Source organism: Rhinopithecus roxellana, chromosome 1 (genome assembly GCF_007565055.1).
Source record: "Rhinopithecus roxellana isolate Shanxi Qingling chromosome 1, ASM756505v1, whole genome shotgun sequence".
Taxonomy (NCBI): Eukaryota; Metazoa; Chordata; class Mammalia; order Primates; family Cercopithecidae; genus Rhinopithecus; species Rhinopithecus roxellana.
In genome coordinates this window covers 161707163-161851341 of record NC_044549.1, presented here as the reverse complement: position 1 = coordinate 161851341, position 144179 = coordinate 161707163, and the positions used below count along the sequence as shown (strand labels likewise).

At 39.5% G+C, this 144179-nt stretch overlaps 1 protein-coding gene across 2 annotated transcripts; it reads right to left on the bottom strand.

Annotated features, from left to right (window-relative positions):
* Positions 1-56883: 56883 nt before the first annotated feature.
* Positions 56884-135841, bottom strand: PDCD6IP (programmed cell death 6 interacting protein). 2 transcript variants are annotated; one of them, XM_010372978.2, is made up of 18 exons: positions 134493-135841; positions 121055-121109; positions 119529-119598; positions 110334-110461; positions 107419-107572; positions 106198-106298; positions 103805-103936; positions 96519-96741; positions 94120-94243; positions 90710-90887; positions 82822-82933; positions 80934-81103; positions 73579-73827; positions 72313-72447; positions 71075-71169; positions 62471-62594; positions 61168-61355; positions 56884-60249 (listed from the first exon to the last, which is right to left on the bottom strand). In XM_010372978.2, the coding sequence occupies exons 1-18, from the start codon at positions 134699-134701 to the stop codon at positions 60075-60077; spliced, it is 2622 nt and encodes an 873-aa protein (XP_010371280.1). In that variant the 5' UTR covers positions 134702-135841; the 3' UTR covers positions 56884-60074. The 2 variants fall into 2 exon arrangements, with proteins under 2 accessions (XP_010371280.1, XP_010371281.1); XM_010372979.2 differs by having other exon boundaries at positions 103805-103921.
* Between the last annotated feature and the right edge of the window lie 8338 nt (positions 135842-144179).

The following is a 144179-nucleotide window of genomic DNA, read 5'->3' as shown; positions in this document are numbered from 1 at the left end:
TCAAAGTCAAACTAATGAGAAGTAGAGTGTGCAGGAAACTTCCAAGACCAGGTGGCATGGGAGTGGTGGTGGTTAGGGCTATCACCTAGCTGAGGGGCTGGCTCGTGTGTCAGCCTCCGTTGGTACCAGCCACATGAATGACTGATTTGAGGAACCCCTACAGAGGTCATCATATGGATGGCTGCAGTCTCTTCCACAGTCCCTGCTCCTGCCTGTGCCTTCTCACCAAGGGCAGAACATCCCTGGGTGAAAGAGCGGCTGAAAGATCAAGGCTGCAGGTGTCCCTTTCCCTGTGCTTGCCCCAGAGAAGACTCCGCTATCACTGGACCTCCAGGGGACAGGAGGCCTCTGTCAAGTCTTCCCCATCCCAAGTGGAGTTTCTCACGTCCAGTAAGGTCCTGGCACTTCCATCTCCTGCCTTTTAAAAAATGTGACTCAACCTGGCAGGCATGGTAGCTCATGCCTGTAATCCTAGCACTTTGGGAGGCCAAGGCGGGTGGATCACCCAAGGTCAAGAGTTCAAGACCAGCCTGACCAACATGGTAAAACCCCGTCTCTACTAAAAATACAAAAATTAGCCAAGTGTGGTGGCAGGTGCCTGTAATCCCAACTACTCAGGAGGCTGAGGCATGAGAATCACTTGAACCTGAGAGGCAGAGGTTGCAGTGAGCCGAGATCTCACCATTGCACTCCAGCCTGGGTGACAGGAGCGAAATTCCGTATCAAAATATAAAATAAAGAATATAGCTCAGTGCAGCTATTTTTTTTTTTTTTTTACTTTGAAACCCTTTTTAGAAATTTAAATTATCCAGAATCCTAGGTGGAAGGAGCCCATTACTGGGTGGTTCTGGAGGTTGTAGTATCCTTCCCAGGCAGAATAGATCCTCTCAAGGAAGCCCAGAGGAACCATCATAGACTTGAACACAAAAAGGAAAATTCTCATGTGTAGATAAAGAAATTGAAGCCCAGATAAGTTAAATGACTTTCACAAGGTCATGCATCTGTTTTACAATAGGCTAGAACTAGAAAGTACATTTTCTTATAGGAATGTGCATGGCGCTGTCTCACTAGACATCATGTTCTCTTCATAACTTTGAATAGCAAGCACCCTCACCTCTCAAGGAGGGACCTAGTTTTGCATCATAGAAATTGCCTGAGACTGAAACATAAATATGAATCTAATTAATGACAGAATTCTTATCCTTACGTGAATAACATTCTGTTAAGAATGTTAAAAGGATAGGAAAACTATTTGGCAATTTATAGAAGATCCTCATATGTCATCATACTTTCCAAGTAAAGTTATTTCCAAAAATATCTACCTATAACTTCAATTGTATACAAAATGCATAGATAAAATCATAAAGATTTATGTCAGCTACTTGAATTAGCATAAGTCCCTGGCCTGAAAGAAATTAAACAAGTTTTTTCTTTTTTAATATAGTCTCTTGAAAATGTTTGAGTTAAAAAAAAAAAAAAAGATACACTCTCATACACTGTGACAGACCATATGAAAAACTAGTCAAAAATTCTTTGCTATGTGACTTCACAACTTCTCCCATCAAAAGGTACAGCGTATTTCCCCACACCTTGAATCTGGGCTCATCTTGAGATTTGCTTTCACCAATGAGATGTTAACAATAAGTACAAGATAACTGGAGGCTAGAAAAGCATTTGTACCCTGGGACTTGCCCTCTCTCTTACTGCTCAAGGAACCATGTAACACAACCACCATGTAAATAGGCCCAGCTAACCTCCTGGAGGATGAGCCTCCATGTGGAGGAGAATGGAAGTGCCCCAGCTAACAGCCTGCCAACCACCAGCCCATGCAAGTGAGGTCATCCTGGACTGGTCACAAGCCAATCCACTAACTGCCCACAGACTCTGTGAAAGCCCATCTGGAAGGCCATCATTCCAGTCATGCCAGATCAAGAGAACCATGCCGACCCACAGAATCATGAGCCACCAAGTGTTGGGGTGGCTTGTTATGCAGCCAAAGCTACCTAATTCATTTTCCAGCATGGCAGATCCCTTCATATTATCAAAGTCCAATGACATCAGAAATCTCTTTCATTTTGTTAAGGAAAAGAAAAAATATTATTGAGTGGGCCAGCAGAGATTTCCATCTGGGACTGATAATTATTTTTTTTAGTTTTCTTCCACACCAGCCCAAGAAGCCCTGTGGTGAAAGGCCTCCCATTTGTTTTTATTTCTTTGCTGATAACCACCACTTCATTGTGGTTGAACCTTCAGTGTGGGTATCAGAAATCAATAATCAATACCAAGACTAATCTAATGTCCACCAAGGATTCCAAATGATGAAAGAAAGCAACAGAGATTAAGTTACATGGTACCCAGGGATTGGTCTCTTTAATTTCACCGACTGTATTCACTGTGATCCTGTCACTGAGCAGTATGGGATTGGGTCTTCTTTGAGTTTCAAATCCTAGATGAGTTGCACATGTCAAGAAATGGCTGCTCTTTTCACCTGTTGGGATCATTCACTCCTGCGTTCATTTTTTTATTTGCCCATTTGTTCATTCATTGCTATCACACACTCAGAATAAAACTTGAAGTCCTCATGTTGGCTTACAGGGTTAATAGCTACATCATGTCTCAACACTCAGTTCACCCTGACCTCCTAGCTGCTCAAGTCACACACATAAAATGTCCTTGGTCCTCAGGGCTTCTGTACTTACTAAGGCAATTCATCAGCTCCATGTAGTCTCTCACCCTCCAGAAGCCTAGCCTGGGCTTGCCTACATGGTAGTAGGTAGCTCAGCAAGTTTCTGAGAAAAAGCAAGCAAGCACACAAGACCTAGGGTGGGAAATGGAACTTGGTCACTGCTGCCACATTCCACTGACCAAAGCTGGTCACAGGGCCAGCCCAGATTCAAGGGATGGGGAAGCAGACTCCACTTCTTAACAAACGCAGCTTCAAAGTCACAGAGCAAGGAGGGATAGGTTAGAGTGGGTGGGGGGAGAGAAACTTTGACCATTTTTGTGATCCATCATATTGACATAGGCCTATAAAAAGGCCTATGAGAACCCTCTCAGGGGTGGGAGCTGGCCTCTTTACTTTTTACATTTTTTATTGGTCTATAAGAGTTGTATATATTAGGTGGGTACGTGTGATATTTTGATTCATGTATACAATGTGCCATGATCAAATCAGGGTAACTGGGATATCCATCACCTTGAACATTCGTCTTTTTTCTTTATATGCTTTCTTATCTCTGTTGGATTTTGAACCCATTAAAAAATAAATAGACAAATTTTAACTAAATTGTTGTGAACCTTTTGTATTCTCAATGTCTAGTAAGGAAGGAGATGGAAACTTTTAGCTAAAGAAAACATGGGGCTTTAGGCTGGGCACGGTAGCTCACGCCTATAATCCCAGCACCTTGGGAGGCCGAGGCAGATGGATCACCTGAGGTCAGGAGTTTTCGAGACCAGCCTGACCAACATGGAGAAACCCCGACTATACTGAAAATACAAAAATGAGCCAGCATGGTGGCGGGAGCCTGTAATCCCAGCTACTCAGGAGGCTGAGGTGAGAGAATTGCTTAAACCTGGGAGGCAGAGGTTGGAGTGAGCCAAGATCATGCCACTGCACTCCAGCCAGGGTGACAGTGAGATTCCATCTCCCAAAAACCAAAAAAGAAGAAGGAGGGAAAGAAGGAAGGAAGGAAGGAAGGAAGGAAGGAAGGAAGGAAGGAAGGAAGGAAGGAAGGAAGGAAGGAAGGAAGGAAGGAAGGAAGGATGGGAGGGAGGGAGGGAGGGAGGGAGGGAAGGAAGGAAACACAAGGCTTTACCAGTTAAGATGAATAACCACATGTCGGCTGGGTCACATATCTCATTTGTCAACTTCTTTGCGTTTTGGTTCCTTCTAAAGTTCTATCTGTCCTTGAAGTGTGAGTAGCTGAAGTGTCAGTCCAGAGGGGCAGTGTAATGTGATGTTGCACACATGACCTCCAAGTCATACCTACAAGGGTTTGAGTTTGAGTTATACCATTTCCTGTCTGTGGAATCTCAGGCAACCCATCCATCCTATTTCAGTTACAGTTTCCGCCTCTGTAAAATGGAGATAACATTTATCCAATAAGGTTTGGGTAAGGATTAGAGAAAATATATACAGAATACCTAGAGAAGTATCTGGCACATAAGAGATGCAACAAATGGTAAGTATTATTTAGAAAGCAGAAATTTGCATTTTCTTTCCACAAACCATTTCCTATATTACTTTTAAAAATAAACCCTTTCAGATTAGATAGCTAACTAGTGCCCCCACAGGAAGTCTGCTAGTCATCTCTTTAAAAAGGCATGAAGATCCGCTTATTGTTTATGATTTTCAAACCCTAGGTCTACTTAAGGTAAACAATGCCAGTATTAATCACTGTCACTGAGAAAGCAAATCTAACCCCTAATCCATGAAATATACCATCAAAAGACACTGGGCATTTTTTACACATATAAATGAGTCAGGCCACCGGGCACCCAGAGGCTGGGACCAGCACAGAGAGGAGTAGGGTTTGGAGAAAATTAGACTCTAATTCAGAATTTAGGTGGCTAAGAAAACAGTATTATGCTATACGCTCTGGAAGGTCTCCTACAAACTCCAGAGAAATGAGGCTCGGGTCTATAAGATACTTCTTGGGATTTGAGCCTATAACTGGGATGGATCAAGTGGATTATCAAGACTTTAACTAGGCTGATTGCATCATTGCCAGCTTAAGCACAAAGGCACTTCTCTGGAAGGGTAGGGCTCCACCCTGGCTAAGAGCTCAGAAACAGAAAGCTTGTGGCACCCAGCCAGAGGGGGTCAACACCGTCCTGGAAGCTAAGATGTGAGGCAGCTGTTTGGGGTGCCTGCTGGGTGGCTAAAGACTAAAGACATTTGCTTTCCAAAGACAAGCTCCAGCTCACACTCATTCACATATACAGATTTATTACCCAAACACTGTCTGAGAAGCAAAATTTTACGTCTTTGACAAAGAAAGAGCATTTTGAACTAAGGATTTACAACAACCAAGAAACAACAAAAAGATACAGTCCTTTGCATCCAAACAGTGCAGCAGTCTGAGAAATGATCATGGCTGTGTTCCTTGAGGGCATTCATCAGAATGACAACGAGAAACTGGAAACTTCCACAGTGGAAAGGCAGGGCTGGCATGCTCATCCAGACTGCTGGCGTTCTGGCCTCCTAGCTAGCCTGCCCTGTGATTCACCCCTGTATCCTCTCCCTCCTCCATCCCATTCCTCCAACATCAAAAGCTAACCCTGAGGAATTATCTAATTAATCCAGGGACTATCAAACATTTTTCTGTTAAATGCCAAATAGTAACTATTGGAGGCTTCACAGGCCACATGGTCTCTGTTGCAACTATTGAATTCTGCCACTATAATGCAAAAGTAGCCATAGACAAAATGTAAACAAGTGGCCATAGATGTGTTCTGATAAAACTTTATTTACGGATACAAAAATCTGAATTCCATATAATTTTTAAGTATCATGAAATCTTTTGCTTTTTTTCCAACCATTTAGAAATGTAAAAATTATTCTTAGCTCACAGGCCACACAGATACAGGTTGGCAGGCAGAATTTGGTCTTGGGGCTACAGTCTGCCAACTCCTAATCTAATCAGTACACATATTCTGAGGAGTAAATGACTATTGAGGTTGAAAGTGTCACCTTTCCCAGGGTGATATGCATGTTAAGGGCTCAACAGAATCCATTTTTTCAATAAGTAGTTACTAAGCACCTTCTAAGGGCCAAGCAACAAACTAGACACTGGAGATATACCAAGTGACCAAAAAAAGTCCTGGTCCCCAAGTTCCTGGAGCAGATGGGTTAACAGGGAACTTCTCAGATTATATGATGTGAAGACATAGCTGGGCAATGGGGAGAGGATATCTTAAAATGACCACGAGGCTCCCTGGACACAGAATCCACATCACTGAACCCAGAGTGACCTTGGACAAACCCAATGGCTAAGCCAGCCACAACACAGCCCTGCCATCCTAGACAGTTTCTTCAGGCTCTAGAATTTCCTGAGGAAGCCACAACTGCTTTCTCCCTGCACTGCTGTTAGATGACAGGCCTTAACTGTGTGTATCTTGGAAAGACGCGTGCTTTTTGTTTTGTGGTTAGGGTGCAGTGCAGGGGTGAGGGGACCAGGCAATGGAAATAATTGAATGATATTAAAGCTCAAATCACAGAGTTGTGATGGGATTAACATCTGTTCCGAGGCAAATTTACCAATGATAATTCCGGACTTCACATTTTCTGGGCAACAAGACTCATTTACACAGAGCATTATTCTGTTGTTCTGTCTCCCTAGCCTGTGAAGAACGTGCAGAACGCAATCTGCACTTGCTTATTTTGTATCTAAGCAACTGTCAGATTCCATATCTACTAATAAGAAAGGGTATAATTATACCCTGATACTTTAATTAGTAGCAGATGCCTGTGTTTGTGAATAAAATGTAAGATTTTTAGAGGCCCAGAAGCTCAATTATGTGCAAACTTCAGGTGCCTGATGTTCAGGCCTCTAATTCTTCCTGTTGGTCAGCATAGACACAGAAGCCCAAACTGTAGCCTTTACCAGATTTCGCAATAGTGAGGAGGGCTGAGGGTTTATTTGCACGAGATTTTCATACCACTGCATACCACTGTGTAATTGATGCAACCATTCACTAGCAATTTTCCGGAAAAGAGGGTAACATCTTTATTTTTAATTCACCATTTCTTTCTACCTACAAAACCTACTCAAGTAATACACCCTAAAAGAAAAGAAGAAGTAGAATTTGGAGAATGAGGGCAGCCCACCGTATATTGTGGTTGGGTTGTGGTTTGGACAGCATCTTCCTGTGGGTATTTTTGAGCTTATCTATCGCAGAAGGTGTATTTCCTCAGGCAAAAAAAAAAAAAAAAGAAAAGAAAAGCCTTTAAGTGTACTAGCTTGGTTTATTTCCCCCTCTTAGAATTCAAGGCAAGTTCCTATAAATAAATAAAAAAATAAATTTGCTTCCTCGGGTCTCAAAGCACTATGTCTTGTATCAAGGCCTTTGGGGAAGGACAAAAGTGATCAAACATGTCCTTGGAATCACTAATAGTGCTGCTTACTCATTTCCACCTGGTAAGTGCAAAGCCCCCAAGGCTTAAAATATCATCAGAATTCAAAAAAAAAAAATGAAGGAAGGAAGGAAAGAGGGAAGGCAGGGAGAGAGGGAAGGAGACAGGGAAGGAGAGAGGGAAGGAGGGAAGGCAGGGAGAGAGGGAAGGAGAGAGGGAAGGAGAGAGGGAAGGAGGGAGGGAGGGAGAGAAGTAAGAAGGAATGAATCCTTCTGCAGTCTATCTATGCCTGTGTTCATCACTCACCAGCAGGCCAGCCAGGTGACCTGGGCTTACAAGTTGATTCATAAGCTTGATGGATAAGCTTATAACTAACGCATATACTGATAGATACTGTGTCTCATACTCTTCGTTGTAACCTAGACCTCCAGCACAGGGATTGGCCCAGAGTGGGCACTTGCCTATATTTTGCTGAAATAAACCAAATGGAATTCTCTGGGCCTCAGTTTTCCCATCTGAACAAGACAAGAGAGAGACAGAATAATTTCTAGCATCCATCCCGTAATTCTAAACCATATTACCAATAGGCTTGTAGACTTCTGCACGGGTCAGCTGTCCAGCCAAGACTAAATTCAGCTTAGAGAAAGAGAATAACTTGCAAAAGTCCAGATCCTGAACTTAAACACTGAAATCTCCAAGAATAATGTGTCTCCACCCACCTGTCATGACTCCAAGATATTTCAGACAGCACTCTCACCAATGAGTCAAGAAAACATGACTTTTTCTTCAATGACTTACCAACAAAATTCTTCAACTTTTGGCTCCACTGACCAAATGAGAGGGTCCTCCTGGAACCAACTACCATGGAATAAAAGAGACTAGCTTTATAAGGTGACCCTACAATTTGGGGAATTTCACAATACTTTCCTTTGCCTTGTTTTCTTAGAATCCAAGTCCCTCAAGTCCAAAGATAGACTCCAGCCTCTCCAATATGGGTGAAACAGGGCTCCACCCTACAAGTTAGTCCCAGGGAATTTGTGGAGGGTGAAGAAAAGAGAACCGTAGGAGCCAAGATAATTCTGCTTTTTTTTTTCCACCCCAGATTCAGCCAAACAGCTGGACACAAGATGACTGTGATCCAAGCACTTCACCTCCAAGTCTTTAAGAGGCATGAGGGTGTTACCTGCGAGCACTGGGGCAGCATGTGGGCACATCATGCCAGCACAGGGCATGCTGGGAAAGGACGTGCTCATTCCTGCAGGCCAGCTTTCACTAACCAATGTTGCAGACTGCCTGCCACTGCCTCCCTGACCTCAGGGAGCAGAGCGAAGTAGATTAGGAACTTTTTACCCACACTTAATTCCCTCAGCTTCACCATACCAGCTGCTGACATCCCTCCCCTGTGGGGAGACTGGTGTGTTTAACATAGCTAGAGGCAAAAAAGAAGCAATTACTCTTGCCCAAATCTCTCATTCCACAAAACAGCCTTCCCAGACTTGCTGGTGAAGTCTCAGTTTCTTTAATATTATCCCAACAATCTCCCTTCACAACCCAACTGTGCTCAAGCGCACTTCCTCCCCCCCGCCTTGCCTTTATCATTTTGTCTTGCCCCTTGACAGTGACAGAGCTGTGCCTGCTTCCCGCTCGTGCCTGGCCATCCATTGCCATCTAGCGTTTGCACACTGGCAGATCTGCCTAACTCAGAGAGCTGCTAAGAGCATTTCTTCGAGCTATTTTGTTCATTCCCCTGGAAACAAATACTAAAACTGGATTTGGCTTTCCCCATCCCTTGTAGGGAAATCGTTGTTTCTGACAACAGGGACACACCAGCATGGGACTTCTAGGTGTTACATCTGCCCCGGCCTCCATTCTGAAAGAAGCCCTTGAACTAGCTTTTGTATAGCAAAAACACCTCCAGAGCTTCTGAAATGGTACACTGGACCAAGGAGGACCTTGTTAAAATGCAGATTCTGATCTAGCAGGCCTGGGGTGAGTGGATTCAGGAGCCTGCAGTTCTAATAAGCTTCCGGACAGTGTCCATGCTGCTGGCCAAGAGGCTGTGCTTGAAACGCAAAGAGCTAAAGGAGGAACAGAGACTCATCAAAACTTAACTAGCAGCTAAGTACTCAAAAAGAGCCTCAATTCTGTCTTTAAATAGCACAGTGGCCCCTACACAGTGCACAGGACAACCCTGTTGCAGACAGCTTGGAGTGTGCAGGAAGCCTGCAGCCATAGTGGGCAGCAGAGGAGAGTGTTGTGAGTACTTGTACCCGGCACTTAAAATCTCACTGCACCAATTAAAATGTGGTCTCATCCTCAGTATTTTTCTCAATAAAATGGGGGCAATAATGACCGACTGACTGAGATAATACACATAGAACAATTTAGCCCTATGACTGGCACTGAGTGGCTCACTATTATTATGATTCACTTAGGAAACCACCAAGTCCCCTGTTGCGCTGCCCTTGACTGTCACTTTGTTCTACAAGAGATGATGAGTATGAAAATAGACAGGGGCTTCTCGAGGCCACCAGAGCAGCCCCTTGTATTTAAAAAAGCTGGGAGATGGAGAGGAGAGATGTGAGGCGCAGACGAGGTAATAACTGCTGCTGCCTTTTGATTTCTGCTGAAGCTTCTGGAACCTGATTCCTCAGTTGTAAATGGTTCTCCAAGGGAATGCGACAACTGATAACCCAGCTGGGGGGCGGCTGTCATCCAGCCTTGCTCACACACCTCCTCCCCGGCCCCTCTACTTGATGACCACAGCTTTTATTTTTGCAAGACCTCCCTTGCTCCTACCCACTGGGCAGGAGAAGTGGGTAGTCAGGTACCAGCTCTGGGGGCTTTGGGCCCTGAGGTGGCACCATGGGGAGTGGGTGTTGCCCAGGTCAGTGGTGGGTGATAGGCAATCCTCCTCAGTTCTCAGGCTGAGGCCTCAAGGAGCTGACAGTGTGAGGAGTCAGGCAAGACAGAGCTTGATTTCTTTATTCAAGTCATCTCGCCCAGACTAACCTGTATTAAAATTCCCACATAAAGGAATAAAGATTATAAATTTTTTTAACAAAGTTTATTCCTAGTTCCAGCTTCCTCAATCTGATAGCTAGAAAGAGCTGTCTGCCTTCTAAATCCCTTGTTATTTGAACCCATAATCAGCCTGAGAAGCAGCCATGATCTAAAGCTTTAGAAGCACTGAGAGGAGAATACATTTGCATTGTTCTGATTAATTCTTCCCAAGGCCTTTTCCATTGTATTTTTCTTTTTCCTTTGTTTTCAAGACAAGGTCTGTCACCCAGGCTGGAGTGCAGTGGCACAATCATGGCTCACTGCAACCTCAAACTCCTGGGCTCAAGTGATCCTCCCCCATTGGCTCCCTGCCATTGTTTTTCTACATTTGAATAGCAATTCTATAGAAAATGATTTTTCCAAGGTAGCAAACCTTTGCAGGGCTGGCAGTACTTTACAACAAATCTCCAGGAAAGCCTTGGAACAAATGACTCCAGGGTTACAGATAGGAAGACTGGAGCTAGTTTTTGAAAGAAATGGCATCAGAACATCCAGCTGAGGTGCTCTCAGAGCAGGCCAGTCTCATCTCACTTCAAGAGGATGCCAGTGGAGTGTCTCCTAGTGATGGTCTTTGGAAACACCTTGAGCTTCCCCCTCCCTTTCCTCCAGATCTGCTTTCCTTGTTTTGAACCGGAACTATGCCTCTACTGACTATAAGGCAGCTTCCTCCATCCTTTCCACCAGGGACAACTTTCTGCTAAAAACACTGCACTGAAGGACACTGCCATTTGTCCTTCCAGAAGTGGCCCCATTCTGAGGTTTAAGGGGCAAGAGAAAGCTCAAGCCCCATGCAGTGAAGGGCTAGGTCAGAAGGGCCTGCTCTCCACCTCGCAGGCCTTCTGGTGAGAGGCGAAGACAAGAGGTCCAGGCGTTATACTCTTTCCCACCTGTAGGAGGTCACCCGTAGGAGGTCAGTGGGGTTGTGTGGAGAGAAAGAGGTAGGTAATGGGAGGAGAAGAGGTCATAGAGGCCAAAGACCAGATCCTCCAGGGCCTGGTGGGCCAGAGTAGGGACTCTTGAACATGCCAGGCACAGTCTCCCTCTGGGTCTTTGCACTTGTTTTCTGCTCTGAAAGGTCTTCCCACAGAAATCCATATAACTCACTCCTTCACTTCCAGAAATCTCCTTCTCAATGAGGCCTTCCCTCAATACCCACCAACACTTTGCATGCACCCTTCCCCCTTTATGTTTTTCTTCCTGGTATTTATCATTACCTACCATACTGCATATTTTACTTCTTTGTCTTATTTATTGTCTGTCTCCCCTATTCGAATAAAAGCTCCATGAGGGCAAGGACTATTGAATCCTGAGTGCCCAGAACAGTGTCCATCACATAGTAAGATGTTCAGTGAATTTGTGTGGAATGAATGAATGAATGAGTGAACCTGGGTTCATTATCAAAGCTAAACCCTCAAATAATATCAAGTAGTTACAGAGCATTAACTATAGGCAAAGCCCTGTGCTGGATGCTATGAGGAATTCAATGAACAATAATGCATTGTCCCTGTTACAAAATGCACACCGTTTTATCTGGAAGACAAGCCATAAATATCAGGAAAGTTAAATAATAAAAAAGAACTTAACCCTTTATGACCTATCAGGAATTTATGGTCTCTCTAAGACAAAGTCCCTATGGTTTAGGATGCTGAGCTTCTGGTTTTAGAAATTGGTGATTTCCTACTCATTGAAGAGTCCCCTATCCTCACAAAATGACAAAAACCTCTTAATATGTACATGGGGCAGTTTTACAGATATGATAAAGCTAGTACATCAGTCAAGGTGCCAAAACAGAGAAGTAATACACAAAATTTCAGTGTATTACAAGCTCAATAAGAACTTAAAATCATCATTAAATAAATACCACGAGCAGGTATGTTTAATGTTATCATGTAAACCCTAGAGAATATTATTACCAAGGGAGTCAGGGGCAGCAGAAGTCACTTAGGATGGCTTAAAGCAGGACAGGTCAGCGGGGAAGCCAGTTCAAACCAGAGTCTCAGTTGACCAAGCTAACTTGAATGTTGCCTGTTGAGAGACCCACAAAATAAATGGAGACATTTCCAAAGACAGAGGAACTCCTCTGACCCATTAAAAACATGACTAAACCCCAGAACACGGTGCTCTCAGAGTTTTCCTTCTCAGAAGCTCCCCCTCCCTCAGGGGTGTCTCGATGAAGCACCCTGAGGGCTTCAATCCACTTAGAACACCTATGCTGTGCTTCGCTTCAAGGATATTGGTCTTCATTTCCCAGGAGATTTCCCTTTTGCTCTCATCTAAGAAATGCTGAGCCTCGGGGTGACTTTTAGGACTAATAGCTCAGGCCTGGTGGAACAGGACTGTCTTCTCATCCACAACTTCACTTACCATCTTTCATTCATAAGTAACTCTCACTTTCACTACCAGGTTCAATGAGTTGCTACTTGGTGAGGCTTTGTTGTGTTGGAAGTCTCCAAATGTGAGTAGGTGTCATGCTCAGGAGAGAGGGAAAGACAATTATCTGTTGAAATATACAACTACCAAAATAGTAAGGTGCTGAGTCACTGAAAAATGTCAACCATGAGGATTATGATAGTGATATCATCACATTCAAAGAGGAAGAATGAGGGAGAAAAGAGGAAATACTCTTAAATTCATATTCTCCTTAAAAAAAAATAAGAGCTGGAATATGAAATGGGGGTGAAAGCCAGAAATTGTTCTCAGCAATAAAGATCATTCAGCAGAACACGACAGCCTCCTCACTTTCTTCCAGCCCTCAACCTACCCGCTCCTAGAAAGTGGGTCCTTGCTGACTAAGGGAAATTCTTGAGATGCATCCAGCAAGCATTTTCTGAGCACCTACTGTGTGCTGGGCTCTATGTTAGAATGAATCAGGTGAGCATCTAACACAAAGGAGTTCAGTCTTTCCATGGTACTCAAGTCTGGTTTCCAATTCCTATTCACAAACTCATCTCGACCATTTTTATTTTAAGCCTGTCTGAGGAGGAGCTGCCATCTAAAAATCAATCTTACTCAACTCAGCTTCCAAAGACAGCAGTTTCATTCACCCTTTGCAAGAGTCTATCATATCCCGTACATGACAACACAGAGCCAAGAGGGGAGGAAGAAGCTCCTTTAAAGTCTAACAACAGAAAAGCTATGTGCAGAGGGCACCCTGTGGAAGTGTAGATTCCATTTTGATCCACCTGCCTTCTCCTTAGGGGGTTGATACAGCAAGACAAAAACTGTGGCCACACCGTGCAGCCTTGTGGAGCCAAGGAGGGTCCTCTCCCAAAACGAGTTAGATGTCTAGGTTACTGTCCTCTCTTGGGAATAGTTTTAATGTTCGGCTGATTCCGTCATTAATTAGTTAAATAAAAATTTGATACATTTTCATTCCATGTTTGTAGGAGAACAATATTCTTCACTTTTTGAAAATTATATTTTGATAAATCCAATAGCATTAGATAGCATATAGTTTCCAGTTTGGGTTTGAACCGATCCACCTGAAGGTTTAGGAATAGTGTTTAGTTGGGGAGGGGACAGTGGTGAGGCAGCTGAAATCTTTGGTTGGGAGGAGGAGTTGTTAATTTGATTGTAGTAGCTACCCATTATAGTTTGGGGTTCACTCCTTAGGCCCTACTGAGATCCTTTTATTTATTATTTTTTTTATTCCTTCCTACCCTGCAAATATCTCAATTCAACCTCTGTCACAAAGAAAAAGTATTATAAGGTCCTGCCCTCTTTTCACAAAGAAGAAAAGAAAAATAATATTGTTTCCTGCTTGGAGATATATCAGAAAAACCTGCAAAACAAAATTAAATTTGAGATCAATCAGAACCTCAAAGGGAAGAGCCAGATTGCAGGGTTTAGCCCTGCAGAAAGCTCCGCCACCCCTCTGGGGAAAAGGGACTTGGAATAGAGGAGCTGCAAAGACCAGGGCACCACCCAGGTGACCCCACCCTTGCCTCTGAAGGGTGCCCTGAGCTGCCCTTTCAGTCCCAGGGCCTTCTCTTCATGACGACAATACTTTTCTTAAACTTGCTCTGATTCCTCATTTCTAACGTGTTTTCCTCATCTTTTCTCACCACCTTTTCCTCAACAGTGATGTCAGTGATGAAAAGTAAAGAGTTGAGAACATGCTTATTTTAAATAAGCTGAGGATAGTCTTCGTGGGTTGTCAAAGAATGGCAATTAGCAGCTAAGCGTTGTGCCCTTCCTCTGTCATTTTCCTTAACGCGGTAAGAAATAAGTTAGGTTGATTTGGGATTTTCTTTTTTTCATTTTAAATTGCAAGTAGCGGAAGACTAAAATGTCACAAATACAAAAATAACATCTCTTTACACTTTGCAGCTTAAAAGCGTTTCACAGGGAGAACTATATGTTCTGTTTCTCTACATTTGTTTGGCTTACATCATTCTTTCCCTTCCATGTCTTGTTGATAAAAATCACTGGTTTCTTTCCTATCCCTTAATTTTTGCTTGCTTTCTGATCTTCTGCAGCACTTCTCCTTTCTCAACTTCCTCTTTCCTGCAGGTTCTAAACCTGCTTATCAGAGTCTCCCAGCAGCCAAGTCTCCCCAGCAGCCCATCTCCAGCCCAACTTTTGGCCCAGGAATGCCTACCCTCTTAAACACAGGATCCAGTTTCCTTAGGTGATGGACTCTTCCTTTCTGCTCCCAGACCTCTCTCATCATTCTCTATGCTGATGCTCTGTGGTTCACTAGTTGGAGCTGAGGCTCAGGTGAATGGAGACCTGGGCCTAGCTCCAATGCTATCATTTATCAACTGGATGATAGGAGCAAATCACTCACTGCCTCATCTGTGCAATGTGAGTGATGATAGCGGCAGCATCTCAGGGCTGCTGTGGGGACCAATGAGATGATTTATGAGAAGGCACATCAAAGAGTCTAAAAAGCACTAAACAGATGCTAACTCTGGTTTTCTTTTACCAAATGCATGGTCATGGCTTCTCTCACTCCGAAATTTCCTGCAAGGTTTTCCTAAGGCAATCCAGCAGAATACCTACCCCAGAGTAAGAAAGATGACTGGCTGAGAACTGGAGAACTGGAGTCCTGGCTTCTGAGCAGCTGTGTGGCCCTGACCAAGTGTTGAGCCTTCCAGGGCCTCTGCTTCCTCATCCATGAAGTAGGAATAACAAATACCTCTCCAATCTTTCTCAGAAATTATCAGGAGGAGTAAATGAACATTTTTTGTAGCCATCAATTTTATAGAATGAAAGGCATTATTATTTCTTAATTTAGAGAAGAGGTGGCAGTCCTTGGCTTCTATTCAAAACTTTTTCTCATAACCTCCTGTCCCTCCTTATAGGAAAATTGGACTCTTAGGTGATTTCTCCTAAGAAAGCTCATTCATTCGTTCATTTATTCAATCCATCAACAAAAATTTTCTGAGCACCTGCAATGTGCCAAGACCCTCTGCCAGGTAGTAGGCCTTAAAACTGAGTAAAACAGTCCCTGCTATCTAGAAGGTCACAGGTAAGCAGGAGATTCAAACGCCCAGGTGAGATGGAAAATGCAATGGAGTGGGACAGGGAGCTTCAGGAACACAGGGGAAGTGGAACCATCTCCATCAAGGCAACGGGGAAACCTGTGCCCATGTCCTTGGCTGATGGAGGCATGAGGCCAGTGACCTTCCCTCTCTGGGCTCAGGGGCCCCTCACATGAAAAATGAGGAGCTTGAAGTAGACATTCTCTAGGACTCATAAATGAGTCTACCATGTCCTGTTATTCAAAATCCTATTACCAAAGGAAAACAATGAAGATTAAAAAAATAAAAAAGATTCTAAGCCTCAGAAGGTCTACATGCTCTAATCAAATTGAGAGGCTACACACAAATTTCCTTCCACCATACCCCCATCTCTCTCTCTCTCTCTCCACACACACACACACACACACACACACACACACGCACACACACACACACACACACACACCCTTACCATTCACTCTGAGGGGACTTGGTATATAATTCATAACCAGTCAGCCTTCCATCCATCTCCCACTCTTTTGGTCATGGCTGAAAAATATTGCAAGGGTCTTCTGGATGCAGCTGGAATAAATTCAGGTTGTAGCCTAGTCTGGTATAAAGCTGCTGAAGTTAATATGGAGGATATCACAGCTTCGGGAGGTGGTTCAGGACTTTGAGCTATTTATAGTCTTTGCAATATGCAGAGCTGTTGCTTTACAATTTCCATTAACCCCTCAGAGGTTGGAGCTATTAGTTTAATTTCCCAGTTCCCTGAGGAATGCTGACCTTTATTAACCCCATTAGACCATTTTCTTTTGGGGTTCAATTCTCTGTATATGAAAAACACTTGACATCTTCATAGGCCTATTCAATTTACTTTGTACTTCTTAAGCCAGAAAAGTGAAAAAGAGTTTCCAAATTGTAAATATCCAAGACACCCTTCCGCAAACACCTTTCAGGGCAAACAAATTCAACATCTGAGTTTGGTGGAAAAGCGGGGAGAAGAGGCTATAATGAGAAGAAACCATGCATGACCCATGTATAAGCATGGTATTTTATATACGTACATAAATGATAATATGCATGACTTTATAAGTATTTACTTAAGCAAACTGTTTTAAAAAACTATAGACTGGCTGGGCGCAGTAGTTCACGCCTGTAATCCCAGCACTTTGGGAGGCAGAGGCGGGTAGATCACCTGAGGTCAGGAGTTCGAGACCAACCTGGTCAACATGGCGAAACCCCGTCACTACTAAAAACACAAAAATTAGCCAGGCATGGTGGTGGGTGCCTGTAATCCCAGCTGTTCAGGAGGCTGAGGCAGGAGAATCACTTGAACCTGGGAAGCAGAGGCTTCAGTGAGCCAAGATTGCACCACTGTACTCCAGCCTGGGTGACAAAGTGAGTGAGACTCCATCTCAAGAAAGAAAAAAACGAAAAAAACTATATACATGACCTGATGCTAGTCTGCAGCTCTGCCACCAACCATTGCCATGACCTTGTGCACAGCTTTCTACCTCCTTGGGCATAAGTTACCTTTTGTGTAAGGTAAGAGAGTTGGATTAAATCAGTCATTTTCAAAATTTCTTTCTTTCTTCACATTATATTGTAGGGAATCTCAGCATATAAAAGAGATGTTCTAATATACAAGGGAGATGCTCCCGCAGGCCCAATGGGCCTGAATCCCACCTGCCTGCCTCTCTTATCCCCATCTTGGAGCCTTGGGGGCTGAGTATGAATAGCTCCAGCCAACCATGGGCAAAGCCTCCAGAAGTCTTGGAATTCCTAATCCCTGCAAAGTCTCTACAGCTTCCATAGTCCTCAGTCAAAAACTGAATTTAAGGAAGTGTCTGCAGGCTTCATTGCCTCTTCCATTAGGCAGACAATCTCCTGCTGGACCTAATGAGGAAAGATAGCAACTTGTCTCTTCCTTCAACAGATATTGAATGCTTATCATGTGCCCTGAAATGCACCAGGAATTAAGCAATAAATAAGGCAAATATATTCCTGCAATGTCACTAAATCCAACAGACATTTGTCAGTCTTTATTTTATGGAGCTTTCCAGCATTTGACAAAATTGACCATCCCCTTCTTGGATCACTTGTTTCCTGTGGCTTCTACAAATGAACTCTGGTTTTTCACCTACGCTTTGCATCTTTCTGCTTCTCCTGTGCAGCCTTATCCTTCTCTGCTTGGTTGGAGACTCCATGTTAGCATTATAGGTGCTCTCTTCCTCTCACTTTAGACCAGGAGTTTTAACTTGGGGTCCCCAGGACCCTGGGTTAGGGGGCAGTAAACATGAATGTGAAAATAGCTACTTTGTTATTTTCATTCACCTCTTCCTGAAATTTAGCAATTGCTTTGATTATGAATGCAGTCAACAAACTCCAGCAGTATTAGCAGGACCTGTGACTTTCCCTCCAATAATGATGCCAGATGTCTTCATCCTACACAACAGTTGTTGTAGAAGTCTCAAAATATACACTCATCACTGCTTTGAGAAATTATAGTAATTATAAGAACTGCTACTGTTTATTGGCATTTAAGGAGTTAATAAAAAAGCATATATACTTTTATATCACAAATTTATTTTAATATTTAATAACCATATTTCAATGCAATTAGTTTCCACTGTTATCCTATACATTTTATTTTTTACACTTTAAAACATTGGACTGGGTGCAGTGGCTCATGCCTATAATCCCAGCACTTTGGGAGGCTAAGGTGGGCAGATCACAAGGTCAGGAGATTGAGACCATCCTGGCTAACACAGTGAAATCCCATTTCTACTAAATATACAAAAAATTAGCCGGGTGTGGTGGTGGGCGCCTGTAATCCCAGCTACTCAGGAGGCTAAGGCAGGAGAATCGCTTGAACCCCGGAGGCAGCGGTTGCAGTGAGCTAAGATCAAGCCACTGCACTCCAGCCTGGATGACAGAGTGAGACTTGGTCTAAACACACACACACACACACGCACACACACACACACACACATGCTGGCATCCCTAGACTGCCAAAGAAGTCCAAGGCACCAAAAAACAAATGGTGAGTCACTTCCCAGGGGATCTCATTTATGACTGTGGCTTCAGTTGTCACCAACTCACAAGTGTCTTCAGCTTACACCTCTCCTCTGAACTCCAGACCTCTATATCTGTCTGCACAAGGTCAAACTTTGAGTATCTCACAGTTATTTCAAACTCAACATGTTCAAAGTTAAATCCATGATAGCCCCTTCCTAACCTCCTCACCCAGTGGAGAGGGCTCTGTGTGATGTAGTCCTCCCACCCTCCCCAGACCCATGCTATACAGGCAACTCCTTATCTCTGCCCTCCAGCCTCTCCTTTCAGTCCTTTATATCCCACATTCTGCCTCTCACCAGGGTATGGTTACAGCTGTCTCACCACACCCTTCCCTCACCCTCAGCCTTTGCCTGGTAACATTTACTCTCCTTATCTCAGCACTCAGCAAAGCCTTCCCTGGCCTCCTAACTGTATCAAATTGCCCCATTAGAGAGGTGTACAAGGCCACGCACCCCTTCTTTTGTAGAACTTATTACTACTGTAATTTTACTTTTGTTTTGGTAGTTAGTTCTTAATGTTGGTCTCCCTATCTGATTATAAATTCCTTGAGGGCAGGAACAGGGTCTGTTTGTATCACCACTATATCCCCAGCACCTTAGCACAATGACTAGTACACAACTGGTGTCTTAGTCCATTTTATGTTGCTACAAAAGAATATCTGAGACTGGGTGATTTATAAAGAAAAGAGGTTTATTTGGTTCACAGTTCTGCAGGCTGTACAAGAAGCATGGCACCAGCATCTCATGTCAGAAGACAAAAGAGGAGTCACCGGTGCAGAGATCACATGACAAAAGGAAGCAAGGTGGAGGTGAGGAGATGCCGGGCCTTTTAACAACCAGTTCTCTTGGAAACTAACAGAGAACTCACTCACCCGCAAGGGAGGGCATTAATCTATTCATGAGGGATCTGCCTCCATGACCCAAACACTTCCCACCAGGCCCCATCCCCCAACACTACCACACTGGGGATGGTGTTGAATGTTGAAATTTGTTAGGGACAAACAAATCATACCAAAACAATAGCAACTGGCATTCAATAAACATCCGTTAAATATATGACATAATTAATTAATTAACTAGTTAAAGTCCATGGAGTACAGGAAAAGATAGATATTAAACCAAAATTCAAAATAATTATTATTTTATTCCAATGGTCATAAGTGCTACCAAGAAAAGAAAGATGTGCCCTGAGAACTTATAACTGGAGAACCTCATCTAGGTAGTCCAGATTAATCAATAAAGATTTCCTCAAAGAAATAAAATGTGAGCTGAGACCTGAGAGATGAGCAGCCACCGAAGAGACCAGGAGAGGTAGATAGCACAGCCTCTTCCCCATCAGATCTTGACACTCTAGTTGGAGAAAAAGATGGAATTCAAGGAAACTGGACCCCAACTGGAATAATGAAGAGACACTGGGGTTGCCCTTTCAAAGCAGCCTCCCCAACAGCGATGGGGGCCTTTCCAGTTGGAGCCTGTCGTAACTCCATGACTGCCGTGCTTAATACTGCACGATCCTGTATGTGTCAAACAAGGCCTTTCAAGGGCTGGGGCCTAAATGCCTACCTCCTTAGACTTAACTTTCCTCATTCTGACCTTCCACCTTCTGCCACAGCAGGAAAGGACGATGGTTACGAGCATAGGCTCCACCTTAAGGCTGCCTGGGAGCAAATCTTAGCCCTCCCAGCTATGAGCTATCTTTCTGGGCATCATTTAACCATTTCCTGGTTTCCTCATCTGCAAAGTAGAGAGAAAATTGTACAGACTTGAATGTTGTGAGAATTAACTAAAATAACGTTTAGCACAGTGCTTGACACTTAGTAAGTGTGGCAGAAAGCATTAACTACAATCATTTGATTCTGGCTATTATCATCATTATCATTATTATGGACTTTGAAGTCCAACAAACCTGATCCACTCCTTATTAGCCACTTATGAACGTAAATTTTAGATAAGTCATTCAACCTCCCTGTGCCCCAGTTCCTGAACTATGAAATGGGATAATGACACTTCTTACTTCTTAGGTATAGCATGAGAACAAAAGAGACAAAGCAGAGAAAACAGAACATTCCCTGGCACTTGGTAAATGAGCAATACATTTTAGCCAGGAGTCGCAAAGCAGTGTGGTAGTTGTCAAAATATGCCATGCTATTTGGCACCTCTGTGACTTTCCTGTTTAAAATACCCTTGTCCATCCACCAAGCACCCACTCATCACGCGAACCTGCCTACGCCCCTCTTCCCTAGAAGCTTCCCTGATACATACAGTAACCCACTCACCCTCTCCTGGGTACAGCTGCTATCAAGGGCACAAGATCTCTAATCCTTCTAACGTTGCCCATATCTCTTTGTATTAAGGGTAACTGCTTACACATCTGATCTTCATGAATTTCCCAGACACCTCTGGACCACCAGAGCCCAGCGCAGGGCCTGAAACACAGCAGAGCTCAGTAAATGTTTGTAACACTGAACCTACTTGGCAACAGGACATCTTTGACTCATAGTGAGGCTACAGCTGCAGAGTAGTACAAAGCTTGCCAGACACATGGGTCCCTGAGAAACGTGGGGAGACACTGAGGCCTCAGAGAGGCAGTCCCTGTGCCCTTGACTTCTTCCCTCAATTCCATCCACTTACTTTCCTCAGCCTTCCTTTTACTCCTACCCAGAAAGGAAAATGGAAGCCCTGAAGAAGTAAGAGGCTCTGCAGGTGGGACTTTTCTGCTAAGTGGCCTGAGTTTGCAGGTTTCCTGAGGCCCTAGCCCAATCCTTAATGAGTTGGCAAGAAAAGGTTTCTCATCCCAGCTTGCTACTCCTGCCTGAGTCAAAAAAAATTCTAAATGACATTTCTGTTCCAAAAGGAAGGAAGGTCACACTAAGTCTGTCACGTTAGATAACACACCAGCAGGCTGGGACTTGTGTGAACCTGGATGCACCTTCCTGTCTCCTGCTCTCCTGGTAATTGGCCAGGGCTCTCCAAGCAGTCCCTTTTCCCTGTACTAATGGACTCACAGCCTTGCACCATCAACAGCTTTGTGCACTTTACCCGATGCTGCCTGCAAATGCTCTCAGGGCTCTCCTCGGTCATTAATTCAAAGTTCTTCATGTCCAAAAAGACTCTGGGTAGTAAGCCTGAACTCCAGAAGCCACTTAAGTGTCCTATCAACTGTCTCCATCAGGGCTGTTGTGTGTGGGTGGGAGGGACAGGCTTGGTGGGAAAGGACAGAAAGATGTTCTCTATTTTCCTTTAAAAATCTAACACAAAATGGAAACTTCTCACTCATTCATTTATTCATGTTTTTAAAATGTATTGAGCCAGGCACTGGGGCTCATGCCTGTAATCCCAGCATTTTGGGAGGCTGAGGCAGGTGGATCACTTGAGGTCAGGAGTTCGAGACCAGCCTGGCCAACATGGTGAAACCCCATCTCTACTAAAAATACAAAAATTAGCCAGGCGTGATGATGGATGCCTGTAATCCCAGTTACTCGGGAGGCTGAGGCAGGAGAATCGCTTGAACCCAGGAGGGGTAGGTTGCAGTGAGCCAAGATCATGCCACTGCACTCCAGGCTAGGAAGCAGAGCAAGACTCTGTCTCAAAAAAAAAAATATGTATTGAACACCCACTACATGCCAAGTTCCATACTAGGTGCTAGGCTCACAGGAGGCAAAGCAGACATGGTCCCTGTTGTCTCTTGTGGGGTTTACACACTGGTGATGGAGCCAGATTTGAATTGAGGGATGTTGGAAGTGAAAGCTTAATTATGCTCTGTAATAGCTGTTACAATATCCAGAGTGATAGTGTTATGGCCTATACTACAGGACAAGAGGCCCGGACTGGGTCTGAGGCTGGGGTTTTACAGAGGGCTTGCTCCTTGCAGATTCAACAGATGGAATGCATCTGATGCAGAAGCAGGAAGTAATAATGCATGACAAAGAGGGAGGGGAATGGGGAAGGACAGAATTAGGAGCATTTTATGGGAAACAGTGTGTGTAAAGTCCCCGTGCTGAGAAAGAGCAGAGCCCAGGGAAGACAGTGATAGGCTCAAGCTGAGTCTGGAGAGACAGACAAGGCCAGATGGCTCCCGGAGTGCAGTAGTTGTTATTACACGAAGACAACTGTAAATACAAAAATCACTATAGGATCTAGTCACTGCCATTTTCGTCATAACACCTCTGCATTCTAGCATGAGCCTTTGATATTGTCACACAAAGGCAGAGGGATATGGCAGTTTCAGATAGAAGTGCAGGGTCAGCAGGGGCCATGCTTTGGGTATATGCACATGTGCATGATTAGCAGCCTTCCTCCCTCACATACCTAACTCAGCTAGTAGGGAAATTGAGAGCTCTGAGGCTGGTTGTAGGCCAACAGCTGGGAAAGGACCTAGAAGGAGAGCCATCCAGATCCTGAAGAGTCACCCCTGCTGTGGAACCCACCAATGGGCCTCCAAGTGTAAGAACAGGGCATGTGAGTGCAGAGGTGGCTCATCAGAACATGCCTGATCACAACTCCAGGGAAATCAGGCCCCAGGAGGCAGGACTCAGGAGAGGACATCAGGTGATCTGCAAAACTCAAGTCTCATGGAAGCCAGGGGCAACCCTAGAGAGAGTCATCTCCACAGATTTTGCCCCTGCTAGTAGAATTGGTACGAATGATAATCACAAAAATTGAGAGGAAAAAAGCAACCATGAATATAAATAAATTCTCATTAGTAAGGGCTTCTTTTTAAAGAGATGAATAGAAAGGAGATTTCCATCCATTCATTCCCTCACTCATTCATTTTTTCAGCTAATATTCATTGGGTATTCACAATATTGGGAACACTAGCATTATATTGGCATTCTGGAATTAAAATTAAATCATACAGCAATAAAAATATGCAAACTGCTGATACATAGAAGAACATGAATGAATGTCATAGACATGATGAGTTAAGGAAGCCAGATACAAAAGAGAACATGTTGTATGCTTCCACTTACAGGAAATTTGAGAACAGGCAAAACTAGTCCATGATGATGGAAGTCAAAACAGTAGAGATAAGAGAAGTTATTGACTAGGAAGGGCCATAAGAGAAACTCCCCAGGAGCTGGAAATGTTCTACATCTTTGATATGGGTGGTGATTCCACAGGTATATATATAAAAAAGCTCATTAAACTGTGCACTTAAGATTAATGTACTTTGCACATTTTATGTCTGTTATGTCTCAATAAAAAAGAAAAGTTAAATTGGACTCAAGTTCAGACCTCAAATCTGATCACGTACTGCCCATCTTAAAAAGAGACGTCTGGTCACTCCTAGTCTTTAAACTAGAACCCACACACCACATCCAAGGTATTTGACTGTCAAGCTTCATTCTACTCCATCCCATTCCCTGTGCTCCAACAGTCCTGAATACTTCATCACGCCTGAACATATTGGATCTTTCTTCCATGTTTTCTTACATTTTTTGTTGTTGTTGTTTGTTTTGTTTTTGTTTGTTTGTTTGAGATGGAGTCTCGCTCTGTTGTGCAGGCTGGAGTGCAGTGGCACAATCTTGGCTCACTGCAGCCTCCGCCTCCCAGGTTCAAACAATTCTCCTGCCTCAGCCTCCTGAACAGCTGGGATTACGGGTGCACGCCACCACCCGCGGCTAATTTTTGTATCTTTAGTAGAAATGGGGTTTCACCATGTTGGCCAGGCTGGTCTCAAACTTCTGACCTCAAGTGATCCATGCACCTCGGCCTCCCAAACTGCTGGGATTACAGCGTGAGCCACATACCCAGCCATCTTCTCACATGTTTTTCCTTCCCTTGTCTTATCTGCCTAGAAGAATATCTTCATATATTCACTCACCAAATATTTATTGAGCACTGATTGAATGTCTGTCAGGCACTCCTAATCTTGCTTCAAGACTCGACTTGTTCATCAACACCTCATAGGAGCATCTCCCAGGTCTCTGAGCCCCAACACATTGTAGAATCATCCATGACACTCATTCCCATGTCACAGATCTGTCTCCATAGAGAGCCTCTCCCTTCCAGACTGGGAACTCCTGTAGCACAGCACTAGGCCCCTCCCACCCTGTGACTTCGGTACCTAATACTGAAAGAGTGCTCACTCGGTGTATGAGGAAGGAGTGACTGGGCACGGGAGGCTTGAGCCAACAGAGAATAGAAGACAGACGCAGAAGCCTATAACACAAAGCTGAAAGTGACAGATTCCACACAGGTCCTAAGAAAGGGCTCCTGGGCACCAGAGGATGGAGAGGCCACAGAGACTAAAAGGTGCCATCCCCACATCCTAGACACTGTGCAAACTCAAGATTATAGCAGGGCTTAGCTCCAGTGAGAGGCACCCCTTTCATGCCTTGAAGAATTATAGCTGTACAGACAGAGCAGAGCAGAGCACAGATGCACCAAAAACAAAGAAACAAAAATGAGTCAATCCTCCTTATAAATATCCTTGCAAAAACTCTTAAATATTAGCAAACAGAATCCAGAAACAAATTTAAAAATTAATACAACATAGCCAAGTGGAGTTTATTCCAGGAAAGCAAAGATGGTTCAATATTAAGAAATCTATCAAAATAATTCAAAAAATAATTTAACCATCTCCAGAGACGTTCAAAAAGCATCTAATAAAACTGTGTATCTTCCTGAGGACAATTCCATTTACTAAAAATAGGACTATTTCAGGTGTTTTCAGTATGCATCATTTCCTTGTATAGTAATTAAGTACCTGAATACTATGCGGCTGCCTAGAATAAAAATGATATTCTCCTAGCTAAGTGTAACCATGTAACTAACTTCTAGACAATGGGATGTAAGCAGAAATGGCATGCACAACTTCCTGGACATATACTTAAAAGAAGAGAGAATGTCCATTTTAGTCCCTTCCCTCCTTCCTGCTGGTGGCAAAGTGACACAGCTCCTGGTGCTGGAGCAGGCATCTTGGACCACAAGTGGAAACTGAACATTGAAGGTAGCAGAACAACAACAATGAACCCTAATGTAAACAGAATTTGGTACGCACAGGTAGGGAGCTTCAAGTTACAAAGCCTAAAAGGTGATATTATCCAGTACAATTAGGGAGACAGCAGATGGCAAAGACGTAGACGTGAGTACTTGTCTAAGCTGCACATTTTTGCACATTTTAACATCTCTGAAAGTGATCTGCATTCTAAAGCTGAGAGCATCTTACAACTGCCATAGGCTATTTTTTTATGTTTTAACACTTTTTAGTAAGATGTGTCTAACAATTACTAACATCTTACATGAAATATGGTATCACAGGCTGATAATCTGGTGACTCTTACTCCATACAAAGCTCATGGGTGAGTTAAATCCTCACAGGTGGTATCTTGAAGACCAACAACCTGCCAGTGGAGGCTGAAGCATTAGGAGAAAATCTTAGTTTTGGTGGGCATTAGCTGCTTTTTCGCTTTCTTTCACGCAACTCTACAAGACCGAGGACCTCAATCTAGAGCCAGCCCATCAGAAACAGAGATGGAAGGGAAAATAATTTTGCTAAGAGAGGTACTTTCTGTCTGTGGCTGAAAACCTAAGTTGACTGATAGTGCAGTATTTTTATGGCCATGAACAATAAAAGACGAAGAAGAAAATTCCCTTGGGCAGAGGTAGGGACTTCAGTAGATAATGAACAGGGCATTTTTCCCAGAGAACAGAAACAGAGGATCCAAGTGGCCCCACCATGAAATGTGTTCTACAGCCAGAAAAGGGAATCTTTGCCATTAGAGCTCACTGTAATCTCTGCCATGGACCAACATCTGTAGCATTTCCCATTTTCCCTTTTCAGCATGGGAGTTTCTGTTGTGATTATCCTGTGTCCACTGAGTGACTGTATGTCAGCTGTGTTGTGACTAAATAATTTTTCTTTTAGTTTAAAGACCACCAGACCAAGACAGTGGCTCACACCTATAATCTTAGAGCTTTGGAAGGCCAAGGCAGGAGGATTGCTTGAGGCCAGGAGTTCAAGACCAGCCTGTACAACACAGTGAGACCCTGTCTGTACAAACAAACAAACAAAAAATGTAAACATTAGCCAGGCATGGTGGCATGCCTGTAGTCCTAGCTACTTGGGAGGCTGAGGCGGGAGGATCACTGGAGCCCAGGAGTACAAGGCTCCAGTGAGCTATGATCACACCACTGCACTCTGATCTAGGTGACAGACCAAGACCCTGTCTCTAAAATAATAATAACAATAATAAACCAAAGGAAGCCTATTTGGACCTCATGGACAGAATTGACCTTTGGTCAGAGGCAGGACCCAAATGGAACTCCCCTTGGGGCAGGAATGATTACGTTCCATGCAGAAAAAAAAAAGCAGATATTTAGCTACCCTAAGCAGTTGGTTGTGGCAGACACTGCTAATGACAGATACTTTGTTGATGTGATAGATCTATGTATCTCAGTCTTTAAAACAGCCTCACATTTAATGGGAAAACACAAGACGCACTCTCATTAAAGTCAAGAAAAAAAGAAGAATGTCCACCATTGCCCTTATTATTTAACATAATTCTGGAAATTCCATCCAATGAAGTCAACAATAGATGGAAATATAAAGTACATAAAAAGTTAAAAGGGAAGACAAAGACAGGAGTATTTGTAGCTGATATGATTATTAACCAATAAAAGTCCAGGAGAATAAAATGAAAATCTATTGTAAACAATAAAACATTGTGTGAGTTACAGAGATAGAAAATTAATATAGAGAGTTTAATAGCCAGTTAGAAGGTAACATAGAGGAAAACATCTCATTTGTAATAACTAAAAATGATAAAACACACAGAAATAAATTTAAGATGTGCAAAATCTGTGTGAAGAAAACTTTACCCCTAAAGGGTGTATAAAAAAGAAAAAGACCTGTACTAATAAGAAGGTATACCACATTCTTAAATAGAAAAATCCTTTACATGGGCAAAGAAAACTTTTCAACAAACATCTCAGTTTAAAAAGCAATCTGAGATATTATGATATGTTACCATATCATAGTCATTAAAATAACAGGGCAGGACACATGAAAGAATGAATACATCAAAGGAACAGAATGTAAAGCCCATAAAGAGACCCATGTGAGTATGCACAAACAGACAAACACATCACATGTGGTCAAGGTTATACTTTAAGTCAGTAAGAAATGGGCTTTTTTTTTTCCAACAAAATAATGTTTGGAAAACTAAATAACTGATAGCAAGGCCACCACATTACAAATATTTTTTCCTAATTTGTTGGGTTTTTTTACTTTCCATATGGTGTTTTTTGCAACTCAGGTGTTTTTTTTAATTTCCGTTTTGGTTTTATGTAGTCAAATGCATCAGTCTCATTTACTATGATATCTGGGTTTGTACAGTTCTTAGAAAAGTCTTGCCCATTTTGAGATTAAAATAATTCTATTATTTTCTACTAATATTTTATGACTTTATTTTTTAAATGCCCAAATCTTTGATCTACCTGGAACTTATTTTAGTGGAAAATGTGAGGTAAGGCCAAGTTGATTTCTTCTATAGATAACCAAGCTGTGTTCAGTAAAAAAAGAAATCCCTCCTCTGGCTCCAGGGCAAGAACCTGGAACCAGATGACTTTACCATTCTTGGCATTAGAAAAGTACTTACTGCAAGGAATCAAACAGCCTGCACTGGATGGTGCTCCTGTCTTCAGTACCAACCCTGGACATCTACACAATGAAATCTGTACCTGTCAGTGACCCTGCATTGCCTCCAAGACAAAGGTCAAGAACAGGCTGAAGGCAGTTGGGACCCTGCCCTGCTTGTCACTGCCATCTCACAGTGGCTTGCTCTCTAACCTCATTATCTGGGAAAAAAAATACCTTGTGGTTCCTGAAATTCACCTCTCACCACATTCCTTGACTAATGCATTTTTCAAAACTAAACTTTGCCATTAGTACTGGAAGCCTTGCTTTACACAAGACACACACACACACACACACACATACTACATTACACTTTCCTTACCCACATCCCTCTCTCTGGGCCATCCCTCCCTCTGCTCCCAAACCCCTTCACACATACTATGAGCAAAACAGAAACCACATTCCACATTGTGCTGTTCACTGCTGTGTATCTTCCCTTCTAGACTCCAGACAAATGTATCTGCTGCTTATGCTGTCTCTTCAGTTAGTGCAGAGGGGTGCTGAATAAACAGTTCCTGAATGACTAAAGATCTTCTAAACCTGTTCCATTAGTAAGTATTTTTCTAATGCCAAGAATGGCAAAGTCATCAAGAAGAATACGATATTCATGACACTGCTATATGTAATGTCCAAAAAATGCAAATTATAAATGCTTAATTTCCAATAGAGCCAATAGTCAGCCAGCCACTCTGGTATGCAACAGCATGGTAGATTTTTTCGCAAAAATAGCCCAAATTATTCTCCTCCCTATATCAACACCTCTTTTCAATGTGACTTTGCACATCCTTCCATCCAGAAGTAGAATCTGTGTCTGTCGTTTGGGTCTGACCCTGGCACTAGCTTTGGCCAATGAAGTATGGCAGAAGAGACATTTTTGCCAGTTTCAAGCCCAGGCCTCGGGGATCCTTGCATGTTTTTGCTTGTTTTCTTGGAACTCTGTCCCACCATATGAAAAGCCTAAGCTGGCCTTCTGGTGGATGAAATACCCATGGTGAGTTATCCCCATCACTCCAGTTGACCTTGCAAGATCCAGAAGCAGATTGCTGATCAGTAGCAGACCACAGACACATGATTGATGCTAGTCAAGGCCATAAGAATCACCCAGCTGATGCCAGCACAAATTACCAACCCACAGTTTCACCCCAGGGATGCAGGGATAGTTTAACACATGCAAGTCAATAAATGTGATACATCACACAAACAGAATTAAAAACAAAAACCAAATAATCACCTCAATAAATACAGAAAAGTATTCAATAAAATCCAACATCCCATCATGATTTAAAAAAAAAAAATCCTCAACAAACTAAGCATAGAAGGGACTTACCTCAAAATAATAAAAGTCAAATATGACAAACCCACAGCCAACATCATAGTGAATGGGGAAAATTTGAAAGCATACCCCAACAACTGGGACAAGATGAGGATGCCCACTTTCACCACTTCTATTCAACATAATACTGAAAGTCTTAGCCAGAGCAATTAAACAAGAAAAAGTAATAAAGGACATTCAAATTGCAAGAGAGGAAGTCAGACTATCACTGTTCCCCAATGATATGGTCATATACCTAGAAAACCCTCAGGACTCCTCCAAAACACTCCCAGATTTGATGAATGAATTCAGTAAAGTCTCAGGTTATAAAATCAATGTACACAAATCAGTAGCATTGCTATACACCGACAACAAACAAGCTGAGAATGAAATCAAGAACTCAATCCCTTTTACAACAGCTGCAAAATAAAACAAAATACCTAGGAATATACTTAACCAAGGAGGTGAAATATCTCTACAAGGAGAACAACAAAATACTGCTAAAATAAATCATGGGCAGCACAAACAAATGAAAACACATCCCATGCTCATGGATTAGAACAATCAATATCGTGAAAATGATCATACTGCCCAAAGCAATCTACAGATTCAATGCAATTCCTATCAAAATACTAACATCATTTTTCACAGAATTAGAAAAAAAAAATCCTAAAAATCATATGAAACCAAAAAAAGAGCGCAAATAGCCAAAGAAATCATAAGCATAAAGAACAAATCTGAAGGCATCACATTACTGGACTTCAAATTATACTACAAGCCTCTAGTTACCAAAAGAGCATGGTACTGGTACAAAAAGTAGACACACAGGCCAGTGGAACAGAATCAAGAACCCAGAAATAAAGCCAAATACTTACAACCAACTGATTTTTGACAAAGCACACAATAACATAAATTGGGGAAAGGGCAGCCTATTTAATAAATGGCGCTGGTGATTCTAATGCCCCTTCCAAAGATGAAAATGTTTGGGTATTAATGAAGAGAAGGAGAAATAGTAGCTAAGAAATAAATAAGTGGGTAAAGAAATAAATAAGTGGTTTATTAATTGAGGAAAATTCAATATTACATTAACAACTCAAGAGTCTCAGAGCAAAAGGTGACATTGTCTCTTAGCTCATTATTCCAGATACCTGTAAGGGTGAAGCTGTATATTTACCAAGGCCACTCCTGCTTTTGGAACCTGACAAGATTGAGAGGAAACCTACAAATATGAGTGACCTCATCCTGAGAGACATCCATACAATATGATAGACTGAACTAGTTATTAATGATTGTGCATACAGAGATGATAGATAGATAGATGGATGATAGATAGATAGATAGATAGATAGATAGATAGATAGATAGATAGATAGACAGATGTAAAGGATCCATGGTAAAAATCAGGTGTGGCCTGTGGTGTTATGATATATATTGATTTTCAGCCACAGTTCCGACTCATAACTCCCATAACCCTTGTTGCAGTCTTTTGTTATAATGCTGGGTGTGTTAGGCCTCTGACCTTCTCCCGCCCTCCTTTCACCCGCCCCAAGGTAGGATTCTAATGTTCTCCACCTTTCTGATTGTGGGTGTTAAGACTCTCCCAGGAGAGGGTCGCACACTATCCCCTAGGGGAAAGGAATACTGATGTAATGAAACTTCCATAAAAACTCAAGAGGACTCAAGAGGGTTCAGTGAGCTTTTGGAGAGCTGAACATGAGGAAGTTCCTGGAGCGAGGCCCACCCAGGGAGAGCATGGAAGCTCCAGATCCCTTCCTCCCCCTCTACTTCACCCTATGCTTCTCTTCATCTGCATCCTTTGCAATATCTTTTATAATAAAATGGTAAATTAAATAAATTAATAAATGGTGCTGAGAAAACGGGCCAGCCACATGTAAAAGATGAAACTGGATCCCTATCTCTCACCTTACCCAAACATCAACTCAAGATGGAGCAAAGATATATCGAAGACCTGAAACCACAATAATTCCAGAAGATAACCTAGGAAAAACTCTTCTGGACATTGGCCTAGGCAAAAAATTAATGACTAAGACCCTAAAAGCAAATGCAACTAAAACAAAACTAAATAAATGGGACCTAATTAAACTGAAAAGTTTCTGTACAGCAAAAGGAATAATCAGAGTAAACAGACAACCCACAGAGCGGGAGAAAATATTTGGAAAGTATGCACTCGACAAAGGACTAATACCAAGAATCTACAAGGAACTCAAACAAATCAGCAAGAAAAAAAATGAATAATCCCATCGAAAAGTGGGAAAATGACATGAATAGACATTTCTCGAAGAAAGACGTACAAACAGCCAACAAACATGAAAAAATGCCCATCACTAATCATCAGGGAAATGCAAATTAAAACCACAGCGAGATACCACCTTACGCCAGCAAGAACGGCCATTACTAAAAAAAAAAAAAATAGATGTTGGTATGGGTGTGGTGGAAAGGGACACTCACATACATACTACTGGTGGGAAGGTACATTAGTACAACCTCTACGGAAAACAGCATGAAGATTCCTTAAATAACTAAAAGTAGAACTACCATTCAATCTAGCAATCCCACTACTGGGTATCTACCCAAAGGAAAAGAAGTCATTCTGTCAAAACGACACTTGCATGTGTATGTTTACTGCAGCACAACTCACACTCCCAAAGAAATCAATCAGTGTAAGTGACCATCGAACAATGATAAAGAAAATGTGATATATATACATACCATGGAAAACTATTCAGCTATTAAAAAGCACAAAATAATGTCTTTTGCAGCAACTTGGATAGAGCTGGAGGCCATTCTTCTTTTTTTTTTTTTTTCCTGGCCCACTGGCTACAAAGGAGAGGAGGCCATTATTTTCAGTGAAGTAACTCAAGAACGGAAAACCAAAAAATAACATATGCTCTCACTTATAAGCAAGAACTAAGCTATGAGTATGTGAAGGCATACAGAGTGAGATAATGGACTTTGGAGACTCAGAAGAGAGAGGGTGGGGAGCAGTGGGGGATAAATAAACTACACATTGGGCACAATGTTCACTACTCAGGTGAAGGGTGCACTAAAATCTCAGACTTCACCGCTATATAATTCATCTATGTAACAAAAAACCACTTATACCCCAAAAGCTATTGAAGTTTTAAAAACTATTAATTTTTTTAAATTACCAACCCACAGAATTATGGGCTAAATGCATTCTTTTAAGTCACTCTGTTTTAGATGGTTTGTTACACAGAAAAAACTAACTTATAGAACTGGTTATTAAATTGTTGCAGGGGCCAGGCACAGGGACTCGAACTGTTCCAGCACTTTGGGAGGTCAAGGCGGGAGGATGGCTTGAGCCCAGGAGTTTGAGGCCAGCCTGGACAATATGGTGAGATCCTGTCTCTACAAAATAAGTAAATAGATAAAAATGAATTATGGCAGGAACCAGCTTGGGCAACATAGCAAGACCCCCACCTCTACAAAAAAAGAAATATAATTAAGAAAATAGTTACATTTCCTCTGTATCAGTTAGTAAATATTCCCTACCCAACCTCCCAACCACCAACAATCTACCCTACAATCCGGTAACAAATGAATTAATGTCAGGTCCAGCAGAGACCTCCACGACATGTTCTGTTTCTATAGTCTAGAGTGTTCTGATTGATCAATATTAATACCAGTTGTTAAATATTTTTGAAATTACCACTGGTCAAAGGGGAATGACTAAGTCAATTATGACGTATCAAAACATATAGTTACTAAAAATAACTATATGAACTATATGTTTATAAAATCATGCCTAGAAAATAATATTCAATGGAAAAGAAGAGATTACAATCAACTGACACGAATTCATTGTAATAACATTAAACGCCTATGTGCACATTGACAAAGATGAGAATTGAAATTATAGTACCAAAAGCTTGGTGGGGTTTTTTTCTCTGTACTTATTTTATTTTGGTGCATAAGAGAAAACAACTATAATTTTTCCAAGTAGAATGTATTTAGAAACTTTTCTTCCTGGAATTGGGAATCTCAGAGCAAAGACCTAATCTTGAATATAATCCTTTAAGAAAAAATGTTTAGCTTCCTATAGGTAATATGTCCTCAATGCCCATTTAAATTTCTATTTTTAAAGGCTAAAAATTTGCAACATGAAAACAAAATCAATGTGCTCTAGAATCGATCACACTCATTTAGGCTAATATTTATTCATCTGTAAATAACTTTGCTTAATAAGCTCCTATTCCCCAACCCAACATGGAAAGAAACCCTGTTTTTGCTCTGAGATTTTTGTGATGCAAAAGTTATACAATGAGTATGGCAGACATTGCTAGCTCCTTACACAATATCCATTCTTCCCTTATCTATTAACACGGCCTTATTTCCCAGGCTCCCTTGTAGCTAGTAATGGCCATGTGACTATCTCTGGCCAATGAGATGTAGGTAAAATTCTACTGGCTGGGGCTTCCAGAAAATCAATTGTTTTTCTGATGTAAAGAGAACATTCAAGAACATTCAGCAGGCACATATCTTTTGCTTTTGGCCATTCCCCCTCTTCTAACCTGGAATGTAAGCATGATGCCCAAAGGTGCAGTAGCCATCTGTGAGATGAAGCAAACCATCCACCCTAACTGGCAGAGCAGAAAACCAGGAAGAGCTTCTGGCCCAGCTGTGGAACATCCTCCTATGAACTTCTTGTCTGGGGAGAGACAGTAAGTCTTTTACTTATTTTAGCCACTGTAATAAGGTTTCTGTAACATACTGCCAGACACAACACTGGCAGATAAAAGAGGGGAGATGAGTCCTGAGAGACAGGAAGAAGGTAAGGAGGATATGCACAGAGAGGCCAGGTCAATCTATTTAATAAAGAACTAGACGAGGAAGGAAGAAGCAAGAGACAAATCAGCTCTGGATTGTGGTTAGAGGAGCAGCTTGGATGCTGGCACAAGAGACCATCTGGAGGAGCCAAGGAGTAGAGAGGCAAGGGTCCTTGAAAAGTGTAACTGTGGCTGATGAATCTTATCCCCTCAAAGTTCAACAGAGTCGTGCAGCAAATGGAATTCCTTCTCAAGTACTTCTGGCTACTGAATTTTGTTTTGTTTTTTTATACGGAGAATTCTGCAGAGACTGAGCCATGTGGAGCCCCAGGGTTCACTAGGGTTATAGAAGAACTAATTTGGGAAAGTTATAGATGACAAGGACAAGCGTTTCTGTAGTGAAAAGGGCAGAAACAAGGAAGCAGGGGATGTGAGTTCAAGTCCTCATTCTTTCACAATCTGCTGTGAAGCATTAAGCAGGCGCTTTGTCACATCTTGCTTCAGGTGCCCTTTTGTAAAAGCAGGGAGGCAGACCAAATGTGCCGTAAGAACCCTGTCAGCTCTGTGACTAGAGTATTCCAAAAGCTGCTGTAAGGGAAGGACATCTGGACTCCTAGAAGGATATCCCTTCCTCAGGTAGCTTTTCTTCTTGTCTTTGATGGCACTATATTGGGTGCATGCGGTGGGGTTTGCAAGGAAAAAGAGGTCCAATTCAACAACCAATATTCTGATTCAATAAACATCTGCTGATCGCCTGCTCTGAGTTGAGCACTCAGATTAATATGGCCAGAGGATTCCATCTGAGCTCCTTAGCAAGCCCCAGAGCCCCGTACCATAGGGCCCTGTCTGACTCCTTGGCCTTACACCTGCTGGTTCTCACCCACGTCCTTACTTCTGGTGTCCCTCAGCCTCCTTGGATACTCGGTACCTCCCCAGGCCTACTCCAGATATGCCTTCTTGCCTGATATGCCCATCCCTTTTTGACCTTTTGATCTGGGAAACTCCTACTCATCCTTCAGTGCCCAGAGGTGGAGGGGTGATGGGGAAGCAGCCTTGAGAGCTTTCAGCTGGTAGCTGGCCTCATCTCTACCTGCTAGATTGTGTTGTCTCCCCGATGAACACAAAAAAATTTCACAGAATATCAGAAGCAGTTGAGAACTTCAGAAAGACTTCAGAAAGAACTTCAGGAGCAAATGGCTGCTCCATCATCAGACCTGAACAGAGGTAAAAACAAAGACCCTGTGCAATCACAAGAGTGACCAAACCTCCCCCTCCCTAGGCTAACACGAGACACTGTTGCTTCTCTTCCAGTGATACCTCTAACCCCAGTATTAGTATATTAGTACTAGTATAAGATGCCCACTCACCAAATTGCCCCACTTTCTGACAGCACCAATCCAGAACAGAGCCCAACTTCATTGTACTCTTCCCCAAATCACCAAACACATGCCCAAATCCTCCAGTAAGCCCCACTAACTCCCTCTTATCCACAGCTTTCTGTGGCATTCACTCTCTTTTGGTGTAGCAAATTATGAACCCAACTTTAACGGCAGGTGTTTCCCTGGTGGCCTTTGGCAGGTGGCCATTGACAAACTTTTCCACTCTGATCTTCAATCCAGCAGAGTGAAACTTCTCTCTCATGTATTCCTGTGTTACCTGTGCACACTTCCAGCTTCCTTGAATCCTTGTTGGAACAACACTCTGTTGCAACACTTCTCGCTCCATCTTGCACTTCCTGGTATCCATGTCTCTCTACCTCTTTCCCCTATGACTGTTTATTCACCAATGACAGGGTCCATGTCCTCCTTATCACTTCCTTCCAGCACCTAGCCCAGGGCCTGGCACAAAGTAGGTCCCCATGATATCTTTGTTGAATAAATACCCCAAGACTCCACACCACAAAGCAGAATGGGTGGACCCTGAGAATCTCAATTCCAAGCACCAATTGGTTCATAACTCTCTTTCCTTCACAGTTCACATCTCATGTGGAACCACAGGAGGAGGATATTAGAAAGTTGCTCTTCATCAGCACTTCATGCGGCTTCTCATTTCTGCCTCGTGTGCTGTTCTTCAATTTGCAAAGTTGTCATCACTGTTGATTATCCAGTGAGGCCACCTCTGTGACTTCAACATCCCCTGACAGTGCTAGGCCCGTTTATTGAAAGCAGAGGATTGCAACTGCAGGCAAATAACAGGAACATGAGCTAATGAGTTGATAACACCAAGATCCTTCACGAGAGGGAAGAAAAAGAGTCCCAGGGTTGAAATCACCTCCATAAAACATCCACAAACAGGACTCTGTGAGGCTGTCGGGAGCCGATGGTTTCTGTTTAAAATGCACGATTGGCGTTTTTAGGAAGCAGTCTTTTGGGGATAAGAATGTCCTGAAGTATCCCCTTTTATTCCTTTTTCAGTTTAAACACATCGGCTTAAAGGCAACCTGTACTTGCCCTGACCCACGCACCAACAGTGCGCCATCCCTGGCTCCCCTCCCATCCCACCTTCAAAAGTGCTGTGGAAGAAACTACAACTGCTTTCACAGGAAAATGTGATTTTTCTCAGTTTTACCCAATGTGAAGCAAATATTTTTTAAGTGGTCAAAAATAACAAAAACAACCAAATAATTTTGGTGGGTTTTTTTTCTCTCCAAAATAGTTCCCTCAGATGACAAGGGTTGTACAGACCCCATTCACTAAAGCTGCAAATGAAAACTTTACGTCCACGCCCCTGTCCTCACTAACTCTGCAGCCCCCACTCCTGGTACCTCGCTCACGTCAGCAAAGAATTAGGGTCATGGACAAATACACAGGAACAAGGCGCCCAGCTGGCTCTCTGAAAAAAGAAAAGAAACAGCTCTCTTTTTTCCAAGTTGAGGGGAGGTTTAAATATAACAAAATGACCTTTTTTTCCAACAAAAGTTAATTCTACCAGCCACAGGAAGGGTTGTAAACCAGATGTCACTTATCAATGGTTTAAGAAACATGTAACCTGAAGAATCACCTCAATTTTGTCACCTATAAAGCAAGGTTCTGTTACCTGACCCCAGCATCAAAAGGATGTTATAAGAAATATTTGTACAATATCTTTAAAGTGCCTGTGGTTTCTCAAAGAAAAAAAATGGAGTATGAGGCAAGACTACAAAATCAAGTGTGGGCATGTTCATAAATAAATGAAACAAGTTCTGAGACCACAAGCAGAAATTGATCTTGCTGCTTAGAATTCCAGCACACCCGGCCGGGCGCAGTGGCTCACGCCTGTAATCCCAGCACTTTGGGAGGCCGAGGCGGGTGGATCACGAGGTCAGGAGATCGAGACCATCCTGGCGAACACGGTGAAACCCCGTCTCTACTAAAAATACAAAAAAAATTAGCTAGGCGTGGTGGCGGGTGCCTGCAGTCCCAGCTTCTCAGGAGGCTGAGGCAGAAGAATGGCGTGAACCCGGGAGGCAGCGGAGCTTGCAGTGAGCAGAGATCAGGCCACTGCACTCTAGCCTGGGTAACAGAGCGAGACTCCGTCTGAAAAAAAAAAAAAAAGAATTCCAGCACACCCAGGACTGACCCAGGCTGAGGAAGCACCAGGGCCCTCTGGGAGTATAGCCAGGAGTCCTGCAGAGCTGGAATCAGGCACACACCTAGTTCTTGAAGTTGGCGCTACCATGATGGTCACAGCAAGGATGGCCTCCAAAGAGTCAGAGAGAAGCGCTGGTCCTCCTACCTTGTCACCACTGCCAGAGCTCACCACCACCACACTGCTGCCCCTACGGCTCCATCACCACCACCACCAACTACTCCATCATCATTTTCCAACCTACACTACCAACAGCTACCTCCTCATCACTCCACCAACCCCTCATTATCATTCCATCAACCACACGAACACTACCTGTCCATCACTCCACCACCATCACAAACAGCCACCCCAACTGACCTATCACTCCACCAACACCAACCACCCCACCATACCAACTATGCACCACCACCAGTCCACATCATTCCACCAACACAACCATCATCAGAAACAACCACACCAATACCACCTGACCATCACTCCATCACCACCACAAACAACAGCCACTCCACCACCCCACATCACCCCACCAATGATGACTACCCACCACCACCAGTACACACCATTCCACCAACACCACCATTACCCCAGAAACAACCACACCACCAACTCACTACCACTGCCCAGGCATCATCATCACACCACCACTCCACTACCACCCCATCTTCACCCAACCATCACTTCACCACCATGGTACCACCACAGTCCCATTGCCAATGATCCACTACCTCCACCATCGCCCCCACCACCATACTACCCAGGTTCATCCACCCCCATCCCATCCTCGCCCCACCATCCTAGCGTGTTGAGGAAACAGGTTCCAGAGGCATGAGACCACTGGTCTAGACCGTCTAGAAGATTCACACAACTTTTTGTTATTATTATTATTACTATTATACTTTAAGTTCTAGAGTACATATGCACAACGTGCAGGTTTGTTACATATGCATACATGTGCCATGTTGGTGTGCTGCATCCATTAACTCGTCATTTACATTAGGTATATCTCCTAAAGCTATTCCTTCCCCTCCCCCCACCCACAACAGGCCCCAGTGTGTGATGTTCCCCTTCCTGTCACACAACTCTTTAAATTTGTCATCAGAGAATGTTTAGCAAGTTGTCTAGAACAATAAGTAATAATAATAGCTTATAATTTTGAGTAATTACCATGTACCGGGGACCATTCTAAGTGCTTTTCATGCATTAACTCCTAATAACTTTATGCAGAAAGTACCATTATGGTCCCTACTCTAAAGATGGGAAACTAAAGACAGAGACACTAAGGAACTTGCTTAAAGCCCTGCAGCCATAAGTAATATCTGGGACTTAGCCCAGGCCATCCATGCTCTGCACCAACTTGTCACACTGTCATCTCACAAAATAAATCTTGGCACTTTAATGAAGAGTAGTTATTAAGTTCACCAGGTTACTGGTGGCACCAGTGCCATAAAGTGAGGCAGGATGTACCAGCAGCCCACACGCTTGGCTACTAATATTTGCCTCTCCCATGCACACCACATGCTTAAGGAACAAAGCTGTGATCCTCAGTAACAATGGCCAGGCACGGTGCTAACTGTGTACATGATCTGTTTCCTTACTTCTCACCACAATCTCCTGAGGTATAAGAATTTCCGTTTTATGTATGAGGAAACTGAGGCTCAGAGATGATCAACAACTTGCTGGTTACATGGTAGACACACCTGAGAGGACCCTATTCAGAGGGGTCGTATTTACCCAACACGTGCCAAGCATCCTGTGAGCTCTAGGAGTCCACAGCACTTAGGGCTGGTTCCCTCCTGTGTTCCCAGCGTTTAGGATGGAGCCTGTAAAGCCCTGCTTTCAACAGTGAGTTGTTCAATGTTGCTCATAACATTGGAAAAAAAAACAAAAACAGACAACAATCCCCAAAGGCCAGAGAGGCAGACAGTGTAACAAATGTTAATTTTGGAGTCACAAGTAGGTTTGAACTCAGAACTATGTTCTGTGGCCGCGACTGCACCCACGTGGACATCTGCTGTATTTCCTCCAGCCCGACCTACTTCAGGGCAAGTGAGGGACTGCAGAGCTGCTCCTCCCTAGGATGCTGACTTGTGAAAGCGGCTGCGGCCCTTTGCAATTAGACACTCTAAGACCTCAATTCTGTGCACTTAAATATATACAGTGACCTAAGTGCTGATGTGACCAAACGACAAAGGAAATTGTGAAATTGTTCCCATTAAAATCAGCCCTAGAGGCAACCACTGCATAACCAAGTGGAAGGCCTGGCCAGGTCTTCGGGTTTTTATTATAGGATCACAGCTTCTCTCCACCTCCAAAGCTCTCATTTCCCTCCCTCCCACGCCAACCCTGCCTCTGCCCCCTTCCCACACATACACACAAACAACACATTCTTCTAACAGCCACTGTATCCGTGGAAAACCTTCAGCTGTGTTTCTAACCGGAAGGAGGGACTGTTCCTATGAGAATTAAAAAAACAGGTATCCTCTCTGCTCTAGTTTCGGGGGGCCGGGGGAAGACAGCAAACAAGCTGGGGCACTAAGCTTCGCATTCTCATCTTGTGCCTGGGAGACTCACTTTTTCATATCACGTCTTCCTGGGTTCATGAGACAGGGATACTTCAGCTCTTGGCGGGGTATCCGCTACAGAGCCTCATCACAGCACCTCAATTACACTGCTAACAGTAAAGAAGAAAATTTGAACCAATTTTAGAACGAGTTAAGAGGGAATAAGAAAAATCCCAGCTATGCTCTTTTTAAACATAAGTTGTGAAATAGTTCCCTCTTGTGGCTAAACTGGGAATTGCCACTTTAACCTTCCGGTTCTCCAATGGCTGGAAGTTAATCAACTTTTTAGTGTCAGAAGAAGCCTATGGACTTCTTCCGAAATTCATAATTACAAAGAAAACTAATTGCATTTCAATTAATTTATGCAATTATGAACAAGTGGGGGCTATGCAGATAAACGTTCTTTTTTAACACTGAACAACAAGACCTAATGGCAGGTCTAATTACCATAAATTCATGATATGCTCATTTATGATGGGCATAAATGACATTTTGAGAAATCAGTGGCAGCTGTAACAATATGTGAAAAGCTGAGATTTCTAGAAATAACAAAGTCTCAGTTTCTGGTACTACTACAAAGTTTGGCTTATTGCTATTTATAATTGAAGGAAATTCTAAATTTCAGAAGTTAAGCTCTAATCTTCTCCCATTCTAGTTCATTGAGCTCTTGAAGCCTCGGCCTCCCAAAGTACTGGGATTACAGGTATGAGCCACCATGCCTGGACCTCTAGTTTGATCCTTCGAATTCTGTTCCTGGGCCCCTTGGGGTTGGTGAAACCCAGCTGTTCTAATCTAGTTTAATTCATTCATTGAGCAGTCTCTCTACACAAGGCACAGTTACCAATTTTGTAGTATTTCCGGGGAAAAATCCTCCAAGGTGTGTGAGAACTAGGAAATCTGAATTAAATGGTCAATCCAAAACATTGTATCCAGCTGAAACAAATCCAGAAAGTCAGAAGCACCAGCTTCTCTCCTGTCCTGACTGAACATCCCCCTGTTGAAGTGAATTTCAGCAAAATAAAGTGTAGACAGGACTAGAGGCAGAGGAGGGCCATTAAACCCAGCAAAGTCTCCACAAGCGTGGGGTGGTGGGGGCAGGTTTGCCTGTACTAGGAATAATTAAAACAGCCAAGTGTCTGAGCATCTACCAGGGCCAGTCTGTTCGGCTTTCTAACACTCTCAAGAAGGGATCGTTACTCTCATTTCAACAGTGAGGCAATGGAGGCTTAGATGGAAAAGTCTTGCCCAGAGTCATACGGCTGTTTGGTGGTGAGGCCAGCACTGCCTCCCAGAAGACCCCATGGGTCCCCATGGCTTGGGGAGAAAAGCCAGTCCACAGGGAGGCTCCCTGTTGTATCCATGCCTCTGGCAGAGGCAGTGAGTGGGCAACACTGAAGGTCGGTTGAAGACCCCACGGCCACAGATAGTGACTCCCACAGCACAGCACCCATGGCCCACAAAGGACCCCCTGGATGGAGCACCCAGACCCCTCTCTATAAGCCTCTAATCTACCAAGAAATTCCGCACCAAGTCCAAATGTACTCCTTCTCCCTGCTGAGCTATCTAACCCTCATCTGACCACCTCTCTCTTGTGCTTACACCTTCTTGGCGCTTTTTACATTTAACTGGGGTCTCCTGCCTGCTGCCCCTTCTCACCTCTGAATCCCCCAACACATGGCTGTTTGTCTGAAACGCTCCACTGCCCAGCCGGCACAAGCACCACCTTCCCCACTCCACACGAAAGCACACACAGAGAGGGCAGCAGTCTCCCTAGGAAGGAGCGCCAGTGGTGTCCCACCAACTACAGTCAGGTCCACCTGGATTCCTGCCCCCAAGCCCTCCTCAGCCATTAACATCAACTGCAAGATTTCCTTATGGCTGAACACCCTGTGAAATGTCCCATGTCTCCCCATATGTCCCAGTGGCCTCCTCAGGACCAATCCCCAAGGCAGGGTACACCTGGTTAACCTCACTGTGCCCCCCACCGGTAGGCCCCCGCCCCCCACAAAGGGCAGAGGGTGGGCCCTCACTCTTGGGACCCAGGATTAAAAGCCCAGTTCCCAGGAGTTTGGGAGAGTCCTTCAGGATAATTAGCTTTGGTGACATGTCAGCATGTGCTGGCCTGAACAGCAAGGCCTGGGTGCCAGCCACCAAAATCAGCCTTCTCTTTGACTGGGTTCCGTCACCCACTAGTACCCAGCCTTTACAGCATCTGTGGTTGGGAGCAGGTGTGAGGGTGAGGGTCTGTTAGATAGACCTTGGAATGGGACATGCCACCCAGGTTTGTCCACAACGTTCTGATGGCACAGCCCTGGCTTGTGAAGCTCAGCGCTGAGGACCAGCCCCTGCACCCCGTCCTCCCTGGGTAGGTGCAGACACTTTTCGGCGGCCCACTGTGTGCTGGTGATGGTCGCAGCACCAAGAAAGCCTACTCTGGAGTTCTGAGTAGTCAGACTTAGCACTGAAGCTTCCTGTGCTCTGAGAGCCCTGGGGCCCAAGGGCCTCACCCTTTTGATGTCACTGAGCTCTGCAGTTTCTCAGCCTCTGATCTGGTCCATCTCAGAAACGGGCCCCAGGGATCAAATAGGCTTCTTCTGACACTAAAAAGTTAATTAACTTCCCATGCATCTCAGAAATGGGCCCCAGCAAGACTCAGATGCTCTTCTACTGGGGCCAAGTGGGAGCTTCATTCTCCCCAAAACACCCATTGTTTCTAGTGGGTTCATTTCCACCATGGCAGCCTTCTCCACAGGTGGGGCAATGCATTGGCCTAGGCCTTACGTGGCATGATCAGGCTGGGCCACTGTAGGAATATTCTTGAATGCCAGGATTCATGTTCTTCTTTCTCAGTCACAGGGCATTTTGCCTGGGAAATAAGAAAAAAAAAAGGAAAGGAAAAAAAAGAACACTCCTCAGGACTGTGGAATAAGTGATTTACCTCCTCTCCATTCTGGTGACCCTCATATCTGACCAGTGGGTGAAAGCATTCAGGCTACTCTTCAAATTCAGTTTCATCCCCCTCCCAAGAGCGGCTTCTGAGAGCCTTATTTCTGCTCACCAATTCTCCAATGGGCGTCATTCATCAGACCATGGGGTGCAGTTGTGCATGATGTAAATATTCTTTGCCATTCCAGAAATGGACCAAATGTGGTGGGTGGCTGTGAATTGAACCCTACCAACCCAGGGACACAAGAAATATTCACTGACTGATTGACTGATTGAATTTATTTCTGACTCAGAAGCTCATTCCTCAGGGTGCTGAGAAATTCTGTCTCAGTAATGACTGGTTCCCCACACAAACACCCCAGGGGTTGCCAGGCGCTCCCTGGGCTACTGCCTGGCCTCACGGTCCCTTCAGATGTGGAAGCCCCACCGCGTTTGAAGCATGACCCCTCTGGGAATGCTGTGATCTCCTACACCAAAAACTCTTCCTTTCTGAAATGTTACCACTCCCTTTGACTCCTGCCAGAGACCCCAGCTTCTGCTGCCACCCACCCTCCAACCCAACAATCCCAGGGGCAGGAATATGCAACGGGTTTAGCCACCTGGCTGGCGATGAAAACAGGGACAAATACAAGAGCACTGCCACCCACAAATTCACATCTTAATACAGTATTCACTTGCAAACCTATCCTTCTAGCTCAATGTCCTTCTTTTCTGGAATATAAATTCCCAGGCACGGTTTAATCCCCAGCACCTAGAAGAAGAGTAAGCAGTCTCTCAACACATAGTTTTGAATGACTAGGAAGAAAAAAAAATGAAGGGATAAACGATGGATATAAGGAATGAGAGCAAAAGTCTTTTCTAAAAAACAAAACTCCATGAAACAGGAGAAACTTTGAAAACTAACATCTAACTGCAGTGAGATCCCAGCTTCATCACAGGCCAGTCCCAGGTATTCAAGCTCCCTGTGCCTGGTTTCTTCCTCTCCCATAAAATGGGAGATCAAATCAGTGGCCACCTCACAAGTGGTGCTCAGCTAAAGTAAGTTAATGGATTTTAAATGCTTAGAAGAGGACCCGTAACATGACAAGCACTCAGTAAGTGTTAGCTGTTTTCAGCAGCAGAGGCAAGAGCAGCAGACAAGAGGAAGCTACACTCGTTGGAGCAGTTCAGCTGACAGGCAACAGGGTGAAAGGAACCCGAGCCCCAGCTCAGCTACTTGGCAGCCATGTGGCCTTGGACAAGTTGCTCAGCTTCTCTACAACGAAGTTGACTCCTCTGTTTTGAATGAATATGAAAGAAAAAATACCATTTTCATAAGGTTCATACGAAACTTCAATGAATTATTACGGGCTGGGCATGGTGGCTCATGCCTGTGTGAAAGGAAATTCTTGGAAATCTTGGGGCCCTGAAATTACTAAACTAAAGGGAAAAGTCAAGCTGGAAACTGCTTAGGGCCAACCTGTCTCCCATTCTATGCAAAGTCAACCCTCTGCTCACTGAGATAAATGCACATCTCATTGCCTTCTTTGGAGAGTCTAATCAGAAACTCAAAAGAATGCAATCATTTGTCTCTTATCTACCTATGACCTGGAAGCCCCCTGCGGGCTTGGGTCTTCCTACCTTTGCTTCAAGTTGTCCCCCTTTCCAGACCAAACCAATGCTCATCTTACATATGTTGATTGATGTCTCATGTCTCCTTAAAAAGTATAAACCAAACTGTGCTCTGACCACTTTGGGCACGTGTCGTGAGAACCTCCTAAAGCTGTTTCACAAGCACATGCCCTCAACCTTGGCAAAATAAACTTTCTAAATTAAATGAGACCTGGCTCATATTTTGGGGGTTCACACCTGTAATCCCAGAACTTTGGGAGGCCAAGGCAGGAGGATCACTTGAGGCCAGGAGTTCAAGATCAGCCTGGGAAAAACAGACCCCCATCGCTACAAAAAAAAAACTGAAAATTAGCCAGGTGAAGTGGCACACACCTGTAGTCCTACCTGCTTGGGAGGGTGAGGTGGGAGGATGTTTTTGAGCCCAGAAGGTCAAGGATGTAATGAGCTATAATAATGCCACTGCTGGCCGGGCGCGGTGGCTCAAGCCTGTAATCCCAGCACTTTGGGAGGCCGAGACGGGCGGATCACAAGGTCAGGAGATCGAGACCATCCTGGCTAACACAGTGAAACCTCGTCTCTACTAAAAAAAATACAAAAAACTAGCCGGGCGACGTGGCGGGCGCCTGTAGTCCCAGCTACTCGGGAGGCTGAGGCAGGAGAATGGCGTAAACCCGGGAGGCGGGGCTTGCAGTGAGCCGAGACCCGGCCATTGCACTCCAGCCTGGGCGGCAGAGCGAGACTCCGTCTCGAAAAAAAAAATAAACAAATAAATAAAAAATAAAAAAATGCCACTGCTCTCCAGCCTGGGCAACAGAGTGAGACTCTGTCTCTAAAAAGTAAAAATAAAATGAATTATTCACTCACCATAGCGCTTAGAACTAGCAAGTGCAAATACATAGTTGATGTTGAGCAAGTCGCTATTTTAAGGTCAGCCAAGAGAAAGGATGAGTAGACCCAAAGTCAGGCAAGTGAGTTTATTGACCTGCCGGGCTGCTCCTTGACAGGCAGAGGAGGCAGCCCCGAGCTCACACGCTAGGGGGGGTTTATGAGGGTTGACTGTGGGGGCTGGCATGGCATACATTCTGAGTAAACCCACATCCTAGAGTTGTTTTGCTAAATTCTAACGGCACTGCATTATTTCTAGCTCAGGTTACATAACATCTAAAGGAAATGGGGAGGGAATCCTTGCAGGAACAGGGGGCTAAGTTTCACCTAACTATTATATAAAAGAGAGCGGCTACCATGGTATTCGTGAAATCAAGCAGCTACTAACTAGAGGGAAAAATGTGAGATCAGTAAAGATGGTACCAAATCACAAAATATGATGGCTATATTTGAAAATGTTTTGGAATGCTCAACATCACTAATCATCAGAGAAACGCAAATCACAACCACAATGAGACGTCAACTTACCCAGTCACAATGGCTACTATTAAAAAGACAAAAAGAAACAGATGTTGGTGAGGATCGGAAGAAACGGGAACTCTTATACAGTGTTGGTGGGAATGTAGACTAGGACAGTCACTATGGAAAACTGTATAGAGATTTATCAAAAAACCTAAAATAGGAGAGGTGGAGCAAGGTGGCCAAATAGAAGCCTCCAGCCATCACCCCCTCTGCAGGAACACCAAAGTGAACAACTATCCACAAAAGAAAGCACTTCACAAGAACCAAAAATCAGTGGTTGGACATATAACACATTCTCTGTAAAAAAGAGTACACTGAGAAGTAAAACTTAGTCATGACTTGATTAAATATGTCAGTCCCTAATCATTCTTACAGTATTTTGCTATGTTCAGAATATAAAAGAAAAAAGTAAATTGCAAAAAATATTATATCTAGAAGAAATTTAAAAATGTTTAGTATTAAATAGTTCAAAAAACTGGTTTTTTACTTTTTTTTTAAATAAAACTAGAATTACTACTTGATCCAGTAATCCCTCTACTGAGTATCTCCTCAAAGGAAAAATAAATCAATGTACCAAAGGGACACCTGCACACACAGGTTTGTTCAGCACTATTCACAATAGCTAAGGTATGGAACTAACCTAAGCACCTACTAATAGATGAATGGACAAAGTAAAGAAACTGTAGTATATATACACACAGTAGAATATCATTCAGCCATAAAAAACAAATACAATTATGTCATTGGCAGCAATATGGATGGAACTGGAGGTCATTATCTTAAGTGAAATAAGCCAGGCACAGAAAGACAGATACTGCATATTCTCACTCAAATGTGGGAACTAAAAAATTTGATTACTTGGAGGTATAGAGTGGAAAACTAGACAACAGAGGCTGGGAAGGGTAAGTGGGGGCAAGGAGAAGAAGAGAAGTGGGGTAAAGGACACAAACATAGAATAAGATGGAATAAATTCAGTGTTTGATAGCACCGTAAGGTGGTTATGCTTAACAGAAATGTATTGTTCTTGGGTGATGGGTACCCTGAATATCCTGGCTTGATCACTACGCATTATATACATGTATCAAAATGTCACATGTACCCCATAAGCTTGGACTAATTTTTAAAAATACATTGGTGACACTGTGTGACAGACCAAGTGCTGCAGAAAAAGGAATTGTGAATTAGATTATTTCAAGAAACTTCTCCAATCAAGAAAAAGGTTGAAGATTAAAATAATGGGTAGAAAACAATAGTAGCTAACATTACTAAACATTTATTATGTGCTATATAGATAGAAAACATGTGGAGAGATCTAGTATCTGTAACAACAGAGATTCCAGAAAGCAGTCGAAAGCACATGGAAGAGAAGTGATAAATCCTCTAAGCTTACTAAAGGCTTGAGTATTTGTACCCAAAGCTCATCCGGACTTCTGGGGTTCTGCTCTGACATGTGAAGAGCTCAGCAGCCACCCCTTTATCCTCACAACAGAAAAGAGCTGAACAAACTGAAAATCAACAACTCTTTTCTTGATCCACCAGAGAATCAAGACTATGGAGAAACAGACGAATACAGAACCAGGAGCCAAAGCCACTGGAGCCAGGATCTAGGAGGAAAAAAATTGTAATGGACCAACTGCTGGAAGCTGAGTGGGCCCTAGACTCTGTATTAAAAACTTCTGGGGCCCAGTCCTAGAGGGGCCTCCACGTTTTCATGAGTTTCACCTTGAAAAGCCCTACCAGAGTCTTGTGGTGAAAATTTGGGGGAAATCCCCTGATGCTTCCAGCAGAAGGGGAAAGTAACCATCTGAGCATTCTGTTCTCCACTTGCCCTCAAGGGAATCTATACTGGTTACAATGTAGGGGAAAGGAAATACAGTCCCCACTCTGTATCCATAGGTTTTGTATCCCTAAATTCAACTAACCTTAGACCAAAAAAAATTTTTTTAATTGTATCACTACTGAACACGTACAGACTTTCTTTACTTGTCATTACTCCCTAAACAATATAGTATAACAACTATTTACATAGCATTTACATTGTATTTGGTATTATAAGTAATCTAGAGATAATTTAAAGTATATGGGAGGATGTGCATAGGTTATATGCAAATACTATACCATTTTATATCAAGGACTTGAGTATCCATGAATTTTGGAATCTGTGAGAAGTCCTGGAATCAAGCACCTACCAATACTGAGGGACAACTGTAACCAACTCCAGTCCCCTTTAACTAACTTCCTGTCTCACCTAAGGAGTAAAACAAAAGCTAGGAAGCACTTGTGAGGGTCACAGGCCAGGGCCAAAGAAAGGCTCCCCAAAAGATTGAGACCAAATCATAGGATTACAGAACACTTCTACCCTCACACCTCAACACCACATCAGTAGGGCTCCTGTGTAGTAACCGATTACAGCTGAAACAACTGCAAGCCTGAGGCTCTATTTAAGAAAGCATGCCTAGGGAAAACCAAAAGCAACAGGGAAAACAAAAATGAGGACACTAAAGAAAACTGAAATCTCAGACATCTACAGCTATGGTAAGTGATAAACACAGCCAAGTTCTTAACCAGATAAACATAAACCCTTATCCTAAAGATCTGTTTACCTCAGGCCCTTTTAGCCAATATATCAAGTCTGCCTTTCAACAATAAATTACAAGGCATATTAAAAGGCAAGAAAAACACTCTGAAAAGATAAAGCAAACAACAGAACAAGACTTATATATGGAAAAAATTTTGATATTATTTGGGAATTTCAAATAATTATACTTAATATGCTAAGGGTTCTAATGTAAAAGTGGACAGCATGAAAGAACAGATGAGTAATGAAAGCAGACAGCTTGAAACTCTAAGAAAGAAACAAAAGAAAATACTAGAAATCAAAAGCCCTATAACATAAATGAAGAATGCCTTTGATGGACTCACTGGTAAACTAGATACAGATGAGAAAATATTCCGTGAGCTTGAAGATATGTCAAGAGAAACTTCCCAAACTGAAATGCTAAGAATGAAAAAATGGAACAGAATATCCAAGAACTGTGGGACAATAACATAACAAGTAATATATTCACAAGGAAACACCAGAAGCTGAAGAAAGGAAGGAGCAGAATAAATATTTGAAGTAATAATGGATTAGAATTTTCCAGAATTAATGATAGATACAAAACCACAGATCCAGGAAGCTTAGAGAACACAAATCAGGACAAATATAGAAAAGTTACACTTTAACAAATCATATTCAAACTTGCAGAAAACCAAAGACAGAGAAAATCTTGAAAGAAAGCAGAGAAAAACCTGCCTTATCTATAGAAGAATAAGGATAAGAATTTCATTAGACTTCTCTTCACAAACAATGCAAGTAAGAAGAGAAGCAAGGAAATATTTATGGTGTTGAAACAAAATAATCACCAACCTAGAACTCTGTATTTGGCAAAATTATCCTTCAAAAGTAAAGGAGATGATCATAGACATAAATATAAAACACAAAACTACAAAATTTCCAGAATATAACATAGGAAAAAAGCCAGGTGACCTAGGGTTTGACACAGATATGATATAACACCACAAGCATGAGCCATGAAAGAAAGAATTGGTAAGTTTGACTTCATTAAATTAAAAACTTTCACTCTGTGAAAAAGCTTTTGCTCTACAAACTGGAAGAAAATATTTGCCAAACACATCTGATAAAGGAACTACATTAAAATATACCCCCAAAAAACATTAAAATTCAACGAGAAAATCCTATTCAAAAATGGATAGAGGTCCTGAACAGATGTCTCACCAAAGATACAAGATGGCATATAAGCACGTGAAAAGATGCTCAACATCACAAATCATTAAGAAATTGCACATTAAAAATAATGATATACCACTACACACTTATTAGAATGGCTAAAATCCAAAAAGCTGACAATACCAAATGCTAGCAAGGATGTGGAGAAAACAGGAACTCTCATTCAGTGCTGGTGGGTATGCAAAATGGTACAGCAACTTGGGAAGACAGTTTGGCAGCTTCTTACAAAGCAAAACAGAGTCTTATATGATCCAGCAATTGTGCTTCTAGGTTTTCACCCAAATAAGTTAAAAATTTATGTCCATACAAACCTGCACATTAATGTTTATTCATAAATGCCAAAAACTGGAAGCAACAAGTGTGTCTTTCAAAACATAGATGGATAACCAAACTGATATATCCAGTATTCTCATACAATGGAATATTACTCAGCACTAAAAAGAAATGAGCTACGAAACCACAAAAAGGCATAGAGGAAACTTACAGGCCAAGAAGGCGGTCTGAAAAGGCTACATATTGTATGATTCTAACTGTATGACATTCTGGAAAAGACAAAACTATAGAGACAATAAAAAGATCAATGGTTGCCAAGGGTTGGGGAGAAGGCTGAGTAGGTGGAGCACAAGGGATTTTTAGGACAGTGAAATATGAGACTGTGATGGCGAATACATGACATTATGCATTTGGCAAAACTCCACAGATGTACAACACAGAAAATGAGCCTTAACATAAATTATGTACTTTGGTTAATAATAATGTGTGAATACTGATTCATCAGTTGTAATCATGAGCTACACTAATACAAGATGTTAACAATAGGAGAAACTGTGAAGGGGTGGAGTAAGGGGGGTACAAGGGAACTCTATGCTTTCTCCTCTATTTAAACCTAAAACTGCTCTTTAAAAAATCTATTTTTTTAAAAAAGTTCATATATTACCAGGTAATTTGACTAAATACAGACCTTTGCTGGAGAAAAAATTCAATTCTAATGGTTAAAAGTTTTGTAACACATTACTTACAAGGAAAAGAAGTCAGCAGACCTCTCTTCCACAGCACTGTGGTCTGTTTCAAAGTACCTTCCCCTTGTGCAGTTGCCTCATTTCCGTCTACATTGTATTTCCTTTCTGAAAACCCCAATAGTGATAAAAGACACTGTTAGGGAAAGGGAATAATATAAAGACCCTAAAATATGAAATAAGAAATAAGAAAGTGAATCTTCCTTTAGGAGCCAAATACTCTTTCATTAAAGGGAATGGTGCAGCCAATGCTGGGCCCATGTGGCCTTTGTGGAGTGACCACCGTGTTGTAAATTCCCACCCTCCTGCTGATGAGAGAAACTAGAGGATGCAGTATATTCAGTATAACCCAGGGAGCAGAACAAAGAAATTGCTAATAAACCAAACTGAGTATAATTTATTTCCTGTTGCTATGGTAATAAACTACCACAAACTTAGTGACTTAAAACAACACAAATTTATCTTACAGTTCTGGAAATCTGAAGTCCAAAATGAGTCTCACAGAACTGACGTCAAGGTGCTGGCAGGCCTGTGTAGGCCTTCCTTCTGTAGGATCTAGGGGTGAATCTTCCTTCCCTTTCCCGGGCTCTAGAGGCTGCCCACTTTCTGTGGCTCATGGTCCCATCTTCTTAGCCAGCAGCATTGGGTCAAATCATTTTCATTCTGCCATCTGTCCTTTTCTCCTTTTTCCATCTCCTCCTTCCACTTTTAGGAAACGGAAATCACACTGGATCCAGCCTGATAATCCAAAATCATCTCCTATTTTCAAGTCAGACGATTAGCAATCTTAATTCCCCTTTGCCACGTAGCCTAACCTATTCACAGGTGCTGGGGAACAGACATAGGCCATTATTCTGCCTGATGTTGTCAAAAGGAATTAAATGTGGTTATGCTCTCTTCCCTTTCTAGGTATAGCTATTCTCCGTGATTCAATGTTAAAAGTTTCTTGCTGAAAACCACTTAAATATCAGTCTAAAATGCAAATTTTCATTTAAAAAATTATGATACATACTTTGGATAATTTTGAAAAAACATAAAGCATAGTGGGATTAGAAATTGGTAGTGATTCAATACATGTTACTGTTGTTAATAAGGTCAAGTGTAGCTGAACTTAGAAATAATTCTCTAGCTAAAAACAAGTCTTTGGTCTCTATGAAAGAAAAAAACTCGTTTTAGATGCAACTATCACAATTCACTGTGTCCCTTCCACAGAGGGTCACAACACACCTGCTTCTGGGAGTTGGTAAGTCTAAATACAATGTGAACCCTGTGTGCACTGGTAGTGGAGACTGCCTTAAGGAAGAAAACTGGGTCAAGGGACAGGGGCAGGAAGGACACTTACACCATTTTCTACCTTTTGAAATTTATACCGTGTGTGTACTGCCTATTCAAAAAAATATACTACTTTTAAAAAGAATACATTATGCAGCCCAGTCCATTGTGGTGGGCTGATGAAAGCTGAAGGGGCCATTCCTTCCAGGGTTCAGTGGAAAAAGAAGACACTGGCTCCTCAGGGAGTTCCTCATCCAGAATCACTGGCACCTACTGGCAACAGAGAAGCCCACAGGCTGGAGGTAGAGTGAAACTGGTGTAAGAGAGAAGGCAAGAACAAACCTCCTGAATGTTCAAAAGCCATCCCAACAGACAAACAGAGAGCCAAATCATGAATGAACTTCCATTCACAATTGCTTCAAAGAGAATAAAATACCTAGGAACCCAACTTACAAGGGATGTAAAGGACCTCTTCAAGGAGAACTACAAACCACTGCTCAGTGAAATAAAAGAGGACACAAACAAATGGAAGAACATACCATGCTCATGGATAGGAAGAATCAATATTGTGAAAATGGCCACACTGTCCAAGGTTATTTATAGATTCAATGCCATCCCCATCAAGCTACCAATGAGTTTCTTCACAGAATTGGAAAAAACTGCTTTAAAGTTCATATGGAACCAAAAAAGAGCCCGCATTGCCAAGACAATCCTAAGTCAAAAGAACAAAGCTGGAGGCATCATGCTACCTGACTTCAAACTATACTACAAGGCTACAGTAACCAAAATAGCATGGTACTGGTACCAAAACAGAGATATAGACCAATGGAACAGAACAGAATCCTCAGAAATAATACCACACATCTACAGCCATCTGATCTTTGACAAACCTGAGAGAAACAAGAAATGGGGAAAGGATTCCCTATTTAATAAATGGTGCTGGGAAAATTGGCTAGCCATAAGTAGAAAGCTGAAACTGGATCCTTTCCTTACTCCTTATACGAAAATTAATTCAAGATGGATTAGAGACTTAAATGTTAGACCTAATACCATAAAAACCCTAGAAGAAAACCTAGGTAGTACCATTCAGGACATAGGCCTGGGCAAGGACTTCATGTCTAAAACACCAAAAGCAACGGCAGCAAAAGCCAAAATTGACAAATGGGATCTCATTAAACTAAAGAGCTTCTGCACAGCAAAAGAAACTACCATCAGAGTGAACAGGCAACCTACAGAATGGGAGAAAATTTTTGCAATCTACCCATCTGACAAAGGGCTGATATCCAGAACCTACAAAGAACTCAAACAAATTTACAAGAAAAAAACAACCCCATCAAAAAGTGGGCAAAGGATATGAACAGACATTTCTCAAAAGAAGACATTCATACAGCCAACAGACACATGAAAAAATGCTCATCATCACTCGCCATCAGAGAAATGCAAATCAAAACCACAATGAGATACCATCTCACACCAGTTAGAATGGCAATCATTCAAAAGTCAGGAAACAACAGGTGCTGGAGAGGATGTGGAGAAACAGGAACACTTCTACACTGTTGGTGGGATTGTAAACTAGTTCAACCATTATGGAAAACAGTATGGCGATTCCTAAAGGATCTAGAACTAGATGTACCATATGACCCAGCCATCCCACTACTGGGTATATACCCAAAGGATTATAAATCATGCTGCTATAAAGACACATGCACATGTATGTTTATTGTGGCACTATTCACAATAGCAAAGACTTGGAATCAACCCAAATGTCCATCTGTGACAGACTGGATTAAGAAAATGTGGCACATATACACCATGGAGTATTACACAGCCATAAAAAAGGATGAGTTTGCGTCCTTTGTAGGGACATGGATGCAGCTGGAAACCATCATTCTTAGCAAACTATCACAAGAACAGAAAACCAAACACTGCATGTTCTCACTCATAGGTGGGAACTGAACAATGAGATCACTTGGACTCGGGAAGGGGAACATCACACATCGGGGCCTATCATGGGGAGGGGGGAGGGGGGAGGGATTGCATTGGGAGTTATACCTGATATAAATGACGAATTGATGGGTGCTGATGAGTTGATGGGTGCAGCACACCAACATGGCACAAGTAAACATATGTAACAAACCTGCAAGTTATGCACATGCACCCTAGAACTTAAAGTATAATAAAATAAATAAATAAATAAATAAATTTAAAAAGCCATCCCAAGAAGGGAAAAGAGAAGAGGACCAGCTATAACCACGTTATAATAGATTGTGTTGACATATTTTATAAATTGAGTAATAAAAAAATGCAAACATCAACAAGTATAATCGAGATGTACAATGTAAAAATAATAGTGCATTAGCAATTATTAGCCTAAACCCTGTTTATATGATTTCCCTTCCCCATCCCCGCCCCGTTTTTTTTCTTAGATGGAGTTTCACTCTTGCTGCCCAGGCTGGAGTGCAATGGCTGGATCTCAGCTCACTACAGTCTCCGCCTCCCAGGTTCAAGCGATTCTCCTGCCTCAGCCTCCCGAGTAGCTGGGACTACAGGCGTCCACCACCACACCTGGCTCATTTTTTGTATTTTTAGTAGAGACGGGGCTTCACCATGTTGGCTAGGCTGGTCTCGAACTCCTGGCCTCAGATGATCCTCCCACCTCGGCCTCCCAAAGTGCTGGGATTACAGGCGTGAGCCACCGGGTCCAGCCCATCCCCTACTTTTTAAGAAACAACACATGGCTGAGAAGGAAAAAAAGAATATTAATGCTTTCAAAATTACAGGTAATAATCAATATTTCAACCAACTAGGAAACATAAAACATAATTCAAGCAATGAAAGACAGATATAGAAAATAGAAAGGATTAAATATTTGTATCAAAAATATCAAAAGATCATTTAATTTTACCAAAATCGTTAAACTTCCCTTTTAAATTACAAAAAAAAAAAAAAAGGTTGAGTCTAGTAACTAAATCTAAACATCTCAAACTAAAGCAGGTGCACACATTAGGTTAGAAAACCTGCTAACGCATCCAAAAACAAAACAAGAGTAGTCATATAAAAAGGTAGCCAGGTGCAATGGCTCATGCCAGTAATCCTAACACTTTGGGATGCCAAGGCAGGTGGGTCGCTTGAGCTGAGGAGTTCAAGGCCAGCCTGGGGAACATGGTGAAACCTCCATCTCTACAAAAAAAAAAAAAAAAAAAAATATATATATATATATATATATATATACACACACACACACACACACACACACACAAATTAGCCGGACATGGTGGCAGGTGCCTGTAGTCCCAGTTACTCAGGAGGCTGAGGAGATTGAATCGATTGAGCCCTACAGAATGGGAGTTTGAGGCTGCAGTGAGCCAAGATCGCACCACTGCACTCCAGCCTGGGCAAGAGCGAGACCTTGCCTCAAAAAATAGAATACACTGCAAGAGAGAAAAGGGCCACTTCATGTTCACAATACAGACGGACTTGATGAGTGTGAATCAAGTGGGCTTCACAGTGTGTAAAGCTTAAAACAGCTAAAAACATAGGAAAAATTAAAAACAGTGGTAAGAGACTTGAACCTCTTCACCTGTATCACTTGTGTTCATAACTTAAGCAACATTTAAGTAGAAAGGATCGCGGGAGCCACAGAACTGAGAGAAGCCAGGATCCTTTGCAGAGCGCCAATGAGGAGAAAAGGCCGACAACTTGAATGTGTCCCAAACTGATAACCTACAAAGGTAAGACCAGTCATTGGGCAGGGACACAGACTGGCAGTAGCTTGTGGCCTGAGGCTCGATGGGATGAAGCCCTCTGGTTCACAGGCTCTAGTCGATCTGCTCACAGGGCATTCCTAAGCCAATCCTGCCCTGTGGTAGTGGTAAATACTAAAGCAGGCCAAGCACGCAGCTTCTCAGTCACCTTCACACGGGCTGCAGCAGAACCCATCCCCACTCCCCTGATCAGCTGATTATTATGGTAATCTTGCTGATAATTTCCAAAAATTACCTAAAAAGTGGTATTTGAAAAGAATACTCCTAGAGTAAATCACATAAGCAATGAAAAACATGGCCCATCCATGACCACTAAATTATCAGGTTGCAGGTGTAAAAAAAAAAAAAAAAAAAATTAAACACTATCTCCCTTTTGTAGTCTCATGCATTTAGTCAGTGGGTATTTCTTTTACATTTTCCAATTCACCATTTGTCAAAGAAATAATGGAAACTATAAAGCTGAAGAATAAACACTTTAAATAAGAATTCATACTCCAAAGAAGTAAGAATCTTTCAACTTTTATTTCTAGGATACATTCATCTGGACCTTTTTTTTCTTTACAATTTTCCCCCTAAGATAAATGAATACAATAAAAATATAATCCAACTACCAGCAATGTTTCTAACCAGAAAAGAATCTAAAATCTCTGGTGTGATAATATAGGATTTTTTTTAAAAATATAAACTTCATACCAGAAATAAAGCCTGAATATTCTCTTTCTTTAAAAATATAATTTTTCCTTCTTTGCTCTTCCATGTAAATCTTATAATGAACCTGTTAGTTCTAAAGTGTATTTTTAATCCAGCAACTATAACACTACTTAGCAGGGTTTTTTCCTTTACACCTTCTTCTGTACTGTGAATCAACTAATAATTGCAAACGTCTCTAAAAAGTGAGATGCCATTTGGCTGTAGCAAGATTCTTCAAGAGATGCTGAAAATTAAAAAACAAAACACAAAAAATCCCTATTAGCAAACTGAAACCTACTTAACAAATTATCCTGTTTCTGAAATCAGAAAATGTATAAAAGCACTTTTGCTAACTGTAAAGCTCAAATGGAAAACATTTTTTAAAATCTGTTTTGACTATAAAGACTGCTGACTGGGACAGAACTTTAGGGATGCAAGGCTCTGTGAAATCCATTCTTTATTTCTGTAACTTCTTAGTTTTGAAGTGGAGGATTATAAATTGCAAACAAGCTGGGGTATGGATACAGGAATATCTCATGAAGATTGATTGGTTTGTGGTGACATGTGACTGTTTTTCTTAACTGAGAATAAAGACCAAGGGGCACAGGGAGAGTTCTCTTAGATCAATACTTTATACCAGACTGATAAAAACTAGACAGTGTTTTCAATACTTCTGACTAGTTCCTCTATGCAGAGCTTCATTATTTAAGTATAATCCAGTTTAAAATAGTATTCCAAAGCTCAACATAAATGGTCTGGGGATGATTTCCTTTCCTTGGTTTAGGAAGATAATAAAGCCTAATTATAAACATGGGTACAACACACCTGAACCACAGAGTAGTACCCTTCCAACTCCAAATCAACAGTATTATCAACAGCAATAAAGGACTGCATTTCGTGTGACTGATTGTGCCCAGACACAGGTGATCAAAAAGAAACCAAAGGATGAGTGAACTGACAAGAGGAAAAGGGTTTGGGTTGCTACATTTAAAAGGTTACACTAACAGAGCCGATGTGAGTCAGGTGTGCTGTGGCAGGAGCAGCTGTGGGGGCCTCCTTTCCTAGTTTCCGAATGACCTTCCTGCGGCTCTGGGAGCAGGCCCAGCATGGGGAATGGGCTAAAAGGCTTATACGTCTCTTTTTGGCCCTCAGATGCACTTACCCTTTTCTTTGGTGCCCTCTTTCCCCAAGAGAATATTCAGGCCAATTTTGTTTTTTCCTTTTTTCTGCATTAGTAAGACATTATAAACTAGCAATTTGTAATACCTCTAACTCTCACTGAGTGTCTTATGTTAGTATCAAGTACCTCAAGTAATAAGAATGTGGAACTTAAATGCCACTTACAGAATAGTCAAACAAGCCCATGTCACACTTTGATGAATCCAAAGTATTAAATCTTAGCAACTGATAAAGTAAAAAACTATTTTTGCTAAGGTTTAACTATTGGACTTTAAACCAATTTTAATATTCCATGAAATCAAAGCCGTTTATATTGAATTAACATGCCTTCATGTTTCCTACACACAACAAAGTTTAAAATATACATATATTTTTAAACCAATTCACTCCCTTTTACAATCATACTTTCATTCGAACATTTAAAATATAAATCCAAATTGTCAATGAAAACAACAGTGGAACAAGCAACACTATCATTAAAATGAAACAATAATGCAAGAAAAGGTCAGCGTTGAAACTCAGAAAATAAACATAAATAGATTCATTGGAAATCTGCTCATACGCCTAATGTGTTCAGAAATGAACCTCACACAAAACAGATCCCACTGTGATGTTAGACAACTCATTCCTTTCTCATTTTCTCATTCCATGATGCATGTCTTCACTATTTTTACTGAGGTTTATACAGTGAGTAGATATCCTAACGGCAGAGATGAATATTAAATACATAGCCTACTCCAGAATTGGCATATGTTCCCAACCATTGTTTTGTATGCTCCTTGAATTATAAAATAGTCCAATCTTTAAGGAACAAAAATTAAATGAATTAGATCTATTCATACATATTGGGCATTAAATGTCACTAAGTTAACACAGTAAGGTGGAAAAAACGATAAGAGGGTACAGTAAGTGTTCCCCAAACAATTCCATTACATTATGAAGTATTGTCAATGGCATATTTCTTTTAACCAGGTTACGGGAAAAAAAAAAACGCAAGAATTATTACCATCAATTTTCTGGAGAAGCTAACAATAAAACATTAAATATACACATTTATTTGTATATTTATTTGAAGAATCTTTGGTAGCAATTGCTTGTTTCTTCCACATTATAGGAGTTTTTAAAATAAATGTCAAAAGTCGTTTACTAATCAGCATATGAAAGATAAACTATGATACTATTCTTTTGGTTTCCCTATAAAACGTCCTTGATAATAACTTGTACTATTCATGCACTTAAAAAACAGTATCTGTTTAACTTATATACATACAAAATGAGACTAATACCAGAAAAAAAAAAATTAGACAGTAATGAGAATCAATAACAAAACATAACAATGACAACTGTTCTTAAGTAATTTATTTTAAAATTATAAGATTTACAATGCCTTGATTATGCAAAATAGCATAATGGAAATTAAACCAAATCAATAAACCAAAGAGAAAGAAAACTTAATTTTCTCGAGTATCCATACTTAAACCATCTTTGTAAGTATGTGATGTCCCAACCGTGTCTTACGTAGAAAGTATAATAGTTTCAAATGTTTCACTTGCAGGTTTAATTTCTCATTTTCAATTTTTATGAACTGTAATACAATTTCAAATCCTATTATACCTAGTGTTTATACTGCAACAGCAGCAAATCTCACATGTGTAATCAAATGTGGAAGTGGGGCACAGCTTCTAGCTGTAGACAGAAATTATACACTGCATTCAGTCCAGGAGAGTGCATTACATTAACCAGAGCGTAGAGTTTAGTACACTTATTGCAGGGTTGGTATTTCTTTCCCTCTGATCTGAATCAGCTGAGCTGCTGAGCAGACATATTACTGCTGTGGATAGTAAGACTGCTGTGGGGGCTGAGGGAAGGGGTATGAAGGCTGCTGGGGTCCTGGGTATGGAGCCTGTCCAGGGCTCTGGTGATACACTGGTGGATATGGCATATTATACTGGCCATATGCATAAGGATTATAGCCCATGGGCATGGGCATTTGGCAATACCTGATAGGGAGAAGAAAACAAAAAAAAACTTGATTGGTAAATCAAATACTAAAAAATAAAACAATAATTATTCTAGAACTATGTTTTTCATGAAAGTCATTTCTATTTTTTAGTCTATTAAAGAACAGTGGAGAGAAAAAAACTGTTTCAAGGCACTTGTCAGAGAAAAGCATTCCTATCCTGTTCTTAATTACAACAAAAGAGTACCAAGTGTTTAATACTATCCAAAAAAATACCGAAGAAAGTAAGATTAAATATTCAAGTATTAAAAGAAAGAAAAAAATGGAAACCCTTCATTTTAACGTGGCAAAACTAGTCATCTAAATACATTCCTCTTGCACAATATTCAATATTCACTGTGATGTACATAAATTTATAACTTTAAAAGTTCTAATATTTGGAAGACAACATGTACTTACTAAGTAAAATTTAGAGCACATCTTAAAAGGTAGTCAAATGTTTGGATTTTTAAGATTAAGAAATTACCACAGAGGTTAACCTTTAAGAAAGTGCAACCCATAATTAGATAAATTTCTATTCAACTGTTTATTAAATGCCAAGTATTCTAAGTATAGGGATGTAAACAAGGCCTTATCAGTTTTGCTATGCTACGCTCAGAAAAGGTACCTGTTTATCACCTAAAGTCCAAGGAAACACCTACTGAACTCTATACAGAAGAGATTATTTAATATAAACCCAATATGTAAAGTATAAAAACAAATTTTAAAAGCCTAGGAAATAGCTATCCTATTCATGTAAGTGATCATAACATTATTTTCATTTCTGGATAAGCTGACAGTGTAGCTTATTCATTCATGACACTTCCATTTGGAGAAGGGGTGACCCTGTTTTTAACAGGTTAGCCAGAGCCCAGAAACAATATTAGCCAACTTGGGATACATGATGTTGAAGCCTTACCCAGGATATCCTGGATAGGTGGGATAGGGTGGTCCCTGGGCCTGTGGAGGAGGAGCTGACCCAGGTGTTTGTGATGGAGCTGGTGCAGCAGTCCCAGCCCCCACTGGAGCTGGAGCAGTAGCAGAAGGAGCTCGATTTGCTGGAAGCACAGGTGGTGGAGGCCTGGCTGGGGGCTGGGGCTTAGTAGGCTATAAGAAAAAGTCAGCATTGACTATAAAATGTTTCATTTCTCTCAAATTGCCATTAATTAAAATTAATAAGGACAGATGAGAAACTCTAGAATCCAACCAAATATATTTTTAATTCCCATTCTTAAATACTCACTTATTACTATAGAAATATATCATAGTTGAATAATTCTCCAATCTGTGGAAACTCCATAGCCACTGCTCTCTTCCTGGTACCTAATATTTAATCATTTACTGCTTCCTCCAGTGGTTGGACATTTGAGGTAGAAGAAAGCAGCACAGGTACTGTTTACTACCATCATCTCCTCCCAGTCCCCAAACTCTATATGAAAAATGTCAAACACCAGAAAATTTTAAAAGAATAGTATATAAAATAATCACACATCTGCCAATGAAATTCAACAACTATTATTAACATTTGCCATTTCTGCTTTATCTGTAACTACATCCATATATATTTGCAGAATCGTTTGAAGTAAGTTGCAAACTTCATGACACTAGCCCTAAAGACTTCAGCACTCAAGTTCTCATAAGGATATTATCCTACATAATCACAATACCATTTTCATCCTTAAAAAACTAATGCTATTCCCCAATGTCATCAAATATCCACTCCAAATTCAATTTTCCCTAATTAACACAAAAAAGCTCATATAGCTATTTTTATAAACCAAAATCAACTCAAAGTTCATACATTGCATTTGATTATAAGGAAACTTTCATCTCTTTTCATCTAGAATATGCCTTTTTTTTAAAACCTATGACACTCACTTTTAGAAAAGATCAACTCAATTATTTCATATAAATGTCCCATGTGACAGATTTGTCCAACTGTTTCCTAATGGCATAATTTAACTTCTCATTTTATCATTTGTTTTATTTGCTGTAAACAGAAAGTTTGTTTAAGGGCTTGATTAGATTCAGGTTAAGCTTTTTTCGGTTAAGAATTCTTGAATGATGCTGTGTTTTACATATCGCAAAATATCAGGAGGTTGGTTACCTGATGCAGGTGGTAACCACTAGATCCTTCCTATGTAAACCATGTTTTATCCATTAAAACAAGTAATCATCACTAATGTAAAACCTCTGTTTAAAATATTTATTTGCCTACTAACCGGCATGGTTCTTGGCGCTGGAGTTGGAGGAGTTGGTGCATGTCCTCCTGCTGGCGAGGACTGATATGCAGGTGTAGGAATTGAAGGAGCACTAGGTTCTCTGGCAATGCTTTGTTGCAAGTCCCTTATCAAAGACAAAGTGTTAAAAATTAACATGATAGAAAACAATGAACATATATAAAATACCAGCTTTTCTTTTCTTCATACATGAAACATAGAAAACAGATTCCAAACAATGATGGTATTTTAAAATATACTACATTTCAAATTAGTACAGCGACTATGGAAAACAGGATGGAGGTCCCTCAAAAAACTAAAACTAGATCTACCATATGATCCAGCAATCCCACTGCTGGGTATATATCCAAAAGAAAGGATATCCATATATTGAAGAGATATCTATATTCCCATGTTTGTTGCAGCACTTCCAACACCCAAGATATGAATGCAACCTAAGTGTCCACCAGCAGATAAATGGATAAAGTATAGTATATATATATATGCAATGGAATATTATTCAGCCATTAAAAAAATGAAATTCTGTCATTTGCAGCAACATGGATGGAACTGGAGGACATTATGTTAAGTGAAATAAGCCAGGCACAGACATGTTCTCATTCATATGTGTGAGCTAAAAACAAGGAGATAGAGAGTAGAATGATGGTTACTAGAGTCAAGGAAGAGTAGGGGGTGGGGATGAAGAGAGGTTGGATAATGGGTACAAAAATACAGTCAGATATAATAAATAAGTTCTAGTGTTTAACAGCACCATAGGGTGATGATAGTTAATGATAGTTTATTGCGTATTTCAAAATAGCTAGAAGATTTGGAATGTTCCCAACACAAAGAAACGGTAAATGTTTGAGATGATGAATATCCTAATTACCCTGATTTGATTATTATACATTGTATTCATGTATCAAAATATCACATGTGCCCCACAAATATGTGATGAATATCCTAATTACCCTGATTTATTACACATTGTATTCATGATCAAAGCATCACATGTACCCCATAATATGTACAATTATTTATCAATATAACAAAAACTGAAAAAAATAAAATATACTACATTTCTATTCTTGACTAGAATCTAAATCCTCTTTCTTCCTACTGTTCAATAAAATGAAGTTGTATCTTTTTTCTATTTCTGAAGACTAGGGGAAAAAAGTAAACATTTTCAGAAATCACAGTTACAGCTAGAGTAAGAAACATGTCAAACTGGGCACACAATCCTAAAAGACTGCCCACCCTCCAATAAAAGGTAGTCCCTGGATTTAAAAAACTCCTAACATCATCTATCTAAAAGTTATCAGAAAACTACAATGACTCATAGTTATGTAGCCAGTGTTTTAATCACTTTATCAGTGTTTATACAAAATAAAACAGGTGAAAAAGCTAACCTTTTATGCAAACCATTATGCAAATTTCTAGATAAAAACTTTCTGAAGATATTCAAAGAAATGTGGCATTGAGATATTTTATGTTAAAAGATAACACATGACCTGTCACTAAGGTAAACTCACGAAAGACATATTGCTGAAAATACTCTTACAATTTAGTACTAAAAATTAGAAAATTTTGTCTCTTCTAACAGCAATTTGAAATTCATCCCAAAATCACACTAAACAATACCTAAGGTAAAATGCACTCCATGTAATACATGATGTCAATCATCTTTTCACTGCACTGATTCATGTACACAGAGAAGTAAATATGACGTGTCCCAAAATGTCTGAGACAGTACCTTTTGCCCTGATTTAACAAATAACAGCAAAGCCCCACACTGTCTGCATCCCAACTTCCCTCTCAAGAAGGGCCCCAATCACTCCAGACATAAAGAAAACTAGTATACATTCATCAAAAAAAAAAAAAACTACTTCTTAATACAAGTAAATAACTGCTTATTGTTTATTAATAAGTTTTTAATATCAAAATTCTGAAAGGTCAGATTAGGAAATATCTAAAATACATATATATATTATAAAGCTTTAACACAATACCTTTTTTCCTTTGATAAACTCTAGGGATAGTTGCAGTAAATAACACACTCATAGGGCAAATGATAATTTCCTAGCCACTTACAAAAGATATAAATCAATGCTATTAAATAAAACCAATAATGTAAAAGAGCAAAAAGATATAAAATAAAATGCCACCAGTATTCCTATGCCCAACAATCTGACAACGGTTTTCAAATCATTAGTAAAAAGAAAGTAAAGCTCAGAGTAAAACACTCATTCTTCTTAAACTCTTTAAATTTCTGATGAAAGATTTCAATGAAAACAGAAATTAAAAAGCAAAGCCTCCAGCTAATAAGCATAAAAAAAGGACATATTAGTCATCAGGAAAATGAAAATTAAACTCATACAATGAGAGATAATACTACAAACCCAGCAGAATAGCTAAGGGCAAAAATGTGGAGCAACCAGAACTCTCATATATTGCTAGGAGGAATACAAATGAGTACAATCGTGTTGGAAAACTATTTGAAGTATCAACTAAGCACACACATACCCTTTGACCTAGATATATACCCAACAGCACTGCATGTAACATGCTCACCAAAAGCATGTACTGTCTAACACAGTAACCACTAGCCACATATAGCTATCAAATATCTGAAATGTGGCTAGTCTGAATTGAGATGTGTTGTAAGTATAAAATACACATTAAACTGGGCGCGGTGGCTCATGCCTGTAATCCCAGCACTCTGGGAGGCCAAGGCAGGTGGATCACGAGGTCATGAGTTCAAGATCAGCCTGGCCAAGATGGTGAAACCTCATCTCTACTAAAAATACAAAAATTAGCCAGGCTTGGTGGTGGGCGCTTGTAAACCCAGCTATTCGGGAGGCTGAGGCAGAGAACTGCTTGAACCCAGGAGGCGGAGGCTGCAGTAAGCCGAGGTCATACCACTGCACTCCAGCCTAAGCAACAGAGCAAGACTCTATCTCACCGCCCCCCCAAAAAAAACACACATTAGATTTCTAAGACTTAGTATGAAAAACAGTAAACTATCTCTCATTTATAATTTTACACTGATTATATGTTAAAATGATAATACTTTGGACATACTGGGTTAAATGAAATACTGAAATTAATTTCACCTGTTTTTTAACTATGGCTACTAAAAATTTTACATTTTCCATTGCATATGTCACTGCATAGTACTTCACCATATAGATATAGTTTTATCTAATTAACCAGAACCAGACATTTGACTTGTTTCTATATTTTTACTGCTACCAGCAATATTGCACAGCAGTGATTTACAACATTCATGCCAGCACTATTTATAAAAGCTCAAAACCAGCAACTACTCAAAATATTCAACAGAATAACTTGTATATTCACATAAAATATATACAGAATTGAGGATAAAAGATCTACAAATACACACAACTTATACTGATGAATCTCACAAACATAATGTAGAATAAAAGCCAGTCATAGAAGAAAGAGTACATAATATGTGATTCTATTTATATGCAATGCAAAAACAGAAGAAAGTAATCTATGTTCTCTCACAAGTTAGGATAGTGGTTGCCCTGGAAGAGAAAGATAAAGAAAGACTGACTGGGTGGATGCATTAACAATGCGTTTAGGGTGCTGAGAATTTTCTGTGTACTGATCTAAGTGCTGGTTGCCTGGGTGTACTCAGTTTGTGAACATTCAACAAGATATACACTTATGTATACTTTTCCAGTATACATTATATTCAGTAAGATTTCAAAGTATTTTGGCCTTGAGTATTAACAATGACTAACAAAATAAACTCTCAGATATTCAAAAGCTAATATTATTATATGGCCTACTTTTCCATCTTTCATTCACCTTTCAATCACTGAGCTGAAAATATCTGACAAGTGTATATAATAAATATACACACAAAGAGCAACAAACCTGATTTTTAAATTAGATATATGAATTATAAAATATCTAAAATGACAATATTCCAATCTTTCTTCCTTAGAATATCCAGAGCTTCCTTGTGCATAAACAAGTCAATTTCTATGTTTATTATTTTCTTCTTTTTTACACAAAGCGTACTCTACACACTGTTCTGCGTCTTTTTACCGTACCTATCTTGAAGATCTTTCCATATCAGTAAATTGAAAACATCCTGTTTTTTAAAATAGCTGCACAGCATTTCACTATACAAGTATACCTTTATTTCAGCAGCCCTGGTCACTTTATTTGTTTCTACTTTTTTACTGCTATTTGCAATGCAGAAATGAATAAGCTCATAAATATGTCATTTCTAGCATATTCTAACATATCCTCAGAACAGATTCCCAAAAACAGAACAGCTGGATTAAAGGATGTTTGCGTTAGTAGTCTTATTCTTTACAGCTAAACTGCCCAACACAAGGATTGCACCATTGTGTATTCTCATGGCAATATATAAAATCTATTTCTCCAACATGTGACAACAAAGCATTTTATCAAACTTTCGGATTCTTGCCAATCTGAAAAATATTATTTCAGACTAATTTTAATTTGTATTTTATAATGAATATGGGTATTCTTTTTATTTCATTTATTTAAGAGTCATTTATATTTCCTCGTCTGCAAAATTCTGTTTGCGTCTTTTCCTCAGTTTTCTATTGAGTTTTCTTCTCATCGATTTCTAGGAGTTCTTTTCTAAATAAAGTAAATTAGCCTTTTGCCTGTGAATAAGTTTCAAATATTGGATTCCCAATTTGACTCTGCTTACCATATTTCTGTGAGGAACTTATTCTTTTCTTTTTTTTTAATGCCTTCTGGAATTTAAGTAGGAGTTATTAGATGCTGCCCATCTCAGCTTTATTAAGGAATTCTCCATTCTATTTTACACCTTATACATCATTTACAAATTTCAAGTATGGTCCACTCACGACTTACTTTGGTATAAAGATAACTTTTATTTTCTAAATGGCTGGGCAGTTGTCCACAACCTCTTCTGGTTGGCTGAAGATCTTTTACACTAAATTCACATATGTATTTGAATCTATTTCTATTTTCTGTTCTGTCTTTGTCTAATCATGTACCAGCACCACTGTGTTTTAATTAAAGACGGTATTATATACCTTAGTATCTGGCAGAACTAGTATCCCTTCACTATTCTTTTTACTGTTTTCCTGGCTGACCTTGTTTCTTTTTCTACTTGAACTTTAGGATCAACTTGTCTAATTCCAAATGAAAAGCTGCTGACATTTTTAATCAAAAGTATGTTGAATGCATGTTTATTTCTTTATTTATGTTTGTTATTAGAGATAGGGTCTCACTGTTGCCCAGACTGGAGTACAGTGGCTATTTACAGGTACAATCATAGCGCACTACAACCTAGAACTCTAGGGCTCAAACCATCCTCCCACTTCAATCTCCCAAGTAGCTGGGACTAGAAGTGCATGCCATCACACCCAGTTGATGCATAAGTTAACTTAGAATTGACATCTTTATGAAGTTGAGTCATCCTATCCAAGAACATGTTTTTTAACTTGCTCAAGTCTTCTTTTGTGTCCTTGAAATAGTGTTTTCTTCACATAGATCTCAAATATTATAAACTTATATTTCATCTTTTTTGTTGCTATTTTAAGCAGATCTCTTCCTCCATCTTATCTTCTATAGGCTTATTTACATGAAAGTCACTGATTTCTACAAATTATATTTATGATCAACAACTTCAGTAATAATTATTTTATTATTTGCAGAGTTTTGGGGTTTTCTTGGGTTTTCAAGTAGTTGTACAATCATGTCTGTAAATAGTGCTAGTTTTACTTCTTCCTTTCCAATTTTTTAATTTCTCTCTCATGTGATTGCCTTGGCTGGTACTGCAGTACAGTATTTAAAAACAGTGCTGATAGTGGCATTTGTTTTCTGTTCTTGACTTGAGAGGGAACTCTTTATAGTGCTTCTCCATTAATCACTATACTGAGTTTTGGGCAGAAATATATACACACACATACATATATATATTTTCATGTTATGGAAGCATCTATCTTCTATCCTTATTTTACTGAGTATCAGAACACTCATTTTCTCAAATGCTTCTGCCTCATCTATCAAGACAAACCAGTGATCCTTCCTTTGATATAAAAACAATGAATACTGAATACTGGAACAAACGCCCCCCTCCACTTGGTCAATAAATCTTTTTTAACGTCCTGGTGACTATTACTGGCAAATACTTTATTTAGGACTTTTGCATCCATATTCATAATTGAAACTAGTCTGTAGACTGTTTTGTATTAATTTTTGTTAGATTTTTTATCATTAAGACTCATATGGAGAATACTCATCTTTTTTTAGGCTGTGGGGGTGGCTCACATCTGTAATCCCGATCACCTGAGGTCAGGAGTTCGAGACCAGCCTGGCCAACATGGTGAAACCCTGTCTCTACTAAAAATACAAAAATTAGCCAGGCGTGGTGGTGCACACCTGTAATGCCAGCTACTCAAGAAGCTGAGGCAGGAGAATTGCTTGAATCCAGGAGGCGGAGGTTGCAGTGAGACAAGATTGCATGATTGCACTCCAGCCTGGGTGACAGAGCAAAACTCCGTCTAAAAAAAAAAAAAAAAAACCTTTTTTTTTTTTTAAACACTTAGAACATTTTTAAAACATTCTATTTATTTGCTTTTTAGAGGTTTAGTAGAAATATTCTAAAAGCAACTGACCTGTTCTTTCTTAGAAGAAAATGGTAACTTCTCTCATAAACATGAGTAGAGAGGTGAATGAACACGAACATGTTCTCTGTTCATGAATATGAACAGAGAGATGAATAAAGATCTAGTTGCCTGAAAGGGTCATCAGTATAAGACTCTTTCAGCTCTTTATATTTATTACTAATGAATATAAACTTTAGGATCAACTTGTCTAATTCCAAATGAAAAGCTGCTGACATTTTTAATCAAAAGTATGTTGAATGCATATGTTTCTTTATTTATGATGGTCTTTTATGTACCCAAAGTACAGTTTGGATATAAAATCTTTAGCTTGTATTTACTATATGATATAAAATCTTTAACTCATATTTACTATCCTTGAGATTAAAACAATCACTCCACTCTCTTCTAGCATACAGAGCTTTCGGCCTAATTTTTTTTTGCCTTTTTATAAATTGACTTGATTGTTTTGCCTGACTGCTAAAGGATTCTGCCATTATCTTTTAAGGCCAATAATTTACATGCCTTGAAGCTGACAGTTCTTGATCATTTTCCCCTACCATATGATACACTCTTTCAACAACCTTCACTTACTTCAAGAAAATGTTCTTGAGTATCATTAAATAAGTGTTCTGTTTAGAGAACGTTAAATAACTGTTCTGTCTGGTTTTTCTTCTTTGAGAGAAATTCAATTTTGCATATATTAGGTCTTCTGTGCCCATTTTCTCTCTAATCCTTTGTAATTCTTTCTTGACTTTGATTTCATTTTAATTCCCTAATTTCTACTCTGCGTTCCTGTGTGTTCTTCAGCATTTATTCGCCTTTTGTGCTCCTTCCCATTTCATGACGGTTTTATTCTTCCCTTCTACTTCTTTCCTGAATTCTGACACCTCACATCTTATCACTTCCTGTTTTCTTACCATATTCCTGCAGTTCTGGAATTTCTGCTCAAAGTGTTCCTTAGAGTGCTCACAGTCCCCAACCTTTTTGGCACCAGGGACCAGTTTCGTGGAAGACAATTTTTCCACAGGGGAGTGGGAGATGATTTCAGGATGAAAGTGTCCCACCTCAGATCATCAGGCATTAGTCAGCGTCTCATAAGGAGCGCACAACCTAGATCCCTTACATGGGCAGTTCGCAGTAGTGTTTGCGCTCCTATGAGAATCTAATGCTATGGCTGATCTGACAGGAGGTGGGGCTCAGGCAGTAATACTCGCCCAGCCACCTGCCTGCCTGCCACCCACCTCCTGCTGTGCAGCCCAGTTCCTAACAGGTCACGAACTAGTACCAGTCCATGGCCCCAGGACTGGGGACCTTGGCCTTAGAATGACTGCCTTCTTACATTTGTTGTTGTTGTTGTTGTTTTGTTTAGTTCATGGTCAGATGTTTGCTCATAATTTTCATCTATTCTGTGGCAATATTATTTTGGTAAATGTTCTTCATCTATGAAGTTTTATTAAATTTTGTTAATGTTTTTTACCTTTTATCAGCACTGTGCTACTCTGTATTGATTACTCAGCAGAAAATGAGTTGCATGTTAACTGCTTTCTCGGCGGCCTCCTTCTGAAAGTGATTTTGCTGGTATTCTCTGAGCTATTCACGCTGTCTCCTCCATGTTCTACAGCTGTAGTTTTATGTAAGGAACCTATTTGCTACTTCAAAATAAATTGCTTGTATTTACTGGCACTTCCTGAGATCTGCCACCTGAACTGTTCTATCATTTCTGTGACCTCACTGTACTTCCTGTATCTAGAGTTTCTGCTTCTTTTCATCCTTTCATTCCCAGATTGTGCAGCTGTTTGCTTGTTGCTTTGTAAAATACTCGATCTAGTTCCTTCTTCCAGCAGAAAAGGAGGGAAATTGCTATCTCATATTACCAAATTCACACCAAAAGTCTCTACATGATTTTTTAAAAGAAAATTCTTTAAGTACAATTTGATACACAAAACAGACTTACTTCAAGAGTTCATCTCTTTCTGTCTTCCGCGCAAAAACTATATCACTGCATTTGTTCTGGAACCTGACCAGGATTTCAGTCAACTCATTGTAAAACTATAAGCAAAGAACAAATACAAGTAATGAACAAGAACAATTTTTTAATCCAGAGAGTAATGCGATCTAAAGCTAATTTGTCAATGATAGTTAAAGCCGAAGAACTGAAATCTGCATGAGATACATTCATACAATTTACTAGGCCCAACAACTTAATATTAAATGTGATCCAAGATTCCTAAAGAAAATAAAAATAAAATCATTTTTACAGAACATTATCATCAAAAATGTAACAAGTTAAAAGTTTCATGATCATGAAAATCTTCCTAATTCCTAGAGAAAAGTCAATTACTTAATAACATTAAACCTATTTAAGTGGAAGGATTAGGTTTTCATATTCACTACAGAAATGCAAGCACACTTCAGAAACCCTTAAAAGAATTTCTAAAGGCTCTCTGGAGGGTTTTCTCAGCTTACCTATTTAAACAAAGCATTTTAAACCAAATTAAAATGGCATTTTACTATCCTATTTGGAAGGCTTTGCAGTATTTTCACCCTTTCTTCGGAGGGTTTTACATTTGACCTACTGTATTTGTATCAAGGCAACTTTATTCAGTGAGTATTATGAAGTTAAGTACCAAAAGGAATTATGCATCTGAAAAAACTTGAAAGTCACTGCTCCCTCAAAAACAAAGTAATTGGTAAAAAGAAATATAAGCAAATTCCCTAAACTTTTTAAAGGACAACAAGAAAGTACTTACATATTTAGCAAGCCCTCTTGACACTTGGGCAGGCCACAAGCCTGTCCTCAGCAAACCACCACACAGAATATAAAAGTCATGCCCCCCACCTTTTCCATCACAAATCAGTCCCCAAATGAGTCAATACTCCTGTCCTCTCAAAATTCATCAAATTAGTCAACTTCCTATCCCTTAAAAAGGTGTCACTGACATCTCTGCTAATTCCTGCTACCTCGAATATTTATACCCCTTTTCTGCCAGTTGAAATATGCAATCCCATGAAATGCTGCCACCTTCATTAAGCTTTCTCCCTCCTGTAACAAACTTCGCAGAGGCAATAGCGTTAAAGCTAAAATTCCAAGCAAAGAGTAATTTGGTTCAACTGGAAATACCATTTAACTTCCAAACAATACGTTCACATCTGTACTTGCCAGCTATGATTCCTTTTGCATGTACTTCATACCTTTGTGCCCTCCTTCAAATTAGCTACAAGTTCAACAAAGTTGTCATATGCAGTAGCTAAATTCTTCAAAACTTCTTCTCTTAAGTTAGCTTCATTATTAGATTGTTTCATTTTCGAAAATTCCTGATGTGAGACCTTGTTAAAAAAGAAAGATTTATGTATTTACATTTATTTACAAAAGTAATATAGCTCATAACATTTTTATTGATCTTTTCCAATTATGAAAATCATATGTAATTAAATACATATCCAAAATTACTAGAATTACCTAGTATACTCTTTTGAAGTCTCATTATGCTTTAAATCTTTCTTAAGTAAAAATTTCAAAAATCCAATAGGAGTCAAAACAACCAATGACCATGGATTTCTATTAGTATATAACACTTGCAAAAAATATAACATGAAAATTATTTTACCTTTTGGAATATTTTATATCATATATAGATACAATATTTAGGAGTAGAAATATATGTTTAATTCTGCACGTTAACTATTAAAAGAGCAGAATTTCAAGTCTCTGTTAGTCCAAACTACCTATCCGTAAACACGAACACTAACTTCAAAATTCTCAACATATTTAGTTTGCATTATCTTTTAAAAAAATGACTGAAGTCTGTATGTATGTTAGCCATATAATTAAAGGTATCAATAATTCCAACTAATTTCGATTTTCCTCCTATATGGAATAAAAACCAAAGCTATTAAAAACTTGGAACCATGAAAAATATCTGAAGTATCAAGCACTCCTAAGTAATATGCAACATTTTAGTCATAGAAATGACTTTGTTTCTGCAGGGAGTGGTGGCTCACGCCTGTAATCCCAGCACTTTGGGAGGCTGAGGCGGAAGGATCATGAGGTCAGGAGATCCAGACCCTCCTGGCTAACACGGTGAAACCCGGTCTCTACTAAAAATGCAAAAAATTAACCAGGCATGGTGGCGGGCGCCAGAGGCTGAGGCAGGAGAATGGCGGGAACCCGGGAGGCAGAGCTTGCAGTAAGCCAAGATCGTGCCACTGCACTCCAGCCTAGGTGACAAAGCGAGACTCTGTCTCAAAAAAAAGAAAAAAAAAGAAATGACTTTGTTTCATAGATATAAACAAAACTCATGTGCCAAGTTTAATTTTACAAAATATACATGTATTAAGTTCTACTCTTAACTACAGATATTCTCCAATGTCATTTTCCTAATTGAATATAGGTTTAGTCCAGACATATCTTTTCTGTAATTTTTAAAACATAGATCTTATTAAATATATGAATTTCACCTGAATATTTTTAAGAAGTCCCTCCTGTTTCTTTAGAGATTCCTGGACTTTAGTTGTAAGACCTCCATAGACTCGATCTAGTTCAGTAACAGAAAGAGCTTCTTCATTTATCACACCATCTTGAGCCAGAGCTGTCAAAAACTTGCTTGTCATGTCAAAATTCACAGATTTCAAGTCATTCTCCAGACCCTCTCTTTCCTTCTTTACTTCATCAAGATTTGACAATAAGGATTTTAAGACATTTACAACCTAAACAATAAAAAAGACACCTTAGTTTAACTGAAAAAAAAAATTCGAAAAGGAAATAATATATAAAGGTTCATTCAGGCTAAGAGAGACATGGTTTCTCAGAGAGCCAAATATAAATTGAACGTCAGGTTTATATAGACAGACATTGTACCTTCAGTTGACTCAGATTAAAACAAAAGCAGCATTAATAACAATAGCAACAGCTATAATTTACTGAACTCTTATGTGTTAGGCACCATGCTAAACACTTCAGAAATATAATTTTATGTATTCCTTACAATACCCCATGGGGTATACATATTTATGACCCCTATTCCAAAGACAGGGATAATGAGTCTCAGAAAAATTAAGTGACACAGTTATACAGCTACTAAGGGGTAGAGATGAAATTTGAGACCTAAGTCTGACTAATTCCAAAACCAATCTCTTAGCCACTCTACACCATACTCCCTCCCGACCATAGCTGTGAAGCAGGCAAAGGTACGATTTTGTAGGTAAGTAGATATCCTATTTTGCCTAGAGAGACTGAGAGAGACATAGAGAAATAGAGGTGAACATAGAAATATAGACAGTTATGAAGCAAGCATGGTAGATGGAGAAATAGAAAAAGATACAGATATAAACCTATATACCACATCTATTTTATACACTGGGAGAGGAAGAAGGAAAGAGGGTTCTTGTGCCTCTCTTCAAATATCATTAAGAGTTTTAGGCCAGATGTAGAGGTTCGAGCCTGCAGTCCCAGCACTTCAGGAGGATCACCTGAGCCTAGGAGTTCTAGACCAGCCTAGGCAACAAAGTGAGACCCCATTTCTACATTTAAAAAAAAAAAAAAAAATTAGCTGGGCACAATGGTGTGCACCTGCAGTCACAGCTACTTCAGAGGCTGAGACAGGAGGATTGCTTCAGCCCAGGGGATCAAGGCTGCAGTGAGCCATAATCATGCCACTGCACTCCAGCCTGGGTGACAGAGAGAAACCTTGTCTCAAAACAAAACACAAAAACAAAACAGATTTATCTCTTGCATTCAGTCAAGACACTCTCTGACCTATACCCACATGATTTATAAACACCCCTTCATATTAATAGTGTTCAAGCGCCTTCTAATGAGCACTTTCAAGTTGCCCCTTTCACTCATCTCTTCATACTTTGCTAGGACCACCACCCAATCTCCCTATTCTGCTTGCCCCAATGATGCTCATAGAAAGAAAACTGGAGGAAAGACAAAGGAAGAAGAGGGCATCATGAGCCCTGTCTCCACCCGTCTTTCTCATTACCAGCAGCAATTTCAATTCCCATGGATCCCCCTACCAACTGCCTGTTTCTAAAAATTCCTATTCTACTCTTCCTTCCACAGTCTTAGTTAGCTCCTTGATAGGAATGTCCAATGTAACATCCCTTTGTGAAGACCAGAGACTTGAGGTTTCTTCTAAATGTAGGTGAATTTCCTTTTTGGCCTCATTTATACCCATATCTCCTAAATGGAAGGAAATGAAAGGAAGAGAAGGGGAAGGGAAAGGAAGAGAAGGGGGAGGTGCAGAAGAGAGGAAGGAATGGGGAAGGGAAGGAGAAAGGGAGTGGAGAAAGAAGAAAGTACAGAGGAGAAGGCTGTGGAAAGAGAAACATGATTCCCAGAAAACATCAAACCACAGAAACTCTAAAAGGAGGGAGGAAGAGAAAGAATCATACCTGGGTGGATATGACAAAGTCTGTTTAAAGACCTAGTAGAAGTTGGTATTAGATGACGTGAATAAAAATTGTCTTCCAAGTGACTTCCAGGATATATTATTAAATGAAAAAAAAAAGGGTGCAAAAGCATATCTAGTATACTGCAATTTCAGTAAGAGAGAAGGAAAATCAGAAAATAAATATACACATATATAATATGTATACATATGTATGCATAATTTTGGGGCAGTTTTGTTTTTGTTGTTCTTGCAAAAAGAAAATCAGTAAGGACAAACCAGAAACTAACAAATATGGTTACTTACAGGAAATATACAGGAAAGAAGTAGAACGAAAAGGAATGAAGCTTTCTGCACGTACCTTTTGAATCATGAACATTTACTCACTCAAAAAACAAGATTAAGTCAAAACTTGAATAAGGAAACAAATGAACTAATGGTCTACCAAAGTGAAACATAATTACATAGAAAAAACGTAATTACATAGGAAAAAAAAAAAAAAACACTTCAACTCTGACCATACTCCCTTAGAGACTATAATGGACTTAGTTACTGTGCAATCAAGGACAGGTTACTACTTAGAAAATCCAATTTTCTCAACTGCAAAATGGGCATAATAGTACCTATGTCAGGACTGTTGTGAAGACTGAGATAATCTATATAAAATGCTCAACATAACTTCTAACAAAGGGTAAGTATTCAATCACATTACCTAGATTAGGAAGAAAAGTTAACCGCAACTTCCATGGTATCTAACAAGATGGATACAGAAGCTTTCTAACCAGCCTGATACAGAGGGCCAAACAGTTAACAAATCCTGTGATATTCAAAAATGCAATAATTCTAACTTTATGGGAAAAAAATGCCATTTCAAACAACCAATTTATGAACAAACTTGTGGACTACCACACAAAGATAGAGATCCCTTGTATTATGAACATCTTTTTAAAAAACTGCATATGCAGTACACTAGTTTAACATAATTCAGATTATATGACACTGGCCTCATTTTAACAGAGTAAATGAAGTAGAAAATGAATTAAACTGCTTCCACAAATGACTAAGATAATAAGAAAATCACTGCCTACATTTTCTTATAAATTCAAATTTGAGGTTTAATATGTTATCAAAGTATATAAATAATTAGAATCCTAGGGTATTTATTTGTTACATACAGCTCCAGCCATCTTTCAACTGCAATTAAATGTATCCCTTTATTAAGTTAGGCTGCCAGTGATGATCATTCAAACAAATACTTTTTGTTTTGGGAACCGTTCTAGATGCTATGGACACAACTACTAACAAAAACAATCTTTACCTTCATTTGGGCACCAGAGAGGATTAAATAAATATGCAAAGGGGAGGATTAAACAAATACACAAAAATAGAATAATGTGGGTAGACAATGACAAAGATGGAGAAGAGGTGACATCTGAGACTAATGAAAAAGAGGTAATAGCCACGGAAATGGGAAGAAAGCCCTGCACAGAAGGAAACGCAAATGTAAAAGTCCTGTGGCAGGCAAAAGCTTGGCAGGATCAAAGGAAAGAAAAAAAGGCCACTCTGGCTCAAGCAAAGTAAACAAAAGGCAGAACAGCAGATGAGGTCAAACAGAACGGCAGGAACGGCATCACCTAGGTTGTCAATACTTTGTCTTTTAATCAGGAACTTACAAACTTTTTTGGTAAAGGACCAAACAGAAAATATTTTTGCCTCAGTAGGCCACAGTCTCTGTTGCAGCTCTTTAACTCTGCTTTGTAGAGTGAAAGACAATGTGTAAATGAACGAGCGCAGCTATGTTTCAACAAAAATGTATTAACAAACACTGAAATCTGAATTTTATATAAAGCCCATATATTAAAAGTCTTTTGATTTTTTTTCAGCCATTTAAAAAATGAAGTAGAAAGCAGAGTTTTACATTTAAAAAATGTAAAACTCATTCTTAGCTCACAGGCCATACAAAGAGAAGAGGCAGGCTGGATTTGGCCCACAAGCCACAGGTTCCTGACCCCAGTTTTAGATTTAAAACCCTCTGTAGCATTTAACAGTACCAAGTACAATATGAGACACAAGAAATGCCCTTAATGGGCTGGGCGCAGTGGCTCACGCCTGTAATCCCAGCACTTTGGGAGGCCAAGGCGGGTGGATCATGAAGTCAAGAGATCGAGACCATCCTGGCCAACATGGTGAAACCCCGTCTCTACTAAAAATACAAAAATTAGCTGGGCATGGTGGTGCACACCTGTAGTCCCAGCTACTCGGGAGGCTAGGCAGGAGAACTGCTTGAACCCAGGAGGCAGAGGTTGCAGTGAGCCAAGATTGCACCACTGCACTCCGCCTAGGTGACAGAGTAAGACTCCAACTCAGAAAAGAAAAGAAAAAGAAAAAGAGCTGCTCGGGAGGTTAGGCAGGAGAATTGCTTGAACCCAGGAGGCAGAGGTTGCAGCGAGCCAAGATTGCGCCACTGCACTCCAGCCTGGGTGACAGAGTAAGACTTCATCGCAAAAAAAAAGAAAAGAAAAGAAAGAAGGAAAGAAAAGAAAGAAAGGAAAGAAAAGGAAGAAAAGAAAGAAAGAAAAGCAAGAAAGAAAGCAATAAAGAAAGCAAGAAAGCAAGCAAGAAAGAAAGAAAGGCCCTCAACGAAATCTTCTATTTTACTTTTATAACCTTGTCATTTTATTTTCAGAAAAGGCAAATAAGCGACTCTCTCTATAGCAATGAAAGCAGAAACTTGATACATTTACCCTACACTAAAGGTAACCTAGAAGAGTTTTTTTATGTTAGGGACCAAGGTGCTCAGCACAGTTCTGGAATAGTAGGCCTTCAAAAAACACTCGGTGAGTAAATAAACAAACAGATTCCAGCCATTCTCAGTATGTCTATAAACTTTCTGTCATGAGAAATCAGGAGTAAAAGCTGTGTTTGCAGATCCTCCACAAGTCTGTGAATCCAAAAAAGGCACTCCTCTGGGAGGGCACACAGTTTTAAACAGTTCTCTTTATGCTGTACCTCTAAGGAGGTAAAGGGTTTTTTTAAAGGTACCCCTGCCCACCCCCCATTACTCCCAGCAGATGTAACACTTTGAGTGTAACTGAACATCATCCTTGTGCAAAAAAACAGATGTTCCTTCCTCTGGCTAGACTCAGCCCCATATACGTTAGGGCCAAGGCTTGGCCAGCCAACCACAGACTAGACTTCAGGCCACAGTAGATCATAGGCAACCAATCACAAGCAGTGATCCTAGGTATTTAATATAAAAATTTTTAAATACAGATGACCACTAGTCTGCAAAATTTTTCAGAGTATCTCAATATGTAAAACCAGATGCCTGAAGAGACTGAAAATAAGTAACTAGACAGTAGGCTTCTTCACAATAAAAGAAAAAAACAGCCCTACCATCAAACTTGGACTTTTTAATAAAACGTGTACATTGCATCACTCTAATCAGCAATCAAAAAACTCAGTTTTTATCATAAAAATTCTGGCTAAAATGTGTCATCAACTATTATGACAACCATCTGAAATAGCTTTGATAAACCTGATGCTTGCCTTATTTGATAAAGGCATATGACAAATGAATGTACAGACAGTACTGAAATTTTTGTGGTTCCCTGTCAAGAAAATCTAGCTTCCATAAAATTACTTCATATTGACTATAAAAGTTCCTTTCTCCTGTGTAACACAACTAAGGATTAACAAAACTGATAAAACTGAATAAAATATCAACAAATCAGTGCATACTAATGCAGATTTTGCTTAGCACAAACCATTTTTGCTTTTCTACTGAAAGCTGAAGAATCAAGGGATGAAAGCCACATAATTCTGAGTCATGTACAAGACACCAAAAAGAATACAAAGAGAGTACTAAACAGAGATCTTTTTCTAAAATAAAAAAGGTACCAGAATTTATTGCTGTTCCAAGGGTCTGCAGTTTCTTCTTCGGGTTCTTTGCTCTTCACAAGTTAATCTTCTGACCACCTCCCTTTTCTCCCCTACGTCCTCAAAGCAACTAACTCATATTACTTGTTCCATTGGGTTCCCCTGTTAGATTCAGGTTCAATGCACATTCAACTATGTAGCTTTCTCTTCCCTTTGAGAGGTGCCCAGTACCTGTGCATTTACCCTACACTAAAGGTAACCCTGAGGAGTTTTTTGTCTCTTTATGTTAGGGACCAAGGTGCTCAGCACTGTTCTGGAATAGTAGGCCTTCAAACACTTGGCGAATAAATAAATAAACAGATTCCAGCCATTCTCAACATGTCTATAAACCTTCTGTCATGAGAAATCAGGAGTAAAAGCTGTGTTTGCAGATCCTCTGTACCTCTGATAACTCTCTAGACACAGCCACTACTCAGCCCTTCTCCGATCCTACACGTTTACTTTTTCTGCCTATCCACTCTTTTCTCGTAATGCGCTAATCTCTTAAGAAGCCTCTGATGAGAACTGCTCCAAATTACTGAAATTTAAGTACTTCATCTAAATCCCCGTAACATACTTCCTATACTTTCCCTGTGACATTTTTAAACTTCTTCCCTATATTACAGTCATCCTTGTACATGACTAATATTCCACAATGGATCATAAATTGAGGGTAAAGCCTGTGTATAATTCATATGTTAATTTTCCAATGTACCCACCATAGTGCCTTACACAGAGCAGATATCCAGTAGGTCTTGGAATAAATATATGAAATATATAAAATGCTTCTATGGAAAGACAAATAAGGAATGAAACTAATACTTTTCAGAACTTACTATGCCAGGAAATTCACTGTTTTCAGCAGTATTTCTTGCACTTTGGCTTGTTTTCCTGTGCAGATATTTGGGACCTCTATCTTATTCTACTAACTTACCCTACCTCCAATGGTAGGCCATTAAATTATACTTGCACTTTCTCTTCTTTTAGGACTTTCCAAATCAGATGCCCTACTATTCGACTTTCTCTTTCTTGTCATCAGAAGAAATACCATGATGGTGCTATCCATTTATTAACATGCACACCTTGTCAATCTTCATTTCAAAGGTAGTCCCAGTGAAACAAGGTGGAAGGGAGTATAGAACACTGTAAGAAATAAAGAATTTGTGTATCTGGCCATAGCCAGTCCTTTCATTTCAGGAAATGTCTATACTTCCAAGTTTCTCTCTTTTATAAAACCTGAATTAAATAATGTTGACCTGTGAAGTATCTAAAATTTAGTTCAAAAAAGGGCATTCAATAAATGGAAGTTACTATTATAGGATAGTTAATATTAGTATAATTATCTATTACACAGTCTATATACTACTTTAAATATAACAACCCCAATTTATTTCTGCATTTTTTTAAAGATGACAATAAGAAAATTGGCAGTTCTTTATATAAAATGGCTTGAATGTGGTTTTCTTAAGCAGATGACAACCCACATCAAAATGCCCTTCTTACCTCACTGCCCTGCATGGTCTTTGCTGGATTAGCAGAAGGGATGGCAGCATTCAGCTCAGGCTCTGGCTTACACAAAAGCACGATGGTGTCACGATGAGACTGGTAACATTCTTTCACTTGTCCATCTGCTTGCACAGCTTTATCTAAAACTGTTCTGAAGTTGGTTCCCTCTGGGAGAAAATAAAAGTTTCGAGAGCATAGAAGTGATTCTAACAGCAACGTTTATGGGCTGGTTATATGTTGAGTTCTAGTCTCCAACTTTACTTATCTTCCCCTTCTATAAGGACCCCTATTCACTTAACAATAAAAATAGCTCCTAATAGTCTTTGCATTCTCGTTTTTGGAAAGATGACAAAATCACTTATAAAATCAAATGCATAGCTATACCTTAAAATTTACTTGGTGGTTACTATCTGCCAAATAAAAGCTAATTAATATTAATCTTTTCCTACAACTCATGAATGTAGGAAGAAATCATTCTCTCCAAAAATTGGTCCATTTATTTTATTTATTTATTTATTTATTTATTTATTTATTTATTTATTTATTTTTAGTAGAGACGGGGTTTCACCGTGTTAGCCAGGATGGTCTCGATCTCCTGACCTCGTGATCCGCCCATCTCGGCCTCCCAAAGTGCTGGGATTACAGGCTTGAGCCACCGCGCCCGGCCTGGTCCATTTATTTTAAAAGTACTCCTCTCTCAAAAGAGCAATGTGACTTAAAAAAAAAAAAGATTTATTTTTAGAAACATCTCAATAATATACAAACTTTTTACAAAGATAAGTAAAACTAATCTGCAGCCACCAAGAAGACAGCATTTATCTCAGCTAGCACAAAATCTTAATAATCAAAGTCTTAAGAAGCACAAATTTGGCCTCAAAATAACTTAAAGCTCTTTTTTTTTTTAACCACCCAGGATTCACTACTAAATGAAAAAAAATTACAAAACCATAAATGCAATATGCCCTCATTTATGTTTTTAAAATATACGCAGGGGCCAAGCATGGTGATTCAAGCCTATAATCTCATCTGTTTGGGAGGTGGAGGCAGGTGGATCACTTCAGCCCAGGAGCTCACGACAAGCCAGGGCAACATGGTAAAACCTCATCTCTGCAAAAAATACAAAAATTAGCCAGGCGTGGTAGCACGTTGTCTATAGTGTCAGCTACCCAGAAGGCTGAGGTAGAAGCACTGCTTGAACCTGGGGGTTGAAGCCCCCTGGAGGCTGGGGCTGCAATGACCTATGATCCTGCAGCCTGGAGTGACCTATGTCACTCCAGCCTGAGTGACAGAGTGAGACTTTGTCTCAAAAAAATAAATAAATAAAAGAAAACATGCACAGAGCTTGGAATAGAAAATGAAAGTTGGAGGATCATTTTAATTTTCACTTTATACCCTTCTTAAGAATCTGTACTTCTGGCCGGGCGCGGTGGCTCAAGCCTGTAATGCCAGCACTTTGGGAGGCCGAGACGGGTGGATCACGAGGTTAGGAGATGGAGACCATCCTGGCTAACACGGTGAAACCCTGTCTCTACTAAAAATACAAAAACTAGCCGGGCGAGATGGCGGGCGCCTGTAGTCCCAGCTACTCGGGAGGCTGAGGCAGGAGAATGGCGTAAACCCGGGAGGCGGAGCTTGCAGTGAGCTGAGATCCGGCCACTGCACTCCAGTGCGGGCGACAGAGCGAGACTCCGCCTCACAAAAAAAGAATCTGTACTTCTGACAATGGGCAGATTACTTTTGCAAACTTTTTTAATCTTTATACTAAAACTGAGGAAAAACAATTTCAGTAAAAATGAATTTACAACTGAGCCTAATTTAATCATGCAAAAATGTGGGTCCAAATTGGGAATTTATTTAAATGAAGGTCATTTATAAACATTTTTACCTGCTCTTAAAGGCTTATACAGTTCATTGGATGGTGTCCTTTGCCAGCGTTCCTTAAATTTTGCTCTTAAATCATTATCAGTTGCTTCTTCTTCATCCAACAACCTTAATGACTTTAAACAGAAGCAAAAAGAACCCTGAAATGTCATTTCTGGTATAAAAAATTTAAAGCATTAAACAAATGTTCATACACAATATAAGTGAGAATTTGGTGAGATGGGAATATTAGGTTAGAATACAAATCGACTTCTTTCTTGCAGACATCTAAGTTATAATGCATTTAACAAAAAGTCTTATAAATTTAAGGCTGAATTAGCTATTACCTTTCTCAGTTAAAAAAAAAAGGAAAAATAAATAAGAGACTATTTACATCCATATACCAATTTAAAGAAAGTTTTAAGATTAAAATAAATAGAAGCCATAAATAAAACAAAGGGGAAAACTGATCAATTACATGAAAATAAAAGATTTAGACTTCCATTCCAATACAACAAACAGAAAATTATGTTTACATATTTTTAAATGTCTTTTTAATGCATAGATAAGATGACAGGATAGTAGGGGGCCAGAAACACAAGAAAATACTAATCTACCAGTAGACACAGTGCTAGCACCAGCAATATATGACAATTCCTGATAGCTCAGGACAAAGAATAGCAAACTTCTGTCAAACACCACAGAGTAAATATTTTAGGCTTTGTGGGCCACAGTCCATGTCACACAGAATTCTTCTTCTTTTTTGACAATGCTCTAAAAAAGATAAAAATTATCCTTAACTACAAAAGCAGGCGACAAGCCAGCATTTGGCCCACCATCCATAGTTCACCAGCTGTGTAGTTCACCATTGGCTTGGATTGTGAATTTAGAACATGGAAAGTCAACAAGAAACATAGGTAGGGACAATAAAAGGTGAGAGGTCAGATCAAAAGCACTCTCCACCTTCAAACCAGTATACTTCCAAATAGGTGATTCTCAGTGGATGAATCTTTCAAACAGAAAACTGCCCTACAGAAGAAAACATGCCTATCTGAAGAAGTATTATCTGAGATTTCTGATCAAAAGCCTGAACTTGGGACTAGAAACCACACTATCTGTGTGACACAAAGTCCTAAGGTAAATTACTACTATAATTAAAAGATTATAAAAGAAAGGAAAAAACTTCCAGTTTAAGGAGGTGCCAGGTATATAATGCCTTTTTATGGCAGAAGCGAACACAAATCCTTTCTAGAATTCACCTTAAACCCAGATCTCAATTAATTCCCACAAATAAATTACAGGAAATACGAATGCACAATCAAAACTCACTGAACACTAAATGCAATACAGTATTCTGCACTGGATCTTGGAACAGAAGGAGGAACACTGGTGGAGTAACTGGTAAAATCTGAGTAACAATACTGTACAAATGTCAATTTCCTAGTTTTAACAAATGTGCCATGACGGCATAAGATTTTAACTTTCGGGGAAGCTAGGTGAAAAATATACAGGAACCTTCTACACTAAATTTGCAAAGTCTCTGTAAATTTGAAACTATTTTTTAAAGTTTTAAAGTAAAAAACAGTAACAAAAAAAACACCAGAGAAAACAAGCCACCATAATCAAGAATCAGCAAAAATTACAAATCATAGAATCAAACCCACAAAAACTACAGATATTGGAATTATAAGATAAACAATATAAAATATATTTAATATATTTTAAGAAAATAGGGATAAATTAAAGGGTTTAACCTTCCAGGTTAAGACAAATTAAATTAAAAAGAAAAATCTTGCTACATGCTATTTACAAATGACACACCATAAGGGCATAAGAGTTGAAGAGCAAAGACACTACAAGAAAACTACAAAGCAGTATCTCTTATGAATATAAACACAATATCTTTAACACAATACTATCAATACAAATCCAGCAGCACATTAAAAGGATTATATACCATGACAAGTAGGATGTCCCAGGAATGCAAAAGTGATTCACACCTGAAAATCAATTAATAGAATATTCCACATCAGTAGAATGAAGGAAAAACCATATGATCATCTTAAGAGATGCAGAAAAAATATTTGACAAAATCCAACACTCATAACCAAAATACCTCAACCAACTAGAAGGAAACGTCCTCAACCTCATAAAGGCCATCCAAGAAAATCCTACAAACATACTTAATAGTGAAACACTGGAAGCTTTCCGCCTAAGATTAGGAACAAGACAAGAATGTCCACTCTCACCATTCCAACACTGTCACAGTCCAACTCACCAGTCCAACGCTGCACTGGCCAGGGCAATTAGACTACGACAACAACAAAAAGGCATGCAAATTGAAAAGGAAGTTGTAACACTACCTCTACTTGCAGATGATATGACCTTATATATATAGAAAATCCTAAATAATCCACAAAAAAAACTATTAGAAATAATAAATTCAGCAAAGTTGCAGAATATTAAACCAGCTGCATTTCTATACTCTACCAATGAACAACCCAAAAAGGAAATTAGAAAACAATTCCATTTACAATAACATCAAAAAACAATAAAATACTTAGGAGTAAGTTTAACCACAGAGGGACAAGATATTTACACTGAAAATTACAAAACAATGTTGAGAAAAAAGACCTAAAACACTGGAAAAACTTCCTGGGTTCATGAATTGGAAAACTTGATATTGTTAAGACTGGCAATTCTCCCCAAACTGATCTAAAGATTCAATACAATCTTTAACAACCTTGTAACTGTTTATTTTTGCAGAAATCAGCAAGCTGATCCTAAAATTCATATGGAATGGCAACAGACTGCAAACAGACAAAACAATGTTGCAAAAAAAAAGGAAAGTTACAGGACTTACACCTGTTTCAAAACTTACTACACAGCTACATTAGTAAAATCAATGTGGTAATGGCCTAAGTATAGACATATAAATCAAGCGATTTTCCAGGAAGGTGCCAAAACCATTCTCTTCAATAAATGGTGCTGGAAAAAACTGAATAACTAAACGCAAAAAAAAGAAGTTGGACCCTTACCTCACATCACATACAAGATTTAATTCAAAAGGAATTAGACTCCTAAACCTAAGAGTTAAAACTGTAAAACTCGGCCAGGTGCAGTGGCTCACGCCTGTAATCCCAGCACTTTGGGAGGCTGAAGCGGGCATACCACAAGGTCAGGAAATCGAGACCATCCTGGCTAACATGGTGAAACCCCGTCTCTACTAAAAATACAAAAAATTAGCCAGGCGTGGTCGTGGGTGCCTGTAGTCCCAGCTACTTGGGAGGCTGAGGCAGGAGAATAGTGTGAACCCGGGAGGCGGACTTTGCAGTGAGCCGAGACCGCGCCACTGTACTCCAGCCTGGACTCCGTCTCAAAACAAACAAACAAAAAAAACACTATAAAACTCAGCCGGACGAAATGGCTCACACCTGTAATCCCGGCACTTTGCGAGGCCGAGGCAGGCAGATCATCTGAGGTCAGGAATTCGAGACCAGCCTGACCAATATGGTGAAACCCTGTCTCTGCTAAAAAAATACAAATTTAGCTGGGTGTGTTGGCACATGCCTGTAATCTCAGCTACTTGGGAGCCTGAGGCAGGAGAATCGATTGAACCTGGGAGGAGGCAGCTGCAGTGAGCCGAGATCTCGCCACTGCAATCCAGCCTGGGCAATAAGAGCGAAACTCTATCTCAAAACAAAACAAAAAAAAAAACTGTAAAACTATAAAAGAACAAATTAAGTCTTCATGACCTTAAATTTTTGGCAATGGAATCCTAAATATAACACCAAAAGCACAAGCAACAAAGAGACAGATAAACTGTATTGTATCAAAAGAACTTTCCTCCATCAAAAAAAATACTATCAAGAGAATGAAAAGACAACCCACAGAATGGGGGGAAATATTTGTTAATCATATATATAATAAGGTCTAGTATCCAAAATATATAAAGAGCTTTTATAATTCAACAACAAAAAGACAACCCAATTTTTAAAAGGGCCAAAGACTCAGACATTTCTCCAAAGAAGGCACATAAATGGCAACCAAGCACATGAAAAGATGCTCAATATCGCTGATTATTAGGAAAATGCAAACCAAAACCACAATGAGATACCACTTCACACACATTAGGGTGACTGTACTTTTTTTTAATGGACAATTATAAGGGTTGGTAAGGATATGGACAAACTGGAACCCTCACACACTGCTGGTAAAAATGTAAAATGGTCCAACTACTGTGGTAAAGAGTTTGACAGTGCCTCAAAAGTTAAACCCACCAAACGACTCAGCAACTGTGCTCCAGGTATATGCCCAAGAAAATTAAAAACAAATATTGAAACAAAAATTGTACACATACAGCAGCATTACAGTAGTCTCCCCCTTATCCATGGTTTTGCTTTCTGCAGTTTCAGCTACCCGAGTTCAACCATGGTTGGAAAATATTAAATGAAAAACCTCAGAAATAAACAGTTCACAAGTTTTAAATTGTACACAGTTCTGAACAGTGTAATGAAATCTCTTGCTCCTGGCTCCTCCTGCCTGGGTTATTAATCATCCCTTCATCAAGTGTATCTGCGCTGTATATACTATCTGCCAGTTAGTCACTTAGAAGCCATCTTGATTATCAGATTTAAAAAAACAAAAAATACTAAGGTTCACTACTATCCAAAGTTTAAGGCCTCCACTGGGGGTCATGGGACATATCCCCTGCAGATAAGGTGGGGACTACTATATGTGGAATTGTCAAAAAGTGGAAACAACCCAAATATCCATCAACTGAGGAAAGGATAAACAAAATACAGTATAAGAATACAATGGAAGGCCGGGCGTGGTGGCTCAAGCCTATAATCCCAGCACTTTGGGAGGCTGAGACGGGCGGATCACGAGGTCAGGAGATCGAGACCATCCTGGCTAACACGGTGAAACTCCGTCTCTACTAAAAAATACAAAAAAAATCTAGCTGGGCGAGGTGGCGGGCGCCTGTAGTCCCAGCTACTCGGGAGGCTGAGGCAGGAGAATGGCGTGAACCCAGGAGGCGGAGCTTGCAGTGAGCTGAGATCCAGCCACTGCACTCCAGCCTGGGCGACAAAGCGAGACGCCGTCTCAAAAAAAAAAAAAAAAAAAGAATACAATGGAATATTATTTACTCACAAAAAGAAAGGAAGGACTGATACATGCTACAATGTGGATGAACCTTAAAAACATCATGCTAAGTTAAAAAAGCCAAACTCAAAAGACCGCATATTGCATGATTCCACTTATATGAAATGTCCAGAAGACATTTCAATAAATCCACAGAGACAAAAACTAAATTAGTGTTTGGCAAGGGCAGGGGAAAGGGAGAACGAGGAGAGACTGTTTATGGGTGCAGGCTTTCTTTTAGGGGGATGATACTCACACAACACTGCAAATATACTGAAAACCACTGAAACATACACTTTAAGGAAATTAATGGAAATTTTTATGTTATGTGAATTTTACCAAAAAAAAACCTACATGCAGTAAGATAAATATAGGTAAGTTTTTAAAACGAGGAATTAGAAATCTTAGAAATGAAAAAGATCAATAAAATTAACAACAATAAAACCACTAAATAGAATGGCTTAAGAATGTTAAAAAACACAGCTGAATAGCCTATTAATGAGCTGGAAGGCTGGCCTAAGATAGTCTCCCTGAAAGAAGAACAAGAACACAAACAGGAAATGTTAAAGATAATGTTAAGTTATACGTAGAACTGATACTATCAATCTAAAAGAAATTCATGAGGAGATTATGGAAAGAATGGACAAAAACGAATGAACGAACAGAATCCATGGATAGGGATCTAAGACTTAAAGATCCTAAGTATGATAAATTATTATTTAAAAAAAAAAACTAGTGAACACTTCAAATTTATAAAAATCAAGACCAAAATAAAATTTCTAAAAGCTACCAGAGATGAACACTCAAAAAGAGTATCAGCTTTACAACTTAAATTTACAACTTACTTAAAAATCAGACTCTCCAAGTACAAGTGACAGAATAACACACACAAGGCTGTTAGGAACATCAAATAAGATAAATAAAGGTACCTCATATTAAATTAGACAACAGACTTATGCATAAACACTAATGTGAGTTTTTTTATGTTTTCACATTAATATTTCTAAAGATGCTTCTCACAATTGACACATTAGACAATGTTCCTATCAAAAAAAATTTACAAAACCAAACATACATATTCCAATTAATAGCAACTTAAAAGGAAATACAGTTAATATTTACATAACTACTAAGTAGTACACACAAATTCCACTTCACAACTATCTTATTGGCTAACTACTATTAACCCTATTTTTTTGGATGATCAATTGAAACATGAAGATATTAAGTACTTCACCCCAAGTCACAGGTAGGTTTAAGAGCTGGGAATCAAATCCAAATACAACTCTACATTCTGAGTCCTTAACCAATGAATTATGTGTAAACTACAAACTATTAAATGATGATTTACTCTTACTTCTATTTGCTAAATGTCCCAAGACTGCTTTTCATTTGATGTGCTATGCCTGCATTTCTTAGTGTTTGTATCCTCCCTATCAGACAATTACTTCTTGCTGCTGCCACTTGCATACGGTCTTATACAACACTCTCCACGTTCTTCTCCCTATGGCTAATAAAGAAATTATTAGACATAATTTAAAAAAGGACATTAGAAAAATGTCCTTTCAGTGAAACACCAGATCACGTGCTTTTTTACTCACAAATCAACAAATTTTAAAGAACTATAAGGTACAACAGTGTTTGTCAAATTTTAATAGGCACACACAAATTACTTGGGAATCTTGTTAAAATTCAGATCCTGATACAGTCGGTCTGACATGGGGCCTGAGATTCTGCATTTCTATCAAGTACAACACAGAAAAGCTTTAGTACTGAAGTATGTAATACCAATTATGTTTTCTTTAGTTTTTCTGTTTATTGACTGTGTCTACACAAATAAGGCTGGTGAATGTTAACTGTATAATTAATATAGAACCCCTCATAAATAGCAGCTTTCTCAAGCCAACAACGCAGTAAATTTCCACCTTAACCTTTTTCAAAAGCTGATTTGGATTGAAAGGTGAGTAACAATCACCATCTCATCATCATTACAGTTAGAGTAAATGCAATATACCATCATCATTAAAGGAATATAATAGTAATAGCTGTAACTTATTAAAGCATATCCTATATGTCCAAAGGCTAGGCATCTTTCTGTTCTAGCTTAATTAATGATCTAAATAACCCTGGGAGGTAAATATTCTCATCCACAAGACTCACACTCTCTCAAGTACTCTGCCCCTACCCCAAAGTACTTGGAAATGGTATAAATACAATATCCTCTGAAAGTTAACTGAAAAATCAAAACATCATAGATTAAAGCATTGATAAGTCATCTAAAGAGATAACATGACTCCTAAACTGGCAAAAGCCCATATAACCAGTGAAATGTATTTTTGCTAAAGAAAGAAACTTTTATGAATTAGGGGGAAGAGGTGAAAGCACTATAAAAAGAGAATAACACTGGCAAACAGTTAGCTTTTCATGATCACCAAGAAAGTTGATCTGCCTATGTATAAAATAAGTCAATAATTACAAAGACTGAACAGTCTGTATAATAGTTAATTTCTCTTGGTATACTAGTTTTACACAGTGGTCATTTGAGTTTAATGTGTACTTACCCTTAAGATAAGAATGAAACCCATTCTCACTCAACCAGAATTTCTCTTATGCTAAATAGAAGGCTCTGGGCCACAGTAAATTCACCAAAGTGATGAATACTAACTACACTGTGAACACTAGCATGAGGAAGTCCCCAGGCCCAATCCCTGCTGGACATCAAGGGATCACAGTGTTTATACTTGAAAAGCAAATCTTATAAAACATACCTCATCTAGGATTTCTCTATTTCGTTGCAGTAATTCAGGCAGCTCTTTAATCAACTGATCAACAGTCTGGATGCCTCCCTGTTCAATCACAGATCTGGATTTAGTCAATATAGACTGAGGTACAGTGTCTCCAGACACATCTTCAATTGCTGCTGGAAGATTAAGGGAAGCTAGCACCCTGAAAAAATGAGATACTATGTTATGTTGAAGTCTAAAACAATTTAAAATAACTCCTCATCAATATTTACTTTATTTAATTTAATCTTCTATAACCAAATCAACAGCAATGGAGTTAGCACCCAGAAAAACTGGATAAGCCCTATCAATGAAAAACAAAGCAAAGGTTAACAGAAAAAAAAAAAAAAAAAAAATCAGTGATTGATGAAATTAAACTAAAATCATTTAAAAAAATTAAGTTCACAATTCAGAATTAAAAGCCAAAAAATAGGCTGGTGCAGTGGCTCACGCCTGTAATCCCAGCACTTTGGGATGCCAAGGCGGGCAGATCACCTGAGGTCAGGAATTCGAGACCAGCCTGGCCAACATGGTGAAATCCCGTCTCTAGTAAAAATACAAAAATTAGTCAGGCATAGTGGTGGGCACCTATAATCCCAGCTACTTTGGAGGCTGAGGCACGAGAATCACCTGAAGCCGGGAGGCGAAGGTTGCAGTGAGCTGAGATCTCGCCACTGCACTCCAGCCTGGGCAACAGAGTGAGACTCCATCTCAAAAAAAAAAAAGCCAAAAAATAAGAAAAACTATGACCGCATTAAAATATATTAGGTATCATTGGCTTACAGTTCAAACTTCTTTCCATCTAAGTAATTAAAAGTCAAAAATTCTATCCTAAAAAAAGTATTTTATACTTTTGATTGTTATGGTATCTCTAACAAGTCAGAAACAATACACAAATTAGTTATTTTTTTCTTTTCTGCTCTCTTTCAACAGAATCAATAGTTATAATTTCACATCATCTAGGCAAAATGTCAACAGAAAATAATGACCTAAGTATTCATTACAGAATCTTCATCTGTTCTCAGTTTTGTGGCACAATAACAATTCCTCAGTTATTTCATTTACATGATGGGGAAGGGAGGAACATATCCTTACCTACTATGTAAAGACAAAAAGGCAAATGAAATAACGTAATACAATGAACTCCTCAGAAAATAAGCTCTGTAAAATCTCGGACTGCCTGTTAATCACATGCTAGAGTAAACCTACATCCCTTTCTTGTTAAAGAAAAATGATGCTAAAATCCATGCATTAATCAAAACTAAAAACATGAAAAGGCAAGCCAACTACGAGAGAAATATAGTTGGCCCTTGCACAACACAGATTTGAACTACGTGAGTCCATGTATATGTGGGCTTTCACCTCTTTCACCTCTGCCACCTCTAAGACAGCAAGACCAACCCTCCTTCCTCCTCTTCCTCAGCCTACTCAACATGAAATCAACAAGGACGAAGACCTTTATGATTATCCACTTCCATTTAATCACAGTAAATATGTTTTCTCTTCCTTATGATTTTAATAGCATTTTTTCTCTAGCTTATTTATTGTAAGAATATACTATATAAGACATATACAAAATATGTGTTAATTGACTGTTTATGTTATCGGTAAGGCTTCCGGTCAACAGCAGGCTATTAGTAGCTAAGTTTTGGGGACTCAAAAGTTATATGCAGATTTAACTGTGCAAGGTGGTCAGCTTCCATAACCCCTATGTTGTTCAGGGTCAACTATATTCTCAATTATATGTATCTGACAAAGGACTTGCCTCCAAAATATGTAAAGAACTCTTTAAATATTAAGAAAAACTCAGTTTTAAAAACTGAGAAAAAGATTTCAATAGACACTTTACAGAAAATATATGAATGGCTAGTAACCACATGAAAAGTTATCATTAGTAATTAGGAGAATGCAAATTAAATCACAGTGAGATTCTGCTACACACACACACTGAAGTAGCTAAAACTAAAAAGACTGACAGTATCAAGTACTAGTGAGGATGCAGAACAACTGTATTTCTCAAACAGTGCAGATAGGATATAAAATGGAACAACCATCTTGGAAAACAACCTGGCAATTTCATATAAAATTAAATATGCTAACCACACAACCTAGCAATTCCACTCCTAAGTATTTACCCAAGAGAACTAAAATATGTCCACACGAAGATTTATACATGAATGTTCATAGAAACTGAAATGTCCATTAACAGGGGAAAGAGTTTAACAAACTGCTCTGTAACCATAAAATGGAATACTGCTCTATAACCATAAAATGGAATACTGCTCAGCAATACAAAGACTCAAACTGATACACATAATATAGATGAATCTCAAAAACCGTAGCTAAGTGAAAAAAAGCAAAACACATTCTAAGTATATACTGTACATAGTGTAAGTACTGTATATGTATATGCTAGAATGATTACACTTATTTTAAATTGTATAAAAAGTAAAACTAAACTTAACACACGGAGCAGATCAATAGTGGCCAGGGGCCAGGAGAAGAAGGACTGGGAAAGGGGCATGAGAGAATTTTTTTAGGGTAACAGTAATGTTCTCTATCTTAATCATAGCACCGGTCACATGGGTACATACATTTATCGAAACTAACTAAATGGCCAGGTGTGGTGGTTGATGCCTGTAATCCCAGTACTTTAGGAGGTCAAGGCAGGAGGATCACTTGAGCTCAGGAGTTCAAGACCAGCCTGGGCAACAAAGTCAGATCTCGTCTCTATAAAAAAATCAAAAAATGAGCCAGGTGTGGTGGCTTGCACCTGTGGCCTCAGCTACACAGGAGGCTGAGGCAGGAGGATCATTTGAGCCCAGAAGGTTGAGACTGCAGTGAGCCATGTTTAATGTTTACACCACTGCACTCCAGCCTGGGTGACAATAAGACCCTGTCTCAAAAAAAAAAAAAAAAAATTATATACATATATACACACACACACACACACACACACACACATACACACACACAAAATAATAATTGAACTGTGTAGTTAGAATAGGTGTATTTGTGTGTGCAAAATATACCTAAAAATGTTTTAAACCAATGAATATATTTCTTAGTATTCAATCCATCAGAAACAAAAATTGGTTCAGAACACTAAACATACCATGTATCTGAGTTGATTTCTTCTTCTCATTTCCCCCAAATAAATACATCTTAAAATACAAATTTTTAGTCAAATATCCTCACCTTGTTTCTATAATTTCTTCCAACTATATTTGCTAGAGCTTCATAAATACAGTGTTCACCAAAAATGGTTGTGTGTGTCTACATTTTCTATTTTATATACTCTTGACACTTAGCTCTAAGCTCAGAAACTAAAATGTTTATGAACTAAAGAACAACCAAACGGAAAACTTTAGGCTCTAAAATTAAGCTCTACCTACCCATTTGCCAATGTGGTGGCTTCTCTCATCTGAGCAATTGATCTGTTAACCAAATCGGCTTTCCTCTGATTATAGGCAGCCAAAGACTGCTGCACTGACACAGGAACCATCTTCTCAAACAGATCTAAAATTAGGAAGAGAAATTACAACAAAATTTTAAGACAAAAATCCGAACTGTAAAAGCGACTGTTCGTATTTTCTTTCCAATATTTACATAGTCTATAAATATTTGATATTTAAAGATCAAAATATCAATAGTCTATTGATATTTAAAGATCAAAACTAAATCACTACTTAAAACACAATGATAAAGAGAATTTTTAGATCACTACATTCATGGACAATGGCAACAATGAAAAGTTTCTTCTTTGAACTTAATTTTCTTTAACTTTTTCATATGTGTGAGGGATCTTGGGTGACACTGTTCATTTGTTGATTAAATTGACTGAGCGAGGGGCCGGGAACAGTGGCTAAAGCCTGTAATCCCAGCACTTTGGGAGGCCAAGGTAGGCAGCTCACCTGAGGTCAGGAGTTCAAGACCAGTCTGACCAACTTGGTGAAACCCTCATCTCTACTAAAAATACAAAATTTAGCCAGTGTGATGGTAGGCGCCTGTAGTCTCAGCTACTAGGGAGGCTGAGGCAGGAGGATCGTTTGAACCCAGGAGGCGGAGGCTGCAGCGAGCCGAGATCGTGCCACTGCACTGCAGCCTGGGCAACAGTGCAACACTCAGTCTCAAAAAAATAAAAAAATCGACTGAATGGGTCACAGCAGCAGGATTGCATTTCTGGCTCCAACACTTCCTAGCTATGCGACCTTGAGGAAATTACTTAACCACTCTGTGCATCAGTATCCTCACCAAATAGGGACAATAACAGTACACCTCTCAGGGCACTTGTGAAAACTAATGAGCTAATATTTGTAAAGTGCTTAAAGAGTGCCTGGCACATTGTAAACACTTTGTGTTTGCTAAATAAACATATAACCACCCTTTCCCAGTAACAGAATGTTCTCCTTGGGATCTGAGCTAGAGGCTACCATCTGTTGTATACATCTACAATATAATAACATTTATTTATCTCATACAAATATCACTACAGAAGTTTACATGTTTAAAGAAACAGGCTGGGCACGGTGCCTCATGCCTGTAATCCCAGCACTTCGGGAGGCCAAGGCAGGTGGATCACCTGAGGTCAGGAGTTCCAAGCCAGCCTGACCAACATGGAGAAACCCCGTCTCTATTAAAAATACAAAATTAGCTGGGGCGTGGTGGCGGGCACCTGTAGTCCCAGCTACTTGGGAGGCTGAGGCAGGAGAATCACCTGAACCCAGGAGGCGGAGGTTGCAAGGGAGATAGCACCATTGCACTCCAGCCTGGGCGACAAAAGCGAGACTCCATCTCAAAAAAAAAAAAAAAAAAAAAAAGAAAAAAAAAGTATTTTTGTGGTTTATTTTTATATTCCATTTTTATTTTATTTTATTTTATTATTATTATTTTTTTTTTTTTTTTTTGAGACGGAGTCTCGCTCTGTCACCCAGACTGGAGTGCAGTGGCGAGATCTCAGCTCATTACAAGCTCCGCCTCCCGGGTTTACACCATTCTCCTGCCTCAGCCTCCCGAGTAGCTGGGACTACAGGTGCCCGCCACCACACCCGGCTAGTTTTGTGTATTTTTTAGTAGAGACAGGTTTTCACCGTGTTAGCCAGGATGGTCTCGATCTCCTGACCTTGTGATCCATCCACCTCGGCCTCCCAGAGTGCTGGGATTACAGGCTTGAGCCACCGCGTCCGGCCTATTTATTTATTTTTTGAGAAGAGATCTCACTCTGTCATCCAGGCTGGAGTATGGTGGCATGATCTCAGCTCACTGCAACTTCCACCTCCCACGCTCAAGCAAGCCTCCCACCTCAGCCTCCAGAGTAGCTAAAGCCACAGGCATGCACCACCATGCCAATTTTTTTTTTTTTTTTTGGTAGAGACAGGGTTTCACCAGTTGCACAGGCTGGTCTCTAACTCCTGAGCTCAAGCAATCTACCCATCTCAGCCTCCCAAAGTATTAAGATTACAGGTGTGAGCCACCACATCCGGCCATATTTGTTTATTTCTAATGGCAGCATCTTAAATAACAAATGTTAACAAAATGACAAATGCTATAGTCTTAATCAAACACACAGTTTCAAGTCTTCTAACCATTGTATACTTTACATATGCTTTATCGTTTACTTTCCATCTTAACATTGCACTGACACAATATAATATTTATTCTCATATTCATTTTAAATAACATGAAAGCGAATTATATTCAAAGCATACAATAGCAACTATGCGATCTTTAGCTAGGAAAAACAGAGTAAACTAGAGGAAAATAAGATTAAAGTGTGTCTGAATAATTGACATACCAGTAAATTTCTGACTGATGGGTACATTGACCGGGGTAGATTTCACAAGTGTGGCTTTGCCAATAGGATCTAGATCTTTAAGGTCTGGAACTCGATCATGATAAATGAAGTCATTATCCTTCTTTGCTGCAGTAAGGGCACGATTGATTTTGTCAGAAAAATCCTTCACATTAACATATTCATCATAGCGAGATGCCACTGTTTTAATCAGTTCTGCTGCATGCTAAAAAGAAAAATGTCAACAACAACAACAAAAAAAGGAGATGACTTTCTTTCTCTTTCTCCACCAAGTATTTAAGCATTGGTTTCAAAAAAATATATTTAATTTGAAGACTTGCATTTCCAGCAATGTGGCTGACAGGATTATCTGGAAATTCTCCCATCACAAAATACCTGAAAACTGAAGGATAATACATAACAGCCATCCCAATAAACACATAGGCAAATTATCAAGATAATAAAAGAAATCCATGAGCCAATCAGTATAAACTGACATTGAAGAAAGCTAGCTGTCGGGTTCTTTCTTTTTTTCTTTCTTTTAGACAGAGTCTCACTCTGTGACGCCCAGGATGGAGCACCATGGCGCCATCTCGGCTCACTGTGATCTCCCAGGTTCAAGCAATTCTCCCACCTCAGCCTTCCAAGAAGCTGGAATTACAGGTGTGCACACCCACGCCAAACTAATTTTTGTATGTTTTGGTAGACATGGGGTTTCATCATATTGACCAGGCCAGTCTCCAACTCCTGATCTCAAGTGATCTGCCCACCTCAGCCTCCCAAAGTGCTGGGATTACAGGCATGAGCCACTGTGCCCCGTCTGGCTGTTGGTTATTTCTATATCCAAAGAATTAGCAATTAAAACTTATTAAAGGCCCTCGTGGAGACCCAAAACTAGGGTCTTGAAACCATACAACACAGAGAATTGAGATGCACCTCTTTCATTCCTTCACATGAAGGCAGGAACCTCAAAGGGTAACAGGTAACACTCAGTGAAAGGGTACATCTGAAAAAAATTACCCAACAACACAGGAAGTGAACAAAATGTCAATATCAATAAAAAAATTTTTTTTAAGTTTGGCCTTATAAAAAAAATGAACATAAGCCACATACAAATTTAGGTGGTATTAGGTATAAAGACATCATATAAAATAGACAATGAGGCCAAAAGCATTATTAGGGATAAATATAATACATAATATTTTAATGTTTGCCAATTTGCCAGAAAGATATAAAATTTCTTACATTTTGCATGTAATAGTTTCTATATAAACAATTATAATGAGAAATTGATACATCTACCCATAATCAAAGTGGAAGATTTTAACATATCTGTCTCAGCAATGGCTGGACCAGATTTTTAAAAAGTGTAAGATTATAGAAGATTTGAGCAACACAATTAACAAGTTTGGCTTATACCAGACATAGAGAACACTAGACTCCACAAATACAGAATATATTATATTCTCAGGCATATAGAAAGCATCTACATCTATAAAATGACCAGATGAAGAGAGAAGGCAAGTCTAAAACAACAAAATTACAAGAATACAAAAATGGTTTAATACTAGAAAATCTACTTACATAATTCTCCAAAATAATGTTACAAAACCAAATTTCTCCATAGATGTTGAAAAAGTATTTGATAAAATTCAATATTCTTGATTTTTTAAAAATCTTAGTAAAATAGAAATAGATATATAGTTCCTTAACATGATAAAAATCTTAACCTCCAAAGCTGGTATCAAGCTTAGAGAAAGACAACCAAAACAAAACAAAAGCCACCCTTCAGTGTAAACTAGGAAATGGGAAATTGCACAAATTTAAATCACTTTTTAAATTTGTAAATCAAATTTGATTTGTAAATGTGGTTGAACCCTCCCCCAAATAGCAAACACTAGTACCAGAACCATAGGTACCCTATACACAGAGGGGGAAAACAAGGGAGTGCTAATGGTGCCACCCTGAGTTAAAACTACTTTAAGCAAATCTGAAAACAATAAAACAGGATGAGAAAACCTTGCCAGGTGATGATAAAGGCAAAGCCAACTGGCCCCTATCATGCCACCAGGGGATCACAGAAAAAAATGTGATGCTGAGGGGTCTCATTCCAAGAGAGCTGCTGAGAAAAAGAAGTAGACAGATTAACTAAAAAGACAGGGTTGCTAAGGGAAGCAGAAACAGAGAACAGAAAAGTAGGGAGGGAGAAGAAAGGGCATAAGCACTCAGAAAACGCCTATATAAGCACTCAGCAAAATATAAACCCTAAAAGTAGCTGCATCAACTTGAAATGCAAAGGCTGTGAGGAATTCAGGGAAGCACAGGTATGGAGGTAGTGGGATTCTTCCTAATCCAGGGTAGGCTTTAAGAGCCAGAGAAGTGGACCTTAGGAGGGAGACCTTAACACAGTGATGCTTGTAAAGCTAACCCTGCCCATTTCCCCACACAGGAACCTCCAGCAAAATAAATCTTATTCAAACACAAGTAACTGAAAAGGCAACTCATTTCTCAACACAAAAAAAAAATAAGAAAAAAACTGAAAACAAGCAGTATATCTTTCCAGTAGATAACGAAACTCACCAAAGAAATGTTGCTGCAAAGTAGATGAAAACAGCATGCTAAAAACTCAACTAAACTACAACACTTAAGAACACAATGACAGTACCAAAAGAACAGAGGACTGGATGGCCCAAACCAGAGTGAGTGATAGCCAAAGAGCAAAAGAATATAAAATAGGAAGTGGCAGAACTCACAAAAGTAAAGAAAAATACAAATTTAAGAAAGCAAGGCTGAGACATTTATACAAGGAGCAAAAGGGAAAACATACATCACAGAAATCATAGTAAAAAAACATACAGAACAAGAAAAAGTGAAGAAAACTCAACACAGAAGTTGAGAAGGAGATGGCTGTTACAAATTAAAGATTCAGAAAGCCTATCAACCAAATGCAAAGTGAGGACTTTGTGTGGATCCTGATTTGAACAAACTAAGACCCCTGAGAAAAAAATCAGGGAAAACTAAACTAGATGTAGATAATACTGGATTATGACTACTAATTCATATTAATATTAATTTTGTTAGATTGGGATAACGAGCCATCTAACAAAATTTTTTAATTGTTTAAATTTTTGTGTTTTAATTTTTTAAAATCTTTATCTCTTAGAGATACAGGCTAAAAAACTTAAGAATGACATGATAGGTGAGATAGTTGTAAAATACTCCAAAAAAATAAGAAGGAAAGGGGAAATAGCTAAAACACAAAATAGCAAAATACTGATAATCACTTAAGTTGGGTAATGGAAATTCAACGATCATACTTTTACATATGTTTGATGTTTTCCATAACAGTTAAACAAAAAAAAAATTCATATGAAGAAACACATGCAAGAATAGTCAAGAAATTTCAGAAAATGACAAAATTCAAAAAACAAGCAAGGACAGGCGGAAAAATTCAAAAAATAAGAGATAATAGTACCTATCAGACATTAAAACAGTCTAAAGTATAAATAACTAAAATGATATGGAACTGGAGTATGAACAGATAAACACGTCAATGAAACAACAAAAGCAGAAATAGATCTCAGTATATACCATGAATCTAATGTGTGAGAAAGTCAGAATCTCAGATCAGTGAGGAAAACAAGGCTATTATAATAAATGGTTTGGGGACAACTGGCTAGCCATTTGGAAGAAGACTTTAAAAACTGGATCCCCATCTAGCACCACACATCAGGATAAATTCCAAGTGGATCAACAATTCAAATACATAATAAATTACAGACATATTTATATTTTGCTATCAGCCATCTCATTTCTATTAATTTATTTAAGATATACCTGCTGCTATGTATGGGACTGTGTTCCCCAAATTTCTTATTTTGAATCCCTAACTCCTAATGTGATGGTATTTGAACATGGGACCTTTGGAAAATAATGGGGTTTAGATGAGGTCATGAAGGTGGGGCCTCACAGGGGATTAGTGCCCTCATAAGAGACACCAGAGGGCTTGCTCTTGCTGTTTACCATATGAGGACACAGAGAGAAGGCCATCTGTAAATCTCATCGGAATATGACCATACTGGCACCCTGACCTTGGATTTCCAGGCTCCAGAACTATGAGAAAATAAATTTCTGTTGTTTAAACCACCCAGTCTATGGTTTTCTTATGGCAGCCTAAGCTAAGACACCTGCTGAAGTACAAAATAACTTGTGTACATGACTTTTTACTGTAGCATTGTTTATAATAGTGAATCTTGGAAACATTCAAGTATCCAGCAATAGGAGACAGCAATAAACTGTGGTTTACACAGTGAAGTATAATGCAGCTCTAAGGATGGTCTAGCTACTGCTGAATTAAGATGAAGAGATCTTCAGGATACATTGTTATATGAGAAAAGAAGGTATATAACACTGTATATATTAATAGCATACTACCACTTCAGTAAGAAGGAGAAGTGAGAATGTGCAGTGTGTGTGTGTGTGTGTGTGTGTGTTCTGTATGTATATATTTGCTTCTATTTCAAAGAAAGAAAAAGAAACAGGAAATTAATGGAAATTAACTACGGGGCAGTGTGAATAATGGATGGAAGGAACAGGATAGAGGGAAAAAGAGGAACAGGAATTAAACTATGTAACCTTATATATACCTATTTTCCCCATTTTGAAAAATTGCAAGCCCACAAAATAATTACATAGGTCCAACAATTACCATTTTGCCACATTTGCTTTATCTATTCCTTTTCCGTACAAACGCATAATCATGTACCTTTTTTTCTTTTATTGCAGAACTATCCGAAACTGAAGTTAGATGTTATGAGCCCTCATCCCTAAACACATCAGCAAGTATTCTTTCTATAAGGACAATCTCCTTAATACCTACAACCTAGTATCGTAACTAAGAAAACAATACTTGCACAAAATCGATTTACAATCTTGCTAGGTCCCTCATTAACGAGTCAAATAAATCTTTGACATGTAGTCATTCTATGTGAGTATGTTTTTGTATCTGTGTGTATATGTGTGTGTGTTTCTATATCTTTTTGAAAATTGTATTTCATCATCTTTGAAGATCCACCAAGATGACCAAGAAGATCCATCTTCTGGGGCCACATAAACTGCACTGTTCAAGAACTGCAACTCATGAGCTGTATTAAGCTCAGGTACAATTTTTCTTGGCCCCAGAAGTGATTCCAAGCAGTAATTTTATCATTGCTGCCAATTTATCTATTGTTTTGATTTTCCTGATTGTGATTTTATTTTCATTTCTGGTTTGCATAGGACCAGTAAGTTATTTCTCTTTGCTAGTAGCCATAACTAGAAAGTTGGTTTAATAGTGTGACCTCCTAATGATCTCCATCAGAATCATGGGGTATTATTCTCTCCTGAATGAGAAACTACACAGGGTATGGTTTATTGGTCAACTTCTTGTCTGTTCTGTTTGCCCTCTTGGGAGTGTAAATCAATTAAGAATAACTGTCCTTTGAAATATGGACCAGTGAGTGTGTTCTGTGTTAACTTTTTTTTGAGAAGGGGTGTCACTATATTGTCCAGGCTGACCTCAAACTACTAGCTTCAAATGATCCTCCCAAGTAGCTAGACTACAGGCATGTGCCATCACACCCAACTTCCATCTTAACTTTTAACCTATAAATAAAGCTGTAAAACTAAAGCTGCTAAATCTATGTGTCTATAACTGAGGAAGTCTTTACCCCCCTCCCATTGTGTGAATTTGAAATAATTTCCTTTTTCAGTGGTACTTAAAAATGAGATTAAATTTCAAAAGGAGTTCTTTATCTGACTGATTATATTATACAGACTAAATATGGGCTTACTTAAATCTAATAGTCCCAGAAACCAGAAAATAAAGAAACTAAACTTATAATTTAAATATGCTAGCCTTAAAAAAAAAATTCTTCCCACAAATTCCTTGTTCAGAATCATTTTTATATATGAATCTAAGTTACTGTAATCAAAGTGAAGCCCCAGACAAACCTGGGTTTGACTTTTTTAAAAAGTCTTTCTCTCATTTGGTCACTGTGAGATGTTTCCCCATGAAAAGGCTAATTAATTAATCTGAACCTCCTAAACATTTCCATTGTTATGGTCTGAATGTGTCCCCCAAGTTCATGCGTTCTCGATCCCAAAGTGCTGGGACATGGGGATATAATAAGAGGTGATTAGATCAAGAGGGCTCTGCCCTCATGAATGGATTGTCATTATCATGAGAGAGGGTTAGTTATCAAGAGAGGGGCTTTGTTAAGCAGTTCAGCTCCCCTCTTGCTCTCTCTCACTCACCAGCACTCTCTTGCCCTTCTACCTTTCATCACAGGTGACACAGCACAAAGTCCCTCACCAGGTGCCAGCACTTTGACACTGGACTTCCCAGTCTTCAGAATTGTGACAAATTTCTGTGCTTTATCAATTACCCAGTCTGTGGTATTCTGCTGTAACAGCACAAAATGAACCAAGACAACCACAGTATCTTCTAATAATCAGTACATATTTAAACTTCCCTAACTCAAATGCCCTAAGTCATCTTTCTATCCTCTGCCTACTAATATGCAAAACACAAACAACTCATACAAACAGCTCTTGCTCCTGCTGGCAAGTTGCCTCAGGTGCTATAATCTCACAGCAAGTTTCTGACAACCCCAATGCCAACAGTATGAATACAACTGCACAGACAGTACTTGGCTGTTCACAAGATATGTGTGTGTGTGTGTGTGTGTGTGTGCGCGCGCGCGCGCGCGTATATGTGTGTGTGTGTATATATATATGCACACACATCTCTCCACTGTCCTCAAGTTACGAAAGTATGGGCCCAGTTTAGACAAAGACCGGTCCACAAGTTAAACACTACACATACTCCTGGAGCATGGCAATTAATTTAGAATTATTTTTACGCTGAAATAAACATGAATAAAAAAGAGAACTGAATGCAAATTCTGCATGAATTTTTCAGAAAATATATGAGACCTCAAAAAAAATGCAGTAAAGTCTAAAGATAACAATCTGGAGATGGCAATTAATTTAGAATTAGTTTTACATTAAAATAAACATGGATTACAAAAGAGAACTGAATGCAAATTTTGCGTGAATTTTTTAGATAAAATATGAGACCTCAAAAAAACACGCAGTAGATAAAGTCTAAAGATAAAAACAATTACTGTCGCTGCTGACAGGGGTGATGAATGGGAAAGGTTTTTATGGGCAAACTTGGAAATCTCACTAGAAAAAAAAAAAAAGAGATCCAAGTTAGTTACTTAAATATTTATTACCAAGAGACTCACCTGTAACCTTGCAATTTCTTCTCCAAATTTCTTCTGCTGTTTTGCCAGGATAGACTGATGGTACTCAGCATTGGCCTGCATGATACAGTGCTTTGCAGCCAAGACAGGGAACACCTCCTGGAAATAAAAATACTGACCAGGGGAGAGTCCAACCACACAAACCATCACAGACAACATGGGATGCAGGAAGAAAAAGGAAAAGAAGACAGAAATTAGAATCACCCCATTAATGGTTTAGAGATTAAGGTTAGTCGTTAGGTGTAAACAGAGAAGACGACATGATTTTGTATGGATTGAAATCTATGAATTAAATTTTTTTTCTTCCAATTGAAGGGGTTTTCTTTAACTGTTAACTGAAGCCAATTTAGGTTTTTACAATTCTCTTTAATTGATCCATGAAGTCAACATTTTGTTTACAAAAAGAAAGAAAAGCATGCATTATTAGAAAGAGAAGTAGAATGGACATTCACAGAGGAACACCAAGCACAGGGCTTTAGAAGCTTTCTTATGAGCCCTTACCCAGCCCGTAGAGTTAACTTAACCATCATTACTCACATATACTAATGAAATTGCTCTATAGATGACTTTCATCATGTTTTTAAAAAAAGATAGTAAATTCTCACTTAAATTCATATCCTACGAAGGTTCTTACTAAAGATGATTTTAGCCATATAAAAATGATTTAGTATCATAGATACACTAATATTTCTGTATCATGTACTCAAAAACATATAGACAAATGCATTAAGTATATCACCAATGATGATGATAAAGTGCTATTTTGCCTATTTGTTTTGAAAATAATTCCAGTCAAAATTAATTTTAAAAGATCCAAAGACATAAAGCAGGAAAGCAATTATACTAGCAGTGGCTCTTCCAAAATGCCAAATCCTAACCTGTAACCTCACTGCTTTTAGGAAGTATATGATATTAAAAAATCTAAAGAATTAGGATAGACAATCACTGTCGAAACAAAAAATGTAAAAGAATCAAAAACTGAATTACTACCTTGTGTGCTTTCCTGTCTCCCAGGGAATAATTTCCTACCTTCCTGGATCACTACTTGCAGACATTTCAGTTTTATAACTAGAATATGAAAATATCTTATGAGCTTTATTAGTAAAAAGGAAAAAATAAAAGACATCTAAATTTCAAACTACACTCATGCCAGTTCTCAGGGTAAGGCTGGAGCAACTTGATTCTGAAACAGGAGATTTTCAAGGAATACCAGGAATGCTGCAGAGGTAGCTTCCAAGTCTTTGTAGGTGACATTCTTCTCTCCATGACAGGACTGAACTAATGGCCCAACAGGATGTAACGGAACACTGTGCAGCTGAACATGAGGTCTTCCAGATGAAAAAAACATGAGAGGAGATCCCGAGTCTCTTTTTAAGAGGAAAGCTATTAATACCCAAGAGTCCTGGGCAAATTTCTACTAGGCTCTTGGTGTATCTTAAATCCCCAGGAATTGTCACATTAATTCCTTATTGATCATTTTCTGAGTAATAAGTACTGTGGATGCACTTATCTGCATTTTTACTTCGCCCCCAAGTTGTCTGCAATTTTTTAATGTACAAAGATTCCTGAACATGACTTATAAATCCATAAATTCCCCTTCCAAAAAAAAATCATGTAACAGATACTATATGATGAAACTAATTCCTTGAACATTTCTGAAGGAAGTAGTTGAAACATACATTTCACTCAAACTTTAAGTTTTCTTTATTAATCATTCCAAATGTACTTGTTAGTGATTTGCTTTGTCATTAAATGATCATCACTAAATAGTCTTTTCAATTGTCACTTCAGAAAGGTTTACATTAAAACATTATACTTCCTGTGATACGTGGTTTAAGATGGTTGCTTTTCCTTAGCTGTCCATTAGCAGCCCAATTTTTTTATCCCTGTTGACAAAACTTAATTCTAATCAAAGTATCAGATGAATTTGTTAAGTTTTCTTTTCCTTTTTTCTTTATGTCTGTTTTTGCGCTTTAAGACTCATCTTTAAGAAAACAGGACAATAATTAAAAGTGTGAATAATCAACATGCTCAAGTATATATGCTTGTACCAAGTCACCAATGATTCAGAACTACACAATGCCTTGATTTGATGAAAGTATTAAAAACAGATGGTCAACATTTTCCAGAAAGAGTTCTAGCTTGGAAAAACAAGTTTAGTAAAAGGTAAAGACAAAGGCATCCCTTAAATATAAAAGAATTGTTCATGCATCTTAAATTAAAAAAAAAAACAAAACTATTTCTACTATATACTTCAGATAATTCTATTGAAACTTCAAATTTCTTTATAAGTTTCAACTTGCTTCTTATACACACAAAAGTCTAAATATTTCCACATGCAAAGTAAGCAAGTGTTTATAAAAACAATAACTGACCTTAGGGAGAGTATCTTTGTATTGACACTGCTTGAAAGCATCACCAAAATAATCTGCAGCCTGATTAGCCAATTTAGCTATGATGGCATCTTTCATTTTATCTGGAATACAATATGAAGTTGACCATCATAATTAAAATAAATATGAGTTAATCTGACATGTCTCAGTATAAACATTGAGATCACAAGTTTGTACACGCATCTTAAAACGTCTTTCTTGATAAATCACATTTTCTGCACAAAATTTAAAACAGACAAAATAGATTGGTGGTTGCCAGCAGTGGGGCAAAAGGGAATGAGGAGTGACTGCTAATGGGTACACAGCTTCTTTTTGGGTTGATGGTAATGTTCTAAAATAAGACAGTGGTAATCAAAACTCTACGAATATACTAAAAATCTTAATGTTGAACACTTAAAAAGGGTGAACTTTAGTGTATACAAATTCTATCTCAATATATGCTGTTATTTTAAAAGAAAAAAGTATTCCAATTCCTATTTCTTCCACGTGATGACTTATCTCTTATTTTCAATTTCTCTGTACTTACATATTCAGCCTATATTTCAATCTAAACTTATATGCCTTATAAGAATTATTCTTTTTCCCTCATTCCCAGGGCCAGGGACTGTGCCTGGATGGCTCCTTCTTTTCATTTAGGTCTACTTTAAACAGGACCTCCTGAAAGAAAGCCTTCTTGACTAATGAATCTAAAATTAGCACAGCTTCCCCTACATCCCTATCCCATAACCATACCACCAGCCACTGTCATACAATTCTTTCTTATTTCTTAAAGCAATTATTTATGAAATTATCCTGGCAACTTAATTCTTGCTTATCATCTCTCCTGTCGCCAGAACATAAGGTTGTTTTCTAACTGTTTATCTAGAAACTAGAACAGTGACTGGCACACAGTAAGTACCCAATAAATATTTGCGAATAAATGTTTGACATGTTAAAAACATACATAAATACTATTCCAGAATGGAGTGTTTAAAGACAATTACTAACGATCCATTTCATGACTTCAAACACAGCCTACGTTCTTAAATGTGCACTTATGTCACAAATTCAGAAAAGGATAGCTAAAAATTTTCAATAATCCATGTACCAAGTTCAAGAAGGAAAGCTCAACACTGGACATATTATATTCTAATCACTTTTTTAATTTAAAAGCCTTATCGCTTCTTTTCACATGCAACGAAATGGAAGACAAATCGGAGTTACCTCTTGTAGCTTTTAAAAAAAATACTTCTTGAGCCTGTGCCAGCATAATAAGACTGAGGGTCCCAACAGTATCTGGAGATATGTCCACAGTAGGCTCTCGATTTAAGGCAGATAAAACCGTCTCTTTAATATGTAAAAAGGCACCACTAGCAAACTAAAGGGGGGAAAAAGAATTTCTTTAAAACCTACAGGAACTCAGCAAGACTTAATTTCCTACTGTTAAATACAAAAGTCATTTCAAACGTTAACTCAGTGAACAGTTAATATATTTAAATTTTTATATTATGCAAAACCAATCTAAAACATCTGACCTACAGACAATAAGGTTATCTTTCTAAAACTCCATAGCGTAAGAAGAGATTTAACAAAGAATAAAAGTAAATTACAAGGAAAAACAAAGTAAACTAATGGAAAAATCTCATTAAACTATTTTTAGAAACACTTCCTCAAAATTAACATGAGAATAGACGCAGGGATAAACATTAAAATATTTTTAGTAGTGCAATGCTCTTGCTTTGGTCCCAAACAAATTCATCTTACAAATAATTAAACATGCCGTAGTTAGGGGACACCCCAAACAGCGCATACACCTAGTCCTCTGAGGAACAGCATTACTACCCATTGCTAGTGATTTCTGTCTGGCCTTCAGAGCTCCCTAGTGAAATGTTCCCCTTCAGATTTTTCATCTCAATTATATTTTGTTAATACTGAAATAACTTTGCTTCTATGAAACAAACTATACTAAGAAAAAGAAAGAAGTCAGTCTGGGATTAAAATGTGTCACGAGTTGGCCGGGCACAGTGGCTCACGCCTGTAATCCCAGCAGTTTGGAAGGCTGAGGCGGGCGGATCACCTGAGGTCAGGAGTTCAAGACCAGCCTGGCCAACATGATGAAACCCCATCTCTACTAAAAATACAAAAATTAGCTAGGCATGATGGCACACACTTGTAATCCCAGCTGCTCAGGAGGCTGAGGCAGGAGAATCGCTTGAAGCCAGGAGGCAGAGGTTGCGGTGAGCCAAGATCATGCCATTGTACTCCTGCCTGGGCAACAAAGCGAGACTCCATCTCAAAAAAGGGAAAAAAAAGTGTCATGAGTTAGATAAACAGACAACACAGAGAAAACTCAAAGTCAAATGTATTAAAATGAACAGCATGTTTCTGCAGTCATTAAGTATTATAAGACTAGAGTATCTGCTAGGAATGAACAACTGAACTTGTTTAGTAAACTAGTGAATCAAAGTCTAGAACAGCTAGGTGTCTGAGTCTCTCATTTACAGATGAGGAACTGGAGGTACTAAAGAGGTTAAAGAACTTGCCCAATGGCACAAAGCTTCTGGGTGACAAGCAGCCTAGATAAGGACCTAGGTCTAATACCACCAGTTATCTTTCCATGATACCAGGTGCCCTGCTGTGAACACTCACAGAATGGAATGTTTCTTTCATAATTCAGAATGACCTTTCTAAAATATCATATACCAATTAACTGAATTACAGTTAACCAAAAGCTAAATAAAATTTTACTTCATTTTCACTATTTTATTTATTTTGAGACAGAGTCTTGCTCTTGTCACCCAGACTAGAGTGCAATGGCACAATCTCAGCTCACTGCAACCTCCGCCTCCTGGGATCAAGCGATTCTCCTGCCTCAGCCTCCCGAGTAGCTCAGATTACAGGCACCCAGCTAATTTTTCTATTTTTAATAGAGACACGTTTCACCATGTTGGCCAGGCTGGTCTGGAACTCCCGACCTCATGATCTGCCCACCTCAGCCTCCCAAAGTGCTGGGACTACAGGTGTGAGCCACCACGCCCGGCTCGTTTTCACATTTTAAAATATTTGCCATGTATAGCCTCAAAAAGAAATAGCATATGCATTATGTTTGTCATCTATGCCTATTCAAAACTGTAAGACAAGCCACAATTTGGAGCATGCTGTTTCCTTAAGGTATATTTTCCTTTTACTTTCTCAGAATAGCATTACTCACCTCTCCCTTAAACATAAACAACAGGAAAAAGCAGACTATCTTTGAGACAAGCAAATTTCATGGGAGGTTTGGGGGTGAAATAGTGGAAGGACATTTGGAATTACATGAAATTTGGAATTACATGAAATTTGGAATCAGAACTACTGAAACCCAAATGGACTGCTATATTAAGACTTCTGACTTTTAGTCTCCTCGTATGTAAAATGGGAATGACATTATATGACATACATTGCAAGGTTTATCTGGGGTCAAATAATGTACATGAAAACACTTCGTAAATTAGAAAATAATATAAAATGACAACATGATTATATATATTACTTGACACTAATCATTTTTTTAACCAAAACAAAAAAAAAGCTGAATAAATAATAAACAACTGCCACAAAATAACATGCTATATTAGTAAATGATTAGTATGTAAAATAGATTAGGTAACTTATGAACATTACGTGTCTGACCACATTTAAATATGACCTCTCCACATGTCTCAAAGTTAAAATTTTATTTTCTTGCCAATTTCTTGTCTTTATTTTTGTAACAACAGTGAAATTTCAAGTGTGTCTCACTCTAAGAAAACATATGAAAATAATGTACAAATTTTTTAAATTAGGTAATTTATTTAAAATGGATTTACCCTAAATGCCTGAGATGAAATCTCAGACATTTCAACCAACAATTATTGAGCCTCTATTATGTGCCAGGCACTGTGCTAGGTGCTGGGTATAAAACAATGAGGAAAAACAGACTTGGTCTATAGACAGTTTATCTAAGGGCTTCAACAGCAAGAATCAATTCATTTTAAAAGTGCATTCATTTAAGAAAACATCTGTTAGGTAAGAAGTAGCTATAAACCTAAATGCAAATTATTTTCCGCTTAATCCAATTTAGTGTTGATCATTATTGCAGTAACTACTTTTCCGCATACCTGGTAATGCTTAGCAGCGATTTTCAATCCTTCATCATTATCCAGGTTCTGTTCTGCTGCAATTTGGCTAGCTAAGGCTGCACAATTGAACAACACACAGCTCTTTTCATATCCTAAGCTTGCAAGAGCTGTAAAAAATTAAGAAGGAAAAATTTATCAGATTATTTTTTCTAAAGAAAACGAATGTTTCAAAGAGAAATACTATGACCTCTATCATCCCACTAACTCTCACAAAAACAAGTTTCCAGACCTGTTTTCTTGCTGTCATATGCTCCCATATTTCAAGCTGCCCTCACAGGCATTTATTTCCACAACAATATTCCCATCACCTAAAACGCTACAGAACAGTAAGTTATTCTTTCTCTCCTTCCCTTTACTTCCACATTTCTATTACAATCAAATTCAAATGCAAAAGTCATTTTCATGTCATTTCTCTCAGTTTCTTAAATTTGAATAATTATTTCCATTTTTCCACCAACTCTCAAAATCATTGTCCCACCACAATCAAACCAGTTCCTCATTACCACAAATCTAAGTCAATGCAATTACCTCCTAGCTGGCCTTATGCTTTACTCCCTCGGGCAAATACATTTCTCAAAGAGCTAGCAGATTAGATGGGCTAAAACCCAACTCTGATAAAAAATCTACACACCTCACATCCACTTAGGATAGCTCCTATTAAAAAACAAACAGAAAATAAGCATTGATGAAGACACAGACAAACTGGAACCTTCATGTACTGTTGGAGGGAATGCAAACTGGTGGTTGGGCATGGTGGCTCACTCTTGTAATCCCAGCACTTTAGTAGGCTGAGACAGGAGGATCTCTTGAAGTCAAGAGTTTGAGGTCAGCCTGAACAACACAGCAAGACCCCATCTCTACCAAAAAAAAAAAAAAAAAAAAAGATGTTTTTAATCAGCCAGGTATGGTGGTACATGTCTGTAGTCCTAGCTACTTGGAGGCAGGAGGACCATTTGAGCCCAGGAGTTCAAGGCTGCAGTGAGCTATGATCATGCCACTATACTCCAGCCTGAGCGACAGAGCAAAACTCTGTCTCAAAATAAAAAATAAAAAAGCGCAACTACTGTGGAAAACAATATGGCAGGTCCTCAAAATATTAAAAATAGAATTGCTATTTTATCCAGCAATTCCACTTTTGGGTATATACCCCCAAAAATAATGAAAGCAGAGTCTCAAAGAGATATATGTATGCCCATGTTCATAGCAGCATTATTCACAATAGCCAAACATGAAAGCAACTCAAGTGTCTGTGGACTGATGAATGTATAAACAAAATGTAGTATATACATACAATGGAATATTAGTGAGCCTTAAACAAGAAGGAAATCATATGCTATAACAGGGATGAATCTTGAGGACATTAAGCTAAGTGAAATAAGTCAGCCACAAAAAGACAAATATTGTATGATTCCACTTATATGAGTTACCTAGAGTAATCAAATTCATAGAGACAAATCAGAATGATGGTTATCAGGGATGGTGGTAGGGGGAGACGGACTGTTGTTCAATGAGTACATTATTTCAGATTTGCAAGATGAAAAAGTTCTGGATGTATTTTACAACAATGTGAAAAACACCCAACACTAGTGAACTGTACACTTAAAAATGATTAAGATAACAAACTTCATGTTATGAAACTTTTTTTAAATGCAGTCTATGATTCTAAATTCAGAGACAGAAAGAATGGTAGTTGCCAAGGGCTGAAGGTGGAAGGAAGAATGGGACATTATAATTTTTTTTTTTCTTTTGAGACAGGGTCTCACTCTGTCACCCAGGCTGGAGTGCACTAGTGCAATCACACTCGTTGCAGCCTCTACCTCTTGGGCTCAATCGATCCTCCTGCCTCAGCTTCCTGAGTAGCTAGGACTACAGGCACAGGCCACCACACCCAGCTAATTTCTGTATTTTTTGTAGAGACAAGGACTCACTATGTTGCCTAGGCTGGTCTTAAACTCCTTGGTTCAAGCAATCCTCCCAACTTGGCCTCCCAAAATGCTTGAATTACAGGCATGAGCCATCACCCCCAGTCTGTGAAGTTATCATTTACTGGGCAGAGTTTCAGTTTTCTAAGGTGAAAAAGAGTTCTCAAGACGACGTTTGCACAATAATGTAAATGTACATGTACACTGAAAATGTACACTGAAGTGTACACTTAAAATGGTTAAGAAGGTATACTATGTATATTGTATCACAACTGAAAAATAACTTTTAAAAAAGAATCTATAATACCTCCCTATTACTTACAGAATTCAATCACTTTGGAATTCAAGATCTTGCATAATGTGCAAGGCACTGACCACCAGGCAAAATAAGGCTCCTTACAAAAAACAGTGAACAAACCATCTAGGAGAATCAGAACACTACATTTGTATGTTTGTACCATAGAGTAGTGCCAAAAAGTACATCCCTCCTTGTTACAGTACTTTGGTGGCCTCCTATGTAATAATGGCCAGTTTTCAACTTGCTTCCAAACCATTCTAGTCTCCTCATTCTAAACTAAAGCAGACATAAGCATTAGCATTCCTTAAAGAGATTCAAAGTTGGTACATCCATAAAAGAACAGGATTTTTTTAATTAATAAGAAAAAGCTCCTAAAAATTAAAAACTTGTTAAATTTTTTTCAAAAGTTTTACGGGTGGCGGAAGGAAAAAAACATTTTCAAGTTTTAAAATTAGTATCTAGGCAATCTCTCAGAAGTAGAACATAAAGTCAAGAAAATAAAAATTACAAAAATTATGAGTGAACAACTCAGAACAACCAACATCTAAAAAAGTATTCCAAAGAAAGAGAGACAAAAGAGACAAGAAAATTATCAAAGAAATATAAGAAAACTTCCCAGAGCTGAAGGGAGATATAAATGTTCAAACTAAAAGGGCCAAAAAGAAATGCCCTACAAATGAATAAAATGAAATCCCATTAAGTCTTTTGAGATTTCTAAACATGAAAGACAAAGAGAAGACTGTAAAAATATTCCCAAGAGCAAAGAAACAGATCACTTACAAAATAACAAAACTCAGACTTTTCATCAGTAACACTAGATACTAAAAGGCAAGAGATTGGCTGGGTGCAGTGACTCATGCCTGTAATCTCAGCACTTTGGGAGGCTGAGGTGGGCAGATCACCAGGTCAAGAGATCAAGACCATTCTGGCCAACACAGTGAAACCTCGTCTCCTCTAAAAGTACAAAAATTAGCTGGATGTGGTGGTGCACGCCTATAGTCCCAACTACTCGGGAGGTTGACGCAGGAGAATCGCTTGAACCTCGGAGGCGGAGGCTGCAGTGAGCCAAGATCGCGCCACTGCACTCTAGCCTGGCAACAGAGCAAGACTTCCTATCAAAAAAAAAAAAAAAGGCGGCCCGGCATGGTGGCTCAAGCCTGTAATCCCAGCACTTTGGGAGGCCGAGACTGGTGGATCATGAGGTCAGGAGATCCAGACCATCCTGGCTAACACGGTAAAACCCTGTCTCTACTAAAAAACACAAAAAACTAGCCAGGTGAGGTGGCGGTCACCTGTAGTCCCAGCTACTCGGGAAGCTGAGGCAGGAGAATGGTGTAAACCTGGGAGGCAAAGCTTGCAGTGAGCTGAGATCCTACCACTGCACTCCAGCCTGGGCGACAGAGCGAGACGCTGTCTCAAAAACAACAACAACAAAAGGCAAGGGATCAATGCCTTCAAGTTCTGAATATAATTTTAATTAATTCAATAATTATATACATTAGGCCAGTATGGCAGGAAAGAGCAAGGAACAAAATTAAATATCAGCCAGGCGTGGTGGCTCACACCTGTAATCCCAGCACTTTGGGAGGCCAAGGCCAGTGGAGCTGTTAAGGCCAAGAGTTCGAGATCAGCCTGGCCAACATGGTGAAACCCTGTCTCTACTAAAAACACAAAAATTTGCCAGGCATGGTGGTGCGCGCCTGTAATCCCAGCTACTCAGGAGATTGAGGCATGAGAATCACTTGAACCCCAGAGGCGGAGGTTGCACTGAGCTGAGATCACACGGCTGCACTCCACCCCGGGCAACAGAGGAAGACTGTTCTCAAAAAAAAAAAAAAAAAAAAGAATGAAATATATTCCAAACAAGAAATAAAAGTAAACCGTTTATATATCAGATACGTATCCCAATCTATTATGTTGCCCATAAATATTATCATACCAGACTGTAGTCTCTCGTTTTATTTTGACAATTTCTCGATGTATAAGAGCTTTTACGAGATTTTACATATAAGAGCTATTTTGATCTTGCAATTAACTCCTATCTTTTTTCCTTTATTTTCTTCTATCCATCTAAACTTAAACCAGGTTTTCAAAACAATATTTTCCTTTCTTCAAAGATGACTTTTTAAATATTTAACTGTATTCTTGTTTCTTACTTGCTCTCTTTTTCATTAAGTTTTTCTTTTATCTTTTGTTTTCTTTTGAGACAAGGTGTTGCTCTTGTCACCCAGGTTGAAGAACGGTGGCATAATCATGGCTTACTGCAGCCTCAACCTCCCAGGCTCAAGCGATCCTCTCACCTCAACTCCCCAAATAGTAGGACTACAGGCACGTGCCACCATGTCTGGCAAATGTTTGTATTTTTTGTAGAGACAGAGTTTCGTCTGTTCCCCAGGTTGGTCTTGAACTCCTGGGCTCAAGTAATCCGCCTGTCTTGGCCTCCTCAAGTACTGGGATTAGAAGCATGAGCCACCACTTCCAGCCTCTAAACTTTTCAAAATGAAAATAACTAAATTACAAATATAGTTTTCTAAAATTCAAACATTTTAAACTACAAAAAAATAATTAAAAATCACCCAAGATCTCATCTTCCAGAGTTAACCAGAATTTATTTTTTGGTATCTCACAAATAACTACATACACATTCACACACATAACTTTTCACAAAGTGGATACTATACCACACTCGAGTTGCCTGGAATGCACAACTCAAGGGAGGAGGAACCACTCTAGGTTCTATATGAGGACCGTCCCAAGGAGCCCAACTGAGGGGACCCTAGAGTTGTACGATGCAACAACTCTGAACTAAGGCAGGCCTTTTATTCAATATTCCATTGATATAGCTTTACATATCAACAAATACATATATGCATTTTTATTCTTAGTATTCCAAAAGTACACAATATTTAAATGAATGAGTAGTCTTTTATTTAACCAAGACATTACTGAAGGACATTTAATTACCAATTTTTGCTACTAGAAACGCCTTGATGAACCACCTCCTGCTTTATGATCTAATTTTTTCCTTCCCAGTTCTTCTGGATACTTGAGTTCATCACTCAAGTGTCTCCTAGGTCTCCTGCCATCTGCTCCTTATTCGCAACCTACTAAATTTCTTAAGTCATAACAACACTAAAAATCCTTTTCTTCACCTTGGCTCCCTCTCAGAACGATGCTCCCTTTGTCCCCAAATCTTTACTGTAAATTTCCTGAAATGAGCAACCCACATTCACTGTTTCCATTCCCTCACCTCCCATTCACCCCTCAATCTGATGCTTCTTCAGAAAACTCCAAGTGAAACTTCTCTCTGCCAAATCCAAGGACTTCTCCAACCTTACATGAGTGAGTTCTGCCACAATGACTCAGTCAAGGATGGTCCAGCCTGGACCTGGGGTGATCATCAGAATCACTTGGAGATATATATATATTTTTTTTTTTTAGACGGAATCTCTCTCTGTCGCCCAGGCTGGAGTACAATGCACGATCTCGGCTCACTGCAACCTCTGCCTCCTAGGTTCAAGCGAGTCTCCTGCCTCAGCCTCCTGAGTAGCTGGAATCACAAGGTGTGCGCCACTACACCTAGCTGATTTTGTATTTTTAGTAGAGACAGGATTTCACCATGTTGATCAAGCTAATCTCAAACTCCTGACCTCATGATCCACCCGCCTCTGCCTCCCAAAGTGTTGGGATTATAGGCGTGAGCCACCGTGCCCAGCCACCTGGAGATATTTTCAAAGACACTAATTCCAGTGCCCTACTCCAAATTTTCTCCTATCACATCTGGCACTCTGTATCTTCATCTTTAAAGATAAGCCTTTATCTTTAACATTTTCCCCAGGTAATACTAATATGCAGCCAGGTTTGGGAACCACTGGACCACATCAACTTTGAAACTCTTCTGGCATTCCTTCACATATCTATTTTACCCTGGTTCCTGTAAGATCTGAAAGCTTTTTCTCAACCTCATTCCCAGAACGTCTTCTTCTATTTCCCCTGAATATTATATTACTTAGCTCTGCCTTTTACACTTTTCTCAGTCAATTATCTGCCAGAAGGAATAAATTTATTATCACCTAATAATTGTTCCCGAATGTATATCTCTTTCTCTTCTGAGCTTTAAATCCTTTATTTCAGAATGACAGAGAAATGTCTACCCAGAATAACACAGAAAAGTCAGACTCAACCTTTCTACTAAAAGGAACAAATATCCAACAGGTCAAACCAACTTATAAATCTCAGAGTCAAGCCTCAACTCCTACTCTTCCTTCTGACTAGTAGTCAGCAAATTCAGTCAACTTCACCTCTGAAAAGTCCGAAATCCCTCTCTTCTGTGACTCGCACACACTAGCTTGTCTAACCTCATCATCTCTCATCAGTCTCCTAACCGGTCTGTTTCTCTCTAGTCCCGGGAGTTAGGCTATCTAGATTCATATCCCAGCTTCATTAAATCCTAACCATATGACTTCAGAAAATCACGTAATCTTTCTAAACTAGTTTGTTCAACTGGCAATAATAGTGCTTTCCTCATTAAGCTAATGGAGAATTCAGAAAGATTATTTATAGGCCGGGCGCGGTGGCTCAAGCCTGTAATCCCAGCACTTTGGGAGGCCGAGACGGGTGGATCACGAGGTCAGCAGATCGAGACCATCCTGGCTAACACGGTGAAACCCCGTCTCTACTAAAAACTACAAAAAACTAGCCGGGCGTGGTGGTGGGCACCTGTAGTCCCAGCTGCTCGGGAGGCTGAGGCAGGAGAATGGCGTGAACCCAGGAGGCGGAGCTTGCAGTGAGCCGAGATCCGGCCACTGCACTCCAGCCTGGGCGACAGAGCGAGACTCCGTCTCAAAAAAAAAAAAAAAAGAAAAGAAAGATTATTTATAAAGTCCCTTCCAGAATGCCTGCATAAAACAAATGCCCAATAAACATTCACTATTATTATACAAGAGGGGAAAGTAAAAAGTCAGAAGCATAATATTTGCAACCCTTCACAAGCTGCTTTCTAATATCACCCTCCATAATCCCCAATTTAACCTATGGTTACAAGCCACAACAATAACTATCATTATATTAACATTATATATATCTACTATAAAATATATATTTCCATTTCCTCACCTATATATATGCCATAACAATAATTAAATTATTATATACAATATCTACTATAAAATATATATTTCCATTTCCTCACCTATATGTAAGTATAAACCTTAAACAAGATATAGATATATAGCCGGGCGCAGTGGCTCATGCCTGTAATCCCAGGACTTTGGGAGGCCAAGGTGGATGGATCACGAGGTCAGGGGATCGAGACCATCCTGGCTAACACGGTGAAACCCTGTCTCCATTAAAAATACAAAAAATTAGCCAGGCATGGTGGCGGGCGCCTGTAGTCCCACCTACTCGGGAGGCTGAGGCAGGAGAATGGTGTGAACCCGGGAAGCAGAGCTTGCAGTGAATCGAGATTGTGCCACTACACTCCAGTCTGAGCAACAAAGTGAGACTCAGTGTCAAAAAAAAAAAAAAAAAAAAAAGATATAGATATGTGTGTATATGGTATGTACATACTATATAATACATATTATATATCTATATAAGCTATATAATCTATATTATAGCATATCTTATATAATGTATATGTATGCTATAAAAGGAATATACTATATAAGGTATACATAGTTATCCATAATATATATACATATATATCTATATTATATAAATATATGTATATATAATATACATACATGTATAATATATACATACAGTATACATATATACTATACATGCACATATGTATATATGCATATATGTATACAAATATATGCTGTATACATATGTATACATAAGTATATATACATGTGTATAATACATACACACATATAATACACATTATATACATATAATATACATTACAGATATACAATACATATTATATACAAATACATATATACCATATATACATTGTATATACATATATAAAATATACATATACATGTATAATACATATATATCATATATGCATTACAATGTTATGTAATAATATAATTATTCATTGCAGTTAATACTTATTGAGCACTGTTCTTAGGACTTTACAAATATTCACTCATTTAATCCACATAAGAATCCAATGAGATAAGCCAGGGGCTGGTGCCTGTAATCCCAGCACCTTGGGAGGCCGAGGTGGGTGGATCACCTGAGGTCGGGAGTTCAACACCAGCCTAGCCAACATGATGAAACCCTGTGTCTACTAAAAAAATTACCCACGTGTGGTGGCAGGTGCTTGTAATCCCAGCTACTCGGGAGGCTGAGGCAGGAGAATAGGGGAATCACTTGAACCCAGTAGGCAGAGGTTGCAGTGAGCCGAGATTGTGCTACTGCACTCCAGCCTGGGCAACAAGAGCAAAACTCTGTCTCAAAAAAAAAAAAAAAAAAAAGAATCCAAAGAAATATATAGTATTATCTCCATTTCACAGATGAGAAAATTAAGGCACAGAGATGTTATCTTGCTGGAGCAGGTAGATCAAAAGTCCTTGCCCTTCTGACCTATGGTTATGATTTTGTGTCTGTAATATTATTTTCTACAAATCCATCCTTCAAGGCCTAACTCAAACATTGTCTGCTTTCAAAAGGTAGAATTACTTTCTTCCTCATATATGCTTCCATGAGTTTGTTCATAGGCTGATATTACATATTACACTTTTAAATGATCAACTATCTTCCCAACAACTGAGTACATCGGTTTTACTCATTTTTATAACTAGGACAGTGCCTGGCAAGGCATGGGCTCTCTACAAATATTTCAAAATTGCATTAAAAGTTGAAGTTAAAAAGAAAATGAGATGTAAAAAACTTTAGTATTTACAAAGAGTCATTTAAAATAACAATTTTAAAAACTAAAAACAATGCAAAGTAGTTAGACCAATTTTCCTATCACTTTTATTAAAAATTACATACCCAGTTTTACAGAGCCTCCAAAAAGTGAACCTTTATCAAAAGCATCCTTCCAGGTAAATGTCAAGCAGATCTGGATAGAATGAAAGAAAATAGAAAAGTATGTTACCTTCCTGAATCTCATTAAATATTAAGTCTCCTTTGAAGAAAAATCCACCATGAAAAAAAGGACAAAAGCTCAATCTGTCTAAAATATTATCTCCTACAATCACCCAACTCCCTTTCCTTCTCCTTTTAAATTGAAATTTCAAAAAAGTAAAATACTGGCACTGGGATATTTCAAATCATACCGATTTCAAATATCGGTAATCATAAACACTATCTTATTCGCCTTTACAAACACATGAGGACTTTAACGGAACAAAGTAAGTAGTAGACACTTGTCAAATAAGCCAAGTGAAGCAAGGGAAATAAAAGTAAGTACTACAGGTTTCCTAGAAGATGAAATTAAAAACTATTCCATGATGACAAAAATAGGAGAATGGTTATTTTGGGGATCGGTTAATATTTTATTTCTTTATCTAGGTGGTGGTTATACAGGCATACTCATTTTGTAAGATTCAAGCTATACCCATGATTTGTTCATTTTTCTGTACGCTACATGAAAATTAAATGTTTACTTTATCAAAAAACTCTCTCTCTGCTCCTAAAATATGCATTATCACATACAAAGATTAGAAAGGAGTAAACCTCATTTAAATTATTTATTACAATCTTATATAAAAATTTCTAAATTCTTGATTAGGGAAATTTTCAAACATACAGAAAAACTAAAGAGAATAAAGAGAATGAACTCCAGTATCTCCATCAGCAGCCTTAGTCTTTTGCCCTTCTTGGTTCATCTACCTCCCAATTTGTCCTGCCTCCAGTCACCTACACTTTTTTTCCAGGAATATTTTAAAGGAAATCTCAACATATACTTATTTCACCTGTAAAAACTTTAGTACAAGAATGTCTAAAGTACTTCTCTTATAACTATTTTAAAATTTAAAAGTATCACTAATTTTAAAATCTTTATCCAATCTCCAAAATAAAACTATAAGAAATTATCAGCATTTTCAACATCTAGCCTTTAAGAAGAAAATAAAGTTGACATTTGTGTAATTAACATTTAATCACAACAGCATTTGCAACTTTTACATGCAAATGTAACTTGTGCAAATAATTTTTAAAGCACATAAACTGAGACTAGTAATTCCTGAATTGTGCAGTTTCCTTCCTAATTCTGAAAAAGTCAAAGAGAAGGACACAGTAGATTAATCAGTCAATAAATTCTACTGACATAAAATGAAGTCCAGAAAAAAACAAACAAACCATTGTTCTACATGAGCCCCAGAAGTGACTGAAGAATGACATGAATGGAATTCCAGGAGATTCTTTCTTCGGAAACACATATATTCACATCAGACAGACCTAAAAGCTCCTATTTTTATAACACTATCTCATAAAACTCTAAAGACAGTGAAGATATTGGCAGAAGGAAATGGGTGCCATTACCATATAATTTTAAGACAGAATTAATGACTTACCTGATTTTCAGAAAATGGGAATTTAGGTTCAATAGAACAAATCTGATCATAATATCTAAAAAACAGAGCAGAATTAATAATTACCAGAGCCAAATATTACTCGCATTCATGTAATTATAACTGGTTTAAGATGACACAAAAATTATTCATGCTTACTTTGAGCAGCTATTTTATATTAGACAAAGTGTTTTAATACATAAACCAGAAGCTTAAAAAATGTATGCAGTGAAAAACTACGAACAAAAACTCATACCCACCACCACAGAAAAATATTTATCAACTGTTATTGGCTAAAAGCAAACTAACATCTGCTCCGAAAACCAAAATATTTCTTAAAAATACTATTTCTTGCCGGGCACGGTGGCTCAAGCCTGTAATCCCAGCACTTTGGGAGGCCGAGACGGGTAGATCACGAGATCAGGAGATCGAGACCATCCTGGCTAACACGGTGAAACCCCATCGCTACTAAAAAATACAAAAAACTAGCCGGGCGAGGTGGCGGGCACCTGTAGTCCCAGCTACTCGGGAGGCTGAGGCAGGAGAATGGCGTAAACCCGGGAGGTGGAGCTTGCAGTGAGCTGAGATCCAGCCACTGCACTCCAGCCCGGGCGAGAGAGCGAGACTCCCTCTCAAAAAAAAAAAAAATACTATTTCTTACTAAAACAACTATGTTTATATCCCTTAGACAAATTAGTATCTCTGATAAACTGTCAATTAAAAGAAGGCTTACCAACTTTCAAATGTTTTGGGTAAGCCCAACTCTATCTATCTCTAGCACTGCCACACAGCACATCAAAGCTACCACAGTCTTTCAGCTAGAAATCCAAAAGTTTCCTAGACAATCTCTCCATTTCCTTTCTCATTCTTTCCAACCTGTTTTCTGCATAGCAGCCAGAATGATCACAAAATGTAAAGCAGTCTTCCCCCTATCAGGGTGAGCTTTCAGTCAGCAAGTCTGGCAGGGAAAGGAGTAGAAAAGGGTCAGGCCAAGCTTTCTAACTGGCCTCTAATCTTTCTTCCTTTCCTTTTTCCTTAAACTTCTCCCACCCCTTCATCAGGGGTACTTTTGTAATGATTATTTCTGGGGGCAAATTTTCAGGAGTGGGCAACATATCTGAGACCAAGCTTTTGGCTGGCATGGCTATGAGTTTGGTTATAAACAGGAAAAACTATGCAGTTAAGTAAATACATTGAAAATAATGGAAGCCAAGTTTCTCAAGGTCAGAGATACAAATACCTGCAAGGGCCAGGCAAGCGGATCATGCCTGTAATTCTAGTACTTTGGGAGGTTAAGGCGGGTGGATCACTTGAGCCCAGAGTTCGAGACCAGCCTGGCCAACATGGCAAAACCCTGTCTCTACTAAAAATACAAACATTAGCCAGGCGTGGTGGCGCACACCTGTGGTCCCAGTTACTCATGAGGCTGAGGTGGGAGGATCACTTGAGCCCTGGAGGTCATGGCTGCAGTGGGCCAAGATGGCGCCACTGTACTCCAACCTGGGCAAGACCCTGTCTTAAAAAAAAAAAAAAAAATCCACAAATATGAGAAGGCAGAAGGTTAGAGTAACTCCACAGTTTTAAACTGGAACTAGAGATATCAATGTGAACTTTGTTTACTGACAGGATATTGTTCTGTTGCCCAGGCTGCAGTACAGTAGCGCAATCATAGCACATGATAACCTTGAACTCCCAGGCTCAAGCAATCTGCCTACTTCAGCCCCTGAGTTGCCAGGACTACAGGTGCATGTCACCACACCCACCTAGTTTTTTAACTCTTTTTTTTTTTAAAGGTAGCAGAGAGAAAAAAAAAAAAACAAGAATAAAAGTGTAAGTATGTATTTTCTAAATGTATATGCTAAGAGGGCCTATAAGCAGTAACACTTTATAGTAGCAATAAGCACACCTACTGCCCAGATAATCTTTTGCATTAGAAGGAGCCAAGTGCTCCTTAGAGAAACTGCTGAATCCAGGGCTGAGACTGAAAAAATTCAATATTCAAGCCTAAAACATCTTGCTATGCCAGAAAGTTAAGGAAGTACTCAAAAAATGATGAGGACATGTCAAAAGGGCACAGGAGGTAGCTTTAAGGGGCTCCCAATGGCCAAGCATAGAACCAATCTAACTAATATAAGTAACAGTAAAATATAATCCATTGAGGAAAATAAGAACACCGCTCTGAAGTAAATAAACAGGTGAATAGGGAAAACTCTACCCTACAGTACCATAATCTAGAGGAAATTAGAAAAATTACCATTTGGTACCTTTCAGAGTATAATATCTAATTCTGGCACGGTTCATCAATAAAGGCTAAAATAATGAAAAGTGTGTAATGAAACAGGATATTACATAGTCTCAAAGTATCTCCCTACAAAATATTTACTAATTAGCACAACACACTTATTAACTGTAAGGTCAAGAAACCTGGCAAACACCATCTTAACCAAGCGATAAAAATAAACATTACCACTACAGAACAAATTCACATCATATTTTTCCTGATAAGCACTAGAAAGAACACAGCATCACTTCGCTGGCACTCCTATGCAAAAATGCAGAAATCACAAGAAAATGAGACAAGCCCTTATTGAGGAAAATTCTAAAAAGTAACTAGCCTGTCCTCTTCAAAAATGTCAAGGTCATGAAAGACAAGAGAAAACTGAAGAACTGGTCCAGACTGAAGGAGATTAAAGAGACATAATAATCAAATGCACTACATGATTCTAGATTAGATCCTGAACCTGTAAATAATATTGGGAAAATCAGCAATATTTGAATGAATTCTATGGATTATATGGCAATAATGAATCAATGCCAACTTCCTGACTTTGAAAGTTGTACTATGGTTATATGGGAGAATATCTTTGTACTCAGGAAATAAACTCTAAAGTATTAAGTACTGAAACCCTTTGGTGGATTTCCATTATACTTAAAATTACATCCAAAAATGTTGAAGATCTTACAGGATCTGGCTATCATCCAACTCTCCAGCCTCATCTCAGGATATTCACTACACATTCTAGTCCCTAACTTATATGCTCTCCTTGCTCAGGGCCTTCACTCTTTTTATCACCATTTCTCACTTTTGTCTAGGCTGACACTGTTATCAAAGAAAGTTCCTCATTCATTCATTCATTCAACAAATATATACCAAGAGCTTACTATGCACCAAACACAGTTTTAGGACATTAAGAATTCAGCAGTAAACATCTAAATATCTGTGCTTTTGTGAAGCTTTTAGAGGGGAAGACAAACAAGCAAAAATATTATATAGAGGACAGTGGTAAGTGCCATGGAGAATAAAGAGATAAGAGGAATAAAGTGAATATATGGGGAGAGGTAAGAAGGTTGTCGTTTTAAATAACATGGTCATTTGACTACATGAAAAAAAAGCTTCAACTTTAAAACAGCATGACTATAAAAGGTGTGAAAAAGGTGATAAGGTGAGCTAAGCAGATATTTGTGGATTTCCAATCTAGGGAAAATCAAGTGCCAATACCGTGGGATAAGAGGGTACTTTAGAACGTATCTGACATGGCAAGGAGACCAATATGGCCATAGAGTAAGCAAGGGAGAAAACAGTGATGAAGTCAAAGAAGTAATGATGCCTTGAGTGCAACTGTAAGACTGCTGAGTTTTACTATATAGTGTGAGAGGGTGAACCATCAAAAGGTTTGGACAAAACAGTAACATGGGCCGGGCGCGGTGGCTCAAGCCTGTAATCCTAGCACTTTGGGAGGCCGAGACGGGCGGATCGCGAGGTCAGGAGATCGAGACCATCCCAGCTAACATGGTGAAACCCTGTCTCTACTAAAAACTACAAAAAACTAGCCGGGCGAGGTGGCGGCGCCTGTAGTCCCAGCTACCTGGGAGGCTGAGGCAGGAGAATGGCGTGAACCCGGGAGGCGGAGCTTGCAGTGAGCTGAGATCCGGCCACAGCACTCCAGCCTGGGTGACAGAGTGAGACTCCGTGTCAAAAAAAAAATAGTAACATGACTTATTTTCATAGAGTCACCATGACTCTTGTGTAGAAAACTGACTGCAGGTGTGCAAGGGCAGAAGTAGAGATCAGTTAGGAAGCTACTGTAGTAATCCAGTCAAGAGACGACGCTAGCACAGATCAATGTAGTCCATGGTGGCGGCAGAAGTGATAAAGTCAATCTAGACCAGGCGCTGTGGCTCATGCCTATAATCCCAACACTTTGGGAGGCTGAGGTAGGAGAATCACCTGAGCCTAGGAGTTTGAGACCACCCTGGACAACATAGTGAGACCTCATCTCTACACATACACATACAAAAAATTAGCTAGGTGAAGTGGTGGGCCTACAGTCCCCAGGGAACTATGCAGGGGCATAAGGTGGGAAGATCACTTGAGCCCAGGAGGTTAAGGCTGGAGTGAGCTGTGATTCCACCACTGTACTCCAGGATGGGCCATGGAGTGAAATCCTGTCACAAAAAAAAAAAGTCAATATAACCCCTTGTTAACATTAGTTCCCCCTCCATTTATAATCTCTCAGGTCCCTGAACATTTCCTTCATATGATTTAATACAATTTGTGATATATTAATTGTGGGATTATGTTTACTGCCTCTTCTCTCAAAGGATTCTAAATTCCATGAAAGCAAAGACTGGATCTATTTGCTGTTTTGTTGCTAGCCCCAAGCAAATGAATCGGTAAAATGCAAAGTTTTCTTCTATCTCTGAAAAATAAACCTAAAATTCGGGTTTTGAATGAACAGGAGCTATCAAAGAACAAGCCCATAAGGAGGGAACAGCAAGTGCTAAATGCCTGAGGCAACCATGCCTAAAGGTGTGCTTGGCACAGCAAGGAGGCCAATATGACCATAGAGCCGGGACTGGCAAAACTTTTTTCTAAACAGTGATATTCTAGACTCTGCTGGGAAAAAGCTAAATCGAGCATGTAATAATTATGTAAGTACTTACATAACAAGAGAAAAACCCCTGCCCTCTACCTTTTTTGCCTAGGTTGGGCCATCCCAAAATTGTGGCACACAGCCGCCCAGGTGCCATGCTGGAGACATTCTCCAAAGAAAAAGTACCTGTCTGATGGAGAGGAGCCATGGGGAGATGGGAGGAGTGACCGACATGGTCAGTTTTACTCTGCCCCAATGAGACCAAAACTCTCAAGGAGGGCCTACCATGGGCACCTGCCCCAGCTGGTTGGAGGTGAGATAATTTGCTGAGTCACCAATTTCCAGACTGAGATTCTACCATTTAGTGCCAAGCCATTGCCAAGCAGAATACCCAATGTGTAAGCAGCACCAGAGTAAGTCTGGGCAGCAATAAAGCATGGCCACTGGCCAGGGGAACAGGAGCTAGAAGCAAAGGGGAGAATGGAACAGAGGCAAACAGCTAAGCTAGTTCTCCAACAGTCACAATGCTAACCCACTGGAGCGGTGCCCATACGCCATACAAAAACAGGCAGCTGAGCAGGCCTTACTTTGCTGACCCTTGCTATAAAGTGAACAAGGAAGGTAGTAGTAGGAAATGAGGTTACTTGCTCTGCAAATGGGTGGGGAAAGAAAGAATGGCTAAACTGAATGCACTTAAATTTTTATACCCATTCTCTTCACCCCAAAGTTTTTGAAGCCAACTAACAAAACCTGAGCTGTATGGGGGGAATAGTGCATTTATATCCTATATCTGAATGATTAGAAGCTATGTGATGAAATCCTCAAAGTAAAATGGCTATCTTAGGACAGATTTAGAAGTTGAAATAAAAGTACAACAGGAGGGCAGTCACTGGAAATCAACAATGTCTGATCGGTATGGAGAAAACCCCAACAAAATGAGAGAGATCAATGAATCTTTACAAAAGAAAGCAGCCATTGCTAACTGCAGTTACCACAAGCAAAATGCTGTTCCAGGAGACCCAACTACCATAAGCTACTCCTTCAATATAATTCCACAAGGTATTACCCTCACAGTTCAGCCTAGATCTCCAGTACCAAAGTTCTCTAGGTAGGGAACCCACAGAAACAAAAGAATCTACCACACCCTTCTCTTTAACATTTAAGTACACTTTACTACAGCAGCAGACGCTAGCCTAGAATGTATTTCTAACAAAGTAGACCTAGGCTGCAAGTTTTGTGCAAGTAGGCACAGGGAAAGCCAGTATGCTAAGCCGCGGAGTTGGTAAAAACTAGCACACTGTGGAAAATAATGCTGCAAAAAAATTGGTGTCTTTATAGATTCTATTTTAGAGATAAGCAAATTTTTTAACCAAAACTATAAAATCCCAAATATATTTAAAATGTATGATGTCACAGTCTTTCAAGTCAGATAGCCCTGAGTTTGAATCCCAACTCTTAGCTAAGTGATCATGAAAAAATTATTCAATCTCTCTGAACCTTTCCTAAAGAGTAATAATACCTTCTTTAAGGGTGAGGAATAAATGGTACTGTATACGGTATATCAAATCCTTAAAATAGAGCCTGGACACACAGTAGTATACGTACGACAAATGGTATAGATAATTATTTTGCAACTATGTAGAAGTGCTTATATATGTTCTCCAGTATTTTATAAAACTTAACCACTTTGGCACAAATATATAATAACTCAACTTAAAAATCTCATGGGGAAAAAGAAACTAGGTAATAAATACATTTCTCTGAAAATACTACAAATAGGTACAGGACAAATTCCCATTAGAAATTCTAGTTTAAAAAAAAAAAAATTGGCCAGGTATGGTGGCTCACACCTGTAATCCCAGCACTTGGGAGGCCAAGACAGGAGGATCGCTTGAGTTCAGGAGTTCAAGATCAGCCTGGGCAACATAGCAAGACCTCCTCTCTACTAAAAATGTAATAATTAGCCAAGTGTGGTGGTATGTACCTACTTGGGAGGCTGAAGTAGGATTGCTTGAGCCCAGGAGATCGAGGTTGCAGTAGGCTATTGTGGCGCCACTGTACTCCAGCCTGAGCAACTGAGCAACTGAGCAAGGCCCTGTCTTAAAAAAACAAAAATGCTAAAATTTTTAAATAAAGATTAAATTATACATTTAATTTTGAAAAAGGAAAAAAGAAATTTTTTTTTTTTTTCAGACAGCGTCTCACTCTGTCGCCCAGGCTAGAGTTCAGAGGTGCAATCTCAGCTCACTGCAACCTCCACCTCCCGGGTTCAAGCAATTCTCTGCCTCAGACTCCCAAGCAGCTGGGATTACAGGCACTCACACCATGCCCAGCTAATTTTTTGTATTTTTAGTAGAGATATGGTTTCACCATTTTGGCCAGGCTGGTCTTGAACTCCTGACCTCGTGATCCACCCGCCTTAGCCTCCCAAAGTGCTGGGATTACAGGCATGAGCCACCGCACCCAGCCAGAAAAAAAATTTTTAATTTAAGAGGAAGGTATGGGATCAAGAACAACCAATTCACGCGCCCAAAATAATACAGCAATGCTAATTGACACAACCTTATTCAGCTCCAATCTGTATTTAGGGATGTGCAACTCCAGACCACCAACTAGAGGAAGAAACAAGGGAATCAGAAGAGCTGGGCCAGAGATACTGACTGCAGTTCATAGATTCTTTGTGAACTTTATTTTCACACTTTTTTCCTCACCCAATTTAACACATGAAAAATCATTAATCAAGCACTACTGCAGCAGAGAGTATGGCAAAAAGTAACTAGCTGGGGAATCAAGAGGTCGGGATCTTAGTCCAGTTCTGCCATAAAGATAGCTGTGTAGGCTTAAACATTCTGTGTAAAGCACCTCAGAAGATTCTTCTTACAGATACACAGAATGATAATAGTCCTGATAAGCTATTTACTAAACACCAGAAAAGTCAAAACACATAAAAACAAATCAGATTTTAAATCTTCCTTATGTTTATTCATCTATGTGGAATAAAATTACTGAGCCAAAAAGGTCTGCCAATTACAGATATTCCTTGAGACCAGGGACCAAGTGTATCTTTATATCCTCCACATTGTCTCCTATAGTATGGTTCACACAGACTCTACATTAGTATCTGGTTAACAAATTGTAGCAATGTCATTGTGCTAATATTATCTCAGTATTGAGACAGCCAGGTGAGAGGGTGTCCCTGGAGAAACTCCAACCAGTCTGTTCACTAAGGTGGAGCCTCGGGAAGTTCTACAGGGAGGAGCATGGCCCCGCCTCTTCCTGTGTGGAACCTGAGATTCAAGCTGCAGGCGGGATGTGCTCAAGCTGGGACTCTAGCCTTGCGAGAGTTCCTGTTTCCCCCTCTTCTTCCTTTTCACCCAATAAAACCCTGCTTTACTCACCCTTCAAACCATCTGCAAGCCTAAATTTTCATGGCCGTGGGACAAGGAAACATTCTGCAAACAGTATGTTCACCATCAAATCAACAATCAGAATCCAAACAACAGTTGTGAAGTAAAACAGAACATTTTCTTTCCTGATCTATAAAACACGACTGTGTAGAAAATATTTCAGAAATTAAAAGAGTATTCCATCAACTTCATTTTGCAAATGAAAAAGATAGTAGGACACAACCAATACAGACTGAGAAAAAAATACACAGTCCTAAAATATATTAGAAAAACCAGAAAGATGGAAAACTAACCAATCAATACAAAAAGACAGAAAAAGGGAACAAAGAACATTTTTTTTAAAAAAACGAATGATAAGGGCAGAAAACCAACCAAAAAGCCTTAGTTTTAAACAAAGAAAAGGTGGCCGCAAACCTTTGGCAAATCTGAGGGAGGAAAATCGCACGTAACACATGCACAACATTAGGAATAAGAAAAAAAATCTTAACTACAGATTATGAGATGACAACATTTGGGGGGAACTTCCATGTGACAAAAGATAGCATAAACACAGTTGAGAGACAAGAAAAAGATTGGAAGATTTTTGCAACATACATAATGAAAAAAGTATAAATATTCAGAAAATGTTACAACTCCTACAAATTAGTCAGGAAAAAACAACTCAATAGAAAATGGGCAAAAGAAGAGAACAAGCAATCACAGAAAAAGAAACAAAGTGGCCAATAAACATAAACTGTTCAACCTCAGTAAAATAAGAGGACTGCAAACTAAAGATACTACCTCTCACCCATCAGTTTAGCAAAAAGCAATAAATTAAATTATTAATCAGTGAGTATTAGCAAGGATACGGAGGAATAAAATACTCCCATATACCTGCTGATGAGAATGTAAATTGTTATAAGCACTGTGGAGAGGTGAAAATGCAAACACCTTCCTCTTACAGTTAAACAAATAAATCTGAATAAACACCCTTCTTTGCTTCCCACCAAAACCCACTAAAACAAGAATTTAAAAATGTAAAAGATGTACATGAACATAGACAAAAAGAATGGGAAAGGGCACACAGGATATAAGAGGTTTCAACAACATCTACTGAAAGGTGAAAAGTGAATAAAAAAGAGAAAGCCAAAATCTAACTGGCTAAGAGGGAAGGGAGCCAAAGTAGAAGCCAAATCATGCCAGAGAAGCCAGAAAAGGATCTGAATTAAGAAACATGAGGTACTTCTGCATATAGTTCAATGTGAGGGTGGAACGAGAAGGTGTGGTCGAAAATCCTTCAAAGAAAACCTCAGGCTCCCAGATCCTCTTTGCTCTGAGGGTAGGTTCACTCTTAGAAAAATGTCAGAGATTGGCCCGGCGCGGTGGCTCAGGCCTATAACCCCAGCACTTTGTGAGGCCGAGGCGGGTGGATTACCTGAGGTCAGGAGTTCGAGACCAGCCTGAGCAACATGGAGAAACCCGTCTCTACTAAAAATATAAAATTAGCTGGGCAGAGTGGCGCATGCCTATAAATCCCAGCTACTCGGGAGGCTGAGACAAGAGAACTGCTTGAACCTGGCAGGCAGAGGTTGCAGTGAGCCGAGATCGTGCCATTGCACTCCAACCTGGGCAACAAGAGCAAAACTCTGCCTCAAAAAAAAAGAAAAAAAAGTCAGAGATGTCAAATACAACTAAGGTGGAGATCAAGCACTGTTAAGTGGGGTAGGGAGTGCTAACTGACTACATCATTATCAGTCTATCCTATTTCTTATTAACAAAACCCTGTACCTTTAGCTAAGTATACAGCTGTTCATAATGAAAATTCCTTTTCCCAGCATCCTATGAGAAGTGGACACACATGATGGCTGGTAACATATAGGCAGGGTGTTGTGGAACAGTTGCCAGGAAACACCCTAAAGGGCGAGCCCTGTACCTGGAACTTGGATGATTGCAACCTGGACCTGAGAACAATATTCTAGGTTTTAAATAGCAGAAAGCTGAAGGGAATCTGAGCCCCAATTAACTCTGCAGAACCACTATACCAGCCCTGGGCTACCAGAACTACCTACCTGCCAACTTTTTACAAAAGAATAAAATATTAACTCAGATAATTTGGGATCTGCCACATAGAAATGAACCTAACCCTAATGCAGGGGTCATACAAAAAATAGATGTACCTGACAGACTGCATACGTGATTGTTAAGATCCCCAACCTCCATTCCCCAGGATAAAATTTAGAAAGCTGATAAGCAGACTTTTTCATGGAAGGAGACTAGAAGCTTTCTCTCTAAAGAAATTGATCACCACAAAAGAAATTACACAATGCTGGTAACTGGTATATCTGGAGCTTCAAATAAAACACAAAATAAAAAATAAAAAACCAGCAGGGTTCCCATTTGATCACCCTAGGTCACCATTTACCAAGGTCTAATCAATTTTTAGTAAAAGCCACTTTATAAAGGAAGAAGTATCATACAAAAGGGTTTTGTTGTTGCTGTTGTTTTGTTTTGTTTTGAGACAGGGTCTCAGTATGTTGTTGAGGCTGGCCTCAAACTCCTGGGCTCTAGTGATCCTTCTGCCTCAGCTGGAATTATGAGTGCATGCTACCATACCCAGAACAAATGAGGTTTTAAGTACTCATTCTCATTATTATAATATGCATAAATGTACATTTTAGGAAATTTTAATAGAACACCTACAAGTTAGTAATAAGAAAACAAGTCTATCACTGAAGCTATATATGAAGCTGCATATCAGGACTTACCAAGCTAGCTTCAATTCTTTAGGAATTAGTTTAAACTCTCTTTTTTAAAGTTCATTACTTTAAAAGTTCATTAAGTTAAAAAATTAATGTTAAGTTTACACAATTATCCAAACATCATTAGTAAAAGTAAGATATTCTGCCGGATTTGAATGAACATCACACAACTGATTCACATCTAATTTTACAGCATATATACCTAAGGAACCTTTGTACCTATCTCCATTATAAACCTTAGTAATATCTCCAAGCTTACCCTAACCCCTCTAGAAGACCAAAAAGTGAAAATACTTAATATTTGTTGAATTAATGTGCCAGGAGGGGATTATATAGAGGTGGCTAAAGAAACATGGTTAGTTTCAAAAAGACTATATCTACAACAGGTCCACTACCTAGGAAGAGTTCACACATTTAAGTCTGGTAAAAAGAATAAAAAATGAACAAATGAATTAAGTTTTAAAGTTCACAGGAGAACCTTATCCAAACCATTATCCACCAACCTCCCATGTCTGTTAGTCTAAAAACCCATGCACCAATTGCTTCTGATGACCCCAAATCTGAGGGCTGGAACCAAATTTGATATATTCAACAAGATTTTTATCACAGGGTTCATTATACCACAACTATGTTTTCTTAATATTACTAATGGAAAATCCTCACTGAATGCTATGCACGCCTACATAAAAATTACCTTGAAATTGTTTAATTATGTTAATTCTAAAGAATGGCTAAGTATTCCTAAGTTAACTTAAAAAAAATTGCTTATGCTATTAGACTAATTACCCTTGCAGCCCAACAGTTCTAGCTCTAAAAATTTGACACCAAGGGGTCTTAATTCCTCTGAGCAATCTATTCAATATCCCTTCCTTTGCAGAACCAACCCTTCCCCAGTCCGGAGTCATCTTGCTTTGATACATGGGGTAAGAGGAAATTAAATCGGTTGAAAGACTCAGATGAGGGCAATTAACTTAGCCCATTTCCCACCAACATAAATGGGTGCAAACCAACCCAGAAGCCTCCCATGGACTTCCACCAGAGCTAAGGAGAAAAGCACTCTCTTCTGTAAGATACTGAGTGTTGTGGACGATTGCAATTACACTACAGCCATCCCTCTCAATACAGGAACAAAGCTTTCGAAGGAAGCATCATGGAGGCAAAACGATCTCCAGTGATACCTAAAGCTAAGGAAAGAATATCCCTAGACTTTTCAGTTAGCAGAGTAAGTTTTTTTTTGTTTTTTTTTTTTTTTGAGACGGAGTCTCGCTCTGTCGCCCAGGCTGGAGTGCTGTGACGATTTCAGCTCACTGCAGGTTCCGCATCCCAGGTTCACGCCATTCTCCTGCTTCAGCCTCCCAAGTAGCTGGGACTACAGGCGCTCACCATCACGCCAGGCTAATTTTTTGTATTTTTAGTAGAGATGGGGTTTCACCGGGTTACCCAGGGTGGTCTCGATCTCCTGACCTCGTGATCCGCCCGCCTTGGCCTCCCAAAGTGCTGGGATTACAGGCGTGAGCCACCGTGCGCGACAGAATAAGTCTTTTCTCAGCTCAAGCTAGTTCAGCCTGGGTTTCTGCTACTTGGATTGGAATACAGTTGTGATTCTCTTGTGAAACAAATAGAATATACTATACGGAGATGAACAAGGTAGGCAAAAGAAATTTTTAACTAAAAAATCCTACAAAAATATTCTTGTAACTATTAAGTATAACGAAAGGAACCCTCATTAAATCAGCATGAGCTAAATAAGCATTTGCTAAAATAACAAATTTATTCTATTATGTATATACCTGTTTGTGAACAAACTGCTTTTAAACAACCTACCTGGAACGGTTCTATTATGTAACTAGAGTTTTATTTCAAATACTTGTAGCTCCTAACTTTCAGAATTCTCCATCTGTCATTTGATTATTTTGAACTGAGGAAGATGGTCCATTTCATGTGGACAATGTGATGAGTTGATCAGACATTTGGTCCAGTGTCCCAATTCCCTCACTTCGCCCACTTCCTTCAAGCAACTATTATGAAATTTAAATTTGGCCCAAGAAAGACAGTGATGGAAAAATGGGGGGAAGGGGGAAGCTTTCGTTAGAGACCCAAAAAAGTGAAAACTACTTCTAAGTAAATGTGGCAAGAGAAATCAGTACACGGCAGACTGCTGCTCCCAGGCACCTGATCCACGGAGCCCTCGCCGACCAAGGGCTGGGGCAGGCGGGCAGGCAGGACAAACGGGCAGTCACGGCCAGCCTGCAGGGCGGGTCCTTTTCACCAGCAAAGAATGCAGACCACACCTACGCGCCCGGTCAGGCCGGGGCGGGGCGGCTCGGCCCAGGTTACAGGATTGAGGGAAGGGGGGAGACAGGAAGAGGGGCGGCGAGGGACGGCTGGCAAACAAACTACCCACTCCCAGCCCCGCGCCCACCTCAGGAGCGTCTCCAGCGCGCCCTCGTGCTTGTCTAGCGGGCGACCGACTGCGGCGCGGCGCAGCTTGCTGAGCTCCTCCGCCGCGCGACAGTACTGGGCCTGCTCTTCCCCGCCGCTGGGGTAAGTCTGCTGGATGAACTTCACCAGCGGCTTGGCCAGGTCCACCTCTGAGGTCTTTTTCAGCTGCACTGAGATGAATGTGGCCATGATCAGCGCCTCCGCCGCCGTTCGGGCCAAACAGACAGCTGACAGCTTACGACGGCCGAGAAGAGAGAGGTACCGGTCTGGCGGACTGACGGGCTGACGGACGTGCGCTCCGCTGGCTTTCCGGGTCCGGCCACTTCCGGGAGCTCCAGCGCAGGCGCACTGGATGCGGGGGGGGGGTCCTTAAGCCGTTCGTGGTCACGTGAAGGTGCCGCGGCGGCGACGCCCTCCTGGAGCCAATTCAGGCTGTGCTATGCTGTAAAATATTACTTTCTCCGCATCTGGAATTCTTCCCTTCCTCCTTCTTACCGCAGTGGTGTACTGAGCACTTTCACGTAAGAGTATTCATCCACTCGAACAACCCCCTGGAGAAGTACTCCTGTCACTGCCACCTGCTAGAGTTTGTGGCTACCTCCCCAAGACGCAGTCCCAGGATTATTGTGACCTATGATGTTTATTCAACTACTGTTGACGGGCTGCTGTGCACAGGAACGGAGTGCACAGGGAACCTGGTAGGCAAGACCCCTGCCATCGTGCAGCTTACTGTCAGGTTGACACAGATATTAAGGTAAACGGAAAAAGTATCAGGAAGAAAAACAGGATGCTTGGGATTTAGGGGATGTTAAGATCGTTTGGAGGACCCTAATTTAAATAAGATAAAGAAAGTAGGTTTTCTCAGAGTAGGTGAACTGAAAATGAACCTGTGTCTGGTTGCTGTTTTGTAGACAGAACAAAATTTTAAATAAATTGAAAACGACACCTGTAATTTGAGAAGATGCTTGACATCAGGAGAGGAGAAGAGTGGGGAGAGGTGGAGTGGCAAAGGAGAGTCTCCAAACCAAAAGCCTGCGTGCAGAGGCCCTAGGAGGCAAGCACTTACCATGTTTCGGGAGTAGAAACGAAACATATGACAAGACTCTTAAAAACAAATAGAATTGGGATGGAATAAAGTTGGATGAGTAAGCAGACATCAAATCGTTCAGAAACTTGTAGTCCAAGTTGAAGAATTTGTTTAGTATTGTATAATAAATGCAGAGGAAGCTATATACATTTATAATTTACATTTTTTAAAGACCACGTTGTAGCTCAATCGGATAGTTTGTCTTTTGATGGAATGTAGTATACAGTATCGTCATGGTATATTCCAGGCAAAAATATTTAACTTGAATGTATCAAGCCTTTGCATCTAACAGACTTTATAAAAAATACAACTGATAGATGAACAAACTAAATGATGCCAGAGGAAGTAACTAGACAGAAGGTGAAACCAGAAGGTGAAACATTCTGCAGGATAACTGGCCCATCTCTTCAATTTGTCATGAAAAAAGCAACTGCTTTATGAAAAGAAATTTAAGGGACATAACAGTTTGAATTGGATCCTAGTTTGAACAGACTATCTATAAAATGCATTTTCAGGAACATTAAAGAAATATGAATGTAGATGGACTGAGTATTGGATAAAATAGAACTGTATTGCCATGGAAAAGATCATTAACTGAAAAGAGCAAGTCACGAAGTAGTATGTTACAGCATCCCATTTTGGTTTAAAAATGCACATCTATGTATTTAGGTACAATGAAAAAAATAGTGGGCTTATACCCTAAGGTGTTAGTAGTGGTAATCTTTGGAAGTGGAAATGTGTATTTTCTTTTTTATATTTGCCTATCTTTTTCATTGTAACTTTTGCAGCACATTGACTACTTTCATTAGAGTAAAAGTTTATTTTACCACTTTTTTTTTTTTTTTTTGAGACAGAGTCTCAATCTGTCACGCAGGCTGGAGTGCAGTGGCACAATCTCAGCCCACTGCAACCTCCACCTGCCAGGTTAAAGCTATTCTCTTGCCTCAGCCTCCTGAGCAGCTGGGACTACAGGTGCATGCCACTAGGCCTGGCTAATTTTTGTATTTTTAGTAGAGACTGGCTTTCGCAACGTTGGCCAGGCTGGTCTGGAACTCCTGGCCTCAAGTGATCCACCCACTTCAACCTCACAAAGTGCTGGGATTACAGGCGTGAGCCACTGCACCTGGCCTATTTTACCACAATTTATAAAAAGTTTTGTTTATTTTAATTAAGTTATTCTAGGTTAAAATAAGTAGCCACCCTTGGCTGATGCATAAATAAAACATTAGAAGAAAGGAAGAATGGAAACAATGAGGCAAATCATGAGATCATTTCAGAAATCAAGACAAGATCATGAAAGCTAACATTAACAAGAGTGAACCAAACGGTTAATATCTTTGAGTTTAAAACTGAAGAATTTACCAATGAATTGCATAGGAAAGTAAAGGGAGTGGTCAAGGATAGATCCTGGTTTTGGGGCCAGAACAGCTGAGTGGTTAGTAGAATCATTACCAGTTGATAACCCATGGAAGAGCGTCGGGGATGGGTGGTGTCTTGTAGGTTGGTTGACAGGACTGACCCATTGGGAAGATAATGAAGAAGCAAAGTATGTGAAAAGAGGAGGAGAAAGGGTAACCAGAGGAGGGAGGATACAAAGAGAGTAATTAGCCGTCAGAAAGATGAGGGACATGACATTTGTTGAGGCAGATGACAGGGAAAAGAAAGTTAACATAAATGTGGTTAGTTTTGTGACATTGACCGAAGGAAGATTAAGGTGATGCTATCTGGTGGCTTAGAATGAAAACCAAACTCCCTACCACAACATGATGGTCTTTCTCTGCAACTTCATATTTTGCCTCTTGTTCCTCATTTGTTACCACTGAGTCACAATGGTCTTTTTAGTTTCTCAAACTCACCAAGGTCTTTCTTGCCTCATGTGACCTAGAATGTTTTCTCCCTTTCTTCATGTCTTAGTTGAAAGGTCTCCTCTCCTCATCATTATACTATCTAAAGTACATTCCCTCCCTTGTTAACCTCTAGCACAGCCATTAGTTCCTTCATAACACTTATCCTAACTTGCAAGTATTTTGTTTGTTGATTTAATTTTTATCTGACTTCCCCACTAGAATGTAACCTCCATGAGGGCAAAAATTGTGTGTTTTGTATACCGATATGTCTGTATCACTTGGTATAGCAGGCACTCAGTTTCAATTTTAAACTCAAAGATAGTATCTTAATAAACATTTGTTCTTTGCTCACACAAAGTCTAATATGGAACAGGCTTAGAGTTGTCCTCCAACCAGTGTCTGAGCAATCCAGACCACTTTGATCTTGTAACTCTGCCGTCCCAACATGAGATTCCACTTTCGCTGCAGAAGAGGGAATCTATAGCATCATGCAGTGGCTTGTCACTACCTCAGCCCTCCCACTTCCACTTGTATTTCACTAGCTAGAACCTTTCATATGGCTCCACCAAACTGCAATGGGACTGGGAAGGGAGAATCAGATATTAGGGAGCGTTCATAATGCCTTCCGAGGGTGTGTTTCACTGCTTCCAAACTTGCTTATGATGATGTTAGTTTTTCATCTATGTAATGAAATGCCATATATTCTTAGTGTGTGTTCTCAGCATAACAAGTACATTTTGGGAATATTAAGTCAATGGATTTTCTTTCTCGAAAATTCCTAGTTCTGGGCCTGTCATTAACCCCACTGATTGAACCAGTGGAAATAGTTGCCTCTTCGAATGGACAGAACCCTGCTAAAGGTAGCTTTGAGTTTCAAAATAGTGTGTTTCCAGTCCACATTGAGACAATAACCTGAAAGTAAGCACTTACGATTTTTGGAGGAGCCTTTGTTGTTAAGGAGAAAAGAGGCTTACAGAAGTGAGATTCAGAAGACTGTAATATTTTTACAATAAATGAAAGTAAACAGTATAAGGATTTGATGTAAGGGAAGCTTCTGCAGTGCAAGAAAGTCCTGTTGGTGTGCTGAGCGGAAGAGTCTAAGAGAGAGAAGGTGAAGAACAAAAGGAAAATGTAAATGTGGTAGTCATACTTCCTTACTCCACACTCAGGATAAACCTAGAGTATGAGGTAGAGGGGGGAATCTAGAGGGGAGGAAGCATGGAAAAGGAACACCCAAATAGACTTGATGAAACAAAAAACATCAAGGATGGCTCCTGTGTGCCCTGGGAAGACACATCTCTTGTACGGAATGGAAAAAAGGCAATGGTAAGGGACCAGGGCCCTAGATTTTTTGCAACGTGCGATAGAGAACTATTTGTCTCATTAATTTACTAGCATATTTACCTTTAAAAATTGATGAATGAAAGAAAAATTACCCATTTTTCAAATATGGGTGTGTACATTTTTTCCACTTTGTACAGAAAATTTTAAAGAAATAGAAACTACTGAACACCTTATATTCAGAATTACTCCCTGTATAAGCCCATTCCAATCCCATATACTGCGGATTAAATTTTCATCAGTTGGCAGTTCTCTAGTATCAGTTTCACTGCTGTTTAAGTAACTACTGCCCTTTGCTACCAGTGTCTCTCTTGGGTGAGAGTCACTTTACTTGAATGAGATAACTTCTGAGAATAAATTTATGCACTATTTTGGAAGAATTGCTCTATAGAGTAAAAAATAATTCTGGATAATTGAAAGTTACCTTGTGAGTATCTGGACATTAAGGATACATTTCAAGACTCCCATTTTCACTACAATCCAGTATTTGTTTAAGCATTTCAAGTTAAAGGGAGCACCCTCCCCCTTTCACCCTGACTGTTGTTGTTAATTCGTTTTTGGAGCTATATAAGAATGTTTCTTGGGCTGGGCGCGGTGGCTCACTCCTGTAATCCCAGCACTTTGGGAGGCCGAGGCGGGCGGATCACGAGGTCAGGAGATCGAGACCATCCTGGCTAACACGGTGAAACCCCATCTCTACTAAAAAATACAAAAACTAGCCGGGCGAGGTGGTGGGCGCCTGTAGTCCCAGCTACTCGGGAGGCTGAGGCAGGAGAATGGCGTGAACCCGGGAGGCGGAGCTTGCAGTGAGCTGAAATCCGGCCACTGCACTCCAGCCTGGGCAACAGAGGGAGACTCCGTCTCAAAAAAAAAAAAAAAAAAGAGTGTTTCTTTAATCGGTTTTCCCTTAGGCATACATTAGCTCTCTGTTCAAGACTTAGTAGCAGAGAGTAGTAAGTAAATGGTTATTAGTGATTCTTCATATAAAGCACATTTGAGTTTCTTAGAAGAAAATTATGCATAAAGATTACTTTCAGATATCATGTCTATAGTTTGTTAATAGAGAAGTTTCTTTGAACATGTAGAACACTGTAATAAGATAAATTTTAGAAAAGTAAACATATATACAAAATGTATGCAATTTCATTTCACAATTGAAATGAAAACCAAATCCCACAAACTTCTTGGTACAAAGTTTTGGTAACACTTGAATGACCAGACTGAGTTATTCAGCAAATATTTTTGGAGCTTCCACTGTGTGCCAAACAAAATGTAATTCAAGAGAATTCTATGACCAATCTATTAATCTATTGTATATATTTACAGAGATCTTTATTCCACCCTTATATAAGGTAGTTCGGCAAATAGTCCATAGGAGGAGGTCTAGGAAAGCAGTTAAGGAAAGTGGTAAAATGGCAGCTCTGCAGCAAGCAAAAAGTACAGCTAGCCCAGAATAAGGAGAGGGGGGAGGGCCGCGGGAGGAAGATCCAATAGAAACAAAAAAAAAGGTTGGAGGGATGATTAGATAGAATGAAAACCACCAGGTGTCTCGTTGGAAAAATTATTCTTTTCCCTTTGTAATTAACAACTAATTTGTGGGAATATAATTTGAGGCTATATAAAATGCTGTTCCACATTAAACTTTCTTCCACTAGTTTTAGCATACTTTGATGATTCTTGCATGAATCTAGTATTTCTATGATGATTGCAAAATGGCAATTTTCTTATTCCTTATTATGCCTATATCTATTAGCTGGCATTATTCTAGAAGAAGAATTTTCTTTTTTCCTGTATTTATTTATTCATGTATATGTTTATACCAGCATGAACCCATGGATTTTTATTCAGTTTAGTAGATTATAAACCATTATTATTATTTATTTTGATGCTCAAATTGTCCAAGATTTGACTAATATGAACACCCTCAAGGTGGCTCCTATGTTCTTTTTCTTCCAATATTTCCTTTTCCTTTTTTTTGAGGCAGGGTCTTGCTCTTTCGTCCAGGCTAGAGTGCAGTGGTGTAATCACGGCTCACAACGGCCTCAACCTTCCAGGCCAAGGCTCAAGCAATTATACCACCTCAGCCTCCCAAGTAGTTGGGACTACAGGTGCACACTACCATGCCCGGCTTATTTATTTATCTATTTTTTGTATTTTTTTGCAAAGACGGAATCTTCCTATGTTGTCAAGGGTGGTCTCAAACTCCTGGACTCAAAGGATTCTCCTGCCTCAACTTCACAGTTCATTTTAAAAATTTCAGACACAGCATAGAGTTTTGCAGTGAATGCCCACCTACCCACCACCTAGATTCTAACATTAACATTTTACTATGCATGCTTTATCTCATATCTGTCCGTCTGATCTTCCCTCTATCCACCCATAAATCTACGTTGCTTTTTGGATCCATTTCATAGTACATTGCAGTCATCAGAAAGGAAAAGTAAAATAAGTAAATTTATTGGTAAATAGGTAATTGATGGGAGTCAAAAGATATTTAAATGATATCGATGAATGTCGCTTAAAGCTGAAAAATCGAATAGCAGAAGGAACTAAAGAAAAAAGGAAGTAAAGAAAAAGACTTTTAAAATGACTCACAAAAGAAAACCCAATGTAATAGATTATAAAATTGGCCACACACTCTTCCTCTCCCTTTGTCATGATTTTGCAGTATGACATTGCAGATCTTCCCATCAGGAAGTGGAGTCTTTTTCTCCACCCTTTAAGTCTGGGTTGTTGATGTGAGCTGCTTTGGCCAATGGGGCATTAGCAGTTGTGATGTAAGCGGACACTTCAGTCATCACGATTTGTCCTCTCTTACTGCACTTGCAACCCTGTGACCTCCATGTGTGCCATCTTGCCTGCTGGATTATGAGACACATGGTTGAGTCACTCTCCTAGCCCTAACCAACAGTCTGCTAATTGTCAGACATATGAACAAGGCTATCTTAGATCATCCAACCACCAGGCAACACCCTAGATGACCTCAGACACAAAAGCAATCACTTGAGAGATCAGCTGAGCCAATGTAGACCAGAAATGTTAAGCCAACCTACAGAATTATGAACTAAATAAATGGCTGGTTTTTAAGCCACTAAGTTTTGGTATGGTTTGTTATGCAACAGAAGCTAACCGATACACTATCATTATGGTACGTACAAGCAACATACCTAAAACAAAATGATTCAGAAAGGCTAAATAGAAACAAATAGACAAACTAGGTGCTGTGGACTGAATGTGTACCCCCAACAGTCACTTCTTTTTTTTTGAGACAAATTCTCACTCTGTCACCCAGGCTGGAATGCAGTGGCGCTATCTTGGCTGACTGCAAGCTCCGCCTGCCGGGTTCATACCATTCTCCTGCGTCAGCCTCCTGAGTAGCTGGGACTACAGGCGCCCACCACCATGCCCGGCTAACTTTTTGTATTTTTAGTAGAGACGGGGTTTCACCTTGTTAGTCAGGATGGTCTGGATCTCGTGACCTCGTGATCTGCCTGCCTCGGCCTCCCAGAGTGCTGGGATTACAGGCATGAGCCACCACGCCCGGCCAACAGTCACTTCTGGAAGCTCAGTTCCAAATGCGATGGTATTTGGAGGTGGGACCTTTGGAAGGTAATTAGGTTGTGAGCGCAGAGCCCTCATGAATAGGATTAGTGCCCTCGTAAGAAGAGGCACAACAGAGCTTGCTTCCTCTCTCACTCTGCTACGTGAGGATACAGTAAAAAGGTATCTGTATGCAAAGCAGTAAGAGGGCACTCACCAAAACCCAATCATGCTGGCACCCTGCTCTTAGACTTCACATCCTCCATAACTGTAAGAAATAAATGTTGTTGAAGCCACCCAGTCTATAACAGCCTGGACTAACTAAAACACCAGACAACTGGAAATAATAGGAATGCAGGATCGTTCTTTTGATATCAGACACTTCAGACCAAAAAGGCTTAAATGTAGTTAAGGACATTTCATAATGCTAAAGGCTAAAATTATCCAGAAAAAAAAAAATGTAGCTAAAAGCCACAGTACAGATAAAAGTCTGAAATATCAAACTTTTGGATCAGATAACCCAAAATACCTGTGTACCAAGTAACAGCAACCACCATCATAAAAAAAAACTATAGGATTACATTTCCAAGTAATAATTTCTCATCTTTGGCCAACTCTGTGAGTAGCTAAGGGAATTTTAAAAAATATTACTCAGGGATGATCCAAAGAAGATACATTTGAAAGCAAGATTGGTGGATTAAGTCTGTGCTGAATAATAATTTGTCATACCTCATTATAAGAGATGTGGCCATGGCTGGGAGCAGTGACTCACGCCTGTAATCCCCGCACTTTGGGAGGCCAAGGAGGGCGGATCACTTGAAGTCAGGAGTTTGAAACCAGCCTGGCCAACATGGTGAAAACCCGTCTGTAATAAAAATACAAAAAAATTAGCCGGGCGTGGTGGCAGGCGCCTGTAATCCCAGCTAGTCAGGAGGCTGGGGCAGGAGAATCACTTGAACCCAGGAGACAGAGGTTGCAGTGAGCTGAGATTGTGCACTACTGCCTGGGTGACAAAGCGAGACTCCATCTCAAAAAAAAAAAAAAAAACAGAGAGAGAGATGGCCTTGTGAAATTATAGGACAGATGGACAGATGGGCAAGTATCTTCTACCTTGTGGTTAGGCTGTACTCTCTATGAAAATTAATATTTGTCCTTGGGAAATGGTGATTCAGCAGTCTCCTGCAGCACAGTCAGGAGAACAAATAAGTTCATTAATAACTCACAGGAGACGTGAGTTTCTTCACCTGTCCTTTACTTTTTGGTGAAACCTGAATAAAGTTCCCCACGTACTCCATCCTAACTTGGAATATGAGAGAACTCCTCTACCCTTACCCAGCACACTCTCCCCCAGAGTATTATTCTAGCTTACTTGTTATCAAATGGGTAATTTTGCTCTCCAGTGAACATTTTTGGGTGCACAACTTAGTGGGATAGGATGCTACTAGCCTCTAGTGGATAGAGGTTAGAGATGCTTCTAAACATTTTACAATGCACAGGACAGTCTCTCATAACAAAAATATTATCCAGTCCCAAATGTCACTAGTACTAAGGGTAAAATTAACTTAAAAGGCATATTGCTCAGAACACGCTCCAATTTTTGAGAAATATACTGCTAGGGGTATAATCTGATCTATTTGCAAGGGATGGGTTGTTCCAAAGAATGAGTAAAGTCTTGCTTTGAGAGGTGAGAAGAAGGAAGCATTGCTGCAGAGATACTGGCTCCTAAGAACAGGGGAGAAAAATAAGGAAGTGGAGTACATCAATGAGGGGTGAACTTCCAGAGGAATTTTCCATTAAACTAAAGAGAAAGTCATTGCCATTTTCTTTGTTGACCCAACCCTCCTTAAAGGCA

What these genes read in the sequence shown, in the direction of transcription:
- PDCD6IP (XM_010372978.2), bottom strand. Translation starts at nt 134,701, where the DNA reads ATGGCCACATTCATCTCAGTGCAGCTGAAAAAGACCTCAGAGGTGGAC. An exon ending in ACAAAGATACTCTCCCTAAG is followed by an intron (nt 103,937 to 106,197) that starts GTCAGTTATTGT and finishes TCCCCTGGTCAG; the next exon opens with TATTTTTATTTCCAGGAGGT. An exon ending in AGACCATGCAGGGCAGTGAG is followed by an intron (nt 73,828 to 80,933) that starts GTAAGAAGGGCA and finishes TTTATTGTTTAG; the next exon opens with GTTGTAAATGTCTTAAAATC.